The sequence below is a fragment of the Melospiza melodia genome, chromosome 5 (assembly GCF_035770615.1).
Source record: "Melospiza melodia melodia isolate bMelMel2 chromosome 5, bMelMel2.pri, whole genome shotgun sequence".
Lineage (NCBI taxonomy): Eukaryota > Metazoa > Chordata > Aves > Passeriformes > Passerellidae > Melospiza > Melospiza melodia.
In genome coordinates, this window is record NC_086198.1 from 95,201,988 (window position 1) to 95,309,334 (window position 107,347).

The 107,347-nt window shown below is 44.3% G+C and overlaps 4 protein-coding genes across 5 annotated transcripts; 2 read left to right on the top strand and 2 right to left on the bottom strand.

The window, feature by feature from the left end:
- Nucleotides 1-3,758: 3,758 nt before the first annotated feature.
- On the bottom strand, nt 3,759-30,966 carry RMND5A (required for meiotic nuclear division 5 homolog A). The gene is made up of 9 exons (XM_063157900.1): nt 30,760-30,966; nt 25,327-25,469; nt 18,348-18,482; nt 18,090-18,190; nt 12,791-12,957; nt 11,805-11,970; nt 9,080-9,182; nt 6,952-7,106; nt 3,759-5,496 (listed from the first exon to the last, which is right to left on the bottom strand). The coding sequence occupies exons 1-9, from the start codon at nt 30,899-30,901 to the stop codon at nt 5,433-5,435; spliced, it is 1,176 nt and encodes a 391-aa protein (XP_063013970.1). The 5' UTR covers nt 30,902-30,966; the 3' UTR covers nt 3,759-5,432.
- Nucleotides 30,967-36,563: 5,597 nt separating this feature from the next.
- Nucleotides 36,564-53,278, top strand: RNF103 (ring finger protein 103). The gene is made up of 5 exons (XM_063157905.1): nt 36,564-37,007; nt 37,337-37,592; nt 39,701-39,840; nt 49,127-49,242; nt 51,260-53,278. Exons 2-5 carry the CDS (start codon nt 37,367-37,369, stop codon nt 52,824-52,826), a joined length of 2,049 nt encoding a protein of 682 aa, XP_063013975.1. The 5' UTR covers nt 36,564-37,007; nt 37,337-37,366; the 3' UTR covers nt 52,827-53,278.
- A 4,496-nt stretch (nt 53,279-57,774) lies between these two features.
- Nucleotides 57,775-72,009, top strand: CHMP3 (charged multivesicular body protein 3). The gene is made up of 6 exons (XM_063157906.1): nt 57,775-57,863; nt 62,675-62,735; nt 66,124-66,303; nt 68,712-68,833; nt 70,443-70,557; nt 71,497-72,009. The coding sequence occupies exons 1-6, from the start codon at nt 57,819-57,821 to the stop codon at nt 71,631-71,633; spliced, it is 660 nt and encodes a 219-aa protein (XP_063013976.1). The 5' UTR covers nt 57,775-57,818; the 3' UTR covers nt 71,634-72,009.
- Nucleotides 72,010-73,779: 1,770 nt separating this feature from the next.
- On the bottom strand, nt 73,780-103,213 carry KDM3A (lysine demethylase 3A). 2 transcript variants are annotated; one of them, XM_063157903.1, is made up of 26 exons: nt 103,151-103,213; nt 102,567-102,755; nt 100,001-100,150; nt 97,732-97,842; nt 96,103-96,205; nt 95,359-95,483; nt 94,800-94,872; nt 94,631-94,719; nt 92,398-92,549; nt 90,831-91,402; nt 89,448-89,649; nt 87,267-87,481; nt 84,514-84,666; nt 84,146-84,241; nt 83,687-83,814; nt 81,876-82,062; nt 81,249-81,418; nt 80,275-80,511; nt 79,686-79,857; nt 78,659-78,749; nt 77,977-78,107; nt 77,092-77,211; nt 76,868-77,007; nt 74,952-75,128; nt 74,736-74,870; nt 73,780-74,522 (listed from the first exon to the last, which is right to left on the bottom strand). In XM_063157903.1, the coding sequence occupies exons 2-26, from the start codon at nt 102,735-102,737 to the stop codon at nt 74,442-74,444; spliced, it is 3,981 nt and encodes a 1,326-aa protein (XP_063013973.1). In that variant the 5' UTR covers nt 102,738-102,755; nt 103,151-103,213; the 3' UTR covers nt 73,780-74,441. The 2 variants fall into 2 exon arrangements, with proteins under 2 accessions (XP_063013973.1, XP_063013974.1); XM_063157904.1 differs by lacking the exon at nt 103,151-103,213 and having other exon boundaries at nt 76,868-77,004; nt 102,567-102,864.
- Between the last annotated feature and the right edge of the window lie 4,134 nt (nt 103,214-107,347).

The following is a 107,347-nucleotide window of genomic DNA, read 5'->3' on the forward strand; positions in this document are numbered from 1 at the left end:
TCTAGCAAATCAGCAAGTTCAGGGCAAACTGGCTGGGTTTGTGCTTGGGTGGCAATGTCTGGGCAAGGAGCCTGGACTGCTGCTTGCACTAATAAAAAGAGGAGAAGTGGCTGAGCTGGAGTGCAGAGAAGCAGCTCAAGGGTGCTTGTTAGTGCATGCAGGACAGGCCCTACACATCTGACAGCTTTTGGTCACAGCACATGGGAGAGGCTCCAGCTCCAGCGAGCTGACAGAGCAGGGTGCAGGCTGGAAGCTGTCACAGGGCAAGCTGGAGTCTGGCATGGAGAGTGACATTCAAACAGGAGAAGGAATGCATTTGTTCAGAGGTCAAGGTTACCCAGCTGCACACTTGCTCCAAAGTAACAATGGAGTAGCTCATAACTCAGGATCTGAGGGGCTAAAGACAAGCCAGGAGTTAACACTTCATGGTGGGGAGAGCTGGTGCACAATTTAAGCATAACCTCAACTAATAAAGAAAAAAAAAAAGAGTACAAAATGATTGCTGAAAAAGCCTATGAACGTGAGAAAGGCATCAGATGCTCCCAAAACACAGAGTATCCAGAATTTGTTGACAGACCCCTGCTTTTAGACCAGAGCTTTAATTATTCAGTGAACTTTTCTGAGTGAGAAATGATTTTGATAAATAAACTCCAGATATATAATACAGGCAAGATTACCCCACCAGAACCAGTAACTGGACTGGTCAGTTAAAGTAAAAAAGCTTTGTCTGTCCAAGTATTTGACAGATGACATGTCACAGGAAAGTAACCTAAGCTCCTCCCAGACTGCTCAGACTAATTCTGTGGTGCATTTTGTGCAAGTGCTTGGAATCCACCCCCAAAACCATGCCCTTGCTGCTGCTTCTGCAGCATTCAACACGGAAAAGCAAAATAAGGCAGGGAAAAAAAGTACAGAAACCTCTGGAAGAGCAGTAAATAGGCAGTGAAACAACCTCCCTGTAAGTAGGTTTCTTCCTTCATCAGAACATGCAGGGTCAGCACTACCTATCCATCACCACATTCCCATCCTGAGCTGTGCTGAATAAATTGAATGCCTGTAAATTTTTGTCATGGGAGATTGACCACATCTGTTTGTGTTCCACATTCCTGGAAACCTCCCACATAACTTAGAAAGCTTGGAAAATAGTGGATTTGCTCTCAGTTCTGAGGGGAAAGAATTGTCAGCAAAAATAGCTACATTCATGTATGTATTTCCTCTCCCCACAGGCAAAGGTCCCATGGATGATGCTCAAGAACTGAACTGAAACATTATTTACACCTTCCCCATCCCCTTTTTCTCCAGCCAAAGAAAAAGTCCTAGCCATAACCTGACACTTAGTAAGAAGAAAGAAACCAACAGCAGTGTCACCAGGTCTGAAAATAAACACCAGGCAGAGGAAATGCAGGAGCAAAGGGCATCTCCTGTTAAAAGCCAAACTCAGGGAAGGTTTGCTCACTGCAGCCCAGGTCACAGCACCCAGCAGTCCTTGTTCCAGTCTGCACTGCTCTTTTAAAACACCCTCTAGAAAGTGAAAAGTTCTGAGGTGGAATAGGAACTGGACAATACTTCAGGGCTTTTGCATTTGAAAATACAGATACAACTGTCCTGTAAAAATTAGCATAAATCAGTGTGATCTGAAATGCCAGTTCCTACAAACAGACCCAGCAGGACTCAGTAAGAGCTCACAGGAGGCTGTGAACAGCTCCAGTTCCTGTATTTCTCTACAGACTGCTAACTTAATGCAAACTTGGAGTCATGGAGAAAGATTAGGTCACTCTCATCTCACATAGGTACATTTTTGTAAAGCACTTATCCTTTTTACATATTAAGGCTTGAATTAAATTCAGAGTAGTGATGTAACACCACATTGCAGCTTTACTCACTACAAATCATTGCTGCCAGACTTTTTTTTAAAATTTCATTTCAAAAGCCTCTTTCCCTACACTTCAGTCTCCTACTCACAAAAGGAAAGGAGCAAGGGTTGGGATGGATTAAGGACCAGGTTATCCCTCCCTGCCCAAGAGACACATCAACCTCTGAAGTGATAAGCACAGAAAGAAAAACTGTACCTTGCAGTGGGCAAACAAACCTTGCAAGCAAAATCTAACCCAAACTTACTGCCTTTACCTTGGCAAGCTGGCTCTGAGTGATAAGCAACTTCAACCTTGAATTTTAGCAGCAGCCATCCTGTAAAGCAACAAGAAAGATTCAAAGCAACAGGATGGAGACAGGTCTGAGCTAACAGAGATCAGAGGCTCTGACTCATTACTGGGAACACACAGCATCCACTTCAGCTTCCCCACAGCAGGAGACTGAAATCAATGCTTCCACAGAGGAGGAAGATTGTTAGTTCATCCATGCCTAGCTGCAATGTGCAGTGCTGAGGTCACAGCAGGAAAGGACTTAATTAAAAAATACTTCAGAGAGCAGATGAACATCCAGAGTACTAACAGGAGGTGAGGACATGAACTTTGTGTAAATGACAACCAAAAATGAACAATACCTGTGAAGTTTAAAAGGTGCTACTTTCCTTTCCTACTCTTTTGAAGATTTGATAATGCTTTATAACACAAGTTAGACCTGAAACACCACAAGAACACCTCACAATACATTTCCTATTTAAGGCATTTGCCAAAATTCAAATCCAAGTCTATTAATAGACATTGAACTGACACTACAAACAAGCTGCTGGTATGAAAATCAAGTTATAAACATCCATTACTTTCAAAGCACCCATAAGTTAAACTTTATATAAGCATGGTCAAAAAATTCTTGACTGGCTGCCCACCCACACCACTAAGTTGGGTGCATTTGCTCAGGGCTGCTGTTGTGACAAGCCTGCACAGGGAGGAGCAGCAGTGGCAGCCCAGCACAGCCCCAGGAGGACAGGCTGATCTGGACACAGATACAAACACACTGAGTGTCCTTACTCCCACCCTGCAGCACCAAAAGGCACCTGGGACACACAGGGCTACTTCAGGGACCACTCCAAGGCTTCACAATCTGCTCCAAAAGTGAAATGGAGACGCATCACAGGTCCCACTGCAGCTTCAAAATAAAATACATTTCTACTGTGGATATTCCCACCCCACTAGGGACACTGCACACATACCAGATGCCTACTATACTTTAGGTATGGAAACCACAGAGTTTTATTCACTCTTCCCCTGCAAGCCTGCTCTCCAGTTACCAGGAGCACAGCAGGCAGCAGCAGGAGAGAACCCACATCACTTCACAGGGCAAACCAGATTATTTGTGCCAACCAAAGTGCAGAACTGCTTCCCAAATGCCCAGCACAGCCTCCTGTTAGGGTGAGCACACACACTCTCAGTACTGAACCGTGAGCAGCATCTGTTGGTGGAGCTGCACAACTGCAGGCAAAGATTTTTAAGTCAGACAGGGAAAGAATGGCAATGATCTGGTGAGAATAGAGTTTCTGAGTAAGCTATGGATCCATAACATGATATTTAATAACCAAGGTGAATCTGTGTAGCCTATTTCCATTTAATAGCGGTTCCATCCTTGGGCTCTAAGCTACCAACATTTACTGGTGTTCACACCAGTGCTAAAATACCATCAGTGTAACACAGAAAGATGCAGCACTCATACTTCAGGCTGGCTGTGTGGGGTTTTGTTATTGTTGGGATTGTTGGGTTTTTAATTACTTCATGTGCCATTTCATAGAGATCCAAAGCATTAAGCAATTCCAGTCAAAAGCAAATATTAACAGCAATTTCAGCAAGACTAGGAAGCCTACATGGAAAATAATATCCTCACCCGTTTATTGTTGATTTCACCACTTGGTAACGCGGCTGTTTGGAACTCAGTGTGAATACAATGGAAGTTTTGCAGAAAATCACACACCTGCATTTTTTCACATGTATCAAACACATCTGAAGTTTAAAATTTGTGTGCCTTGACTCGCTCCTCACTTTATAATGTCTCTGTAGGTTTGTCCATTGTCACTGATCCCACAAGAGTCCGACTCAGTCTCTCCAGTCAGGTGCCAGACAAATTCAAAAGGTGTAGATTTCCCAAAGACGGTCTTCAGTCTGTAGTGCATTGTGCTAGTGCATTCAACCAGTGTGTCAGTGTTCAACCACACAAGCGTGGGGTTGGTTGGTTGCTGTTTGTTTAACTACACAATACAGAAATATCATTTTACATGTAGCTTTGCATGCCTTATGGCTGCTTGCCCTACTATAGGACAGTGCAATAAATACAAATATATGCACACTAAAAAAGATTTAACTGCCATGATCTACGTCTCCTTTATGAGTACAAATTTACCTAGTCAACAATATGACAAATTTAGCAGAGAAAGTGGCAATGGCAGTAATATTCTACTACAAAAACAAGGCTAGAAGCAAAGTGTTCTCAAGCTACAGAAAACTTGCTACCTCCTAATATATGACGTAGGGCCCAGTTCTGCCAAGTGCAGAGTTGTGATCAGTAGACTGCATCAGAACATGCTTTTCCCCCCATTTAACAATGAATACTTCTACAATTTATTTGGTTTTGATAACTGTTTATAAATAGCACACTATAATGACTATTAAACTATACAGCAACATGACATTTATAGCCTAATCCTGAATACAAAGTTCAAAGAACATGACTACAAAGGCCAGAGAGCAAATGTCATCAACTAAAAGCATTTCCACTTCAGAATTTATTGAATGTTCTCTTACACAAACGCTTTTCAATCGTGAAACCAGAGGAACAGGATTTCCTATTCCCTCTCTGCCCCAGTAGCAGTTTAGCCATACATCACCCTTATAAATTAGTGATGGATTTCAACAGGTAGCCCCTTGGGGCTATATATTTTATATACTTTATATATATGCACATTTACTTTGAATTCTATGTAAAAGTTGAAAAAATGTTTGAAAGAAAAACTCAGAATATATCACAGCATTTTCAGCGAAAAAAATACAAATTAGTTTTATAACGACTATTCAATTTATCAAACTTTTTTTTTTTCTGAAGTATTTACCTTTAATTATGTACACATTACAGGAAATAAAACTTTGTCCACAAACGTTCTCTAAGATGACAGTTATCAATAAAATGATAGAATAATAGCAGGAAGAATATTAAACAAATGGGGGTGATCAATTTCTGCTTTTAAAAAGTAAAAAGTCACCATATAATTAAGTACAAAAACCTGCATTGAATGACAACTGCTGGTGTAGTAACTTGATCAGGTATGGAGACCAAGAGTATAGTAGAGCCCTATGGTAATAATATTTCTGTAGCATTTCCACTTGGTATGTATATACTAAATGTTGGCAAAGTTTCTGTAGCATTAGCTTATACAAACATAGGAGTCCTCAGTCTGCTGCATAAAAGGGAACAAGAGTGTTTTACTTCTCCTGAAATGCACCTGAAATCCAGAGTGTCACTTACAAACTGCATAATGTAACTTTTCTTCAGAAAAATATCTGTTTGGCATCTCCAGGGCTCTGTTCCATTGGACAATAGGGGCATTTTAACCTGGGGACAAAGACAATGTGTTAGAACTGGGGCAATGCGTGACAACAGAGCATTGAAGGCACTGAGCTGTCCCCCTGCAGCAGGAAACAATTGCACTCTTAAACCACAACACTTTACCTGGCTCCATGAAAAGTCACCTTTAGCTGAGAGAGAACTTACCATGCTTCTCCTTCTAGTTATAGTCTCTCACCTTTCACCCACAAGCCCCTGAATTATTAGATTATCATAAAGAGCAATTTCTCTGTAGTTATTATTCCTACTTGTGGATTTGCTTGTTGCATTGTAGAATCACAGAATGGTTTGTGCTGGAAGGGACCTTAAGGACCATTCCAACCCTGCTGCCAAGGGCAGGGACACACTCCACTAGACCCATCCAGCCTGGCCTTGCAGAAATTTTAAATCAGCTGGTAGCTCTCACTGTGGCTTCCTCAATATCCAGTTCATTTTAGTGTCTGGTTCCCAAGATGCTGTGATTTTCCAACCCACTTAGATCACCTCCTGCAGGCTCTGACTGAAGGGTCAGCCTGGTCTCCCTGCTGAGGTCTCTCAGACAATCCCACCTACTTACAGTATTTCTTCTTTTTGAAGAAATTGATCCTGTTTTGAAGCATTGATCCATTTTGCCCCCCATCTCCTACATTTGGGCATTTTACCTTCTCCCCCCACCCACCCCTCCAGAGTTAATCTGTCAGAGCTGTGCTGTCAGTAAAACTGATCAATGAAAGCACCAGGAATGAGTGATCAAGGACAGGAGTGATGCAGCAGCAAGTTTACAGTTTCAAATGGCTAAAGTCACCCAAAGTCACCCACAAAGGCATCCCTTAAGGCACAGAATGCAAACATCACTTGACATTTTCATTCATAGCCTCACTTATTTTCACACTGGATTTCCCAGAATGACTTAGAGCTCTAAATTAAGCTGACAGCCTCCACAGAAGCTGTATATTTAATCCAAACAACCACTGTTCTTCCTCAAGAAAATCTGTAGAGATTTGTCTCTCCCATTTCCTTCTCTCCAGAAGCCTGAAGGATCCCATGGATATCTAAGGAGGAGTATTTCCAGTTATAATTCCTCTCCCTGCTCAATTATTAAGCCATATTTCCCCTAGAGGTTTAATTTTAGTTTTCAACAGATTTTTCATGCATTACTAACCTTGCTCCCAAGGAAAAACTGTGTGTGTAAAGCCTTCCAGTTTGAATTTAAGACAACACAATGGTGGCAACAAAGTGAAAAATGACTCTGCTTGCTGCATTCCTTCATGCAAGCTCACTTTCAACAACATCAGAGGGTTTATTATGCTCTTCTCCAGTGCACCAACCCAGTTTATGCAGCTGTCAAGCCATTCTCCAAGATTAACAAGCTTCCACCAATCACTTAATTAAGAACTCAGTTTTCCCAAAACACATTATTCTAGTCTTAAGATGTGCTCTTATCTGTATGTTGTTTGTACTTACTTGCTGCCATTAAACATTTTATTCAAAGCATCTCTGGATATAATATGACCACAGACTAATTTCATAGGTGGATTATTATCTGTTGTTTGCTGACGAAGAATGGGACAGGCAAATATTGAATGATACCAGCACTTTTTACCAAGGTCCACTTCAATCTGTGAAAGAAATGAACATAATTTATCTCAGGAAATTACATTTCTAGATAAAACCCCTTTAGGTCATGGCAGTTACTTAACAGATTTCACAATTCAACTGTGAAAGCAACAAAATCCATTGTGTGGATGCCTGACAATTTCCCAGACAAAAATACTTGACTGTGATCTTAAAATGGTGATTTATGTTTGGGATGGGGAGTAACAACAAAACAGCATATTCTGCCAAGGGACAAGTGCAAATTTTGTTGTAAATCTATGCTCTGGCAGGAAAACTGAGCTGGTGAACCATCAAGACTTTCTGGAACTCACGGGCTAGAAAATAAAAAGTAATTTATAGATTTCATTTTAGGGGGAAATTAAAAAAGAGAAAAACCCTTGGATTTACTATATTCATGTTCTACAGCTTCTTGAAAGGCTCTGCCAACACCTTGCTGTCATGTGAATAATGAAGCATATCACAATCACTAATTTTCAGTACCAACACAGAAGATACTTGTGCAGCACAACTCTTGCCATCAGTACAAAATTATTTCCAAAAGGGACATATAACAGAGAAGAACAGGTCTGTGACTTCAGTAATTACTGAGAACTGCAAAAATCACACCAGAGCTCACCTGGCTCTGAGCAGTCCTCTGTTCAAAGGTTTAACGTTCAACAAAACCTGACAATGTGACCTTTTCATGCTACCTAATCTGTCTCTGCACAAGGAAAATAAGGTTTCCCACCCCCACACTGCATTAGCAGAGGACACTAGAGAGCCTTCAGTTTAAAATGCAAGGAGACACACGTGTATTATTAACTGATTTGCATCAGACAGGAATCTTTTTCCAAATGCTCCCTGGCTGGACAGCAAGGCAGGAATCTGTCACACTCAGAGGTTACACTCCCAGCATTACAGAAAACACAGCAGGGAGAAAACTCAGCACTCCTTACTCTATAAATGAATCTCTTCCAGCTGCAGTGGAAGAGGCTAACTCAGTTCATGCCCAGTTTGCACTAAATAAGTTTCCTTTCCAAATCAGGAGCAGGTCACTGGAGAGCTGCACACGCTTGGCAAGAGCTATAAAGGGAAACTGGGGTTTCATAACAACTGAACTTCATTTCAACTGATCTAAATGAGATGTGCTGGAAGCATAATGCACTGGATCCCAGCTCCTGTGTCCCCAGATGCAGCAGTAATTCTTTCATCTCCTGTCTGCCTGATAAAGAGCCAGTGCAAAGCAAGCCCTGGACTGAGCTCAAGCCTAGCTAGGGGAAGTGAATGTGTCTCTGTGGGACCCATTTTCTTTCCAGTTATACAAAACATCTCTGGGAAAGTGGAAGGTGAGAGCATCAGTTTCTTTAAGGTCATTTGTCAAAGACCTTTCCAATCTGAAAGGGGATAACAAGTGAAAGGAGGGGCAACAAACAAAACAGAGGTACAAACCTGATGGACAAAAAATAATGGAGATAACAACAAGAAACAACCTTGACAGGTCATCAAGAAACTGCAACCAAACCTGGACTTTGCAACAGACACAAATCTAACCCTGAGGAGAGGGGATCAGTAGAACTATATGAACTGTAGGAGGAAAGTGCAGGGGAAGGAGACTGAGGAGGAAAAGCTGGAAAAGGGGGCTAGGGGGTCGTGCTGTAATTGAGGATCCATGAGCAGTGTCTGCCTGTGAATGTGGAGTTTGTGCTTTCACTGCTGAATGGCAATCATTTCCAGCCAGGGAGCAGGAGGAGATCTTGGCTGGCTGTACTTTTGTTTCAGGTGAGTCCTGTGTGGGAGCTGCTGAGGGAGTGCTGTGTCTGGGGCAGCCTGTGTGGCTGCCTGGCTCAGTGTCTGGGGGTGTCTGTGAGCCCCAAGCCCCAGAGCTGCTGGAGGTGGTGGCCATGTAAAACATCCTGTAACATGCAGCACAAAACAAACCTGAAAACAGCATTTGCTGTCAGAAATCTGCCCCAGGGGCAGCTCAGCCCCCACTCACCGGGAGTTCATCCTTCTGGTTCCACACCCCTGTGCACTGCCTTTGCTCAATTACTGCCTTGATGTTGATTAGAGCTGGTAATGCTACACAACCTGCTGAAAAACTGCAGAAAAAGGACATGTTAATATGAAGAGCATGTTAGGAAAGCAACACTTCTCACATTTCTATTTTAAAGGTTAACTGGGAGACAAGGCTGTTGTATTTTTTCATTTACATCTTGTTATACCTGAAGGGAGCTTGGAAGTACAGACAAGGCAGAGTTTGGGGCAGGTTATCAGTTATCCATGTGTTTTAGGTACTACATTGTGGACAGAAAACAACAGTTAATCCCTCCTCTGAGATTCATATGGAATTGATTTCTTCTACCACCCACTCTGATTTTGAGCTGTACAGGAGGAAGACATCACATTAATTTATACAGGAGGTTGCTCTCAGCTATGATGGAGTATGTGCAGCACAAGAGTTTCCATGTAACCCACACACAACCCATAATCCTTTAATTATATATAATTATCATGTAAAGAAACGTGTCTTTCCACCCTCACCTTAAACCAAGAAAAGAAATGTAGAAAAAGCAGGAAGGTAAGGAAAGGCAGGAAAGCAGGGCCTGTGACAAGAACAGCAGTATAAAACTGCCCAAAGTCTGTGTCCCAACAAACAGTTCAGCCTCCTCTGGGATTTACCCACTACCAGAACTTAGCATATTATTTGGAAATATTTCAGTATTTTACAAAAGAAAGTATGACAGAGTTTGCCATGAATTAACAGATGAGCTGATGGATTTAATTCAAATGACAGTACTGGAAACCACCAGCAACAGAAACAGGATTTGACCTTGCTATCAGCCTGCTCTGTTTGTTTGGCAGATTATTTTACTACTTGTGCAAGTTTTATTGTCTACATAAGTCATGCCTTTCCTCCATGTGAAACCTGTGGATCTCTTGCCTATGCTAAAATATATATATACACACACATATACATACATACATACATACACACACACACACAGATATATATATATATATAAATAAATTCTATCCCTCACCTCCTGGCTGTTTTAACCCTTACACTTTGCTTTTTTATTAATTCAGCCCAGAGTATAACTTGTGTTAAGCCTGTGAGAAGTCTAACAAACAGCATTTGTGTGAAAACATCTCTGAAGAGCTCTTTCAGAATATAAAAACTCAAGTCAATAGTAAATTCAAATTCCTGTAGTCCTTCAAGAGCCCAAACCACAACCTCCATAACACAGGAGTTTTTCTGCTGTCTCCACATAATAAGTTAGACCATGAGATCTGTACAGGGAGAAGCCAATCAGCATTAAGAAAGTGCCCTCTACTCATGTTCAATAAAGCAAAATATTTTACAGCAGGGATTTCACTTCAAGCTTGTTTAGTTCCTAAAGGATCTGCAGCACTCCAAGCTCACACCAGATGAGAACAGTCCTGTTTATGACAAGAGCATCAACAGCACCTGTACAGTAAATACATTTCAGCACAATCAATTCCACACCAGGAGCAGAGCAGATGTCCCACCACTCCAAACATCAGGAACAGGGATTTTCCACATCACCAAAAGTCTCTTGGCCATGTGCTGTGAAAACTGCATTGCAGCATCAGTGCATGAGCAATGAAATTCTAAGGGAGTGCTGGTTATTTGCATGAAACAAGAGGAAGATGAAAGAAAAACATTTAAGCTCTAAATACCTATAAAATACTCCAACTGAAACTTGAAAGATTATTGTAGAAAAATAATTAGTCTGAAGTGCTCCCTTTGTTGTTTCTGTTGTATTTTGTGACTGAGGTACAAACAGGAAAAGCAGAAGGCTTAAGAATGTGAGAGCTCTGAACCAAGCACAGAAATCTAACAATAGTGAATAGAAAGAGTAAAAAAAAATAAAGCCAAAACAAAACAAAACAAAAACAAAAACAAAAAAAAAAAAAAAAAACAAAACAAAAAAAAAAAAAAAAACTGAAGCAGTGAAGCTTCTGCTAAGTACCAAATCCAGCCTAGAAAGACACATATCATTTATTTTCTGTTTAACATTTTAAATGAAAATGAGAACATCAGGGGAGCGTACTGGGGGAACTGACATGCAAAGGCTGAACAGCAGCTAATCTGTTTTATCTTCAAAGAAGCTAGAAGGAGATTGGGTTGGGTTTTCTTCACATTTCCAACAGCCTCCTACAGATTTGCATTTTGTCAGATTAGCTACTGAGTTTAAAAGTGCCTCTTTCTTCTTTGCAAAAGAGGCCCAGCAGACAATTTGGAACTTTTAGCAGCTGAAACCACAACATAAATGTTAAGCATTCTTTTAAGAAGATGACTAGTAATGTGTGGAAAAAAACAAAAACCAAACAAAATTATCAAATGCTGATGGAATCATGGCCACATTTTCAGGGTTATTTTTCAGCTGAACAGCAGGGACAGCTGTCACACATTTGTTGTGGGAATAACTGGCTGATTGCCATCCCCATCTTTAGCAGTTATGTCTAAGCTATGGAAGATAAATTCCACCCAGGAATGCTTCCTCTTGAGCTGCAGTGGTGCAGGGTAAAGTCCAGCACACAGGAACCTCTGGTTTTTAATCTCTGCAGGCTTGTTAATTGTAACTATACCCTGTATTTAAAGCAAGCTAGTCAAAAGTCATTTCTTTTGTCCTTAACAAAAAGCAGGAACCAAACCATGAAGCACCTGTCTCAAAAGCAAGAGAAAAGCAGCATACCTAACACTGAGAGGGGATTCCACTGAGAGCCCCAGCAGAGCACAGGCATCCCTGGTGAAGATGTCACAGATGTCAGCCCACTGGTTGGCATCCAGGAGGTGAACGTAGGGCGAGTTCTCGATGCCCTGCCGCAGGTACACCAGGCTGCCCATCAGAACCTGGATATCTGTGAGGGAGCAGCAGCAGCAGAGTTTGGAAACAAACAAGAGATGGGGTCTCCAGCTGGAGCTTTCACATGGAAAACGGGCAGATACACACAAACAACGACAGCCATGACAGCCAGGAGAGCTCCACTCCTGCTACTTTTTGGCTGGGGAGTTGCCAGGGTGTGCTGCCTGGGAATTTGCTTCTAGCAGGTTTACTTTTTTTTGTAAGCTTTCTGACACACACAGCACCCTAAAAAAATAGGATTTGTTGGATTCAGCTTGAGATGGTTCATTTAACTCACATGATCTCCATTTTTCAAAAGTTTAATTTCTCTTTGTATTACCCCACGCAGCAGAAAATAGCAGATGACTATTCCAAGAACATTCCTCTGCATTTTTAGCACTTTACTCTGGCAGCAGGCCTATTCTAGATGTAATCTACATTTTATTTAAAGAGTCAAAACCCTTAAATTTCAGCAAATGTGCAATCATTCAGGTATTATTTCTGAGCCCTCTTAAAAAAAGAAGAAAGAAGATCATTCTAATTGAAAGGATTTGGGTTATACATGATAAATCCAAAAAGAAGAAGCCTTTAACAAACTTTAACAAAACAAAATTCTAATTGAAAGGATTTGGGTTATACATGATAAATCCAAAAAGAAGAAGCCTTTAACAAACTTTAACAAAACAAAATTCTAATTGAAAGGATTTGGGTTATACATGATAAATCCAAAAAGAAGAAGCCTTTAACAATCTGAGAATAATGGAGTAAAACATATTTGGATCATGTTTTACTCCAAGGTGCTATATCCCAATGCTTTAGTGTGACCAAAAATGTACCTTTCTGATGATTTAGGGCAAAGGGCTGGAAGTTTTTCGCATACTGCAGTGCTTCTCTTTGATTTGCAGTCCCACCCATCAATAAGCTGATGAAATACAATCTGTGCAGTTTGAATTCCAAGGAGCTGTTCTGTGCCATCAGCATCTCTCTGTTGGAGACCGCCCACCTGCAAGAACGAGGAGGCACAATGGGACGTGACACCAGAGCAATTCAATGTGAGCCCACAGCACATGAAATCACTGCAATTATCTATTATCCACATCTATTCCAAGGAAAGTGGGACTGTTCCCTGAACTTCTGAGAGCCTCCACAGAGCACAGAAAATGGCAAGGCCCTTTACAAGTGATGGAGCACAAAATGTGGACGATGTTAATTCTGGTGCTGCTGTAGAGGCTCAGCACTGCAAAATTCAACGTTCAGTGCTTGAAAGACAGGACTAAATTAGGCACAATATAAGGCAGAAATAGCTCCAGTCTATTGTATTTCAATTAATAGCACTCTAAATCTTAACAACTACTGACAGCTCTTCAGCTGCATGTCAAGAAGTTTGACCAAGAACATTTTCCAACGTCCTCATACACCAAACATGTCCAGGGCACTGTGTTTGTGTGTGTGCATCTGTTGCCCTGGAGAGGGAACTGCATCTATGGGGCCACATTATCAAGATCTCACACTGGGGAAGGAAATCAGTTTAAATATTACACTTTACCCTGCTTAAACTTTGCTTTCTGTGTTATTTTCAACTTGGATAATAAAAATATTTCTCATTTTCTGTGTCTCTTTCACCATGACAACATTAATGTTTGGCTCCTAAATAACATGAAAGAATTCTTAAACATACAGAGAGAGTAAAATGAACTGAAATTGTCAAAGCATTTTATTCAAGTTTTTCTTAATTATTTAGAATTTATCCATCCCTTTCTTGGGGTTTTTTTTTGGTGCTGTTTTTTTTCTTTTTCCCCTTGATTCCATTTAGTCAGGCCTAAATCAATCCAATCTTTCTCTTAAGAACCTCAAGTTTCAATGTCCTCCAGTACATCTGTTTCTCATTAGTGTTAATTAGTTCTACTATTTTCACTGTGGGGGCCCTATTAAGCAAAAAGCTTTTCACTTTTTAGCAAGGAAGTGAGGAAGTCTGTGTTCCTTAAAAAAAACAGGGTATGTGAGGCTTCTTTTCAATCAATACTAACATGAGAAAATTAAGCATTCTCACTGTATTGGGAAGGCTTTCAAAGCAAGTCAGCCTCCTGCACTAGGATGGAGCATTAATGAGCAAGTATCCACTTTCAATTTGTTGTGGTGGAAGTATCAGGAGCCTGACTTCACTGGCAAGGCTTTGTAAAGACACAGTAACCTTTCAGAAGGAAACAGTGGAAAATGGAGCCTTTGAACTACAAACAAGCCCTACTGTCCCCAGTTCCAGATTTTCCTGCATCTCCACCAGGAAGGAGTGAAGAGCACACTCACTACCCATGGGTGCTGAGTGGGTTTTGGGGTGGTTTCATAAGTTGGGGGGGTATAATTGCATTTTTATGATCAGTGTGCACAGTTTAAACAGGATATTATGGCAATAAAGTACAATGCCAGCTACAAAAACAAGCGCCTGAGGTTAACAACCACAGACTAATAAGCAGATGAAGGACAAAATCTATTATAAACAAACACTAAGACTAGTCCACAAAGAGATATTAATCTCTATTGCATCAAAAGAGCCTCCATCCTCTCCCTGCCAATATTTGCACCCACATGACAGAGTACTTCATCTTGCTGAGGTCGAGTCTATTTTTCCAAATTAGCTTTTAGGCAGGCTTTCCATTTTTAGGTCTTTGAGTGGCAGCACAAATTTGTATCAGAAGAAAGCAACCACAGAGGCAAGACCTGAGGTGCTCAGTCTGGGACATGCTGTTCCTATTTCCAACAGAAAAACAAAAAACCAGCAAGGGAGGTTTAAAACACTCAATCCACATATTCTCTACAACTGCCCAAAATTATTAGTAATCACATCACCTGTCTTCCTACCTCTTCTCAAAATGACACCCAGTCATTTTCACTTCTGAGACTCAAATCCATCTGAATTTTTTTAAAGTTTACACTGTGCTTTGCAAACCAGGGGTACACAGGATTTCCTTCAGCTCCCACGTGGGATTTAGATGTTAAAATGAATTTAACAAAGCCTAAAGATTGAATTAAGTTTAAATCATACCCCAAAGGACCCAGCAAATACCAGGACCTGTGCAACTTGCTGTTTCTAGGCAGAAGAGAAGAGAGCATCTCTTTTCCAAATTACAGCCAAATCTTTGAACCTCCAAGTCATTTCCACAGGAGGAAATCACACAGAGGCCCAACCTGGGCTCTGAAGGGCCAGAATACACCCTGAAAAATAACTGCATTTCTTTTCCCATCACCAAACCACAGTGAGAAATGTCACTGGAAGTTAATGGGATCTTGAGGCATACAGAGATTACACAGCTCAGAGGGCAAGGCCAGACTAGGCCTCTACAAAAGTCAGCTTCCACATCCCACAAGGGAAAACAAAAAAGTTATGGCCAGTCACATTCTATTTAAATCTGAAAGGTCCTATTTTTAAGTGTTGAAATTTGTATTAGAAAGAAAACCTGGATAACAAATACAGTTAGGGTCTTTTTTTTTTTTTTTTTGAGACACAAATACTAATTTCCATCACCTCAGCAGGGTTTTGAAGTCCTTTTGAAAAGTCATTAATTTGACAACTCCCTTCCCATGGCAGTGACCAGGAGCCACCTGTGTTTGTTTTGTTTCCAGCCCTGAGTGAAGCTGAGCACAGACAGAAAGTGCTGGCAGAGCCAGAGAAACTGGTTGGCTTTTAATCCCAGCTTTTCCCAGTTTTACAGAACTGCTGATGTTGTGAAGGTATTTCCCTTTCATTTCCTGGCAGACACAAGTGTCCAGGAGGAGGGATAGAAACCAGTGCTGTGTGAATGGCCTCCATGTGACAGAAAGTGGCACTGTGCTCCTTGGGCTACAATTGGCACCAGTGAATAAAAGTTCAGCCTGAAACAGCCCCAGACTGGCCCATTGCAGGGTCAGGCTGCTGACAGTGCTGTTGAGGCAAAGTGTCACACAAGGATGATTAATTTCAGTCTCCTGAAGCAGGACATGGAGTATAGCAGGTTTTATCCATGCAAAATTGGGAAAAGCTGGGATTAAAAGCCAACCAGTTTCTCTGGCTCTGCCAGCACTTTCTGTCTGTGCTCAGCTTCACTCAGGGCTGGAAACAAAACAAACACAGGTGGCTCCTGGTCACTGCCATGGGAAGGGAGTTGTCAAATTAATGACTTTTCAAAAGGACTTCAAAACCCTGCTGAGGTGATGGAAATTAGTATTTGTGTCTCAAAAAAAAAAAAGACCCTAACTGTATTTGTTATCCAGGTTTTCTTTCTAATACAAATTTCAACACTTAAAAATAGGACCTTTCAGATTTAAATAGAATGTGACTGGCCATAACTTTTTTGTTTTCCCTTGTGGGATGTGGAAGTTGACTTTTATAGAGGCCTAGTCTGGCCTTGCCCTCTGAGCTGTGTAATCTCTGTATGCCATTAACTTCCAATGACATTTCTCACTGTGGTTTGGTGATGGGAAAAGAAATGCAGTTATTTTTCAGGGTGTATTCTGGCCCTTCAGAGCCCAGGTTGGGCCTCTGTGTGATTTCCTCCTGTGGAAATGACTTGGAGGTTCCAAGATTTGGCTGTAATTTGGGAATCCCCTCAGCCAGAGAGCTCAAACCATGACATTCTGTCACATGCTGATCTCCTCCCCAGAGCCATGGTTTCTACATCAGCAGCACCACTGTAAATAAGGCCCCTCTGTGCCCAGCAGCAGCCAAGAGAGGCAGACAGCTTCTGCACTGTCCAGTTGAAACAGAATAAACATTATACACAGAAATAGGATGGGGAGGGGTAGGCCAACACGCAAACTGTGCTGACAATACACCCCATTGTCTGCCCATGCAGCTGGAAAATAAAAATTCCTTTGAGGGATGACCATGCCTTCTCCTTTGTTTGAAAAATATTTAACACATTGCAGAAACTACATGATACAACTCAGTAGCAATGAGTAAGGCCTAAAGCACTGCAAACTGGAGCTGAAATGAATTTAGAGATTTCAAGGGAACACTCATAACAGCAAGTTACTGTTCCTCAGGGATTACCCTTCACAGCTCTGCTATTATTTGAACTACAAGATATATGTGGTGTAGCTGACAGTAAATCTTGTTTCAGCTGTAATATCAGTGTTGCTTCCCTTCAATTAGCCAATTCAACAGCAATAAACCACCCCAGCTCTCTACCTGGGTAACTAGATTCAAAGCCCAACTATTTAGGTCAAACTTGCATGACCCAGAGGCATTACTCAGGATTTGGTCAATGAACACCAGGGTTTGAATATCAGAGTGTCCCTGCACTCAGTTTAGATGCCAGTAATGCTCAATTGACACACCTATGTTGGTTCGTGTAAAAGGCAACAGAAAATGTTGTTAATATGAAAATGTGCTTAACTGAATAATGCAAAAAATTCTATCTTAAGTATATGATCTGTGCTCTGGAATGAAAGACAAATTTTGAATTTGTTTCAGTTTCACTGTTTTTATTTTTAAAAGATCACTTTAAAGTTGGTTAGGTTGTTTTGTTTGGTTGGTTGTTTTCTATGTTTTGATTTTTCTTACTTTTGAGAGCAACCTAAGTTTAGAAAAGTTTAAAAAAAAACAGGATGAGGGGTTTCAGGGGGTTTCTTACTGTTTTTCAGGAGGAATCTCATTAACAACACTGCCACCCCAGGCTCTTCCCACCCTCTGGTCCCTTGTCTGGAGAGGGAGGGTGACTGAAGGACAAGAGAACTTTGATCCAAGTCAAGTTCTGCTCACCCCAAAGGCTTCATGGTACCCAAAACCTTTAATAAGTCCTGGTATCCTTCACAATGGGACCTCTTAAAATAAGGTTACTAATGATCCAACAGAAGGTCAAGCATCATCATTGGCCAACAACTTTTCCTCCAAGTGATGTTTCTTCCTTAAAGCAGCACCACAAGTGATTCAAGTGAACCCTTAATCTAAGCAAGAGACCCTCAGTTAATCACTTCCCATGGGGAGTGACACAGAGGGGATGGAAAAGGAAAGATCCACTCAGTAAATTCACTCACTACCCCTCTCAAAGGACAAGCAGGGCACATCAGAATACACTAAAGAGAGGACTGAAAGTGAAAAAACTAAAGAACTGTTAAGAGCATTCTTTAAAAAACATGGGGAAAATAAATGAGTGGACTCACTCCAGTGCAGGTCTCAAAACTCTAACTTTTAATGCTTCCAATATTCGATTTAACTCCACAAATGGCTCTTTTTGACTTTGATCTATTGACAGACCAGATTCCTGAAAAGACAAAAAAAAAGGGGGACTTTTTAGTTAAAGCATAAAAAACAACGGGTTGGCTGACAGTTTAAATATTCATCTGGAACATTCAAATGAGGAAGCCAAGACAAAGCTTCATTTTTCTCAGTGGACAACCTTCAACAGCCACACTTGTTACCTGACAGAGCTCCTCAGCTACATCCAGCATTCCCTGCCTGAAGAAGTGCTCCACCATCACCTCATTGAGGATCCTCTGGCTGTCAGCCTGCCAGCACCCATCTATCCCCACGCTGCTGATGTCCGAGTCAAAATTCTGAAAGACACAAATTACCAGTTAATAGGCTGCAACAAACCAGCCCACACCATTTCTCTTTCATCATGCAGGACACCTGTGGCTCCACCCTGATGCCTTCTGCCTATTACTCACTGGGCCCTCAATTATCTCCAAAGTGAAATAAATACATGGCAGCTTCCTTCATTACCTCCTGTGGAGGAAGAAAAAGAAATCTTTTAGGTTGCTCCTTTCAAGTCTGAGTATTATTCACTACAAGGAATTACAGCAACAAGTTTAACTAGAAAGTTAGAAATCTAGTTAGCTAATAAAGGGGTTTGAGTCCATGATGGATTTCTGAAGGAAGTACCTGCAGAAATGGCTCTTTCCATATATGAAACCTGAAAATGTTTAGAGAACAGAACACAAAATCACCTACATTAGAATCAAGACAGAGTCATCAGCACACCAAATTGCAAGTAATGCTTTAACTTCAGGATTTTTACATATCTGGGGGCTAAGCAATGCTGAAAGAGCAAGAAGTCACTTCTCCCCACATCCAAACAACAAAACCCAAATCTCTGATGACCCCAACATCCCAACAACAGGCTGAGCTTTGAAGATCCAAGAGATATTTTTTAGAACTAACCCAGCTGATCCCAGTGCCATGTATTTTTAGGCCAGTGGCCTAGGGACATATTCCAGGAATAACTGAAGACATTGTCACGCTGGCTCCTTGGTAACACTTGGCACTGCTTGGCACTTTGCCTCTTGGCAGCAGGAGAGCAACATTTATTCTAATCCAAGATATAAACCAGGATTTTTAACTGCTAACATGTTTTATGGTCAGGGCAAGCAGGTTAATTTTAATAAAAATCCTCACCCACTGCTTAAAAGAAGCCTCTTGCAAAATAAAGAGTCTAGCAGCCAGTGCATTGCTTGCTGCCTGCTCTGGTGACCACAGCCCTCTCCCAAGAAGGAACTTCAGAGGAGCTGTGAGGATCCACAGCCCTGCACAACATGGGAACAGCAGCCTCTCACAAACACAGCTTTCTGTCACAGCAGGCAGGGCAGATAACACCCAGCTGGTACCAGCTATTGTCCCATGCACAGCTCAACTTCACACTGCACCTTCCTGTTACTCACCACTTACTAATTTCCTTCATCAGCACGTCTACGTGCCCTTTGGTGCTGCTCTGTGTCACCATGAAAAAGGGACAGCCTCTTCATCCCTGCCCACACAGCTCCAGAGCCACTGCTTCCTTCAGGGCTCTCAGCAAACTCTCAGTGAAACATTAACCTCAGCCTGGCAAACTGACTTTTCCACCTTTCTGAGGTGGTGGAGTGAGGTGAGCATTTAAATTATTGCCACTGATTCATGTCACACATTTAATAACATTCTCACTTGAGTGTCTTAACCTGTAACTCCTTGTCATGCTGTTCACCTCTAAGCTGTATCTTGAAAAACTTAACATCTTGATAATACTGTTCTTATTTGTGCTGATCAGTCAAATCCTGAAAGGTTCATCAGCTCTGCTGACTCTGCTCTGTGTCCAACCACCACCAGTAGGTAACACAAACAAATCCACTAACAAAGCACTAAGGATATAAAACAGGGTTCAGAATGCACAACCTCACATTTGTTACCTCATTTCCAGGGTGGAGATCATCTTTAATCTAAAAATAATTGACTAGAAGTTATTCTTCATGCAATTCCAAGTCCTAGCAATGACACAATCCCCTAAGCAGAAACTGGACAGTTCTGGGCAGTTTCCACCCAGTGAAGCTGCACCTATGCCTCAAACATGATCACATCATTCTCACTGCTCAGGGGCAGAGATGCTGAAACTAATTACCTCAAAATGCTCATTTTCTTTTGAAACAGCAAACCCACAAGCCCTTACAAACACCACCATTAGATCTTTCCAAGTCACATAACAAAGTTATCAAGTCCCATCATTCAACCTGAGGACCTCAGTCATTCTCTGACCAACTCAGTCTTGGTCAGGTTCTCGTTCCAATAATCTTTTTTTAGTTAGTTTTAAACGATTCTGAGGTATTAAATGTGGGATTCTACAGCTCTGCCTCCTCTGGGTCCCGAGGAGCTTTAGGAACTGATTGCACAGATTCCAGTGAGTGACTGCCACATGTCAGAAAAAATTATCACTTGCCTTTGGCTTATATATTTCACAACTGTCAGGCATGAAGGATCTGCTGGTGACTACAACCCTCGGTTTTGTTTTGTAAATGCTAACAGTATGCTAACTGACAGCACGTGGGGTGTAATAAGATTTCAACAGTTCAAAGCATTTCTGCAAGTTAAAAACTCCAGAAAGCTTAAAACCCAAAAAACACAAAGTAACCCATGTGTCAGTTAGTACTCCTGAGGAACACATCTTTTTTAAAAGCTTAATTTGCAAGTCTGGGGCCAAACTGTACAGAATTATGTGCTAAATACACTAATGATCCAATGTACAGCACATTACCAATAAGTGCTAGAATGTGATGACTTCAAGATGCTCACAAACACAAGCTGGACCTTTTCAACCAACATACAACCCTCCATGTTACTCACAACAACGGGATATGGAGAAGGATGATGATTAAGGACAGTTTTATTCCTCAGTTATTTAGTTTAGATGACTTTGTGCATTCCTCCTTTCTGAATTCTTACCCAAAATACAAATAAAACATTTGTTTATCTTCTCTGTTCAATCTGTTTACACATAATAGAGAGCTCAACTTGCAGAGACTCTGTATTTATGTAGCCCCATTTTTCATAGCACCACAATTAAATGATGTTCAGTAAAGGTTTTTAGTGTGTTCCTACACAAGTTTTTACATGAAATGAACACTAACTTAGGCAAAAAGCTGCTGTCCCAAAACAAAGACTGGAATAAAATATTTGCCTTATTACAGATATAAAATTCAGGGGGTAAATGGAAGGAATTACCCTTTACGCCACCTACTTTCCTAAATGAAGGCATTTAACCACTACTCAGAGTGCTCCTAGAGGGGAAACATTTACCAGCCCATCAAACATGCTTGGAGATGAATTCAAACCGTTCCAAAGAGTGACTGATTTACAGGGACACTGATGAATGAGCTACCTGATAACAACGTGCTGAACAACAGTGGAGTTTTGGAAGCAGAGCAATTGCCAGTACAATACAGAAAAAAATGGATGCAAACATTTCCTTTCAAAGGAGAAAATGCTCTTTGGAAGACAGGGTAACCTTTCATGGATCAGAAGCATGCAATCCACACAGGACTGCCCTGAAAAGAGGTTCAGCTTATTAGATAAACTTTCCAAACAACACACAAAGCTCTGGCATCTCAGAATTTAATGTATTTGACGACAAATTTGAACTTCATTTTGCTCTAAGAGTTTCTGTTCTCAGAGGGAACTCTGCAGGCAGACAAGTCTAGGGCCCAGCCAAGTTCACAAACCACAACTACAATAACTTAAAAACTGACCAGACTAAACTTTTTATGTATAACCCAGTCCCATATGGGAAAAAAGAAATTTAACCTGAAATTGCCAATGGCAGATAATAGTGCCAATGGCAGCAAGTTCAAAGAATCACAGAAATTCTAGGTTGGAAGGGACCTTTAAGATCATCGAGTCCAACCCATGTTCTAACACCTCAACTAGATCATGGCACCAAGTGCCACATCCAGTCTTTTTTTAAACACATCAAGGGATGGTGACTCCACCACCTCCCTGGGTAGATGATTCCAGTATTTGACCACTCTTCCTGTGAAAAACTTCCTCCTTAATTCTAGCCTGCATCTCCCTTGGCACAGCTTGAGACTGTGTCCTCTTGTTCTGTCTGCTGCTCTTTCCCAATCCCAGCTTGCTAAATAGGAAGTCTATTGATTCTACATGCAACAGCAGCTGCCACGTGGCTGTGTCACACGGAATGAGCAGCAGCATTAGCACATTTCCCAACCTCAAACCAGGCCATGCATCTGGGCCTGAGCATGCAGGCTTAGTAACACCATGAGCAGTGGTTTGGAGATGTCAATCTGCCTGTAAAGTAAGTGAGGACTTACATGTGACACAAACAGAACTCCAGTCTCATGAATCAAGGCAAGGGCTGTGCTTCCTGAAACTCTAATGAGTGTTTTATTTTGGAAGCAGCAGGGTTTTGACCAGAATGTGTTGAGAATCAATTCACTACATCAATTACACAATTACTTCTACTGCTTTAAGCTTAAGGACATTATAGTGAAGGGATGGGGGAGGGCAATTCCAGTTTGGGACTCTGGTGCCAACCAGGACTTTGCTGGCACGTTCCAAGTGTGGCTTCCAGCAGCTCAGGGAAATTGCACTGGGTACATATGGAAGATTTGCTTCAAATGTCACAGTTCAGGGAAATGCTGAATTTCACCTGGATTTAAACATGACACACATTCATCTGACAAAAAGGCCCAGACCTTGGGGTATATTTTAAAGTAGGCCCTTTAAGATACTACCATATTTGGGAAAATTAAAAAAAATCTTTTATATTTATATTGATATTTATATTTTATATATAATCTATATTTTTATATCTTTATATGGTTATGTTTATATTTATTCCCAGCAGCACAGGGAAATTGCATTAGGTACATATGGTAGATTTGCTCCAAATGTTACAGTTCAGGGAAATGTTGAATTTCACCTGGATTTAAACATTACACATAGCCATCTGACTAAAATGCCCAGACTTTAAGGTATATTTTAAAGTAGGCCCTTTAAGATACTACAGCTGGAGAAAATCAAAAAAATTCCAACAAGGTCATATTTAAGGAGGCAATCCTAACTTGTGCTCTGAACTTCCCAGAACAACATCCTTTGTTACAAGCAGAACTGGGGACTGGTGCAGCTCCCACTGCTTTTAATATTTTAATGGAAACACCACAGACAAAAAGTGAGATTGAATATCCAGAGGAACAAGCACACTGCACACAGCCAGCTGAGCTCATCTTTGGAGACCTCACTGAAAAAGCCCTTCTGACACTCAACAGGAACAGAGCAGATTAATGAGATCCTTTCTACTATTTTACCAAGCAACATATCTGAAATTTTACAAAATGCTTTTATTTACATCTCTTATTTTTCAAATAAAAACACTACATAAACTTAAAACATCAGAACAGAACACTGGAAAAACCATTCCCATGACAACTGAAGCAGTAATTTGGAGATTAGACTCAAGCCTAAACTTCATTATGCTTGTAAGCATTTTCTTTGGCTTCTAAGAAATACCATCACAATTTCCACTGAACACTGACACCCTCTCCATACAACCTGGGGCTGTTCTACCTCAGAGGATTCAAATGAAGAAAGTATGGCTAAACCTGGGGGTGTATTTGTACACAGTCCACCTGCTAAGGCTGAATTGGAAAGTTTAAAAACTTAGGACAAGATTACATAGATTTATTTCAGGCTTCAAGCTGGTAATAAGGATGGAATTTTACTCTAGTTAATTGGTTTAGATACTGCAGCAAGGATTTGAGACAGATGAATCCTTAAGCTTTGGATAACAGTGTGGATTAAAGCTTTTAGTACAAAGTTTGAGCTCTCCACGATGGTCAGTCAGTAAACAAAAAACACAAGTTTCATGGACATTCTGCCTCATAATGCAGCATTGTGTACTTTGTTTCTTCATCTCATTATTGTTACATTGTGCTTTAGCAGATTATCATCACTACCAAAGTTGAAATGAGATTCCCAAAGGATAAATCAGGGCTGTGTACTGAACAAATGTTTAGATCCTGTCAGAGACACAATCTGATGTGAAGCTACCACAAAATGTGCATGATAGCAAGTAGCAGACTCCCTGCACACAGAACTAATAATTTATATATTATATATAATATATAGCATATATAATATATAGCATATATAATATATAATATATAATATATAATATAATATTTATAATATTATATATAATATTGTATATAATGTATATTATATATAGTATATAATATAATATATAATATGCAATCTATAATATGCAATATACAATATATAATATATAATACATATAATAGAAGTAATTTATATATTACTTTTATATAAAAGAAGAGAGAGAAAAAAGCATGGCCTGAAAGTATACATGTAGCACCATTTCAGTACAATTTCAAAGAATTGTTAATATTTACCTACAAAACCAGGTACAATAATATTCACATCCCAGTTATTGCTGAACCTGGAATTCAGATGTCTCACATGTAAAGCACCAAAGATAAGCTGCCCTATCTCATTTAGACACAGAGACTGTGAGATGCTGAATCTCCTCTATTGCACATTAAGAGCACTGCTGTAAAATTAAGCTCCCAAAACCAGTAACACCCCTGAAAGAGGTACAAAATGCCTTTCTTAAAAAATTCTCTGGTCTTACAGGATCACAGAAGGTTTTAGGTTGAACCTTAAAGATATCTTGTTCAAACCCCTGCCATGGCAGGGTCTTCCCATTGGACCAGACTGCTCAAAGTTGCTTTGAACACTTCAGGGATGGGGCAGCCACAGCAAAATGGCACTTCAGAGTTACCTGCTGCTGACAATCAGCTAGAAATACATATATACACATTTATAAAAACTAACAGTATTTCTTACTGAGACACACATTGAAGAAAACATTTTGCTAAACTGATAAAACACAGAATATTTCTACATGCTGTAGGATCTATAGGGTCTGTTCTGTAAGAAATCAGATTTGAGCTGTCCCAGAGGGAACAGGCTGGCTGCAGAGTTCTCAAAGCAAGTACTGTGCTGCCCACTGGCTTGCCTTTGCTTCTGCAGCTGACAGAATACTTAGTTCAGATTAACTGTAGGAAAAATCTCAATTTTGTGTTATATTGTGATAATGCAGTCAAAGCAGAAAACAAATACCTTATCAATGGCTTTTCCAACCCTGGATACACTGCTGTGGATGTCCTTGTGGTCTGAGGCCAGCTTCTGGACTGTGTCCTTTATTCTCTTACAACACTGGGTCATAACAAGTGAAATCGTCCCCGACAAGTCCCCATCTTGATCTGGGCAAAAGAGAGGAAAATCACCAACTTTGCTACAGAAAAACTGGAATATCAAATCTCTCAATATGCAACAACATCAACAGACAAAAAGCGGCATTAAAGAAATGCAATCTAGAGAGTATTTGCAAAGCAAGATCAGCTTAACTGCAGGCAGATGTACAGCAATTCACCTGTATGAAAACTCTCCTGTGGAATTAGGAATCCAGCTGGGTGCACAGTAACACTGAACAAGCACAACAGTTTAAAAATTTAATGTAAAGGTCTCCTGTGTCCCAGTCACAGCAGATGAATAAACATCTCAAAGTAACACTCAGTTCCCAAATCTCTAAGCACAGAACAGAAGGACACTGAAGCTACTGCAGGATCATTTTCTTTAGACAGCCCCTAAAGGTACATGAGGACACCAGGTTTAACTTCAGGGTGCAGCAAATGTGGATTTATGATGGCCCAATGAACTCCTGCCCCACAAGCACCCACTGCCCCTGGCCTGTGTGTTTGAGCTGTGGGAAACTTCTGCTCCTGACTTGTGGCAGAAGCTCTGAACAGTTCCCAGTTCCCCTCAGTGGATGAGAAGCTGTCCTTGGAGGACCTGTGCACCTTGTTATGAGATTTATTCTCTAGAAATATTCTCTGTGACATTTCTTAGCTGATGTCCAACAAGTTCACTGCTGTATGACCCACTCTGTGAAGAAAATAACAAACAGGACAGGCTTACAGGCCCTGACCACATCACAGCTTCCACCCTTTGTGCCTTGATTCCAACATCACTCAGAAGCTTGAGTCAGAAAAAAAAAATACTTTTTTTTGGTGCTTTACTTCAGTTCTTTCTTCCTGCTTTTGATTTAAAAATACAAGAAAAAATTTCCCTTCCAGTCTTACCTCTGAAGGTCTCTCCTTTCTCAAAGTTGAAGAATTTTTCCTTTAGGGACACAGACTTAGCAGCCTTCCTGCATGGGAAGGTTAATTTAAGTGGGAGAGGAGCTCAGAAATGTCTCCCTAATATTCCAGACCCAGAGCCTTCATGTGAAAAAACAAAATCACCAAAATATCTCTTCAGAAGAAGGATTTTATGGAAAACGTGTTCACTTTTTAAGTTTGTTCCTTTTTGATTTCATGTTTTAACACATCTTTGCTTTCAGCAGCATGTTAAGAGCCCAGTTTCTGCAGAGAGCAAAGAAACCCAGAAAAACCTGCAATCATAGGGAGCAGATAATAATTTCACAGCCATTTTTCTAGGCCTTCCTTCTTGCACCCTCTGAAAGCTGCTCTGGCACTGTCACACACTGAGCCACCCCTGTGAGCAGCAACAGCTCCTGCCCAGCCCCACCAGGGCAGATTTAACAGCATTTCTGCACTAGCCATGGCTTCTAAGAACAAAAATAACCTTTACCATGCCTTTTCCTCCCTGCAGCCCCATGCAGCCAAGGATCATCTCCTGGGCAAAAGGCTAATGGGGTTCTGTGGCTTTTTTTCTAGGGGATGAGTGAGGAGAAATAAGATTGAAATAGTCACTTCAGTGATTCTGTGCATCCCAAATTAAAACTGAAAATTCCACTCAACTATTCCAAAAAGTTCATCTCCCAAAATTACTTCAAGAATAATCATAATTTCTTAGTTGCTATTTAAATTTTATTACAAACACTTGAAATAACATGAAGGATCTGTAACTGTCTCATGAATTTTGCCATGGCCAAATGACCAGCCAGAGATTATGCACCAAGCAAAATGGAAATACTCATTCCCCAGGAAACAGAGAGGCTGAAATGCACTTTCTGAAAGCCATGAAGCTAAAACCCAACCAACTCACATGGGTGCCTGCTCTCACCACAAGCAAAGAAGTGAATTATTGCTCCCTGACAGTGTAGCACAAAGCCAACTGCAGCAAAGCAATGAAAATGTCTGCAGAGGAAAAGCCATCAGAGCTGCAGAAGGTTTTCTCTCTGCTCCAACCAAACTCTGAGCTACTTGCACTGAATCAGGAGAAAATCTGCAGCCATCCCATCCCATCCCTGCTGCTAATTCAGGGGTCACAGCACTGAGAGCTCCTCTCTGTGACGTGTGTGCACAGCCACAATTTACAAAATTCAATGGACTGGCCCACAAGCAGCAAGCACAGAGCAGAGGGCAGTGCCAAGTTTACTCAGGCACACACACACACCACCCAAGAACATGCAACCCTTGGCCACTCCAGAAGACAGATTTATTAAGAGAACAGAGAAGGAAAACAAATTTGTCTTCCCATTCACAGGCCTGGTCTGCCCTTAGGCTGCAACATGAAATCAGCCCAAGACATTTTAATACACTTGTGGTGGGGGAGAAGGAAACCAGTTTAGAGGTTTAGGCAGTTTCTAATAGTTTCTTCTTCTCCACCCACTTCCTTTTTTATCCAGTGCCTATTTAAGGTCCTTTCATGCATCTCTGCTCTCAGATCTTGTCCTAACCTCTTCTTCAGCACTCAGGGCTTTCATTTCTCTTTCCTTTTTCCTTTGAAATAACATCCAGGAGCCTATTTCTGCAGTTCATAGCCCTGCAATAGACTTCCACGTTGAGGTGGCTGGCTGCTTTCAATTCCAGCCATTTTCAGAAATCCTCAAGATAGTGTGTAAAAGCTGAAAATACCTGTTCTTTTCAGAAAGTTACAAATAACATGTTAAAGAAAAGAGAAAATAGCAAGAATTTTGACCCCTATGAATCCAGCTCACCCTCAGATGCCAAAATTGGAGTCCCTAGATGTTTGAGGGTGCATTAGCAAAGTACTGGCTTCATTCTAGAGCACTCACTGAAAGAAAGCTCAATTTGGGATGTGCTCTCTGGGACAGCATCACTTGGTAAGTGCTGAAATTATTCACTGGACAGTGCCAAATCCAACTTGGATGGAAAACCCAGTGAGGATCCTGAAGGAATCACACACTGGAACCTTCTAAATTCATTACAAAGGGCCAAATCCAACTTGGATGGAAACCCAATGAGGATCCTGGAGGAATCACACACTGGAACCTTCTAAATTCATTACAAAGGGAGTATAAGCTCTGGGGCTGCCACAGGAATGTCACAGCCAAACATTTAGAGCCCAACAAAGACCAACACAAGCGTGAGGGTGACACACACAGCTCTCCAGCAAGGTCAGCACCTCACTTTGTGAACACATATATTTTAGTGACTGTCCTCAATGGCCGAGCCCAGGCTGCTCCAAACAGCACAAACAACAGTTACTGAAACACAGTTCAAAACAATGCCAAAAAAACCAAGCCTTATTTCATCCCAAATAAACCCCTCACAATGAGAATTCCATGTCTGCTCTCCACAGAAACTTCTGGGTACACACAGAGCGGCTCCAGCACACTGGTGCTTGTGCTCCTGGAATTATCCACACTCCCGAGAGAGCTCTGCACCTGTATTTGCACAGGCAAACAACGGCAACCACGATCTCCCCCATCCAAACAAAAACAAAAGCAGAGCAGCAGCACAGTTGGTCACAGTTTGCTCTCAGGAGCCTGCAAGTTCCTATTTTTAATCCCTGAGCCATCACCCGCTTCCTGCACGGCCTTGGGTAAATCACTTCAGCTGCCTCTCCACTCCCTCCCACTCCAGCAAACACGGCGCTACCTCCGTGCCCGGGGTTTCGCAAGCCTGAAACGCCCCGTGTTTACAGCTCTGCAAGCGCCCAGCATCGGCTGTGACACACACACAAGCCTTGTTTACCTCTGCTTCACCGCCAAAGCCGGCCCAGCAAAGGAACACAGCTCAGGGACACGGGAAAAGAGACAAAACCAGAAAAGAAACGGGGGCGGGGAGTGGAGGGGGGAAGCAAACAGGTCAGCTCTGCCCTATTTCCTCCGTATCCCCCCGGGATGACCAAGCCGCCTGTAACCCAACAGAGGCACGCCGGAGCTGCTGACCGGGAACAAACAAACCCCTCCGGGAGGCCCGAGGGTGAGACTGATCACAGAAATCCGGAATATGCTGAGCTGGAAGGGACCCACCAGAACCAGCGAGTGCGGCTGCTGGCCCTGCACAGGACAGCGCCAACAATGGCACCATGGGCTCAGAGCATTGTCCCAAAGCTCCCCAAACTCTGCTGTGCCCACTGCCCTGGGCAGCCCGCTCAGTGCCCAGCCACCATTGTCCCAAACCTCCCCAAACTCTGCTGTGCCCACTGCCCTGGGCAGCCCGCTCAGTGCCCAGCCACCATTGTCCCAAACCTCCCCAAACTCGGCTGTGCCCACTGCCCTGGGCAGCCCGCTCAGTGCCCAGCCACCCTCCGGGTGAAAAAGCTTTCTGTGATATCCAACATGAACCTGCCCTGCTCCCACCTTTTAAATGTTCCCTGTCAACAACGCCCCAAAGCTCCGGGGGCTGCGGGGGAAGAGCCCCGGTACAGAGCCCTCGGGATGGGGGTCCCCGGAGCCCGGGCTCCCCTCAGGATGGGGGTCCCCGGAGCACAGGCTCTCCTGAGGATGGGGGTCCCTGGAGCACAGACTCCCCTCAGGATGGGGGTCCCCGGAGCCCGGGCTCCCCTCAGGATGGGGGTCCCTAGAACACAGGCTCTCCCGAGGATGGGGGTCCCTGGAGCACAGGCTCCCCTCAGGATGGGGGTCCCTGGAGCAGGGGCTCCCCTCAGGATGGGGGTCCCTGGAGCAGGGGCTCCCCTCAGGATGGGGGTCCCTGGAGCAGGGGCTCTTCTGAGGATGAGGGACCCTAGAACACAGGCTCTTCTCAGGGTGGGGATCCCTGGAGCAGGGGCGCTCCTCAGGATGGGGGTCCCCGGAGCCCGGGTTCCCCTCAGGATGGGGGTCCCTGGAGCCCGGGTTCCCCTCAGGATGGGGGTCCCTGGAGCCCGGGTTCCCCTCAGGATGGGGGTCCCTGGAGCAGGGGCTCTCCTCCGGATGGGGGTCCCTGGAGCCCGGGTTCCCCTCAGGATAGGGGTCCCCGGAGCCCGGGCTCTCCTGAGGATGGGGATCCCTGGAGCAGGGGCTCTCCTGAGGATGGGGGTCCCTGGAGCACAGGCTCCCCTCAGGATGGGGGTCCCTGGAGCACAGGCTCTTCTCAGGATGGGGAACCCTAGAACACAGGCTCCCCTCAGGATGGGGGTCCCTGGAGCCCGGGCTCTCCTCAGGGTGGGGGTCCCTGAAGCCCGGGCTCTCCTCAGGGGGGCTCCCAACCCACAAAGCCCGAAGTTTTCAGGGGTGTCCAGCCCACAACGCCCCCAATCTCGGGCTTCCCCTCGCCGGAGGGAGGAGCGGGGCCGCGTCCCCTGGGCAGAGGGGGTTGCGGGGGGGTTCGCACGTACTCTCGGTCTGCAGGATCTCCCTGCGCAGCCCTCCCGCGTACTGGATCAGCTCCTCCAGGCTGCGCTCGCACAGCTGCCCGTATCCCGAGAACTTCTGCAGCACCTTCTCCAGCTCCCGCTCCACCGTCACGCACTGGTCCATCGCGCCCGGGCCGCGCTGCTCCTCCTCCTCGTCGTCCTGCTCCTCCTGCTGCCCCGCGGCCGGGCCCCCCGCGCCGCCCGGGCCCCCCGCCAGCCCCGGCCCCCGGCCGGCCCCGGCCCCGCTGCCCCGCGGCACCGTCACCCCGGGCCGCCGCACTTCCGCGCAGGCAGCGCCGCGGACACGCGGGGACCTCACGGCGCTGCGCGCAGGCAGCGCCGCGGACGCCTCAGCGAGGGGCCTTGGCGCAATGCAGGGCGGAGCGGGGATTTTCGGTCAGGCGGCGCGGCGGGCAGCTCGGGCGCGCCGCCGGCGAGGGGGGAAGGAGGGCGGGCGGGCGGTGTTTTCCGGTGTCCCGGGGGGAGCAGGAAGCGCTTCCCGGTCAGGTGGCGCGTAGGAGTCAGCCTGGGAAACGGGGATGCTGTTGCGGTCAGGCAGGGAGATGGGCAGCTCGGCGCGGGGGCCTGAGGGGCGCTGTTGCCATGGCGACGCCGAGGCCTGAGGGGCGCCGGGCCCCGGACGGTCCCCCCTGGATCTTGGGTGTGAAAAATGCGGATTTTATGATTGGCTTTTCACAAATATTAAAATGAATATGATATGTTTTATATTGGAAAGTTATGCTGTATTAATTTTTGAAGTAGTTTGTTAAGTATAGTTTTAGGTTATAACGTAATGTTAAAATAGAAAGTATGTATGTGGGATATTTTTTTAAAGAAAGGGATGAGGAACTCGCACCAGATAGCAGGCACAGGACACCTAAATCTTTCAGAGAAAAAGAATTTATTGCTCCATTATCAGAAGAAATGAACTTCGTCCCACCTTGCTCAGCCCTGAAGATGCTGTCAGGGTTCAGAGGAAGAAGCTGACACCAGACAGAATCCCGTGTTTGAATGGAATTTATGCATCATGTAAGAGGTGTATGAATATGCAACAGGCTGTGGCTTTTAAGGGTTAATCCTCTGTTAACGTGGGTCCTTTTTCAGGCTTATTTTGCCCAGAAAGAGGCACCTGGACTGTCCATAACTCTTTGTTTCTATTGTCTCATATTGTCCAAATTATTGTTACTCTAATTGTATTCCTATTTTTATAACCATTTTACTACTATTAAACTTTGAAAATTTTAAAAACAAGTGATTGGTGTTTTTCACAGGGCTGAAGTGCATTGGACTGGCAGCAGCTTTTAAAAATGTGCTCAAAGAGATGGCTCAGATGGAATTGCACTTGGTTAACACCAGCTCCAGGCAAATGCAGAGGAGATCACCACGATGAGAGGGATGAAGCACTTCTCCTGCGAAGGCTGAGAAAATGGGGATTGTTCAGCCTGGAAGAGAGAAGAAGGCATTGAGTGACCCAGCTGAGGCCCTCCTGGACCTGAAGGGAACTTACAGAAAAGATGGGGCAGGACTTGACAAGGGCAGGTAGTGACAGGACAAAGGGGAATGGCTACAAAGTGAAACAGAAAGGGTTTAGGTTGGATATTAGGAAAAAATTCTTTACTGTGGGGGTGGTGAGGCCCTGGCACAGGCTGCCCAGGGAAGCTGTGGGTGCCCCATCCCTGGAAGTGTTTGAGGATGAAGCTCTGAGTGACCTGGGCTAGTGGAAGGTGTCCCTGCCCATGGCAGGGGCTTGCAACTGAATGGTCTTCAAGGTTTCCTCCAAGCCAAACCATTCTGTGATTTTATGCTGATGGCTCTGTGAGCTTTGGGGTCTGCAGGCAGCAGCCCAGGACACACAGGACTCTGTGTTTTGTGCAGCACACTACAAACAAAGCTCCTGATAAATTTGGACAAGGTTAACTGGAAAACCAGCATTTGGTCTGAGCCTGGGGTAGTGTTGCTTCATCTGTGTCCACAGTGCTGGGCAGGACAGGAAAATCAGGAATTCAGTATTCTCACAAGCACAGAGGACTTGGGTGATATGCAGTGTCCGTAATTGGCCACATTTTGGCCCAAACTCCTGCTTTTCTATGTTTCTGCTCTTCATTTAATCACAAATCATGCTTAAACACAAGCACTGTCTTCTGGTTTTTTAGGTCATCAGCACAGGGGGTTTAATTTGTGAAGTTCTCCACTGCTGTGAAGAACGCAGCACACTCAAGCAAGGCCTCCTTACTTATTTATTTATTTATTTTGTATGTTAAACAGAGCTGGTCTTTTTCAAGGGGGCAACAAATAGCTTTTCACTGCTACAAAACCAGAAAATGCACACCGGCTAGGAAAAAAAGTGTCTTTATTTGTAGCTTTAATAATTTTATTCTGCTGCTGTAAGTTGGTTTGCCCTGACTGATGTTGATCACTGTGTGTTTACAGCAGGGGGTGACCATCACCTGCCCGGGTGTCCCTGCTGGCCCTGAGCAGGGGGCTGGGCTTGCTCCCAACCCGAATTGCTGTGTGAATCACCACCGGATCGCGGCACCGCCTCTCCCATGGCCGGGCGTGGAACTGGCCGCTCCCGGAGCTCCCTCCCTGCCCGAGCCACGCCAGGGATCCACGGGTTCCGAGCTCTCAGGGCGGCCACTGTGTTACACACTCACACCTCTGCTCAATCTGCTTCTCCTACAAAGCAGGGAACATCTGATTTAAAATTCCTCCGCCCACAACACAATAATAAATAAATAAACAGCCTTAAATAAACAGCCTCCCCAGACAATAATGTCTGGGCTGCTGCAATCTTGCTTTGAGATTCTCATAGAAGCTTCTGTTATTTCTTCAGTATCAATTACAAGGAGGCACGGTTTCCTATCACACTTAAAACATGTCAAGATGCACCCATGTTGATAAAGAAGCACATCAAGAATTTGTTCTTGATGTGCTCCTCAGAAATTCACAGAATTGTAGAATATCCTGAGTTGTAAGGAACCCACAAGGATCATCAAGGTCCAATTTCTGTCATCAAAATAAATTGTATTTGCAGAGTTGGCTCTTGGGAAAACTCTTTCAGGTTGTTTGAATATTAGTTTGCTAAACTGTTATCTTTATAAACTCATTAAAAAATTGTGTGATATTAACATGGTAAAGGATTGAATTAAGATGTTTAATCCCCTGTTTTATGGTCAATCCACTGTTTTACTGATTTCAAAATGACAATACTTTTCTTATGTTCCCCCCAGAAGTCTGGAAAGTGGATTATTGTGTGTATTCCCAGGCTGCACAGCCAGCAACTGCCCGTAGGAGAGGATGGGGGAGGAGAGGGAATCCTTGCCATTTACCAAGGGACAGCAGATAAAAGCACTGCAGATTTAGCTGTCTGACAAGGAAAGGTGGCTGTCCCAGTTCTCAGGATTTCAGCTCATTAGCTCCTAAATGATAGCAAAATTTTTGTGCTGCCAAAATTATTTAAAAGCAGATCCTTGCTTTAAGCTTTTGTTTAAAGGTGGAATTTATATTCTCCATTCTCTTCACATTTGTAATATTTGCTCTGTGAGCATAGGACTGACTGACTGATGACTGTTTAATGATGTTAATTAAGTAGTGTTAACCCCGGGGTCTTTAAAAATGCCAGCGTGTCTCATCCTTGTGTTCAGCCCCAATGAATTTCAATTCACTCTTAAGATATTTAGATTTTCCAGATAATTAAAACTCCCTGAAAGATTGTTTGCAGGTGACACGTCAAAGACATTCTGAGCTGGAACTGGAAACCAAATGACAGCTACATCTAGAAAATGGAACATTTTCTGGTAGGGTCAGCATCACCAGGGATGCAGAGGTGGGGAGGGAAGAGAGGAGCCTGGGGGAGGCACTGGATCCATTTAGGTTTGCCCTGCCAGACCTTTGGTTAACTCCTCACCTGCTGTTCTTGGTTGTATCCTCCCTCATCTGGGTGCTTCAGTGTTGGCAGCTGCTTTGTTTTGGGTTGTTTTGGGTACTGGCTTGAAATATCATTTGTACTTTTCTGAAATGACTCCAGGGCTTTGAGTTGTGGCAGATGATTGGCTTTGTCTCTGCAGGGGCCTCATCGAGCTCAGGCCATGAGCACTGGGAATGACACGCTGGTGACAGCCTCCCCAGCAGCTGGTGCTGCAAATAGTTCAGCTGTGAGCGTAGGGGAGTCATTGTTGTGAGGTGCCTTCCTGCCGGGGGGGCCAGGGCACCCCCAGGAAATTACAGGGGAGAATCAAAGGAAACTACTGGAGCAGGGTCTGAGGTGCTCATGGAAAACAAAGAAACAAACCAAACAAAAAAATCCCACCACAAACCCAACAATGTTTTCTAACTAAAGTTAAATATACAAAGTCCTTCTTCAAACTCCCACCTGTCACTTCACACGGGTGGGAGTTACTTCTCACTCACTTGAAACAAAAGGTAAAGAAATCAGGCAAAAGTGGCAAAAGAATCTGGCCTTCACAAAGCTTCTGGAAAAGAACCCTGTTCCTGGGGCACTCCAGGGCTCAGAGCCTGCCTGAGGCCCTCAGACAGGTGATGGGAAATGTTTTATTGACTGTCCTTGGCTCCAGCAGCTGCAGGGACAGAGCCACTCCCTTTGTTTTTGCCAAGGGCAAAGGATTCATCTTCCTGATGCTTTGCCACCTGCTCATTAGGGGACGGGCCCTGGCTGAGGCAGGGCAGGTTTCCCAGGCTGGAAAGGAGAGAGCAGCACTTGGCTCTGTGAGCCCCTCCACCAGGCTGTGTCTCTGGGACCTCCTGTCCCACCTGGGCTCTGTGAGCTGTGCCTCTGGGACCTCCTGTCCCACCTGGGCTCTGTGAGCTGTGCCTCTGGAACCTTCTGTCCCACCTGGCTCTGTGAGCCCCTCCACCAGGCTGTGCCTCTGGGACCTCCTGTCCCACCTGGGCCTGCCACCCGAGACTTGCTGCAAACCCAACAGAGCTGCTGAAATCCCTTTGTATTTAACACAGTGCTACCAGCACACACAAGGTTTGCACTCTACTTTTATCTTTTCCAGATAAAAATGTTGAAGAATGAAGTTGTATGTGACTCACAGTGGAAGGGCACAACATTTATCAGCTCGTAAGAGCTTTGTGAGTGGCTACTTCTGCAATCCCTCCACTCTTCCCCTTTCAAGAACCAAAAGGAGCACATTCCTGAAGAACACAGTGTCATGAATTTTTTTCTGGAAGAGGCTGTGTTGGCCATGTCACAGAATGAGCTGAATGTGGATTGTTGAGTTTTTTCCTTTAAAAATTATATCAACGCACTGAGAAACCTTTAAATGTGTTTTAAAGGCTCTGAGGAGGAAAGTGATTTAAATGCTATTTTCCAGATCAATATTAGTGTGCCTTTTTGGAAATGGATAGTACAGAATTACAGCATGTACACTCTGGGGGGTTCTCAGTGCTTTTAAATTTAAGCTGTGCTATTTTTGTGCTCATCTGTATGAGCTGCCAATTTTCATGCAAATTATGGATTCTTAAAATAACTGAATATACAGAAGCACTGTTGAGTTTCTTTCAGAGGAGAGCCTTCCTCTCAATGCAGTAACTCGATTTTAGTACATTTTTTGTAGCAGGCTAAATTGCATCTTTGCAGGCCAACACTTCTTGTAGAGCCTGCACGGTTCTTGGAAGATCACTTCAGCGGGGATCCACGCCGTGCCCCAAAATGCTTCCAGGGTGAGCACAGCCCCAACTTAAACCCCTGTCCGAGGTCGGGGTGCAGCTCACGCTTGTCTTTGGCTGTGGCTTTGGCACCAGCTCTCAGTGCCGAGGCCAAGCCGCGGAGTCCGAGCTCCGAGCGCGCAGATGAATCTCACTGTGGAATTTTGGAATTTGCCTTCAGAGCCGCGCAGATGAATCTCGCTGAGGAATTTTGGAATTTGCTTTCAGAGCCGCGCAGATGAAGCTCGCTGAGGAATTTTGGAATTTGCTTTCAGAGCCGCGCAGATGAATCTCGCTGAGGAATTTTGGAATTTGCTTTCGCGCCAGCCGAGGGCTGGGAGCGGGGCTGGCGTGCGGGAATGAGGAACGGAGGGATCATCCCCGCAGCCAGCAGCCCAAATCCAAATAAACTCTGTCCACCAAGCTGCCCCAAAACTGCCCGAACACATCGGCCCTGCAAATACCGACCCCCAGTTCTGCCTCTGCAAATATTTTTCTTTTCATGAAAAGCGTCGGCCGAGTCGGATCCTGCCCTCTCTCCCTCCCCGCTATCCGAGGTATTTATATAGATTATTTTTCTCGCAGCAAAGCGCAGCCGCAGGGTCCAAAGTTGCAGCCGGGGACAGGGACGCGACCGGCCCCCGAGCCCGGGCGTGCGGGGTCGGGCCGCAGTGCTGAATCACGGCGGGGGGAAGGAGAAGGGGAAGAGGGGGAAAAGGGGAAGGGGAAAAGGGGAAAAGGGGCAGGGGGCGGTGCCGGCTGCTCGCGTCACTGTTATGTCTCCGCGGCTCCGCCGGGGCGGGGACAGCGGCAGCGGCGGGCGGGAGGCGGGGGGGCCGCGGCCCCGCTCCCCTGACAGCCCCCGCTCCCCTCCCTCCCTCCCCAGCCCGGCCTCCGGCTCGGCGCTCCCGGGAAGATGTGGGTGAAGCTGTGCTGTTTGCTGCTCTACTTCCTGGCGCTCTTCGTGCTGGCCCGGGTGTTCGAGGCCGTGGCGTGGTACGAGAGCGGCTTCCTCGCCACGCAGCTGGTGGACCCGGTGGCGCTGAGCTTCAGGAAGCTGCGGACCATCCTGGAGTGCCGCGGGCTGGGGCACTCGGGGCTGCCCGAGAAGAAGGATGTGCGGGAGCTGGTGGAGAAGTCAGGTACGCGGAGCTGCCCCGTGACCCGGGGGGACGGACGGAGGTCGGCGCCCGGCCACCCCCGCCCGGGCTCCGGCCGCCCTTGGATGGAGGCGCGGGCGCTGCTTCCCTGGGCAGGGCGGGTTCGGGGAGCGAGCTGGCTGCCCCCGGCAGGGGAGTGCCATGCAGGGAGCCCGGGGATCTCGGGGGGTGACGGTCACAGCGTTGAGAGCCCGAGCGAGTGGAAGGCCTGCGCTGGACGGGGCACCGGCAGCGGCCCTTCCCTTCCCTTCCCGGCCCGGCCCGGGCCGGCCCTCCCCGGGAGTTCCGCTGCGGGCGCTCGGGTCAGTGCGGGTGGCACAGACACGACCCGATGTCGGCTGCCGTGAAAAACGAGGAGGAGAGACTCCGAATAGCTGCAGTAGGATAGTGTTTACAGCCGGGGCCGGCTTGTTCCCGTGTATGCCCAGCCGAATGCTGGGTTTGTTACAGGTGCGGTTATCAAGATGGGCCCCAAGGAAAGCGATGATTTCATGGCTGAGGAGAGCAAGGGATGGGTACCCAGGGTTGAGATGGTTTTATACAAGGGGAGCAGGACTAGTTCCTGCTTACAAAAATCAGCTCGGAAAAAGGCAGGGAGGCATTTCAGAAGTAAGGAGAACCAGGTGAAGGAGATGGACTTCTCGGGGCTGGTGAAGAGCAGGGGAGATGGAAGAATGGCAGGAGTGCCCTGAAAGTAAGGATGCTGCCTGGAGCAGCCGGAGGGAGCTGGCCCCAAGGACTGGGAAATGGGGCTGATGTAATAGCTGTAGTGCCAGCCAAGCAGCAAAATGTGAGTAGTGGCTTTTAAATCAGTGATGGAAGGGCTGGTGATCCAGGCGAGAGAGAAATCCCAGCAATCGGGATAGGCAGTGAGGGTCTCTAATGTCTGGACAGAGAAGGATGTAAGAAATCGTGAAGGATTTGAATGGATGTAGTGCCTGCCAAATAACCTTTAAAATGCTGGTTTAAATAATTGATATCAATCCTGGGCATTTAAATTTATTTTGCTTTTGCTGTTCATTGTTTATTTATGTTTTTATGTTGTTTATTTGCTTTGCTGCTCCAACAGCAAAAAGCATTAGGCACTTTCACTTTTGTTTCCAATCACTTTCACTCCTTGGCTGTCAGGTACTTTAATGATGTCATGATGTTTGGGTTGCATATGCTGCAGGGAAGTGTTTAACTCCAAACAAACTGTATTAACCAACTTCTTCAAATGTCATGGAAACACTTCTCATACCAACAGGCTTTGCAGCATTTTTCTGTGGTTGCGTTTTGTTGGGGTTTTTTCCCCTCTAAATATTATGAATATTTTTGCCAACCCCTAAAGGGTTTCAGCTGTTGGACTTATTTTCATATTTTTAAGGAAACTGGTTTTGGACAAGACTTCATTTCTTAAAGCTTAGTAGATTAGTTACTAGAATGCAGGTTGTCATTAACAGTGTTTGTAATGATTGTGAAACAGAACACGAGAAGGAAATGAGATTACGAAGGAAACATAATCAGATGATTTTACCGTGAGCTCTTTATGTCACTGCATTTGGAGTTCATGGGAACTTTTCCCAACTGTGCAAACAAAAGCCAACAGCTAAATTATTCTGCCTGAGATTTTTACTAGTAACAGGACCACAAACATTGGGTTTTGGTCCAGAATTAATGATTGAAATTCTGGAAGTATGTTTGAATTATCAGTGTTAAGAAATTGCTTGCTGCAAAATTGCAATCCTGTGAAACGAAAGCAAAGATGTACAGGCTAAAATTGCTCTCAGCCACTGAGTGTTGTTATTTGCAGAGAATGAGCCTTAGAAAATGTTCTTTTATTCCTTTGTGTGCTCGTGCATGTGTGGTGCATCTGTGTAATCAGAAACAGAGCATTCATGTCTTCTGTGGTCTGACCGAAGTCAAATTGTTCCCAGTCACGTCACCAGAGACAGAATTATAGTAACAACTTAAGCTTTAGCTACCTTTGTACTGAAAAGGTTCTCTGAGCAATCATGCAAATGTGGTTAGTTAAACTGTTACTAGAATTCATGAAGTCATCTTTCTCCAGTGCCATTTTAATTGAATTTCTCCAACTGTCTCTGTTTCAGGAGACCTCATGGAAGGAGAGCTTTATTCAGCTCTCAAGGAGGAAGAGGCCTCTGAATCGGTTTCCAGTACAAACTTCAGTGGTGAAATGCATTTCTATGAGCTTGTAGAAGACACAAAAGATGGGATCTGGCTGGTACAGGTATACAAATTTGACCTTTTGATTTAATATATATTGATCACACCCAAAATGTGTTCCAAAGGAGGAGTTTATGAGGGTAGTTAACTAGTTGTAAAAACGTGTAACAGGGAGATGGTGACAAAGATAAATTTCATCCAGGAGGTGAGGAATGGAGAAATAAAACAAGAAAGGCTGGAAGTGCCAGAGTTCCTATACAGACAGGAAGAAAAAAAGAGCTTGTTATTCTTTGGATTGCTTTTTGAAAAGCAGGTGTGTTAGAACCAGGGAACAAGCAGAGCAGCACACGCTGAAGTACACAGAGAATGCAAGTCCTTGGCCCTGGGTTTGTGAGAGCCTTGTGATGTGTGAAGGAGGTGCATTAGTACAGATGCTCCCAGCTGGCGCAGGCTCCTGCTGCTGCTCTTCCCGTTGGTTGCACTGCATGCTCAGACCCAGCCAGTTTAAGTTTCTGCTTGTCTGAGGGGCTTAGAGCCCTTGTAAAATCTCTGTGGGCTCTTCACAAAGGCAGGAAGGATCTCAGTCTGCCAGCTTCCCAGGCTAGCAGGCTGCTTCTGCAACATATTCCAGTGGCTGGAAGTTAACTTTCTCCCAAGCCTTTTGTGCCCAGCAGTTTTACAGTCTGTTTTCCAAGGGCTGCATGAAAACAAGAGATCATTTAGGAAAATAAAGACAGACTTTTTCCAATAGGATTCTGAAGCAATTAATCATCATTCCTGAGAACATAAGTAACCTAGACCAAAATGTAGAAGTTATTTTTCTGTGTCAACGTGTCTATTGACAAGAGGGTGTTTTTTAAGGCATAATTTTCTCCTAACACCCATATTAGGTGGAATTCACACAGGTGAATTCCCCACCAGGCAATTAATTAATTGTTCCATTGACAGCTCCTACCTGGTTTGTCTGGTCTCACTTCATGTTTTCTATTTAACAGGAAGTCATTAAATCTTGATAAGCTATTTATTACACCTGTACTGTCACCACATCAGATCTCATCCCAAAATAGACAAGAGGACAGATTCCCTTCAGACTCAGAATGGCATTTATGTTTTGGGAAAGATGCATTTGGAGTTCATTGAATCCAAGTTTGAGGTTTAAATCACACAGGAGGGTATTCTTCAAGCAGAGGGAGAGTGTTGAAAGGCAGTTTACATGTCCCCAAGCTAGCTGACAAATACAAGCATGAATATGCTGTGAAAAACCTTCCGTCCTCCCTGTGCAGCTCAGAAGGGTGAAATATGATAGTTCTCTGTTGTCTCTTGCTTGCAGAATTTTATTTGTAATGGATTTTCCACTAGCATCCCAACAGCAGGTCAGATAGGCTGTGTTTTGATATCTCCAGTGTGATGAATGTTGTCATCATTCTGGGAATATTTGCACAGCTATTCAGTTGGTCACAATAGCTGTGGAAAAAAAAAATTAGTGGAATTTACAGAATAATTTACTTGCTGAACACTATTTGTCTGTTTCTCTACAATAAAAACCACAAGAGATGTCGAATTTCTATTTTTCATTCTTGCTTTTGGAGTTTTCATCACTTGGAGTTTTCATTTGCTCCATTCCCCAGCACAGCTCCTGTCTGGGTAACTCCTGTGCTGGATTCTTCATGTCCTTTCCCAGGATTTCCCACTTTCCTCAGACCTCATCCCTGCAGAGCTGGTTTTTACCCTCCCTTCCCAGTTCCAGCTCTCGATTCCCTCCCTCGCCCATCCTCCTTCGCTGTTTGCAGTCCTGTGGGAAGTTTCCAGCTGATTAAGCAGCTCGATGCTCGTGCAGGGCAGCGAGGGTGGGTTTGGTGACCATGGGCAAGGTCAGAGATGCCCCTGCTCTGTTGCTGCTGCCTGGGAAGCAGAAGGGATCTCCAGATCCTTTTCTGTATGCTGAGCCCTGAATCCCTGTTCTCTGGGGCTGCTGGAGAGGAGCAGAGGGAGAGGAGCAGCTCTGCCTCAGCTGGCACGGTGGCTGCTGCCTGACTTGGTTTGACACTCTGTGATGGTCTGTGAGAGGACTTTGAGGATGATTTTTATTTTCCAGATGAAATTTCTGCTGTGGCACAGGCTGGTAGTGTGATAGCCATCACTGTCTGCAGAGAATCAAAGGAAAAAAATGGAAACAATTACTATGTCTTGATATGTTTGACAAAAATTGAGGTGCAAGTTTATGATTTAGAGTCAGCAAGATGAGTTCCTTGAAGAAAGTCAAAGTCAGTACACAGGGAATCAGTGTTTTGTGGCTTTGTTTCTTTATTTTCTGGAAATCCACATGCAAAACATCCTGGTCCAGTGGTAATTTGTTTACCAGTGTAGCTGTTCACAGCTCCTGTGTGGCACTTCCACAGAGCCACAGACAGCAGCATGTTCTTTCTCCTATTAGCTCATGATCTCATCACCTTTCCTTTTATGTTGTTCTTCTTGCTTGCCAGCTGCTGTTGTGCACTTCTTTGGCTGGCAAGGAGGGTGAATTTCAGTTTCTGGAGCTGCTTCTCCTGTTGGTTAGGGGAGTTATGTGTAATGTTCTTTCTTTTCCAGGCTCTGGTTAGTCTCTAGAAGCCTGTCACATCAGTATTGTGGTCATTATGGCTTTTGAAAATTATCTACAGAAAAAAATCCTCTCTGAATGAAGTTAAAATCCAAATGAATGTATATTTTTATTATTAAAGTCTCTACTATAACATAGTGGCAGAGAGAAGTAAAAGGAACGTTTTTCTTGGCACTGAAGTACGAGGACAGACATTTTGATTGTGTCTGGTAGAGCTGCAAAGGCCATTATTATGGATATAAAATTCTGCAGTCTGTTCTGCATCTCAGTTTCTAGTTCAAGTGGTGTAGTCACAGGGCAGGAGATGTGCCTATAGCATTTTGGTGGTGATGGTTTGTTTGTTCTTCCTTTTGCTTGCATGTAGGATGAGTGATTTTCATATTTATTTGCATTCTGAATTTTGCCAGGTGATCAGCTCATGTTGCTAAAAAGAAACAAAGCAGAAACTCTTTCAAAATACATAATTCAGTATTTGTGTCTTTCCCAATAGCCCTTCAGGATCATGTACCACAAGAATACCTGATTTTAAGTTTCAGTTTTCTTCTTGAGAGGCTTCATATCCAGTCAAGGGTGCAGAATAACATCAGCTGGAATGGAATAGTCCTTGTACTGCCTCTGTATCTGTGTTAAGTCATTGCAGAAGCTCATTTATTCTCAATCTCTGACTTAAGTGACAGCATAACTGACTGTCCAGATCAGTGCATAGGTCACCTCACCTCCCTGGAAAAACTGCTCATAACTTTGAGGTGGTTCATTTCTGTGTGCTGTGGTGGATGTAGTCCTTGCCTATTTGGACTTGATTTCTCACAATCTCTTTCTCAGAAAAGAAAGACAAAGTTTCCAGATATCTGCAGTCCATATGGGTGGATTCTGAATGAGTTGAGAATTCTTAGGAAAGAGAGTCTAAGTGGAAATTCAGTTCCATTAACACATTGTCAGATAATAAACAGAAAGTGAGATGTCTCAGAATTAATAGAAGTGCAGACATTCATGTAGAAACTTACTGACATTATCTGGAATAAGTGAGCTTTTTCCCAAGCTTTTAATAAGTAAATTACCAGCCCATTTATAATTAATTGTATTTTTACATCTGTTTTAAATATAGAAGTAGAGTTTGCAGCATAGCTGTTGATGAAAAAGGCTTCTATGAGTGGAGTTTTTGAACCTTTTTATCTTTGTGGAGCCCTAGAAATCTTGCAGGTCATGCATGGAATCCTTACAGTAATATTGAGTTTCCTCTGCTCATTTACTCTCTGCAGTCACTGTGCAGGAGTGCATGGGTGTCTCAAACTGGAAACCACTGAACCAGACAGACAATTCTCATGTTCATACAAGCTTACCAGCTCATTAAATGAGTTACAAATAAGTTTTGTCTTTGGCAAAACTACACAGGCTTTTTCCAACTGAAATGTCTGTGTTCCTTATGTGGAGAGTGCCTTTGTGAGGCTGGCTGAGACTGACTGCTCTGAGGGCAGCCCCTGGATGTGTGTGTGTGTGTGTGCAGCAGGGAATGATGTCTCTTACTGATGGCTTTTGTTCTTCCTGATGGTGTAGAGTCTGTCACAGTGCCCAGAGCTGAGGAGCACTTGGACTCGTGGTCTTTGTGGCTGGGCTGTAAAACCAGGGTGTCACTGTTACTGTGCATTTGAGATGGTGTGCTGTTGGTGTGAGCAGGTGTGCCCGACACTGTCCCAGCTAGAATTGGTTAAAATAAAGAGAGCTGGAGCACACGAGGTGTTTGTTCTGCTTTTGCCCCTCTCTGACTCACTGTCATGCCTTGTGATATTCGAACACTTTCGGTTGTGAGCGAGCTTCAAAACTTCCTGAGAACAAATCTTGTTCCTGTGACCTGCTTTGAGATCTCTGCGTACCTGTGTGAAAGAAACTGAACAAAATCTGATTTAAATGCACAGAAAACAGGGTAATGCCCAAGTGAGGTCGTTATCATGTCATGCTCAAGTTCTTCAGGGGTACCAGAAAAGGAGAAAAGGAGTCTGTCTTTGCATATTGCATTGCTGCAGCAAACTTTAACATCAGCTGAGCTTCCTTGAGCCTCTTCAATATCAGTTGTATTTTTACTTGTGTTTTAAGAATCTATGTTTCATAAAATAATCTTTAAAATGCTTAATGGTACTTGGAAATTAAGGAGCAGCTGGATCTGGGATGGTTATAAAGTAGCTACTGCAATATTAATGCACCTGCCCAATACACTTTGGGTTTGGATTAGGCAAGAGAGGCAAAGTGCCTTGCTTACTTAGTCCTCTTTTTCCAAGTGTTTGTGTCTTTCTGGCTCTGGGATATTTGCTCTTTAAGTCTGTTCTTTAATGTCATAACTATGACTACTTTAACATATAGCTAAAAATATTTCTATTTTTCTAATTTACTGATTTTTCTAATTACTTTCTTGATTGAACTCTTCTGTGTAATTCAGTGTCATGAGAACTCTTCCAATGCAAAAGCTCCCTGTTCCATTGTCTTCTGAAATCACCAGAATCTCAGCATTTACAGTGTTACAGAGATGGTAATTCAGACCTGCTGACCCTCTGGCCTGGGTTAGGTGTGGGTTAGGGAGCAGATCCATTCTGTGGTGTGAGCTTGTTAAATAACAGGGTTACTGTGATCCTATTGGGTTCCCTTAGCCCATTAAGATGATTAATGGATTAATTGAGTTCCCCTCATTGTCTTACTTGTCACTCTGACATGTGATATGCCACAGATTGTGAACACAGCTAATAATAAGCAAAGCTGAGAGGGTTTGTGCTTCTCCAGGCGTGGTGTTTGTTTCCCATCTGTGTTAGCTGATCTCCTAGAAGGTACCTTCTCCTAGGAGCTTGAGCTTTATTTCTGTAACATGAAATAGAGTGTGTGATTGAAAGGGACCTTTCTGATGAGCTAGTTCAGCTTTCTGCTAGACTGTAGAATGTGTTTAGAAAATATTTTGCTGTCTCTCTTACACTGTAAATTGTTCAAATACTCTTGTTGACTGTTTTCTTCTTGGAAATGTGTGTCTGACTTCTGGCTTGGGTGTATTCAGGGCTAATTTGTTCCTATTGGGCATAAACTGACATTGCCCTTTAGTTTCACAGTGTCCTGATGTCAACCACACTCTTCCCAGTAAGGGAGGTCAATCAACCAGTTTGTTTTGTCAGGTCTGATATTCGCTGGCTTTGCTTGTTTTGCTGTTGATGGCTGGTGTTGGTTTCCTTGTGGAGCAGCTGATAGCCCCGAGCATTTCCTCCCGCTGCTGTTTCTATCTGATGAACTCCCCAAGTGTCCTGTTCATTACTGAATTCAATTTCGTGTGTGACACTCTGCATTACAAGATTTGTGCAGCTCTTCCTGCATGCTGTTGTAATCCTCTTTCTCACATAGATGTGCTTCCCAGTTTTATGTCTTCTACAAATGGCTTTGGGAGACTTCAGGTTCCCACAGGAAGGGCATTAATGGGAATATATGCTGAGCTGAGCTCTAAGGTAAATCTATTAAGTCTGTTAGCACCTTTCTGGCATTTTGATGTCTTGCTGGAGCCACTTTCTTGCTCATTTTAAAACTTTCCTTTTTTTTTCCACTCACTATAAAAGCCTATCTGTAGCTCTCATGTAATTTTTCCACGTGACATAATACATGACACACTAGCAAACTACAAACAGGGTACTGCCTTCCCTTTTTCTCTTGAAACTCAGTTGTTTTCCTTCAGGGAAAGTTTCTGCCAATCAGGAATGATACATCTTTAGTAGTTGCATGCGGGAAAGAGGTGGAAAATGCAACTGTCTCTGCACCTCTAAAACTTCTACAGTTTTGCATCCTATTGAAATCAGTCTGGTGGGAATTTTTTTTTTTCATGTGCTCTTAAATATAGCTACAAACTTGTTACTGTCCTGTCAAAATGTGAATTGGTCTGACAGGGGTTTGCAAGAAATTTTCACAGGTTCACCTGTGATCCTGTGTGCTTGTGCTAGGATGGAGAGACCCTGCTGACTGATTTAAGTGCATGAAGTTACTTGAGTTCTGCTTTCACATTCAAGTGATGTAGTTTCTTCCCATAAACTTGCTTAACTGGTCCATGGCCAGCCACCTCTCCCCTCCACTGAAAACTGAGTCATGGTATTAATTTAACTATAAAAAGAAAATTATCTTACATTTCTGTCCTATCTTCATTGTTTGGTGATCCTGCTGCATCTCCCCCTCTTCTATTCTTATTCATATGACTGAAAAACCTTTTGGTACAACTTGTAATAGTCTTTGTGTGACCTAACTTGAATAGCTCATTTTTCATTACTTTTTTTTTCCCTTGCATATCTTTCTTTGATAGCTCTTCTTTTTGACCTTTATTTCAATCCTTGTGGATTGTCAAACTATTTCTAACCTCTCTTTGGAAGTGATTGGTAAGAAGGAGTGCAGAACTTGGCAACCTTTTTTTTTTTTCTTACTTGAAATATAAAATCCTGATAGCTTTAACACCATGGGCTTGAAGAACTTCCAGGCCTCTTCCACATTCAAATTCCCAGTCTCCTCAGTCACAGGTTTTTAAGCTAAATTTCTTAACTTCTCAAAATTCACACTTTTAAAATAAAATCTGTTACAAGTGTTTGCAGGTTATTTTTAATTTAAACTGAAGTACATTTTGATTGCTTAACCTGCAGTGTTTTCTTGGACTCCTCATGCACAGAGGTGGTGACTGCTTTCCAAAATACAAACCCTTGCCTTGGCATTGCGAACTCCCAGTGCTGTAAGTGGGTGTTGTCTGCAAGGAGCAGCGGCAATGGACATGTTTATTTGGGTTTTTTTTTCCATAATGACATAAAAAAGCACAAGCCCAAAATATTTTATGAAGCTTCAGTATGCAAAACCATAGCAGAGTTCCTCTATGTAGTCACAAAATACTGACTGCTACTTAGGTCATTGTTTTTCAGTATAAATAACTTTCTCCAGGAGAAAAGATTTTTCATAAGAAATTAATATATAATGGTGATTGTATTTGCAACAAATTTTTGTCTTGACACTTAAAGTGAATGTTGTGGTGCCAGGCAGAAGGAACAGTGAGCAGGGTTTGTCCTCCTGCACACATTAACATTCTCTCCTCACTGTTTCACAGCATGCACACAGAGTTTTAGGAGAGGCCAATCTCTGAGTAGTTGTATCAATCCAGTCACCAGAGTTTTACTTCTGTGTTTACTAATAAAACAGTGGTTGCTTGCCACGTTGGATGCATTTATCGAGCCATAGTAGCTCTGAGGATATTTTAAGGATATTTTATGGTTTTATGGTGCCTTTAGGAATTTGGTCTCCCTTGACTGAAGTGCATGAAAGGAAGGAATTTAAAATACCCAAAGCTTCAGTCACATTGGGTGATGTAATACAGTAATACAGTAGATTTCCCAGCTGGTTGTCTCAGTGTGTGATGGTTTCATTTATCTAATCAAAAAGGCTTTTCTATATGATGTGTGTGTTTTAAGAATAACTTGAAGGATTCTTACCTAGATTTTCACCTCCAGTGTTATTTAAACATTTTGGGCTTAGTGGAATAGGAGTGTAATCTATGATTTCAGTTTGTTTCCCTATGTAGAGCATTCTGCTTGGTGAATTCTTCTATTTTAAGATTCTGTGAGGCTGCTGCTTACCACAAAGCAGATAATATTTATGAGTCTCAAAGGCTGGACACGCTTTCTAGGCTGAATCTCAGCATGTCCACAGAGAACTGTTAATCATGGTGACAGGCCAACTTCCAGGGGCAAGCTGACATTTGAGGTTATTAAGTCAGAAAACGATTGGGATGAGTTTAATGGCGGGTAAACAAATATCTAACAAATGGAAGTTTCAATATTTAATTTAAAAATATATTTCAAGTGGCTGCCAGTAAGCCTGCAGAAGCATGTGAGTTGTTTCTAAAATAGAAAATGTGATGGCTTGTGGAATAGTGCATGATCAGTCATGTCATTCAAAATTACCTGTCAGCTGGCAGCAGGCAGAGTTTTCTTCTCCTTGTGGGTTTTTCCCCCTCCCTGTACAGATAAAAGTCAGAGGATGAATGCTGCTTCTTTGTCATCTGTGTCAGTAGAAGCTTACAGTGAGGTAACCTGAAGTACAGCTTTAATGTACTGGGTTAGAGCAAATTAAACTTGGGATATATCACAGCAAGTGATCGTCCTGAAATGGCAGATGGGACACTGGGCTTGGTGGAACAGTCACATCAGGTTGCAGAGTGAGTCACAGGCAAAGCTGGAAGGAGTCAGGATCCTTAGGCATTATCTGGGGGTTTAATCAGCAGTTTCCACTGCTCAGGAATGGCTGTTGGCAGTTTAATCTGGTACCAGGTACATGCATTCCCACTCCTGCTTGCTCTGAGACAAGGTTTCTTTGGTATGTTCTAAGTTCTGAGGCAGAATTGTAATAAAATGATGGTCCTTTTTTATTGCAAAGAAGAGGAACCTGCTGCACCCCTCTCCTTTCTCCCCCACTATGAACTGGTTAATGATAGTTTTGTTATTTTACCGAAGTTTTTGTTAACTACCGCTGATTTTGGTGTCTTAACATGATGATGCACTTCTTTCTCTCTGCAGAACCACATTTCTATCTTAGTGCTTCACTCTCCAAAGACATTTACCATGACTCTCAGTTGTACATTCATACTCTGTGCCCTAAAAGAAGGGGAAGGACTATCAAGCATGACCAGCACTCTGTTTTCTTGAAACTTGCTGTTTATTTCAGGAACCAAGCTGACTGTGATACTGGTTTTTCCTTTTGGTCCTAGGTCATAGCAAACGACAGAAGCCCACTGGTGGGTAAAGTCCACTGGGAGAAAATGGTGAAGAAAGTCTCGAGATTCGGCATCCGTACTGGCACTTTTAACTGCTCCAGTGACCCCAGGTATATCCTTCAAGGATTATCTCAATCCCAAGAGTATCTTAAGGCTCAGCTGTGTTCTAGCAGCAGGGCTTGCTGTGTTGTAAAAGTAGCTGTGACAGAAGGTGGCTTTATTCGTGTTTTTATCTCTGCTAAAGTCTGCTCAGAATGCTCCATTACATTATTTATCAGCTCTGCAGCTTCCTAAAGCATCGTGTGGGTAATGCATGATTAGGCTGTGGAGAGCATAATACAGCAGTGGAGAGGAATGAGCAGAAGAGTTTGGCCTTCCAGTTTGGGCATTCAGGGAAAGGAACTGTGCTTGCTTAGGACAAAGCTGAATAGATCAGTTTTAGAGTTGTTATGTCACCATCTGGAAGGGGAAAGCACAGGTTAGCATGAACCTTGCATACAGTGCCTGCCTCCCAGAATTACTGACAAATCCTGTTCCCTGACAAATGTGTGTTTATATATAAACTGGCACACACCCTTGGACAACACACAGTGTGCTGTGCAAGAGTCACTGTGTTTGCATATGATTTCTAACCAGGAAGAAGAGCAGAGCCAAAGAAGCTATTAATAATTCTCTGCTGCTGTAAAAAGAGGCTTTTTTTAAACATTTTGTTGGAGGCGTTTGCTTTACATGACAGGAGACTTTGTCTAGAATTCCAGTGGCATGTATGGATACACACATCTTATGCAGCTTAAGTCCTAAATGTTTACAGAAATCTCAGTGTTAATCATAAGAGGAAATTCTTAGGCTTTGTAGTGCTTATGCAAAAGAATCTTGTATTTGAACATCTTAAAAATTTGGCAGTGTTTCTCTTTGCATATCTCCTAAGTACCCTTAATGTTCTGATCAAATACCATGTTTTAAATTAATTCATTTTTTTAATACAAGAAATGTTTTATCGAGTAAACCCTTGTGAATAGTTTTCATCAGGTTGCAGCTGAAATTCAGAAGAATACTACATGCTGTAGTAATCAGCATACCTTTATTAGTAGGGAGGTATTTTATGGCTCGTTCCAAAAATGCTGCATTCAGATTCCTGGCAAGGGGAGTTTGTCTAAATCCATGTTAACAGACCAAAGCCACAGAGGAGCTAGGTGAGATGGCTGGTGGATGAAGCTGGTGGTCCCAGTGTGCAGGGTTCTCAGACAGTGCATACCTGTTGACTCTGTCATAGTTTGATTGTTGAAGCTTGCCAGATACTTCCTTAAAGGAGGACTAGATAATTGAGTGTAGTGATATTGGTAGGAAAAATGCATGAGAGAAGGGATCTTGTGAGAGTTACTGTGCTCTGGACAGTTCAGCCATGAAGAGTCTTTTCTTTTAGTTTTGGATTTGGGGTTCATCCCATCTACCTGTCAGACAGTGTGGGTATTTTTTTAGCCCAAATAATCCAGCACCATGTGTGTGCTTCCTGCTCTGCTGGTTTTGTGGCCAGCTCTCTCACCTCACCCCTTAGCCTGTCAGCATCTTGACAGAATGGTCCCAGCAGGAAGTAGACACTTGTCAGCTTCATTAAAGCAACAGTGTCTGCTCAACTTCACCCCATGGCTGTTTGGCAAAGCCAGGATGGAAGGAAGCACTGGGAAAGCTGTGGGATATTGAGTTACAAGACAGATATTGAGTTACAATGGGATATGGAGTGGTTTTATTCTTGCCTGAAAGGCCAAGGAAAAGCAGCTTTTAATTCTAAAGCTTTAAAGCAAAGAGTTAGCTTGTGTATTATTCAAATCCAGTTTACAAAGCATCAATGGCTGCATGGCTTTGTTTACTTTAATGACCTGTGAAAATTAACACTATTACTCTGCCTGTTTTATGAATGCATATCTCTTTACAATATTCCTGTAAGATATAAAAGTATTGTAAGAATAAATATGCTTTGGCAGAGAATATTGGGTACCTTTATTTCCTGCTATTATATTATAAAGGTTCCCAGGTGCTCAGCATGTCTCATTTTTGGGCTTAGAATAGAAATGTAAGGACAGTTCTGGGGTTATGAAAGTGGAATCTAACCTGCCATTTTCTTTGTAGATACTGCAAGAGGAGGGGTTGGCTGAAATCCACCCTCATTATGTCGGTTCCACAAACCAGCACCTCCAAGGGCAAAGTGATGCTGAAGGAATACAACGGGCGCAGGATTGAAGTGGAGCACATCTTCAAATGGATCACAGCCCACGCTGCCTCTCGCATCAAAACCATCTACAACTCTGAGCATTTGAAAGAAGAGTGGAACAAAAGTGACCAGTACAGGGTGAAAATTTATCTGTTTGCCAACCTCGACCAGCCTCCGGCCTTCTTCTCTGCACTGAGTGTAAAGTTTACTGGAAGAGTAGAGTTTATTTTTGTCAACGTGGAAAACTGGGACAATAAAAGTTACATGGCAGAAATTGGTATCTACAAGACACCATCATACATACTGAGGACTCCTGAGGGGATTTACAGGTATGGAAATAACACTGGTGAATTTATATCACTGCGTGCCATGGATTCCTTTTTGCGCTCGTTGCAGCCAGAAGTTAACGATTTATTTGTTTTAAGTTTAGTTTTGGTTAATCTGATGGCTTGGATGGACCTGTTCATTACACAAGGCGCCACTATAAAGCGTTTTGTGGTTCTTATAAGCACTTTAGGGACGTATAATTCACTATTAATTATTTCCTGGCTACCAGTGTTAGGTTTTTTGCAACTACCCTACTTAGACAGCTTTTATGAGTACAGTTTAAAACTCTTCAGGTACTCGAACACAACTACTTTGGCTTCTTGGGTGAGGGCAGATTGGATGTTCTACTCCTCTCATCCAGCCCTCTTCCTCAGCACATACCTTGGCCATGGTTTACTAATTGATTACTTTGAGAAGAAGCGAAGGCGCAATAACAACACGGATGAAGTGAATGCCAACAATCTGGAGTGGCTGTCGAGCCTGTGGGACTGGTACACCAGCTACCTGTTTCATCCCATTGCTTCTTTTCAACACTTCCCTTTTGACTCAGACTGGGATGAAGACCCGGATTTGTTCTTGGAGCGGTTGGCCTTCCCTGATCTCTGGCTTCACCCTCTGATACCAACTGATTATATAAAACACTTGCCCATGTGGAGGTTTCAATGCCTCAGCGCCCATTCTGACGAGGAAACGCTGGAAACCTTTCCAGACAGCGAAAGTGACTCTGACAGTGAGAACAAAGAGGTCTTCAGCAGCGACAGAGAGCTCTCGGAGGACGATGAGCTGAGCACGTGTCACGGGTGCAGTGAAGGAGGTGTGGATGCCTGTTCCTGTGCCAGCCGCTCTTGTCACCACGAGCCATGGGAGCGCAGAGCCAGGTCCTACAGCTCGTACGGCTCCGCGGGCGACCTGGAGCCAGACTGGTCGGCCTGGCCCTCCGACATGTTGCACTGTACGGAATGTGTGGTGTGTCTAGAAAATTTTGCAAAGGGCTGCCTGCTGATGGGCCTGCCCTGCGGCCACGTGTTCCACCAGAATTGCATCATGAAGTGGCTGGCGGGTGGGCGGCACTGCTGCCCCGTCTGCAGGTGGGCGTCCTACAAGAAAAAGCAGCCATACACACACCCGCAGCCTTTGTCGAGCGAGCCCCCGTCTTAGCTGTGTGCCCCTGTCTTTTGTAAGCTTCAGGATATTACTGCTTGCCTTTTCAATGTTAGTCACTTAAAAGATTACGTGGTTTGAAGTTTTAGTTTAAATGTTAGTGCAGTGAACTAAAATATACATGATGCTAACGTTAATGACAGAATCATTTGGTTGCCTTGTATGTTGAACTGAATGCAAACTTACCTTACAAATAATTTGTTCTCTTCAACATCTGAAAACTTGATGCTGTTTTTGTAAGCACAAAAATCAAGCCTACAAGAGAAGCGTATTCCAGCAAACATTTACGAGTTGGGATGTGGGTGAAATTGAAATTCTAATCGGAGACAATTGCTTAATTTAAGTGTTTCTTATTTTAGAGTCTGTTCTGCACATCTTTGTTGAATAATGTATGTTGTAAGACAGTACCATTTAAAAAGAAATCGGTGAAATAAATTATTTTAAAAGGAGATTTGTAATGTTAATTGTTTTGATAAATATTTTGTGTGTATGGTTACGGATGTCTTGCTGGCCTGATTTATCTGTGAAGACAATAAAAATATAACACAACTCTTGTGACTAATAAATCATCTCCTAGGGATGCAGGAATTCAGTGCTCTGAGCCACTGGCCAAGGAGAAGGCAGTGGTGTTTCACTGGCAGCTGTTTCCTTCCTAAGTTTGCTGTGTTGAGGTGCTTCTCTGCTGGATGTGGTTTTGCAGTTGATTACAAGCTGCTTTTCCAGATGGAGACCCTCTCCTAGCAGCTGTCTCTGCAGTACCCTCATCTGCAGACATCTAGGAAGACTTTAGGGCAGCTCCCTCTACAGCCTCAAAGTAAACTATTGAGAAGGAGCAGAATGTTGTCATGCAGTGACAAAAGTGGCTTGTAAAGGTACAGATTGCCAGCTTCCAACTGTGCTGGTATTCTGGAGTGATTTCTGGTTCCTTTGATAGTTCTTTGGAGCCATAAAAAAAAAAATGAGTCTTGTTTTCTTGATATTTCCATATGAAACCCTGATTTTGGTTGTGCCTTTCAGAAATCATTTGTCTGAAAGTAGAGAGGAATTGTTGGTTGGAAAGAAAAAAGGGGTGGGGGGAAGAGCAGGAGATTTATATAAGTAGAGGAAAAGGCTAAACTAGAAAGATATTTTCAATTGTCTTATTTCTTTCCTGAATCTTGCCTTTGTGATAGGAAAGGAGGATAATGACATAAAGATGATGATAATAGGAAATTCAAACACAGCTCCCCATTGCAGTTACAATCCATCTCCCAGTGTCTTTATAGAGTTGGGAGGATGATGCTCACAGAGCTGCTGGCATTGTTTCATCTGTCCAGGGTACCTGGCCATGCTGTTTTTTATTAATAAATTCTGTCACCAGGTGTGTTCCCAAGAGGATATTCATGTAATTAGCAGAAGAGCTGTTTTTAATTTACTGAGTCCTTTTTTCTCTCTCATTTCCTTTTCCCCAGGGCAGTACTGAAGCAGAGAGGTACAAGGGGCGCAATATCAGCAACTCTCCTGTGGTCCAGAAAGTCATTTTTATTCCAGTTGAGACCTGCCAGTACATGTCCTGTCTGTGTCATTACAGCCTCAGCAGAGCAGCAGAGAGGCATAATGAGGGCAAAGATCATTTCTGCTTCCAATTTGTGCAGCAGCACGGCGTATGTGCTTGTCATGAGTAGCTGAAATCCACATTGTTTCAGGACTGTTTTGAAATCTGCACTGAACTGAGGCCTTGCCAAGGGAAAGGAGAAGTTTTGTGAGTATAAATGAGGCTGCAGCTGAGGTGCTGACACACACAAGTGAGGTGCTGTATCACAGCCCACTGCAGCCTTTCTCTGGCACCTCGGCACTTTGCCAAGAGCTGTGAGTGCTGAGCTGGAGCAATGCTGTGTCCTTGGAGCACTGAGTGCTCGTGGAGTGCACTCTGCTGATGAAGGCTGACCTCCTCACCCTCACACACAGCCCCAGCAGCTCTGCTCCTGTGCACTGGCTCAGCCTTGTTTGCAAAGCTTTGTGCACACCTGTTGCGGCTGAAGACTCGTTCTAATGGCCTCAGCTGCTCTACTCATCCTGTTCTTTTGATGGATGACCCAAACTGCTGGTTAATTAGCAGGAGAGCCGCTGAGGGCACATCCACAGGAGCAGGTAATTATGACCAGCAGGTAGCTGTGGAGGGAGGTTGAGTCCCCTCGTGTCTGGGTTATATAAATTGTTGTGATGCAGTTCCTGGCAACGCATCTGTTACAGAATCTTGAGCAGCTGGTGTAGTGTATGGAGAGTCCCAGCAGGACAGCAGAAGCAGTTGGATGTGTTTATTTTATGAAATGCTCGTGTCAGTAGCAGCAGAAGCATCCAAGGAACATTGTTTTCTACAGTGCAGGATCTCAGACAGCCCTTCCCTGACGTGTTGACAGTTGAACATCCGGAGCAGGGAGCGAAGGAGCAAAGACTGTGCCTGTAACAAGGTCAGCGGTTTCGCTGCTCGCATGTTTTGCCTCGCAGGGCTGGGTTGTGCTGGTGCTTGTGAAGTGTCTTAACTGAGACGCTAAACATTCCTAAAGCATTGTTTTATTCTCTGATGTCTCGTGCCTGGGAGCTGGAGACCAGTTGTAAACAGAAAATGTCAAAGCGCTGAGGTGAGGGTATTCACTTGTTTGTTAGGTTTAATAAAGGCAATGGATGTTTGGTGCTGCTGTTACAAAGGATGGATTTAAATAATCTCTAAAGCTCTTTGTCACTCTGGATTTCATCAATTACTGTTTTATTAGCACTGGCTTTCCCACTGCTGGTGCTCAGTCCAAAATGAGAGCTCTCTTTTCCAAAGCTTGTTTAGGTATTTTTTCTGCATTAGATTCTGGAGGGAAAGATGACCAAGGTGAAACTGTACATTTTTGTAACTCATTAAAAAGTCTGTCTCCAGTAATTAAATAATGAGGGTAAGTATAATCCTAAGGTATTAAAGAGTTAGGTTAAGTTAATAACACCTTTTTCTTTCTAAGCTTTTGCACTCAGTGCATCACTGATTTATTTCTAATGCTCTCAGTCTCAGATTGTGCACTGGGCTGTGAAGAGATGGACTGACTCTCTGGAGCTCCAGCAGAGCGGCTCCAAGCTGTCCCTTCATTTCGGCCAGGTGACCCTGCGGAGAGGAGGGTGAGGATGAGCCAGCCTGGCCTCCGGCATTTCTCCCAAAGAGCCCCAGGGCAGGGTGGCCGTGGGCCGGAATGAGCCCTGCCCTGGCGTGTCCTGGGAAGAGGCCGGAGCGGGAGTCAGCCCTTGCACCGAGGAGTTACGGAGATGGCGGAGTTCCAGAGAAGGGAGCGGAGCTGGGGAAGGCTCTGCAGCACGGGGGTGATGAGCACTGAGGGCGCTCGGCCTGGGGAGGCTCAGGGGCACCTTATTGCTGTGTACGGCTCCTGACAGGAGGGGCAGCCTGATCCCCACCATTATTGCTCTCTACAGCTCCCTCACAGGAGGGGCAGGGTGATTCCCACCCTTATTGCTCTGTACGGCTCCTGACAGGAGGGACAGGGTAATCCCCACCCTTATTGCTCTCTACAGCTCCTGACAGGAGGGGCAGGGTGATCCCCACCATTATTGCTCTGTAGGGCTCCTGACAGGAGGGGCAGGGTGATCCCCACCCTTATTGCTCTGTACAGCTCCTGACAGGAGGGGCACGGTGATCCCCACCATTATTGCTCTCTAGAGCTCCCTGACAGGAGGGACAGGGTGATCCCCACCATTATTGCTCTCTAGAGCTCCCTGACAGGAGGGGCAGGGTGATCCCCACCATTATTGCTCTGTAGGGCTCCTGACAGGAGGGGCAGGGTGATCCCCACCATTATTGCTCTCCAGAGTTCCCTGACAGGAGGGGCAGGGTGATCCCCACCACTATTGCTCTGTACAGCTCCTGACAGGAGGGGCACGGTGATCCCCACCCTTATTGCTCTCCAGAGTTCCCTGACAGGAGGGGCAGGGTGATCCCCACCACTATTGCTCTGTAGGGCTCCTGACAGGAGGGGCAGGGTGATCCCCACCATTATTGCTCTGTACAGCTCCCTGACAGGAGGGGCAGGGTGATCCCCACCATTATTGCTCTGTACAGCTCCCTGACAGGAGGGGCAGGGTGATCCCCACCATTATTGCTCTGTACGGCTCCTGACAGGAGGGGCAGGGTGATCCCCACCATTATTGCTCTCCAGAGTTCCCTGACAGGAGGGGCAGGGTGATCCCCACCATTATTGCTCTGTAGGGCTCCTGACAGGAGGGGCAGGGTGATCCCCACCATTATTGCTCTGTACGGCTCCTGACGGAAGGGACAGGGTGATCCCCACCCTTATTGCACTCCAGAGTTCCCTGACAGGAGGGGCAGCCTGATCCTTACCATTTTTGCTCTCTACAGCTCCCTCACAGGAGGGGCAGCCGGGTGGGGATCAGGTTCTTGTCCCAGGAAACCACCGACAGGACGAGAGGGCGCAGCCTTAAGCTGGGCCAGTAGAGTTCAGGTTGCGCATTAGGAGGAATTTCTTCACATTGGAATGGGCTGCCCAAGGCGGTGGTGGAGTCACTGTCTCTGGAGGTGTTTAAAGGAAGACCGGACGTGGCACCCAGTGCCACAGCGGTGTTCGGCCGTGGTTGGAATCGATAATCTCAGAAATCTTTCCCAACCCGACAGACCCTTGAATGAGTCACAAACACGCTCAGGGTGAGGGCCCGGCGCTCCCTCAGTGCCCGGCGCTCCCTCAGTGCCCGCCCCTCCCTCAGTGCCCGGCGCTCCCTCAGTGCCCGGCGCTCCCTCAGTGCCCGCCCCTCCGCGGGGGCGGGGCCGTGCGCAGCGCCGTGCGCAGCCCCACGTGACTGGCGGGAAGCCGCGAGGGGCGGGGCGAGGCCGTTCAGGCCCGGCCCCCCGCACGGAGTGGGCGGGGCGTGCGTTGGCGCAGGCGCAGTGCGCGCGCCGGCCGGCCCGGCTGCGGGGAGCCGGAAGCGGCGGGCGGGGCGGCCGCCATGGGGCTCTTCGGGAAGACCCCCGAGAAGCCGCCCAAGGAGCTGGTGAGGGGCCGGAGCCGCCGCGGGGCCGGGGGCCGCTGAGGGGCCGGGAGCTGGAGGGGGAGTGGCGGCAGGGCCGGGTGGCGTTGCTGTGATGTCGGACTCGGCCTGGCCCTGGCGGAGGCTGCACCCGGGCCGGGACCGGGCCCTGAGACCTCCGAGAACCCCCCGGTGTCTGGAGGGGCCTGCAGGGAACCGGAGAGGGGCTCTTTGTGAGGAAGTGGAGTGGCGGGGCAAGGGGGAAGGGGTACCGGTTGATAGAGGGGAAGTTCAGGTTAGATCCTGAGAAGGAATTGCTCCCTGCGAGCGTGGTGAGACACTGGAACGGGTTCCCCATGGAAGCTGTGGGTGCCCCATCCCTGGAAATGTTCAAAGCCAAGCTGGATAAGGCCTGGAGCAAGCTGGGATAGTGGAAGGTGTCCCTGCCATAGCAGGGGTGGTTGGAGCTACATGGTCTGTAAGGCTCCTTCCAACTCCCTGATATTCTGTGACTCTATGATTCTAGCTCCTCTTGCAGACACAGCTTTAAAATTTGGAAACAGTAGCTGAGATGTTGGGACTTGTGGGGGGAAGATGAGCCTGTAGACAAACCGTGTGTCCAGGAACAGTTTTCTGCTGTCACAGTGGAATGAAATAATCAAGTCACTGGTGGATTTCACTGTTGCCTTTCCTAAGTAGCTATGAATGTGTTAGAAAACCTGCTGTTTGCTGAGAGGCAGATCATACATTAGAAGAGCAGCAGGGAGAAGAATGACAGGCACACAGGCTGAAGGTCTGGACAAGCTGCAGTGTCACAGATGTTCCCTGGTGCTCTGTAGCAGCTGAGTCCAGGGGAGCCGGCTATGGCTGTTGCTCTCTCTCTAATATCTGGAGAGAACCTGGTGAGAGAATCTGGTGAGGAATGTGCCTTTGGGAGTGTCCTGTGGCAGAGCTCTGTGTGGGCTGGCTCAGTGTGCTGGGCTCCTGAGGGGGTACAGGGGGAGCTGGGGCTGGGGGTGAGCTGTGGAACCCCCACGTGTGTTCCTGCTGCACTCAGGAGTTCTCACCTCCTGCCTGAGGGCTGCTCTTGCTCTTTTGCCTTCTCTAACTGGTGAGCTTGCCATGCTCTCCAGTAGCACAGAGCCTGTGGGCATCTTGGAGCTCTTGGAGGATGGTGCCAGCCACCTTGAACCTTCTTTTGGTGCACAGCAACAGCACAAGGAGCACTGGCCATAAAATAAACCACAATAACTTCCACCTTTACATGAGGAAAAGCTTCCTTCTGCTGACGGTGGAACAGCTGTGGGGTCTCCCTCTCTGGAGCCATTCCAAACCCACCTGGACACTTTGCTGTGTCACCTGCTCTGGGTGACCCTGCCTTGGCAGGAGGTCTGATCTCCAGAGATCCCTTCCCAAGCCAGTGATTCTGTGATTCTCTGCAGAAAACCCTGCAAAGGCAGCATGGGACAGGTGGAGGGAAGGGTGACAAGAGTCCTCTTGCTGTCATGAGCCCTCCCTGGGGGTGCAGGCTGGCATGGTGACTTCACAGGCCTAACACTGATACTGAGGCACCCATTATTAGTTAAAAATTCCTTTCCTCCTGTACCTAACTGCAGCTGATTTTCCTAACTGCTTTTTCTTTCCTTTTAGAAGGAATGAGCAGTAGCTGTGTGTGCATCCTGCTGGAGCCTGCCAGCAGCTGTGCTCAGATGCAGTCCCTGAGCAGGGCTGGGGGAGCCATCCAAGCACTGCAGGAGGATGGGGAGGGGTTGAGATTTTGGTGATGGCAATGATTTGCCCTCAGTTCCTTTGTCTGCCCACTCTGGGTGTGAGATAATTTATTTATGATCAATACAAGGCAAATATCTTCAGCCCTTGTGAAGAGCTGGTGATGCATTCCAGCCTGTCTAAAGCTGGGGATTTGTTGTACTTTTAATGCCATGTCTGGATTGTTTGAAGTTAAAAAGTGGATTTTCCTCCAGTGTGGTGTGAGTTGGCTCTTTTGCTGGCTGATTGTGGAATGGTGCAGTGCTGTGAGGGTGATGTTTTTGTTTAGATCAGGAGTGAAGCAGAATTGTTTCATCAGCCTGAAGCTGTGCTCAGGGTGGTTATCTCTGCTCAGCTGGACCTCATACTCCTGTTCCAGCATTGCTGCCTGTGCCATGGTCTGTGCATGGCCCTGTGTGGGATGGGCACTGTGGGTTCCTCACAGCTCAACACATTGCTGGCTCGTGTAGCTGGGAGCATGGAGCAGAGTCAGTGGGGTTTCCTCCTCCTCTCACACAGAGCAGGAGAAGGGAAGGCACAAACACCCAGCTGTGCCTTTGGGGCACTCAGGTCAGACCCTGGCAGTGCTGGGAAAGAGTTTCTGCTGTCAGAGTGAGCAGGCTGTGATGACAGCACACAGCCAGTCTGATTTCATGGTGTGTTTGTGCTGGGCTGGGCACCCCAGAGGCAGAAGCTGCAAATCCTGCTGTGGCTCACTTGGCAGTTGCTGATTGTGCTGCTGCATGGAGGTTTGTTGTGTGTTGGTTTGTTGTAGAATACAAGTTGTGGAGCAGGTATGACATTTGAGGCAGGACAGAGCTCTGTCATGTTTCTCTCAGTCTCTCCCCCCTGCTTTTTCCCTCTCACGTTAAAAGGGACCTTTTTGGCTTTCTGTCAGGGTGAGGAGTGACTCTCCTCTGTTACCTCCCCTGCTCTGAAGAACAACAGGGGAGGCTGCACTCAGTTCTGGGTTTGGGTTTTTTTTTTACCTGTAACTCAGGGTTTAATTAAAAGTACAGGAGCTTTGTGAAACCTGTTAGAAACTTCTGCACCTCTGCAGGGCTTTGGGTTGTATGTGGGGGTTTTTAAGCTGATTTTGTACTTGGGCACCTCAAATGATGGCTTTTGTCTGCAGTCAAACCATGACCAAGAGAAAGTCTTCTGAGACTGGTGAAAGTCTGATAAATCTGTTGCTCTGCTGGGTTTGTGCACCAAAGAGAACTTGCTTTACAAGTTTTCATTGCACAAGTTCTCCTCACTCTGCTCCCCTGGATGGTCAGGGCAAGTGGAGCTCCCTGGGTGAGCCACAGGATCTGGAACAGAGAGATCTTGGCAGGTGCCAGGAGGGAGCTGCCAAAGGAGTGGCTGTGTTTGAACAGCACCAACGGCAGGGGAAGGGAAGCTGGAGGGCAGAGAGACCTCAGCAAGGGGGAGGAACCAGCAGGAACCTCAAAATGTTGAGCAATGCAAGACTGGGAGGGATGTGCAGCCTGGGGCTGGCTGGGCACCAGCTCTGCAGGAAGGGATCTGCTTTCCCATGGATAATAAATGAGTTCTGAGCTCCCAGTGCACCTCTGCAGCAGTGAGGGCAAACAGGGTGTGTTGGGAGGCTGTGCTCACAGTGCTGGGTGCTCTGTCACTGTGCTGCTCAGCAAAGGGGCCACACCTGCACAAGTGTCCCAGTGTGGGCACCCAGCTCAGGAGGGATCTCTGCAGGCTAAGGAAGGGTGGCAGAGGCTGCACAAGTGTCCCAGTGTGGGCACCCAGCTCAGGGGGGATCTCTGCAAGCTGGGGAAGGGTGGCACAGGCTGCACAAGTGTCCCAGTGTGGGCACCCAGCTCAGGAGGATCTCTGCAGGCTGGGGAAGGGTGGCACAGGCTGCACAAGTGTCCCAGTGTGGGCACCCAGCTCAGGAGGATCTCTGCAGGCTGGGGAAGGGTGGCAGAGGCTGCACAAGTGTCCCAGTGTGGGCACCCAGCTCAGGAGGATCTCTGCAGGCTGGGGAAGGGTGGCAGAGGCTGCACGAGTGTCCCAGTGTGGGCACCCAGCTCAGGGAGGATCTCTGCAGGCTAAGGAAGGGTGGCACAGGCTGCACGAGTGTCCCAGTGTGGGCACCCAGCTCAGGAGGGATCTCTGCAGGCTGGGGAAGGGTGGCAGAGGCAATCAGGATGGAGGAGGGCTGGAGCCTGTGGTGCAGGAGGAGTGGGAACTGTGCTAGTTTTGGCTTGGAGAAGGTGAAGGAGGAAAGATTTAAAGCCTCTCCCTGCCTCTGCTGGGGTTGTGGTCAAGGCACAGACAGGTTCCTCTGGGGTGGGGGGCTACAGCCACAGCTGGCCAGAGGAGAGTTTTGAGTTGAACATGAAAGGCCAGCTTGGATGGAGCTCTAAGCAGTCTGGTTCAGTGGAAGGTGGCCCTGCCAACAGCAGGGCACTGGAAATATTTGGTCTTTAAGGTCCCTTCCAACCCAAATCATTCCAGGATTCTCAGAGGAAAAGTCTTCACCACCCAGGAGTAATTTCAGTGCATCTGCTCAGAGTGGCTGTGAAGTCTCTGCCCTCAGACTGTGTCAAAACTCCATGGATGAGACCTGGACAACCTGTCTGAGCTCTGAACTTGATCCTGCTTTGGGCTGGGGCTGGCTTGGAGACCTGCTGGAGATCTGACTGCAATGGGCAGTGGCACTCTTGGGGCTGTCATGTGTGCCAAATCTGTCCCTTGTGCTGAACCCCCCTGGGGCAATTCCCTGTGTGGGCAGTGAGCCAGGCTGTGAGCAGCTGACTCCCAAACCACATCCTGCACTCCTTGAAGAGTTTTGGTTGGAAGGGATCCATAAAGGTCCTCCTTAACAAATTGTCTGAACATGAAGAGCAGTGCAGTAATTGATGGTATCTCTGCAATGTTTGGGGGTTTTATCATTTGAATAATGAAATATTTGAACATCACTCACGACTTGCAGCTCATGCATTTTGAAGTGCTGCTTTTGATACTGAATGTTTAAGTTACATGAAAGTATAAAAGCATAGTTTTGAAGTTGGAATTTCAAGTAACTCTCACTTTCTCTTTTTCAGGTCAATGAGTGGTCCTTGAAGATAAGGAAAGAAATGAGAGTGATTGATAGACAGATCAGAGGTTTGTACTTGTGTCTCATGTTTTGTTTTTACTCTCCTTGTGTGTCTTCAAGGTTTTTTTTTTACTTTAATTGAGGCAGGCTGTGAAATTTAATAACTTGGGGTAGTCTGTCACATCTGGAGTAAAGGAAGATAAATGTGATCCTGGGCCAGACTCAGTCTGTGTTACAAAATGATGCTGCTGTGAAGTTATCCTAGGAACATTTTCAAAAGAACATGAACATTTCATGCTCCCAGTAAGACATAATGCTCTTAAATCCCTTTGGATAACATGTATTAGACTTATTATCCAGAATTTCACCAACACTGATTTAATGAGCAGTATCAGCATGGTAAATAATTCCACATATGGACAGTTCAACTGGCATGTTCTGGTGTGAAAGTGCACATGCCAAGCAAAAGTAGCTTGCTGTCAGCTTGGAAAAATTACAAACAGAAGAGAGGAAGGAAAAAAAAAAGTATTTTCTGTGTGTGGGTGCTTTGGTATTAAATAATGAGCATTGCACTGCTGAATGTGTCTTGAAAAGCAGAGGAGTTGCTTAATATTGCACTGCTGTTAGTTCAGAATTTGTTCTACCTGCCTTCCCTGAGCCTGAAAATAGGTTTGGGCCTAGGTTTTGTTTTCCCCTTATTTCTTATTTCAAGTCCCTGCCCTGTCCCTGGCATTTGTCCGTGGGAGGTGCTGGTGAAGGATATTTTGTGTCAGCATCTGGTTCCTGTTTGCAGTGGCACCCTGAGGAGCACATCCTGCATTCCCCATCCCTGCCCAGCCCTGTGCCTCTGCAGTGGCCTGGCAGGGTTTGTGTCTTGCAGACTTGCAGGAGCTGGTTGGAGAAGGTTGCTTGTGCAGTACAAAGTCTGTCCTTGGCTCCAGCATGAGGAGCAGAGTTTGTGTCTTTCCCAGGAAAATTGATCTACAGGGATGTGAATTCTTTTACTTTCCCCAGGGCACTTTGTGTGGCTGTATCAGGCACAGAGGAGCTGCTACTCTGATCTTACTAGCAAAATGTGTTTTAGAGGTGCATCTTCCACAGAAGCAAAATACCCACATATTCACTACTGATGTTTCTGGAAATTTTGGGTTTCTCTTAACTTTTTACATGCCATAATGCTTTTAATGGCCTGCACAGATACTAGGTTACATGGTTGTGTGATAGTTTGATGTAGATTAATCTAATTATTTTAGCAGCTCTAAACCTGTGTGTGTTTCAGAGTCCTACATTCACAGAAATACAGTTCAGCACTAGCCACCAACCATCTGCTGCACTGATAATTGCCTTTAAAATAAGGTACAGAATATCTTGGTGCCAGGATTTCACATTTTACCCAAGGTCACCTATGGATTGGTTGTGCTGGACACTTCCCAGGCTAGCAGGCTGCTCCTGAAGGATGGCAGCCAAGTGCCACCAAAAGCTTCCTCAGAAGTTACCCACTGCAGCTGGATTCTGCCATGCTCTCCTGTTCCACCTGAGCCTGACACAGGAAATCCCTGCAATCTTTAAGGAAGGATGCTAAGCTGGAACCTGTCTTAGTTTCCTTGGGGAAGGCTGTGCTGGATGTGTTTGAACAAGGCAGCACTGGATCCACCTGGGATGAACTGAGTGGGCTTGGATCACTTGGGCACTTGGCTTGAGAGTCAGCAGAGTTACTGAAATAGCAACACGCTCTTTGAAACCATCTGTTGTTGGACTCTGGCTGCTGGAGTGATTTCTCTTTGGGGTAGGCTGTCTTTCAGAGCTTGGAAGGTTTGGAGAGATGAAAGGTATCCTTGTTCCTTCAGAATTGAAATTTTTGAGTAGATAGAGTTGGAGTAACACAGTAACTTTGTGTTTTGCTGAGCTGTGAGTCCCTCTCACAGGTGCTTGGGCTGCTTTGTGCCTCTTGTGCTTGAATGTGCTGCAGAGGCACTGGGGAGGTGGCTTTGGCTCCCTTGAGGAGTGTGGCTGGCACTGCCCTTCCGAGATGGGGTTGGCAGTTCCTGCATCCTTGTGCCACTGATCTCATACCCAGCACTTGCTGCCAGTGAGAGCATTCCCCTGGGGCAGGCTGCCCTGCACAACCCTTGGGGTTGTTTTCAGCCTGCCAGAGTGAGTGTTGTAATTCCTCAGTGCTGCTGGGTTCTTCTGGTGCTTTCTGTTTCCTGCTGGATCACTTCAGCTCTTTCTTACCTGGGACTCAGCTCAGTCCCATGTCTGACACACAAATGTCTTCAGGTTTGTGGTGTTTCTGAAAATAATAGTGGGAAAGCAGCAAAGGTTTGTTTTTCTGATTTGAATCCTACAGCTTTCTGCCAGTCCTTTAAGGTAAACACCTCAGTGAATGACACTGAGAGAGTTACTGCTCTTGAGTACAGGGTGCACTAGCTCCCACCTGAGAAGCTGTGGTGAGGTCTCTAGGTGCCAGAAGGAGTGTGTTGATGCCTTTGTTTTTATAAAAGGGCAGCTTCTGATTCTTCCAATGTGTAACTTTGTCTGGCATAAATCAAGAAGACTCAAAGCTAAATCTGAGCAGAGGCTTTCTTTGAAAAAATTGTTCTTGTGGTCATTTCAATCAACTCTTTGCAGGAAGGTGAGGAACCCTTACTATCTGAAGTCTTTATTTAGTTTAGGATAATTTTTCTTATGGACTCTGAGATCCACATTTCATCAGTGACTAATTTATTGCTGAGTCTGGAAAAGAAAGGAGATTGATATTGTCCTGCTTACTCTTGCACTTTTTACTCTGGGCTTTTTGGAGTACCTGGCTCCTCCTGTTCACAGCCAGTGTTACCTGGCAGGGCAGAACTGTCAGCAGTCACATCAGATTTGCTGGAGAAACCACTGGTATTTAAGAATTTTAATAGTTCAAATCCAGCCATGCTGGATTTGCTCTTTGCTCATGCTTAGTTCAGTATTCCCACTTAAACACACTCTTAAAAAAGCTGTGGAACAAAGCTGGATGCCAGGAGAGTTTGTACAGGATGTTTCAAGTTGGATGTATATTTTGTGTATATTTATTTGCATCAGGCCAGTTTAATAGTCAGGAAGTTACTCTGAAGTTGTGAGTCAAGTCTTCCTCTCAGAGTGCTGTGTTCTTAGAGGACCTTTTTTGCTTTGTAAGCTCTTAGTCAGCTCAGCATCATGGACTGATATTCTCAGGCAGTCCTTTAGAGCTCTCTTGACTGCAAAGGAAATTACAGAGCTGGGTGTTCAGTAATGAGAATTTTCCTATTAAGATTTAGCTGAATTAATCAGTTGACATGTAAATCAGCCCAGAACAAGGTAACAGAGGGAATGTGAAATCAAGCAGAAACAATTCTTTCCATTGGAAACACACCTCAACAAATGGCTGATTTCTCTTCTATATCCTTAGGAGTTGGTCACTGTTTGCTGTGTTTCTCTGTGCTCCAGATATCCAGAGGGAAGAGGAGAAGGTGAAGAGGTCAATAAAGGATGCTGCCAAGAAGAACCAGAGAGATGTGTGTGTGATCCTGGCCAAGGAGCTGGTCCGCTCTCGGAGGGCCGTCAGCAAACTCTATGCATCCAAAGCTCACATGAACTCAGTTCTCATGGGCATGAAGAACCAGCTTGGTAAGAGCAATTCTGGGCCCAGGCACTGCTCTGGCAGTAGAAGTGAGGTCTGAGGTTTCCTTGTCCAGAACCAAAGTTAAATGCAGGCAGAGCTTGAATGTGGGAGCAGCTGTGCTCCTGTGGAGAGCAGCTGATTCCTGTGGGCTTCAGGAACCTGGGAAGATCATCCCAGAGCTGTGAGGCTGCTGGAGTTCTGCCCCCTGACCCCAGCAGGCACATGCAGCCACACTGTCAGAGCAGAGCCTTTGCCACCACCCCATAAACACACACAGCTTTCACTCACTGTCAGCAGCTCCACCTGCTCTTCCTCTTCAGGTCCACTTGTAGAACACACACACAGCACACACAACAGAGCAGTTGTTCCAGGAGCTGCTCTCAGATGCTCTGTCCAAGCTGGCCAGACACCTGCTACCTGCCCCAGATTTCCTTCTCTGCCTGAACTGCTGGTGCCTGGCCCTGCAGGCCCCTGAGGTTTCTGTGTTCCCTGCTCCACTTCAGTCCTTCCCCAATCTACCTTTGGTCATTCCCCTAAGATGCAGATATGTTCCTGTAATCCCATTAAAAGATCCATTGCAAGTTTTCCCCATGTCCAGACATGCTCTTTTCCCCTACATCCCTGTAAGGAGTCCTGCACCCCTGCAGGCAGGATTGAGCCTGCAGGATTCTCTGAGGCTGTTTCTCCAGTGCCCTGCCTGGATGGGTGTCCCACCCTGGGCTCTGAAGAAGTCAGGGAGCTCCCAGTTTTGGTTTCCTGGGGTTCCTGCCCTCATTGTCCCCTGCATCCTTGCTGGTTCCCTGTTTGCTGGGATGAGCTGCTCAGCAGATGATGTGACAGCTCTCCTCAGAGCCTGAGGGTTCCAGTGGTGTGGGAATCCCATGCTCTGGAACTGAGCTCACAGCAGCTGGGAGCACATTCTCAGTGTGCATTTCCAAAGAGTTGGAATGCCTTCCTGATACCCCTGTGTCCTGGTGGAGCCTGTGTCCCTGATTTTGACAGGATCTGTCACAGGAGTAGAATTCTCTTCATTGTGTAGATGTTGCTTCCCTAGCAAGAGTCTGGGGGCATTTACCACCAGCTGCATGGGCATGGGGCAGCCGTGCTTGATTTCTTAGTGTGGATGAACCCTTTTGCCCCTTGACTTAACACCCATGTTCTGTAAACCCTCCCTGGTCCTTTGTGTTCTCCAGAACCAGCAGATTTTCCCTGTTCCTTATCCACATCAGAAATCTGTTAAAATATACTTCCTGCAGAGTTTTCCAGAGCTGGAAGCAGTCCAGCCTGTAACAAGCAGAGCAGGAAGCTGTAAAGACAGGAGAAGACTTGGTGGAGATGAACAAGCTGCTGAAATGTCAAAGCATTTCCTCCACCCCAGCATCATCCAAGTAGATTTTAATGTTGGATGAGTGATAAAACATAAAACATGTAAGGGTGATTTTATGATTGTTCAAATGTGGCTCCCCATGCACCTCACTCAGGAAAGGAAGGTTGGTCCATCCTTGCACCTTAAGGTGTCTCTTAAAAGGAAAAACTCAAAACTGCCTCCTCCTTATTACCAGTGCCAACATCTTCATCTTCCTGGGAACGTTCTGATACATTTAGATAGGAAATGTGGAGGAATCTAGAATTCAGTCTGGGGTTTGTTTGAGAAATGACCACTCAAGGCAAGGTGTCTGTTAGTTTGTTACAAGTGTAGCGCTCTTAAATTACTAAAATGAAAAATAATATGTGCTGTGCCTTTATTTTGCTTCATGAAGGAGTGACCATTTTATATCCAAACAGGTAAGTTCTCCATGTCCAGGAAACTGCAAAGATAGATGGCAGAATTCAAAAAACTTCCAAGTACCCTTAATTACTGCTTTTTGATCTTGGTATATCAATACATGTGAGGAGAGCTTATAAGTTAGAATAGCCTTTGGAAAGAGTTTTGTTAAATTTAAACAAGCTTATTTGTGGCTTGTCTGCTTCAGCATTAATGTTGTAGCTTACTCTTTGCTGTGGAACTTTGCAGCAGAACTTGTGCCAGGGCTGGTGTCAGTGGCTGGTGTCAGGCAGGAGATCCTGGTTCAGCAGTCACTGCAGCTCTGCTGCTGAGGGGCTGGGCAGGAGCAGCTTTTTCCTCTCTTTGCTGACCTGGGTGCAGCTGGGGTGAAATCTCTCTGCAGCCCACCTGGGCTCCTCATTGCACAGTGCATTTATAGCTTTGCTATAAATGTCACTTCTCCAATGTGGGTATAAGTTGGGCTTTTCCAGGAATTTAGTCAAGAGTGAAGAAGTGCAATGCCTGTTTATTTTTTAAATTGCATTGCCTAAATGTAAACAAATTTCCATGTAGAGATGATATCATTTCTCTGCTTTCAGCAGTGCATGAATTGTTCTTCAAACTGTTCTGTGCCTCTCTCCTTCACAGCTGTCCTCAGAGTAGCAGGTTCACTGCAGAAGAGCACAGAAGTCATGAAAGCTATGCAAAATCTAGTAAAAATCCCAGAAATCCAAGCAACAATGAGGGACTTGTCCAAAGAGATGATGAAGGTAAGGTCTGGCACATAAATGAGACTTGGGTGAGCTCAATGTGGCTGTCTCTGAGCTGTGCAGTCACTTGGGTGTCCCCTTTGTCACAGGGAGCTCAGGACACACTGACTCCGTGGCCAGTCTGGTACTGGAGACACAAAGAGTTTAAAATCTAACAGCAAAAAGCTGCTAGACCAACATTCCTAATAATAATTTTGAGTCAAAATTGGCAACATATGGGGAATTTATTTGCCATGGACATGTTCAAAGAATGAACAATTTTCAGGCATTTATATACACTATAACAGCCAAGATCTTTTTAATACACACACCTAAAAATCTGCCCAATTTATTGCATCATGGTAGAGATGTTTTGTTTCTTTTAATTACCAGCAGAACATCTCATCTGTCTTTGTTTAATGGATAACCTGAGTTTCGTCCAGCTAACAGTGCTTCATTAAATTTGCTGTCCTGCTTAGACAATTACTATTGATTAAGTTTTCTGGGGAGTACAAGCCTTAACTTTCTCAAGAACATTCTTGATTCCTTAACTTTCTCAAGAACATTCTTGTTCTATGACACCTAAATGATCTCTAGTTATATGATAACCATTAAACAATTCTTTATTGAATTTTGTTCTTCAGCTGTAGATTCTCTAAGGGCTCTGGGTCCATAGAGTTCCTTTCTGCAGGTGCAGTGAGGTAATTTCTCAGGGTTTCCTACTGACACTTAGCCAATACAGATCTAAACCAATACCAGCCAAAATAACACAATCAAACATACCTTAACAAATTAAGTTTATTACAAAATTTTTAAAGAATCACAAAACTCCTGGCTAATTCAGATATAACTCACTGTCACTGGTTTAAAGCATCCAGCTCAGTAAAGTGTCTCCATGTGATGGGAGTGCTCTGATTTGAAAGCATACATAATTCTCTGTTATGACTCTTACATTTTCAACTGCCAAAGTTGTTTTGCTTTTTCCCTTCTTACCACTCTAGACTGTTTAGTTCAAATAAGTTTATTTCTAAATAATTTTATCTTTGTGTACCAGCATGGTTTGGCCATATCTGGGTTGCAGGGCCTGCAAAGGAATCATTTCAAATGCAGATCCAAAAACCAAGCTGTGTCAAAGAGCAGTTTTACAGTGTGCTGCAGAGTTCATGCTGCATGACTGAAACTTACACTTGTATTTCACATGTTTGGAGCAGGCTGGGCTCTTGGTTTAGATGTGCAACAGCAGTAAATAACCATGGAATCATGGAATGGCTTGGGTTGGAAAGGATCTTAGAGGTCATGTAATTCCAGCCCCATCTAACCTGGCTGGGAGCACTCCCAGGGACTGGGCATCCACAGCTTCTCTGGGGAGCCTGTTCCAGCTCACAGGGAAGAATTTCTTCCTAATACCTAATTTAAATCTCTCCTCTTTTGGTTTAAATAACTTGATGTTTTCCAAGTGAGAACAGGTGCCTTTAATCCTCAGTTTTCTTCCTGCTTTTCCTCTGCAGGAGAGATGTGTGCTCATGTTACATGCCTGGATAGGCAGAACCCCATCTCCCAAGGAGAAATGAGTTTTCTTACTCTGCTGTTTCCAAGGGCATCACAGGCTGCCTTGTTCTTTTCCTGCTAGGCTGGGATTATAGAGGAAATGCTGGAGGACACCTTTGAAGGCCTGGAGGATCAGGAGGAGATGGAGGAGGAAGCTGAGGCAGAAATTGACAAAATCCTTTTTGAAATTACAGCTGGTGAGTTTGTGGGTGCTGAGAGCCAGGTCCCTGCTCTGTTCAATAAGCTGCAACAGTGAAATCTTCACCTACTCTGTGCTCTCCCAGTGGCATCTCTTCCCTTGGTGATGGGCAGAGAGCTCTGACAAGCTGATTTCTCAGGGAACACTGCCTGAGAAGGCCAGTGGGGCTCAGCAGGGCAGAACTAATATCCATCAGCTGCTCTCTGTGCAGTTATGTAATTGAGGCTCTCACAGATCTGTGTGTGGCTGTGCACTGAATCCTCTTCACAAGGTGAGACTGACATGATTGGCTGGGTATTGTTATTAATGAAACCAAGAAATGATTGTTATTAATGAAACCAGAAACTCTGCTGCACTGCCTTGAGTCACAGGCTGTGTTGTGAGTCCTGGCAGTAACATGCTGTGTCTTGTTTGGGGGAAAAAACCCAAAACAAACACAAAATCCCTCTTAAAGCCAAAACCACAACTTCTGCCTTGCAGCTCATGAAGTAATAATGATTTACTGGTTCAGTTATTTGACTTGGAGTATGCTTAGAATGCTCCTTTCACCTGGATTGCTTGTGATGTGGTGTGACAGAAACAAGCACGGGGCTGCACTCAGCTGCACCACCCTGCTGGCACCTTGTGCTCAGTGCCTGGCACCTTGCCCTGTTCTTTCTCATCCTCATTTGCCTTCTCCATCCTGTTCCCTGCTCCCGGGCGAGCAGCAGGGCCTGGGGGGAGCTGGGAGCCTCCTGCAGAGGGGAAGGAGCACAGGGGCTCAGAGCAGGCAGGGCAGTGCTGCAGGACAGCCATCACCCCGGGGCTGGCCCTGCCTCTGCTCAGGGCTGTGACCTCCGTGGGAAATGACTGCTTGGGTTGTGTTAGGTGTCCCCAAAAGGCACTAATTATGAAATGAAGACCTGGCACTCACTAATGAGCCTGTTTGCTGTTGCAGGGGCCTTGGGGAAAGCTCCCAGTAAAGTGACAGATGCTCTGCCAGAGCCTGAGCCCATGGGGGCAGCAGCTGCTGCCGTGGATGAGGAGGAGGACATCGAGGCCATGCAGTCCCGGCTGGCCACCCTCAGGAGCTAGGCCCAGCATGGATGGGTACAGTTGGCTTGGTTTTATTCTGTCCTACCTTCAAAATGCAAAACTTTATGTATTCTCACTTATGTAATATATATATTTTTTTTTTGTTTCTTCCTGAGGATTTTTTCCTCCAAGACACTACTGTAATATACTTCTTGCAGTTTTCTGTTCAGCCCATGTTTCCTGTGGTGACATGGCAAGGGTGGTGTAATGTTATGTATTTTTAGACATAAAGTCCTGAAATATATTCTCATCTTCAAGCAGCATTTCTCTCTAACAGGCACTTTGGTTTAATCTGCTACCAAAAACCTCCAGCACTGTCAAGATCTGTGTTTTCCTGAATCAATACAAATTTTATTAAAGCTGCTTCTAACAGTCACTGCCATGGCAGCAGTTTAGTTTGCATCACTTTGGCCTTTCACAAACAATACCCCCATCTTAACACCTCCCTTTTAGTTTTATTACACTTTTCTTTAGCACATTTAGGGCCTTCACTGCATGGTTAGAGAGAAGTTTTCAGTCTGTTCCAGCTCTGTATGGTCCCAGGGGAGCCTGGCTTTGCCAAGGCCTGGCACAGTGAGGGCAGGGCAGGTGGCAGCAGTGGGAGGGGGCCCTGCCTCACCAGGCTGCTGGCAAAGCTTCCCTTGGCAGTGCCAAGGCCTCTCTGCTGCTCCAAGAGCACATTCCAGGGCCACAGGAGAGCTGTGTCTCCTCCCATGGATGTCGTGGCTCACAAAAGGCTGTTTGGAAACCAAAAATCTCTGACCCAAACCTGTCACTGCCACAGCACCTCCCCAGCAAAGGCCAGAGCTCTTCATTGAAGGAAGCCAAGTCTCCAAATAATTGTACCCTGACAGCAAGGGTAGAAAAACACACAAGGCACACAGAGAGCTGGATGGAGCCCAACACCTCCCAGTTTCAGCCATAAAAGCATGGGAAGGGCCAAGCACTGCTCACCTTTGTGCTGGGGGAGGCAGAGTACCCCCAGTGCTTCAGGGCTCTGCAATTCAAGTGCTCATCTCCACCCCAAATGCAACAAAAACCGGCAGGAGGGACAGCTTGTTTCTTGTGGTCTTAAAAAACCCAGAAAGGACACATCAGAAACAAAGTGGGTGAGAGCTGCAATAAAACAAGACTGAACAGCAGCACAGTGGTAAGAGCTCAAAATGCAGCTTCAACAATGAGTCTTTTCAGATCTATGAGCACACACAGGGTGTGTGAGGCCAGTGTGACTCAGCTCCCTGGGAGGGATCTGCATTCCAGCTGGTGCCAAGGGAAGCAATGAACCTGCTCACTGTCATCTCCTTCAATGTGACAGTCCAAGGGAGAACCTTCAGGTAAGTGTTGTGTTTAAGCACACTTGACAAATTCAAGCACAAATGCCAATTCAAGGCACCTGAGGTGACTAGAACAAGTTATTTACTGTCAAGAGGTGGCAGCAAGTGAAGGTGGAGGAAAGCTCTCACTGCATACAGTGAAGGGCTGGTGTGTGGGCAAACCTTCTGTAAATCAACTCTTTACAACAGGCTCCTGCTCCCTGCACATCACTGCAGCCTCTGTCCCCTCTCCTGAGGGAGCAAGCAGGAAATTCCTCTGCAGAAGAGAAGGACCCTGCCACCCAAGCCAGGCCCAACAGTTGCTGCTGATCACAAGCAGCAGGTCAAGTACTTCAAAGAGCATTTGCAGAGTTCAATTTGTTGCATAAGCTCAGAAAAGTGAACTTGGAGGCCACCCTGCAACTTTTAGTGCTGGGAAGGAACTGAAAGGTTAATTCTGTCTCAGGGTATCTCATCAAATGAGAGATTCACTTTCCTATTCATAACCTCTCTTCCTCTTTGAAGTTTTATGATGTTTTCAGTGTTTCTCCAAACAGCCCTGAATTCTGTGTGTACCATTTCAGACTGAAGCTGCAAAGCTCCTGTGACACCACAGCACTGGCAGCAGTAGTGTCAGCTAAGCCTTCCTTGGGTTAATAAAAAATAACTATAAACAGGTCTGCTGCTAAATTCCATAACCTAAGCCTTCACATACTTCAATAAACAGCATGAACCATTTATGATACACAGTTTTCCTCTGCATTTCAAAGTACTGCATCAAATTAATTACATTTTAAACAGTCAACTGAAAAAAACAGGCAAGGAACAGTACCTGAAATAGAAGAATTTTTATGTAACCATTCAGTGTTAAAAACAAGAGAATCAAACATCAGTTCAAATTAAAGAGCAGTTTCGAACAGAAGACATTTGATTAAAAGTTTCTTTTAACATTTAGAAATTTAAATACATTTACCTAAAGATGGTTAACTCCCATCTCTATGTTACTATACAATAGCTTAAAGCTAATTTAAATGCTAGTTCTATGTTAATGTGAAATTCCAGAACTGCATTCTTAACTTTTTATGTAAATTGGTTATTAAAGTGAGTGATTCCATACTTCCTCCCACCCCAAAATAAATTTTAAAAATTGAAGCTTTACAATGCCTTGAATAATATTTTTTCAAAGGAGTAATTTGGAATAGTTCCCAACAGTTCTATAGGAGGTATTTTGTACAGTTTGGAGAGCAACTCCGTATAAAGTTCTATTGCAACTGAGCATTCACAGTATGCCACAGTCCATACATATTACTACATATACATATCAGGTTTGTAAACATTGGAAGAATACACAGAACATAGTACCACGACCCTCTGGTACTGCTGAAAGGAAGATGAGGTAACATTCATATAATCTCAAAGTCCACAGAGGTCCTGACTGAGTAGGTAAAACAGCTGCCAACGCTTCTGTTTCATAGTGTGTGGTTAAGGCTCTACGTCACGGTCTGCTAAGGCTGGATTCATTAGCTCTCAGTATCCCAACTGCATCTTTAACAGCGTGGTAAATGACATTCTTCACCTGCAGGAGCAAAGCAAAACGTGCTTGGTTTTACAAGCAAACAGCACAGAGAGTTTTCCAACTTTCCCACTTACTTCCCCTCACCCTGTGCAGGTTACTTCAGACACACTCATCTGCCCGACCTTCATGCAAATCACCAAATTGGGAAAACATTTGTTGTATTTTAGGGGTTTTTTGTTTAAAGTTCAAGAGCACTGAGCATTGGGAATTTACCTGCAATTTATCTTCATGGTTCGTATGCGTATGTGACAGATACCTAAATTCCTGAGTGAGCCAGAAGCAGTGCTTGACATGCTCTGGGGATACAAAGTCTTCTGCAACTTTAATACAACTGTACAAATTGTGAACCTAGAGAGAACAAACAAGCATTAGGCACGTGCTCAAAGGGCTGCCCAAGCAGCAAAGCCATTCCATGTCCCTGGTGCTTGCCTGGTGTGGAGCTCCTGCTGGGATGAAAACTACATCTCCTAGAAACTGTACAATGGCCCAGCCTTGAACTCCGTACTCCTGGTGAAGGCGCTTCCTCAGCGATCGGTCCAGGTACCAGCTCTGATCGTGAATGGGATCATGATCCACAGGGTTTTCTTGGCCCTGCTCTTCTGCAACCTGGCAAAGTGACAACACAACAGCATTTTAACACACCAGTCTGACTGGGCAGTCGAGTTGTACCTGTGGCATTCCACAAAAGGTGTGCCAGAGGGACTTGCACCACGTGTTCGGGTAGGAGAGTTACACAATACAAGTTTGGATCTTCACTCAGACCTTTGTCAAGGTTTCAGCATTGCTCAGGTCCCACTGGCTTCAAAGACACATTGCAAATGTGGATGTGGAAAATGTAAGTAATCCCAAGTGCCAGTGGCAAGTGAAGCTGCCTGTGTTCACACTGGGAAGCACTGTCACACATGGAACCAGTGTTGTGACACTACTAATGCTGGAGAGGGGCTGTGGAGAAGGGTGTGAAGTGACAGGACAGGGCAATGGCTTTAAACTGAAGGACAGCAGGTTTGGATTAGAAGAAAAAATTAGGAAGAAATTAATTGCTGTGAGGGCAGTGCAGCACTGGCACAGGTTGCCCAGAGAAGCTGTGGCTGCCCCATCCTTGGAAGTGTTCCAGGCCAGGTTGGACAGGGCTGTCAGCAAGTGTCCCTGCCCACTGCAGGGGGTTGGATTGAGATGTTCTTAAAGCTCCCCTCCAACCCCAGCCATTCTGAGATTCTGAGACTCCACAGCCTGTGACTGGAGGACACTGCCAAGTGTGGAACTCAGCAGGTGCCTGCCTTGAGGCCACCATCAGGCAGTGTGTGCTCACTGACCCAGAGCATGCAAACCAGATTTTCAGGAGAAACGAGACTGGGAGGCACAACAAGCACTTCAGGACAGAAATTTGAGGGTTGTGGAGAGAGAATTTCTGTAAGAAGTTGCTGTATAAATCCAACTTGCTGCAGCAGCCATTTACACCCAGGACTGTAGCCCAAAAACTCATCTGGGAGGAGATAAACAGCTTGATTCTACTCCACTAAAAGCTGCTGAAAGCCCCACACCTGCCAGCAAGTGTGATACAAGGACTGAGGTGTGAGACACAGATGTCAGGACTCCAAGTGCTAATGCTTATCAAACCCAGTATCATATTTGATCAACCATAAGATTTGTTCTTTGTTAATATTAAATAAGTCTCTTGTAGCCTCTCCCAGCTTCCAGCAAGAAAGCCATAAGCCTGACCAAGCCAACAGCTGTTTAGATAATCCAATTTATCTTTTTAAATATCAGCATATTGGCTCTTTCCACTTTTAGAGCACCAAAGAAGTCTCACCATTAAGACCACAAAGAACTCTGGGCTATCTGAAGTAAATCTGAACACTGAAACAAAGTCCATCTCTACTAAACCCTTAACTCCCATGAAAACATGACACAAAACACCACCCTTAATTCAGACCTCATGAAGGTAGGGAGAAAAAAATGTAGTAAGAGAGAACAAGGAAAGAGGAAGAGTGTTATGTACCATGTACTGCTCTGACATTTCTCAAAAACGTCTTATATTCTTTGAAAAAGGATCAAATTAAACTGCTTTGCCTTAAATCTAAACCAGCAATTTTCTTGTTCACTATGTAACATTACTCATCCATGAGCAGAGTGGGCAGAAGGAATATCTGCACACAAGGTAACTGCAAGCTTCAGCTCTCCACCCTTTTCAGGTCCTACAAGACTCAAGGCATAGAAGTTTTGTCTTGGTACAACTCCAGTTTTTTGTTTCCACACTAACTGGGACATGAAGGAGGAGAAATCCCCAAAGATAGACTTGCAAGCCTCCACAGGCAGCAGATGAGTTTCTGAGATGAGCAGCTCACCTTCTTCAGGAACTCCCGGATCTTCTCCGTGTCCTTGGCGGCGTAAATGTGCCACAGAGCCCCGGGCTTCTCTCGGCTTTCCGTGAAACGCTTGATGGTCAGCTCATCAGAGTCCCCATCCTGGATGGTCTTCAGCACTTCTGAGGAAGGCAACACCAGCACTTACACCACAGGATCTTCCCTCTGGCCACAGAATTATCCCCCAGCCACCACTGAAATTTTACCTTCTTCCTGATCAGCCTGGCCTTTGGGGATCCCCACGTAAACCATGACGTTGGCCGCGTCAGACACATCCAAGTGCAGGTTGGTTGTGCCATATTTTCTGTCCTCTGGTGTTATTAAGCCTGGGGGAGGAATCAAAGGGGGAAAAAAAGGAGTAGCAGATCCATTAGTAAGACAAAGAAATGGTACACCACTGTCAGAAGCACTTTCTGAGAGGATTAGAGTGCTTGTACTTCTACCAACAGATGCTTCCAGAACAGCAATTTGCTTTCTATGCAGGACCTTGCTCCATCTTGTGGCTTCCCAAGTGATCTGCTGACACAGACCAATGTATTTCTGTCTAGCCTGTATGATATATAAGAGTCATGTTTAAGTCCTGCTAGGACAAAGCACTTGGAGAAATAGTCTCTTTTTCACTCTAACCAGCAGCTGATACAGGATTTACTATCCACCATCTCTCTACTGGCCATGATGCTGCTGCTCCATTTTAAATGTCTTTTGAGTGACAGCAAATAAACCAGACATGGAAAAAAACTGCTCAAGAAGAGATTAAAAGCTAAATGATACAGTTCAAAAAGGAGAACAACAGAAGTAATACAGCCAGAAGCAGCAAAACAACAAATACATGTTGCCAGCCTGTGGAGCAAGTTGATTGCAAGTCTGGGAATAACTACTATTGGCTTGAAACCACCTGGACAAAAACATGTTTAATAAAATAAATCACATCATGCTCTGGACATCACTGATACCTATATATGAGCCAAACTCATCTTTCTGATCCATGGGATTAATAAAATTGTCCACAACAGCAAGGATTCACATAATCTACAATAAATTTCAATAGGAATATGTGGTAAATGTGACCTTTAAAGTTAAAAATTCCTTACCATAGGCATTGTACATCTTGGGGCCCAAATCTGGTCGCACAAAATAGTTGGGAAGTCGAGAGGCAAGGTTGAGCTTGCCACCTCTCCTGGTATATTCTGGCAATGGGATATTTTTCATCAAATCATCAAACCTAAGATAATGCAGCAAAATTTAACATTAGGTGCTGATAAAACCAAAACCAGATGAAACAAACTGCAACAAAAGCTCTCTTCAGTTGAAGAAGTGTACTCTTTCCCTCAGGGGGTTTTTGCTGGACACCATGAAAAGGAGCCAAACAAACAGGGCACAGAAACACAGCAAATAAATTTAACTGCTTGGAGTAATAGTATTTCATTGTGTAATCATCTCAAGAAATCTCAAATAGCTTAAATCCAAATATTTAAAAATGTTTGGCCAAAAACTAAGCTTCAACTGAACTTCAGACTTCAAAGTGATCCAGGCTTTTAGGAGCAGTTTTAGGTGCTCACTTCACTTAGCAACAAACACAATGAACTACATAATTTACCATGAAACTTGTGCAGGATTTCCATTTATGTCAGGCACTCTGAGAAACAGAACTGTTCACATGGCATCAACTGCTGCCCAAAGCTGAGGCAGGTATGAAAACAGCAATATTCCTAGAGTCCATTATTTTGGGGGTGTGCCACAGAAACAATGAACATTTCCTCTGGGAATTCATACCTAGAGGGCATCATATCTCTGAAGTCTTCTCCTGGAGGCCAGTCCTTAAGCTTCAGTACCATTGGCTCTCCCTCCTCTGTTCTCAGGCGACCTAATTTGAAATATTAACAAGTCTTAGTTTTTAACAGCTGTACAACTCAGAATCTGAAGAATTAAGATAAATAAATCTTTATCTCAGTCTAAAACCATGTTCATTCCACAACTTTCCATGTAGAACTGAAGACATACCCTACTCTGGTGTCAGAGGAACTCGTATCACTCTCATGACAAACGTGTTACAACAGGAGATGTCAGACAGACAGACAAGCAGCCCTTACTGCTTCCCTGCCCAGGCACTTCCTACAATTTAACTCAGAAACTGGTTGGAGGCCAAAAGCAGCTGATGAAGCCAAATCTCTTCAAAGATAATTAACAGAAAAGAAAGGTGTGAGTCTTCCACCTCCCACTCTTTGTGCCCTAAGTATGAAACTCCCTAAGCTTACAACTGATTTACACTGTAAGGCAGATCCTTAGATAAGGATGTGTAACAGACACACAAAGGAGAGCCCCAGAAGAAATAGCAACTGTTAATTCTCCTGGAAAACCTCAAGTTCACTTCCCCAAAATATATTTTTATACAAAGTAACTTCAGTTCCTCAGTACAAAGCAGTACCTTCAAGTTAAAACAGCAGCACCCATTTAACCTGTGAGCACCACCCCGACCTGTGCTCTTCTGCTTCACTCAACTGAAATAAAAGAAAAACTGGCAGATACTGACTTGCTAGGAAGATCCTAAATTTCCCTAGAATGTTTCCCCAAACGCCTAAAGGCAGCCAAACATACCCCTGAAGGACAGTATTTCATGGGAATGAGTTTTTATCCACAATCCTATGAGCATAAATGTGTGCAATGCATCCCCAACAAACTGTCCAAGGTGAGGAGAAACCCTTGAACATCTTGTACACTGCTTATGGATCACAAATCTGTGCCAGGACAGAATTATTGCTGCTGAGTGTTCTACCCACTGGAACAAAGTCACAGTACTTACTGGAAATATCTTCAAAACCATCCCAGAAATCCCCTACAGTAGCTCCAGTGATGATTTCATTGGTCCTGCAGTTCACCAGATCTACCTCCTGTTGGCCAAACTCCTTCCTAAAGGACTCTGGTCTCCAGAGGTCTGCATTTAACTTGTGATGCACTCCTGACACCATCACAGGCTAGAAAGCAAAAGAACACCATTTTGAAGAATTATTAAACACCAAAAATTCTACCTACAACAGGGTAATACAAAAAATACATGGAGCATTTGAATGCAGGCATTTTGCAAACTAAATGCTCAGTATGTTTTAACAGAATTCTGCCTTACCATGCATCTGAGCATTCTCTTTCAAACTGAGGCAGCTTTTTATACCTAGAGCCACAGCTTTTTATACATAGAGCCATAATTGCAGCTGTGTGCTTAGAAACAGATTTGAACAGCAAAACAGATCCTTAGATAAGGAAGCCTAACAGTGCTCACGGCACACATTTGATAAGGTTTAATGTTCCTTATCACTGCAGTGGTGGTAGCTGTGCTTCAACTGAAGGACAAAGCAGATGAATTGCAAATGGAAAAAGCAGGGAGCTGGGGATACCTGTCCCTGCTTCCAGCACTCCCTGAAGACGTTCCAGTTGCTCTCATTGTTGGGGTCCTGCAGGCACAGCAGGCGGTTGTCACACAGCCAGTAGTGGGGGGTGTCAAAGCCCATGATGGTGGGCTTGATGGTCAGCCCCTGGGGCTTCTTGGGCAGCTCTGTGATGGCTCTGTTCTGCACCAGGGAGGCAAAAATGTCATCAAGGATTTTGGGTGTACTCTTCAGTCCATTGTCTGTCTGATAAAACACATGAAAGAACAACAATAAAAAGTTAGTGCTCGTTTCTATTTCTATTGCCTTATCCTGCAGGTTTTGAAGAAAGTATTTGCTACTCCTAAAATTTTTCACTTGAGATCCAATTGTGCAGAGAAACCAACAACTGCAGAATTCTGCTGTCCAGAAATGCACCACGATTAAATGCCAGTGCCATTTCTTACACTTTATCTACAGAATTCTGGCACAACAATTTCTGCTGATTTGCATCTCAGCAACACTGCAGAAACCCAGAACAGGACTTGCTTTATATTAAAGAGCAGAAATTCAGTTTTAGCAAAGGACTCTCAAGGCCAGTATTTTTCCCCACCACTCTAAGATCAGACAAAGCCCAGAAGCATCTGAAGTGAACCAGGCTGCAAATGAGGTATGGTGGAGACACCACAGAAGGTTCTTCCCTCCACCTGCCAGTTCATTGGTGCTTCTTTTTCATTCTAAAGGACATCCCAACCAAGGCAGCTGCCAGGCTCTACCCTGAGGAGGTTAATCTGCTTTATCCCTTAGTTCCCAGTTCCTTACCAAGACCTAGCCCCACTAAGCTCCTCCTAACTGAGCACTGAAACTGAATTATCCCTTTTCCCAAATGAAGACAATTTTACTGTGACAAGAAAGCAAACTGCCTGTGGCAGCTGTTCACAGGTTTAGAACAGAATCTAAGCCTGGGATCAACTCAAACTTGTAGGACAGAGTTTCTCCTGTACCTTTCCTGCAGAAGAGTTCAACAGGTTCCTCAAGAAGCCTGTGTTGTTGTTGCTCACAGGAGTTAATATTGCACTGTTGAATGTCTGCAGGGCTGCAGCTGGCTTGGCTAAGCTAGGGAGTGTCTGAAGAGGTTTATTTTCATTCTTGGAAATTGGTATGAGAAGTTTCTCTGAAATGAAGAAAGGAACACCATGAGAATACTTCAAAACTGTGAAAATACTTTGTATTTTTTTAAGACAATATCCTCCTACATGCATACATGTACATATGTATATGTATACACAGACATATAAATCTCCTCCCAATGTATGCAGATAAAATATTTCTGTCACTTAACTTTCTTCAATAAACCAACATTTTTTAAATCCCCCATTCTAAATAAAATCCAAAACCCCCAAACAACAAAAATTCTCAAATTGGATTTTCAAGAATACCTGCATTAATGGGATTTTAATCCAGTTTTTGACACAGAATATGCTAACTCTGCCAGGCTTTACTCCAAGCCATGAGCCCTCATGCCAGCAGGCCAATGACATCACTCTCAGCACAAGATTCTGCTGGGTCTGACCTATATTCTTCTAACAAACAGCCACAGAGGGGTTACTCTTCACTGGTTCTGCACATACCTTTGTTTTCTTTATTCACATTTCCACTGGTTAGGTTTGAAAACCAATTTAGTGAAGGAGAAGTATTTACAGAAGCAGTTTGTTTGCTTCCAAGTGCTGACTTTAGAGGAGGATCATGTGTAGTGACTTGTGGGCTCAGGACAAAGCTGCTGTGTTGAAGGCCAGGCCTGTCCCCTGATGCCAAGTGCTGAAAAAGCAAAGCAATAACTTGTTTAGACACAGACACACTCCACACAAAGGGAATACAAACAACAGCACGTCCAAACTCATCCTTTGAACATTAAAATGGTTTGGCCCTCAAAACGTGTGATGCCCACCAGAGGTCAGCATTGCAGCTCTGCAGGGTTTGGGAGCTCCTGAACCAGGAGCAGCCAGATCCATCACCCCTCAGACCAACAGAGAGCCAACTTTCCCAGGAGCATTTTCTGGGATTGCTTTGGGAACCAAGGGCAGGTTTAACAGAGTTCTCACATTTCCAGTCACAGCTGATGCTCAGGCCAGGGCTGAGCTGCAGCTCCAGCTCAGAGGACTAGAACAGACATGGAGCATTCCTAAACTTGCTCTTAAGCTGGCAGCAAAGGTGCACTCACCTGCCAGGTGTGAGCTACACCTGCACAATGCAAGCACAGGATTGTCCATCTCCTGTGCAGCTGATTTATCTGGGCTTTTGGAGGTTCTAGAACAGAATAACCAAACCACAGCTTTGGGATTCCTGCATGACTGGTGACATCTCTCTCTGCTCAAACAATAATCACCTCAGAAATTATTCTGCTTTTTTGTCTACCTATTATTACATTCTCTATTTCATCTCTGACTGCTGATGCTTGGCAAGCACTCTAAACATGACGTAATACAAAATGCTTCAACCTTTAAAGAGCTTATCCTCACACAACCAGTGCAGTAACTAATTCTATAAAGATGTGTAGATAAATTTAATGCAGCTCTTTGTCCAGAATCACAGGAAATCTGGATTCAGAAGACTGAAGCCAAGTCAGTTGAATGCTAACTTTTGATTCACATAACTATCTTCCACACTTGTAACAACTGAAATTTTTTTTGTCTCTTCTGTTCATTGCTTATACTGAAATCAAGTCCAACCTGCTTCTTACACTTAAGGTAACATTTATTTCCAAAATAAGGCTATGAGTAAGCATCTAATAAAATTAAAATCACTCAATTCACCCCATTTCTTGTGAGATACTTCCAAACTATGCTATTAATTTGTGCTGTTTTTAACAGCAAAAATGTACTACATCCATTATAAATATGTGTATCTTGTGAGGTTTCCTTTGTTTTAGATTTTTCTGCAGTACAGAGAAGCAAACCTACCAGACTGCCAGAGAAATCAGTCAATCTCCACACTCCTCTAAATCTCACTACTTTTTAAAATGTTCTTCTATGAATCCCAGTGCTCTCCCACCTTACTCAGTCCTTTAGATGCTGAATGTATTATATCTCAGGACCCAAGGAATAGCCTACACTTCACAACCACTCCCACTCATCTGTTCTTCACATTCTTCTCTTAAGGCATCTCTCCATCTAATCCCATTTTTGCTCTAAAATCCTCACTGAGCCTTTTTAAAGGATAGGTCAACCAGTGAGGGCTCAGTGCCAAAGGGTCACAAATGAGATTTCCCCAAAAACTGAGAGCTGGATCAGAAAGATGAACAGTGAACACAAATTGTCCCTGTGTGTGGGGTGATCACAGAGGTCAGGGCTGGCACCCACAAAGCCAAATTAGCAGTGGCTTCAGGAACATGCAACAGACTGACACAAACTTCACTGCACAGACCCAGAGGCAGTAACAATACCTGTTTGGAATCCTCCTTTAGAGCTGGCTTGGATAGTGCTTTGAACTGCTTATTTGCACAAGGACAATTTGCCTTTATTCCCCATTTTGTTCTCACAGAGTGAACAATGTCACCAACATCATAGAGAGCTGAAGGGAGAGAAGCACAAATGAGCTCACACACAATCACAACATCCAGCAGTCACCAAGGCTTTTTAAGAAATTGTGTGTGTTGTGCAGCTAAACTCTAATATGTGACTACTTTCATCATTAAACAAGAAGTTCTGCTACTTCTTTGTAAAGGTCAAAGATAATAAAATAGTATTAAACACACATGCTACTTCTGTCTTTGGATAATAAATGCTAAGCTTTTGCCAACTTTACCATTAAAATCAAACCTCACTCAGTACAATATCAACAACACACAAAAGACAGCAAAATCCTACAGCACATTTTGATGTAAATCAAATATTTCCAATACCTTTTCCAGGAATTATTTGTGTAGGCATTAGATTCTCTGGTTCGTGTGCCTGTCCCTTCACACATTTAAACCAGGAGAAAGTATCAGAGTCATCATCTGTAAAACAAAACCGTAACAGCTTTTTGTTACTGATTTGACTATTACTGATACATCCAACCAGGCCTACAACACATCCTTTTGGTTGGGAAGGCTTTTTTTGGGGTAATTTTTTTGGCTCATTTCTTCCATGCAACCACAGGCCTACAACACATCCTTTTGTTCAGGAAGGTTTTTTCACCTCCTTTAAGGTTACCATTGACTTCCAAGTCCACCACCGATTTTATTTCCCCTCTTCCCCCTTTGTTTCAGGTAGCAATAAGCACTCCCACCTTCATGTGAGCTTTTTTTCCTCATCCTGTAGCAATCCACACACACCCCAAAGCCACACTTGGAGCAGACCCAGTGCAGGTTGAAGATGGTGGTGTCGCACACGTCGCACATCTCGCGCACGCCGCGCACCGCGCGCTTCCAGGCCACCTGTCCTGCGGGCAAGGAGGGGACAGGCACAGTGTCAGTGCCAGCAAATTCAGTGTTTGCACGGTAAATACAGCCACTTCAGCACAGGGATGTGACTCACACTTGTCCTTGTATTGGGACACCAAAAAATGCTTTTGTTGTTACACAACAGCCCAAGCAATTGGGACCAGTTTGCTTCCTCCTGTGCAGCACCAACCACAGCTTTTACTCCTGACACGTGTCTGTCCAAGTTAACAAGCACTTTCCTGATGTTCTCCTAAGTGGAAATCCCACAGCTACTCCAGGAAATAAATTCAGGTACTGCTGGCAAGCTGAACTTAATGTGTAGCTTGCCACAGCTAGCTTATCCTTGCTCGCTATTCAGCAGCATGGTGGGCAAGTAGCTGTCAGCCTTTGGGGAGGGTTTATGTGTTTGTTTGTCTGACCTTCTCAGAATGGTGAATTTTCTTTGAAGCACCTTCCTTATCCCAAGCCACTTCTGTCCACCTAAAACATCCCAAACATTGACAGTATCTTGCAAAAAATTACAAGCCCTTCCAGAGCTGTATGATTTTTCAGTGAATCTGTGATTATGCAAGAATTATTTTAGTCTGATCTCCACCTCCTTATGTTGCCAGCTAGAAAACGAGACAAGACAAAAAGCACACACCTGCCTCCTCCTACCACCTTCCACACTTGTAACTTCTCTGAAACTTCCCTGCCCACAATGTTTCTTAATTTTAAAAGCAAGTTATGAGAGACCATGTCCTGATGCATGCTAAGAAAACCATACCAGCATCCAAGACATCTGCTGCTCTTGTTCTGAATAATGCCCATTGACTATGTATGGAACAACACTGGAATAGCTTAGCACAATTTGTTCTTAAGTAGGAGGTAAAAATTGTTTGACTGCTTGCTTCAGAATTCTTCCAAGAGACACAGGTCTAAATATCACCAGCTCCATTCTCCTCTGCCTTTAAAAAACATGCACTATATTTATCATTTTCTAGGTCAACTCTCCAATTTCCCCCAAACAGGATGAAGGTTTTTTTCTTATCTTTTGAATGCAATTTCCTATCTTTTCTGAGTCTTCTCTCTTTGTACTTCTCCTATTTTTTGGTTCCTTTCTGCAGTTTGATCCTGTTTCCTTTGGGCATTTGGTAGCCAAGGAACAACGTGACCAAACAAGGTGTTCTTTCTACACTAGTCAATCTTTTACTTCACAGGGAAAACACATTTAAATTTACCAGAACTTCAAGCCACGGTGACAGAAGAATCCCCCTTTTTCCTGTGCTGACTGAGCACACTCCCACTGTATTATTGTTCAAAGAACACCACATATTCAGACTGTAAATTACTTCTTTCCTGCCCAGGGTATTCAAAATAACCTCCATATTAATGAAAGTGTGTTCCCTTCCTCTCACTGGTCAGGGCAATAAAATCAAAGATGAATTAATGAGACACTGCTCCTTTCAAGCCAATTCCAGAACTCACACATGTCTGTGTTTTTTAAGCAGAGGATGTTTCTGGTAGCTATGCCAACAGATGCATCCTCTGCTATAAGGAACACCACACCTTCCCTTTGTTTCATGAATTCACCCAAAGCTTCACTCTCCCAAAAGTGTTTCTGCATTTCAGTCTACACATCTCACTCTGGCTATAGATAATTTGGTTCCACAGACCTGAACATGTTGCAGGTCAAGAGAAGAGCAAAGCTTGCAGATTCCAAGCAGCCCAAGGTAAAGACCCCACAGTGAGAATTTCTGGAATAACTCAAATCTTCCCCCTGCTTTTGAAGGGCATTCAAGCTTGTTCAGCTTTTTTTCTTCTCTCAGAACAGTGGAATGACTGCCAAACTGAGGATCTTTATCTAATGTCAACACTCCACAAGCACAGGAGACAGTGACAGTCTCCTAAACTGTGCTGTACCCTGATCATGCACTGAAAATCCAGAAAACAAACAGAGTTTTGGGAGTCATTCTGCTCTGAGAAGTGATGATGCAAGGCTGTAACTTCCCCATCTGTCTGCTCACATTTGCTACAGAAATATTTTGATGTGGCCAAACCCCTGTGGTTTTGGGGTGCTAAGTTTGCACCCTGTCTACACTAATTACCCTCTCCAATCAGTTATCCCAGCACTCCTCTGGTCTATGCCCAGTAGGGCTGCACAGAATCACTTCTAAAAGTGCTACTGGAAACTTGCAGGGGGAGGAAAATAAAAATCTCTTTTCCTGACAGACAGCATTAGGTCCATGATGCAGTTATAATAAAACAGAACCTGTGCAAAGTAAAATCTTAATTTCATTTTCACACCAGGAACAGATTTTGTTGTCAGCTACCTGGTAGTTTGATTTTTTTTCCCTTTGTAACAGGAAAAGTAATTTGATAAATTGAGAAACAACTTCTGACAAAGAAGGGTGGAACTGCCCTTCCCTTTTGCCTCCCTGTGAGGAGCAGAGAGTTGTTGACACCAGTTCACAGTGGCTTTTAACCATTCCCTCTCTGAAAAGAGAGGCACTCAAGTCCTATATATTTCCAAATGTACATAATAAATTTTCCCACAGAAGCTCAAAGCTTCACATAAAGCTGTGAAAACATAAATGATTTCAATAAAAGTTGCTCTTACTGTGTGGTTCAATCGTTGACATGACTTCCTTTTCAGATATCACCAGCTGGCAGAAGTGGTCTCCAATGTTGGCCAGGATGTATTTTGCTGTGTCCAGATCTAGACCCACAACATTTTTGGATAAAGGCAGCCACAGGCTAATGGCCTCAGGGTCGTACTTATTTGGAGTTAAGAAACCTTCCTCACGCAGTATTCCATGCTTATTAAACTGCAGCCTGATGAAAAAGGGGGAAAAGGAGAAAAAGCCTCATCACCTTCAATGCTGCACTGGTTTAAATTCATCCCAATCAGTCCATGCTTGAGTTGCAAGTGTGTGTACTGTATGCCAATGAATTTACTCAAAGGTTACAACAGACATGGGTAAACACACACTAGCATTAAGCACGTTCAATGCACTGCTTGTTTTAAAGAAAAAAGACTGAAAACATTCAGATTTTTAGTTAGGAAATCTGCCTTACAACAAGCGGCTCTTTATTCACACAAAACCAAATCAGACTTACAATTTTTAAAATGCACTGGCATTAAGGCCACATCTAGAGATGGCAACAGCAGTAATTTTATCTAGGACTACATACAATTCTCAAGAGAAGTTAGAATGCCTTAAATATAGAATATATTTCAAGTAACAATTCACTTGGAAGCAGCTGTCAAAAGGCATCAAGCGAAATTTGAGTAAGATATATTCTTGAGTGATTCTGAGTAGGTGGAAAGAATGAGATCTATATTGTTAGTAAGGTCTTAAATGGAAAACATGAAGAGCTCTGTTCAGGAACCTTTTTACTAAATGCTGAAGAAGGAAGGTGACTGCTGATGAGAGTGTGTGCTCACTGTAGTGTTAGGTGTGCCATGAGAACACATGCTGGCAGCTGCTGTCCTCAGACAAATGCCATCTCCAGATTTGGCAGATTGCAATTCAATAAAAAGGGATAATTCCATCAGTTTCAAGTTCTAAACCAAAGGATTCATGTGATTTGAACTGCACGGCAAATCTGGATTGTTACCCTGAGAGGATGAATGAGCATACTCTGCTGTTACTTCGGTCTCACACATCAGATTATACAAAGATTTACTACAGTAAAATCTCTAATCTGAGGATAAATAACAGATTAGTAACACATTTGTATTTTTTAAGATGTTTAGCAAAAAAGTGAATTCCAGTGGGTGCAGAGATTAAACACTTCCATGAGAAGCTCAAATGTCCCCAGCTGAAAGCCCACAGCCACTTACTGCAACCCTTCCATGGCTGTGGGCTCATGGCTAACATTCCAGGTGTCCAACCACTAAACTCTGGGAAACCTGCATGGAATCTACCCTCTCATTAGTATCTCAATTTTACTGAGCTGTAGCACTCAAACTAAACTCACGTTATCCTACTGGCACTCAGCCCAGAACAGCAAAATAAAGAGCTCCAAGTCCTGCCAAAATATTTTCTGCTCAAATGAAGCACTTGTACAATTTCTAAGGGCTAAAAAACCCTTGGCAGCCGCTCATCAGTTGGGTACATCGGTCTTACAGCCACACACCAGCATTGAACAGCTCAGAAACAGAGACCTCCACGAGCTCATTCTGGGGATTTCTTGTCGGTTTCCCGGCTGTTTAGGTGGCCTGGAAAGGCCCGGGGTGGCCTTGGACAGCCTGGCGCTTCAAAGGACGAGAAGAGACTTTTCTTTTGGCCCAACAGAGGTCTGCTCAGCAGCCAGCCATGAGCACACTGAGAGCCCCCGGGGCGGTCACCTATCTTTATACTCGAAGTTATGTATACAATATTTATCATTTTTCCCCAATACCTTTCACCCTTATTAACCAGTGCACTTCTAGTAATGACCAATCCCAAAGTGCCACCATCACCACAGAAGATGGAGGCCAAGAAGAAGAAGGACAGGACACACCCCAATTCCTCCATCTTACTTCTTTAGACCCCCCTGTACAGAAATCCTAAACCCTGTGTCTCACACTCTAATTAACTTATCCCTTCACCATTTACCCCAGTGAAATCCCCCCATCCTCATACAGGTGTCGTCTCCCGTGCAGGATCAAAGTCCAGCCACCAGACACTTCTGGCAACATCCCAGGACTCCCGAGCCCCCCAAGGGTGGTCTCGGCCACTCTGCACATCAGTCCTGAGGTGCTGAGATCCCACAATTTCTGACTTTGCACAGGGCGCAACCGGACGGTGCTCACCTCCTGAAGTGGAAGAAGCGGCAGAAGACGGTGGAGTCCCGCTGCTCCTTGTTCTTGCGGTAGCTGTCCAGGCGGCACTCGCGGCACTTGTGCAGGTGTGGGGCGATGTTGTTGCAGGAGCCGTCCTGCACGAAGGGCTCCCCGCTCTGCTGCAGCCTCCTCACCCTGGCAGCGTCCGCCAGCACGGACTTGCGCACAGCGACTGCGGGGAGAGCAGCCAGGGTCAGCACACCTCGGCCTTGCTCACAGAACATTTCAGTGTTTTAGTGCAAGAGTCACATCGACTTCTCCTGGGAGTGTCACGCTACGCTGAAACCGAGCTATGCTAAAAATATTTGCAGTTGGCAGAAACCTCTCCTCCAGTCAGCATCTCAAGCTGCAGTCCCAGTGAAGCCACACAGACTCTGTGGAACCGAGAGCTCCTCTCACTTTTTCACAGAGGAGCATTTTGAAACAACATCTGTTTTTAAAGTGAGTTCTTCAGCCAGAGCTGGAGCCCTGAGCGACCATATTTCACAATAAACTGGGACAGAGTACAACCTGGCCATTTCTCAGTCCTGTTTTCCCCCTTCATGATGCAACAGCTTTCAGCATCTTACAGTAACAGATGCCAAACGTTTCCCTTCCTCCTACACTGCCAGTGAGGCCTTGCAGGGGACACAACAGTGACTGCTTGGCTGGCTGTGTATCCATGCTAATTATGGAACAGCACACGGCAATCCAAGACCAAGCAACAAGAGATTGAAAAAAAAAGGAGGTGGGTATGTAGGGGATTCCCAGGATCCTGAACAATCAGCAGGACACATGACACCAGGAGTCCAGCTCCTTAAACAAGCACAGCCCATTCCCCTCCTGTCCCATGTGCAAACCACCAAATGGAAAAGAGGAACAAGGTGGGTGTTTTTGGGGTTAAGTGGGTTTTAATTTTTGGTGGTGGTGGGTGCGTTTGTGTTTGTTTTGCTCTCATGACAGTTTTTAAATCAAAGCCCCTCTTGAACAGAGCTTTGTTAAGGACAACTTCCATCCCTAACCATGTCTGTAAAATTCAGGACCATGGCTAAAAGGTAATCTCATTGTGCCATCAGCATCTGTATTCCAAAAGAACCTTGATTTTGTAACCTCTTTTGCCATTCTGTTCTTGCATCTATTTTGTAACAACTTATTTCTAAAAACTAAAGATTGGTCCTTTTCCTTTATCAGGAAAAGGTGTTTCTCCAGTTTGTTGCATTCCTATCTTAAGTGAACACACAAATGACTCAAATTCCTGATTTACTCACACAATTTAAATTACTAATTTTGCACATGTAACAAATTACCTACTTTAAGTAGTTAGACAGAAATTACAAGGATTTTGAAGTGACAGGAAATTTTAGGAACACTTACTATTATCCTGGACCTTGGCACTTCCAGTCCAAAAGCTTTCACTTTCACTTCTGTCACAAAGAATCTCATTTGAATTTCTTCTGATGAAAAACTCCATGTCTGCAAGTTCATCAATCTTGTTTCCTTTGTGGCTGCTGTGGCTGTTGCAGCTGCTTTGTGATTTAAGCCCACACTCACTGAAGGACAGAAGATGAGCATCTGAGGTTGAGGGTCTGCAATCCAAAGTTCTCTGCAGTTCAACAGTGCCACTGCCCCTGGGTATTGCTATGGAAGGGCTGGGATGCTGCAATTGTTTTATGGAAATGCATTCCTTGGGAAAGTTTGTGGTGGCCTTCATGAAGGGTTCATTAGTATTCTTCAGGTTGGTTCCCTTTTCATTAGCTGAATCAGTTAAAGATGAAGGTCTTGAGGTTTTCAAAGAGGTATATTTACCATTTTGCTCACTGGGGTTTTGTGTTTGTTCTTTAGACATAAAGCTCACTTTAGGAAAGGCTGTCAGCTCTTCTGTCAATGGTTTCACTCCAGTACTGAGACAGGAAGGATGAGTTTCTGGTAGGCTTCGTCTACATGTGCTGAAACACAACATGCAATCATTAGGAAAAAACCCACAAATGTGTCAAATAAATCAAAGCATCAGCTGCTCAATCTAGCCACACTTAAAGCTTGAAAGAAGAAATTGAGTTATTTAATTATGTGCTTTGAGTTCTGATGGGTGAGTATTTTAAATTTTGTGTGAGGCTAAATGGGTCTGTGTTTTTCAGGTGTTTTATCTGGGTTTGATTTTTTTTGTTAAGTTAGAACAATAAAACTCTACACCCATGTAGGCACACACAAATTTAGGTACTTGCTGCTACTCCGCTTCCTTCTCTCACAAATAAATAGTTGCTTTCTCATTTCCTCCAGGCAACTGCTGAATAACCAAATGCATTTCATTTGCATGTCTGTGGCAAGATTCTCAAGGATCTTCAGACTGACACCACAAGTCACTATGCTGGAGACTGTAAACCCTCTCTCACAAAAAACCTTTTAAAAGTCATATTTTCCACATTCAGCAAGTGAGACAAAACTAGCAGAAAAACCCCTATTAGCACTTCAAATTTGGGTTCTCCTGTCACACTATTTCTACCATCACATCCATTTTGTGACAGAACTGGGGGTAACAGAAGTCCAAAGGCACTGGCATCCAACAGAACTGTAACTGGGGACCTGGAGCTGATCTGCAAGGAAGCAGACACCTGCCTGAACAGGTTTGGTTTTCTTGGGGGCAGGGAGGGAGTGCATTTGACAAAGCAGGCACCACACCTGGGTATCCTTTTACACATGGGGACAATGAAACAGTCACAATAGCCTGGGACACTGAAGGGCCACTTCCTTAAAGTTAAGTAAGCACATGGCATTAGGAAGTAAATTACATATCCAGGCAGGCAAATCTAACACTCTCCCATGCTGGTTTTACAGAAGAGTAGTTCCTACAGCTCTGGAAAATGACCTCAGAGTTTGTTGTGCTAAGAATCAGAATTCTTTTTGGAGGTAAAATGTCTGTATGAGCATAAACCTGCTTCCTTACCCCTGAGGAGTCTCTGCACCAAGGTTGGGTGGTGAGTTGGCTGCCAGGGGCAGGCCTGGGTGCCTTTGGTCTTTATTTGCAGGAGTACATCCCAGCAGGGCTTCACCCAGCACAGTTGGTACTGACTGCACGTGGCCCTGACTGGGAGAAACCTGCAAGGGAGATTTTAACAGTTAGGAAAAGTCAGGACAAATTATGGCTTTGCAGGGTTCAGCCTGAAAGGAAAAAGAGAATAATACTCTTCTTACCATGTTTAATAAAGTCAATTAAAGAGTCACTCAGTTCATGAAGTGGAAAGACTTTAAAGTGTCCTTTTAAAGTTCATAGGTTCCATGAAAGACTGTTCATGTTAATTCATTTCCCCCAATTAACAACTAACTTATTTGGGGAAGTCTATTAAAAAGTGGAAAAAAAGACAGAAAGCTCTGCTCTTTGTAACTGCCAGTGCAGCAATGTTTCTAAAGTAACTGCAGTAATTGGCAGTCAGAAATAGATTTCTAATCTCAGCTGAAAATCCCAGTGAAAATCAGAACTGTGAAGACTGACAGCATTACCAAAGATCTAGATGGGAACTTTCTTGTAGCAAGAAAATCTTTACAGCAGAATTTTAGGGAGTGTTAAGTACAGAAATCCTACATTGATTAAATCACCATCCTAAGAAATCTATAATTAATTTAGAAATACAACAGGCCTACCACATTACCAGGGGTGTTTAGAACAGTGGCTTTTCTGTGGGGGTCCTTCCCCAGCTGGGAAGTTACACTACAGCTCCTTAGCATCAGCTCCAAAATATTTCCTTTTGGCTTTGGAATTACACAGCTGTCAGGCACCAAGTCAAGCTCTCAGAAAAAGGCTGCAGATAATTAACTCCACACAAGAAATCAGTACTATCATACATTTATTAACAAAAAATATGGCTTCAGCTAATCAGTCCTACACAGTGACATCCACCAAAATCAGAGCAACAAATAGCTCCTGGTTTCCTCACTAGAAGCACACTCACTGGAACCACTCTGAAAAAATGGTTGCAAGGCATTTCCCAAAGAGTGCAAAAGTGAAAAATGATCCAGTCCTCTGAAGGAAGGTAGACTGGAAAATGAGAAGTAAATAACTTCACTATTTTAAGGAAAGACTATGGTAAAACAAGATATGAATTCAGATCATAGTAATTCTTCAGCAGGGCACCTGGAATGTAAAACACAGCCCAGCTTTGTGTGTGTCAAGCAGAAATCATGCAGGAAACTGAAGAAAGGCAAACTGAGCACCAAAAGCTGCTCAAGGTACCCAAGCACAAGCTGTGGAAACCCAGGACCGCAATCCCTGGCTACTCCATGGTGCCCTGCTGCACACTCCTCCTCAGCAGTGAACACAGGACAGGGCACTCTCCTCACTGAGGCACCTTCCCCTGTGCCTGGGACCTCAGGCTGCCTCTTTGTGAGGCTGTCCAAGCCCTGCACAGCTCACTCTACACAGGACTGACTGCACAGCAGCAACACAACCCTCTCCCTCCCAGTCCAGAGCTTCCCAAAGACTGGCTACTCCTGCCTAAAATGCAGGTTTTGATCCCAAACACTGGGGTAAAATTACAGGGCAAGTTTTCTACAGCCAAGCCATGATTTTTCATTTTTGCATTTCTACACTGAAGCTACCAGTTTGTCTTTTGACCTTTGAGAGTTTATTCATCTCTCAGTGATACCTAGCAGGTCACTCACAAAAGAAGTAAAAGTAGACATGAGAGTATCAGAAAAGTCACATCTCCTTTCTGTACTGGAACAACCTTCAACTGCTGCTGGTGCAGCTGGAATCCTCAAAGCACCCAAGTGCAGCTGAAAGTTTTGGGTTCAAGTACAAAATAGTTGAAGAACATGAAAACCAAAGGTTATAAACCTCAGAACTCCTTTGTGCTTTCTCCTACTGCAAGGATACAGGACCAGGCAACCAACTCTAAAGCAAAAGGAGCGGGGCAAAAAGTACAGATAAAACCCCAAACAAACAAAAACTGAACAAACAAAAACCCCAACAAACCACCAACATTCAAGGCTTAGTAGCTTTTGCTCCAATTATCACAAGGCAAGATGTTCAATTCATGCCCAGACAAGTTTGAAAGAACTCAACACACCCTCCAAGGGATTATATTCATCATTCTACTTTCCAATCTAATCCTTATTTAAGATGTTTTGAGAAGTGACATAATGATTATGTAACAGCCATATATAACAGAGCAAGACATTACCTCAGGAGAAGATTTTGTGTGTTTAGCATCAACACTTCCACTGCTGTCAGATGACTTCCTTTTCACACCCCCAAAGCTTTTTGATTTATCTGGAAGAGAAGGTGATCAAGATTAGTCAATCACAAATAACCTACTTAGTGCTTGAAGGACAAAAAGCAATAGGTCTTACCACATGTTCCATTGTTGTCATATATGATTTCAACATGAATTAATTCTGGATCAAGAGTTTTTAAAGCTGGAATCTTGAGAAAGACAGGAAACACAAAAGCAGCCATTTACAGAGGTGAAACTATTTTAAATATATTTATCTTATATATGGTGGTATGGACTAAGCTTAGACACTTAACTTCTAGGTTCTTTGAATAGCAAGCTGAATTTAACAACACACCATGTGACACTATCTCTGCATAAACACACAAACTGATGCTTGAGAACACAAACTTGTGCTGTCTGCACAGCACAGAGAGCAAAGAAACCAAGATCATGTTTGTTTCACTCTTACAACAAAAATTCCAGGTCTCCCTTATTTTTCATAGAAGGATATTTGTTATTTAATAATCTAACTGCAGCATAAAGAAACACTTTGGGTTATATTATTCTGCCCAACACTGATATTCATGTTTAAAGATTACAGTAAAGACAGAAATAAAAATTATTCTGGTGGAGACATAAATAAAATTTGTACTTATTCCCCATATCATTTGTAAACCACTGCAGCTGGTTCCTACCTCCTGACAGTTGACTTCCAGAGTTCTTGTAGCTGGATTTCCATTGACAACAACTGCTGTGAACCACTGAGTAGAAGGGTCCAGGCTATAAATCCTAATTTTTGAACCAATGATATTTTTTCCACCTACAAAATTGGAGAAAAAAGGAAAAGCTAAGAGACAAAGGAGGTATGAAGATGACCACAGCTATCAAAATTAATTCTTCCTGTTCTTACAGTATGGGAAATGAAAACTCTAAGATGCAATATCTACCTTTTCAAAAAGGTCACTCCCTGCATGTGCAAGCACATAAGTACAAATATGCTGGTGTGAACCCAGTAATTAAGAATTTAAAGCTGGCAAACAAAAGGAACAATTTTAAATTTAGCTAAAAAAGGAGGCCTCTATACAACACCCTGGAAGATTTCATAAGCAAGCAACAAATTGGAAAAAAACATATCAAATTACTTGAAACAATACACAATTCAAAATTTTTGAGAATTGCTACAAGTTTAATCTATTTCACAAGTAGGAAGGCCATCTATATGTGCCTAAATTACATCTTCACTCTTTGAAAAGAACTACTTGAAATGAACATCAACAATCCTTCACATTTTGCATTCACTGCTGTGAGAGTAAAATCAGTGTTTTTAAAAAGCTTTTATCCCCTAGAACAGATTACCAATTAATTACACCAACACTGCAAGGATTTCCCTTTGGACTTGGGCATTTATTGCCATTTTCTGCTCCACAGGATGCTTGTACCTTGGACCAAGCGTGTCTCATCAAGGTGCTTCTTAACCAGAGCCTGAATTTCTTCATTTACATTTTGATCATCTTTAAGAGAAAGCCTGGAACCATCCACATCCTATTTCAGGAAAAAAAGAACAGACGTTTGCATTCAGGATAATGCTTTTAACAAAATCCCACAATATTTAAAAAACAGATGGCAGAAATCCACACAAATCCAATTCTCATTAATCTGTTCCCCAGCAGTTCTAGGATGCTGGACTGGAAGCAGGTAATTTTTTATCACTAATTCAACACAAGAATCTGCAACAGAGTCTGAAATGAGCTCTCCAGGTTTACTTCAATATTGTTCTGAAAATAACCCAGCTTTGTAGTACTACATTGCTAATGAGCAGTAAGTTTAATTGAATTGTCCATTCTTAACTTTGGATTTTAAGTTCCCAGAAGCAGCAGCATATTTGTCCTCAGCAGATGCAAATGAAAATATTTTATGTTTCTATTTATGATAATGCCAGGATCAGTCAGTGTCAAGACAGCATTATAAAATGTTTATGTGAATGAAAACAGTCAGCTACATCTAAATTATTCATCAGTCTTCAGCAAAATGTATGTGTATTATTTTTTCCTCTCAAATTCTTGAATGAGAATTGATTCTGAAATGGAAAGGTCACAGCAAGTTTCCACCCAAGGCTCAAAGAGTGCAAATAAGAAAAGGGTTTGGGGTTGGGTTTTATCTTTTTATCCCAAGCACTGCTCTGATACTTGTAAGAGGCAGGAGACTGAACAACTAGAAGCCAATAAACTGTTATTCAAGATGCCAGTAAAGCAATCTTTTCCACTGCAGTGCTGAGATAAGCCTTCTGCACAAAGAGATCTCAACCCTGCTGCTGAGCCAACACAAGCAAGACAACTATCTACAACTCAAATTTGGCTTTTAGTGACTCTCCTGTCATCTTCTCTAAAGGATTGTATATTTGCTGACTGTTAACAGGTCTAAGTAGAACACTAATGATGGCACTACCTGCAGTCTCAATACAGGACAACCATTGCTACTTTTATTTCAGATTGTTTACAGGTTCCAGAGACTAACTTCCTAAAAAGGCTAAATTTTTATCTTTAGCAGATACTATTCTTCCAAACACCTGCCCAGGGACAATAGTTTCAACCCACCTGTACCTAATTTTCACTAACAAACCTTCCTCTGGTGCTCAGTAATTCAATCATCTCATTTCCATTCTGCCCAATTCCTCATTTGTTTAGGATTAGCAGTGATGTGCTTCTGTTAAATAGCAAGATTTATGCCAGACATTCCTGAAAATCCTTGCACAAAGTTCATGTGTAAAAGAAGAAAGGGAAACCATTCCAGGTTTTCCCCAAAAACAATACAAAACTGCTGTCACATGAATAACTGTCCCAGCACAGTCCCTCATCCAGCTCTCCTCAGTGACCCTGCCCTGAATTATCTCCAGAAGGTTTTTAACCAGACATGTTTCATTCAGAATAGAGATTTGTGAGTTACAGAAATAAACACCTGCTGCAAGTTTTTACCCATCTGAAGTTTGCATTGATTACATTACCCTGATGCATCCTAAATATCAAGATAAGAGATTCATCTTTCATCTTTACAAAGCCAGTTAAGGTTACCTGGATGGGTGTCAAGAGGTCTTTAGAGAGGAAAATACATTTCTCTTCACCCAGGTAGCGCACTGAAACCAGTGATCCCATTCCAGCTTTGTCCACTAAGGACTTGTAGGTCTAAAAAAAATGATAAACATGTTCTCAGAAAAAGAGCAAGGAGATCTCATAATTCATCATTTGCATTTAAAATTAATTTAAATTTTTTAAATTTTAATTTTGCTTCTATTTCTCTGTTACATTACCACATCTACATGCAACTCTTGAAAACAAAGATAGTTTCCAATAAAACTTCTAATACACATCTAATGAAAGTTATGGACTCCATTTGAAATTAATTTTATAAATCAGCATCAATTAGGAATTCAGTGCAAGTGGCTATCATTAGTAATTAATCATTCATGTCCACATGAAAAATTTATTAATGTAATAATTCTAATTGCACATATATTACTAATAAACCTCTTTATGGCAGACTGGGGAAATAGCTAGCAAATCAATCAATGTCTGCAGCATAGTTTACATTGAAGTTCTCAAAACTTGTGCAACCCTGATAACATAGTGAAACCTTTATTTAGACACACATGATGATTTGGACAGCCTCACAGATGTTGTAACACTGCAGTGCAATGATGAAGTTGTGTTCAGATATACCAAAAGCCTTAAGAACAGACAAGAAATAAATTTCCTTTAAAAGCTTCTGAACAGTTCCTAATGTGCTCAAAATTAAATTTAGTCTAGTGGCAGTACCAGATCTGAGAGGACAGGCACCAGGAGCCTGGAACAAGACAAGTGGCAAGAGTAACTCCCCCCTACCTGAAAGGTGTAACTGTGCCTCATTTAAAAAAGGAAATCATTCTGACAGGAGAAGGACTTTTTTTGATCAGTCCTCCAAAAACCCAACCAGATATTCCCTGTCTTCACCTCAGTTAGGACAGCACTGGCAGAGGGACAAAAGCCCCACAGGAGGGACAAGAGTCTCTACAGGAGTGAGTGGGCATCACCAGAGCTCTACAGAGCTGCTCCATTGGTCACAAACACACCCTCCCATATACTTGAAACAGTAAGTTGTGATCAAGTTTCAAATAAATTAATCCACACACTTCTTTTGTGACCTCTGCTTTCCTGCCCTGTGTGGTGATAAAGGGAGAAAAAGTCTTTTTTTGCCAAGGCAAGATCCAGGACTGGCCTACATTTGATCCTTTGCTAAATGAGCTTTGGAACATGCACCCTGCATGAACTGACACATCAAAGACTTAAGGAGGAAAACCTTATCCCAAAACTGAAGTACCCAGGAAGAACTATTCAGATACTTGGAAATGGACAACAGCTAAGTTTAAATATGAAGGTTTTCAGAACAAGCTGTCAGCAAAATCTACCAGAGGAACTGCTGATATTAATGCACAGCCCAGGAAATAAAACTAAGGATTTATATCTCCATTTCCTCTCCCATTCTATTGGGTCCTACTTGTATTGCTTAGATTGGCTTTGTTTAAGAAAGAAAAACCAGCTAAAATGCAGCAATATCAATTACAATGCACACTTCATACCTAGCAAAGTTAATAGTATTAAAACACAGACTACAGATTCAGCATAATTTGTGTTCAGCAAGTTTACATGTTTGCATTTTCACTTATCTCACTACTTTCTTGAGCAGCAATACCCAAAGTAGTCAAGCACAACTACCCTGGCTGAATACATTGGGAAATGTTCCCTGTTCACCTCCCCTGGCTAATTTGCCTACTCAGCCATGCATGGCAGGTACAGAAAGCTCAGTTCCCTCCTTGTACAGTGTACACAGCTTTTTGTATGCAGAAAATCTAAATCTCACAAATCACTTGTACCAGGCAGGCATCACATTAAAAAAATCTGAATTATTTTTGTCTCAGGAACAAGAATCACCATAGCATTAGCTTAAGGCAGAGTCATAAACTTAAAGTAAAAACACAGGCTATCCTTAGAAACCTATAATTTACATTTTTCTCTCTATTTTTAAGAGGAATTTTGTGGAAGATGAAACAAAACACAAGACTAGAGGAAGAATTAATTAACAATGTACAGAACAGGGTTTTGAGAGAGAAGCAGTCACAAAAACACATCCTTGTATCCACCAACTTCGAATTCTGCTGAGCTCTGTCAGTTTGAGCTGCACAAAGAGATTTTCTCCCTTCCCAGGACACCCAGGAGTGAGGCTGCACAGAGGAATTCTCACTGGTGACAGAACTGTCCCACAGGTGGAACTGCAGAGCCCAAGGGACTCGAGCCAAGGTGTACTTGCCATTGCAGGCCACTGCACAGGAGGCATGGACTGGGTTTTCCTTTCAGCCAGCACCAGCTTTTGCTCCACCAGGAATGCTATCATCATCCTGCTGTAGACTTCTATCCATCTTCGCTTCTCCCACGACTCATCATCAAATTCCACACAAATCTACAGAAAGGAAGCAAAGGGAGTGAGTGACTACCTATAAAGTTCAGACACATCCAACATGGAAAAGATAAACCCATCAATTTACTCAAAAATAAAAACATTAAATGTGCTTTAATTCCAGCATGATTATTGCCTGTCACATATTCAAGCCATCACTAAAGCATCCAAGGTTGACCCAATATTTTATAAGTGACAGTCAATGTTAATTGGTTTATCATCATTACTGTCATATAAAATAATAATATTTACATTTAACTTTACAACTTCCTATCTCAAAAAAGTTTAATGCTGCTTAAAGATAATTAATTATGTTAACGCTGTCACTGGTGTTTACAAGCAGGGAAAAATACACATTTCCCCCCAGAAAAATCCAGGAAAGCTAAAGGACTGCCTACAGTAGTGGCACATGGATATTCCACAAACTCTACAGCACTGGAACAAGCAAGTTGGGTTTTCTTCAGAATTATTTTAAAAATACTAATTCCAAAGAAAAACTTCAGCCAATTTATTGAAAGCACAAATGACAGGAGGGCAGTAAAGGTGATCAAATTATGTAATGTGAAGGTCACTTCTTGACTGCTATTTATCCTTGTGAATTTCAGAAAAAATGCACATTTTTCAAGAAGAAAGCAGTTTCATGGCAAAAATATGATAGTTTGACCAATGTGTTTGGGATAGCATTACCCTAATTTCAAAGGCAACATGGGAGCTCAGCAAGTTATTGGGAAAGACCACAAATACAACTTGGCCTGAATACAGGAATTGGAACGTCCTGGTAAAGGACTCTACTCTTGGAAAAAAACATTTTCTCTTCCCAAAGAACACAGCAATCCAGCTTAACTGCATTTAGCAAACAGCACGAAAAACTCAATTGAGTGAACCTGAGGAACATTTCCTGGAGTTTTATCATCCCTCTCATGGGAAAGGCAAGTGAAAACATGCACACAAACATCATTACCACAGCCAGGAGTCATCGAACTAATGGGTGCAGAAATGAACTTGGTAATTTTGAGGTGCACAGAAACTATGAAAGAGATAAGCAAATAACAACCAGAACCAGAATGGCTTGTTCAGGCTACTGCATCACTGCACACACAATAAACACAGTTGAGAAAAGCGTTTTAACAGTTCTGAGATTCCTTCTATACAAAATAAAAATTGAAATAAATAATTCTACTCTTTTACAGGAGAAATACTTAATCCACCCTCTCAGCCCTTTATTTTTTCGGGTTTATGATGCTTGTACAGAACTAAGAGGGGAAAGGAGATGCGATGTGCTTTGGTACAAAGCTCTCCACACCTCCATTGCCCATTCTGCAACTTCTTTACATTTCAGCTGGAGAGCACATCAAGTCAATCGCTTCTGGCAGAACCGCAACCAGCTCCAAAGCCCACAACAGAGACCCCAGTAGCACCTGCTGCTTCTCCTTGGCGGCCAAAGTCCCCGAGAGCTCTCTGCGCCTCCTCACTCCAGCACGGCACAGGCACAGCCCCGCGCCCAAAAATGGACAAAGCTCCACCCCTGCCGCACAGCCACAACAACAAACTGATAACAAAGTTTACGCTCTCAAGAAAGAGTTGGAAACATCCGAAGCTTCGTTTTGGTTTGACAAGTAAGTCAGTTAATCAGAGTTCTCATCGCCAAAAAAGAGGAAAGGAGACGGCTGAAATTGGAAGATGGTGCTGTTCTAGTCACGGGAGCCTTCTGCAGGAGCAAGCACAAGATGCCGCCGCTACAATGGAGTTCTGTCCTTGGGGAGCAGCGCTCAGTTCATACTCCAGTAAGTGTCCAGACATGGCTGAATACTTCCAATGTCTACAGCTGCCAAATAAAGCCCCTTCATAACTTCACAGCCAACCCGTAAACTGAGCTTGACTCCCACACAGAATGCACAGCTAACCCATTACACCACGCTTGCAGGAACCATGCTACAAAAACCATGCTCGGTAATCATTAATAAGAGGCCACCATGCAAGAAAAGTCCGAGAGACCTCCAGCACCCGGCGTGAGTTTGGTGTGACTTTAAAAGCCAAGCAGTCGCTCCAAAGAGCAGGAAAGGAAAAGTCACCAATCCCAACAGCATTGGAGGGTTTCGGTTTCAACTCTGGAGGCAAAAACCTGTTCACAGCTGGCAAAACCTTAATTTACCTTTAGGAAATAAACCATATGCACAGAGGCTGCGGTAAAAACCGGCTTTTCGAAATGCCGGTGGAAGAAAGCACATTTATAATTAGTTAGAGATAATTTGCGGCATTAGTACAAGCACATCGGGGACTTGGGCAGGGGTGCACGTTCCCAAACGTGTCGGCCAAGTCTCCGGGAGCAGCATGTGCACACACGTGTGTACACACAGCCACACCAACTTCCCCGGCGACGCTCCGCATTCAGCGGGTCTCTCGCGAAGTTCCCGGTTACCTTCAGGTCCTGTTTGGATATGTCCGTGTGTGACACGGCCCGGATCCTGCCCGCCTTCCAGGGCCATTCCGAGATGAGGCTGGCGTCCCACGTCCTGTCCTCCTCTTCCGACAGGCAGAGGAACCTCTTCCCTACGAGCAGCGACCAGCTCCCCTCGAGCCTCAGCACCATTTTAACTCATCGGGAGGCCTTCAGCGAGGAAAGAGACGGAAGGAGGAGAGGAACACACAGGGCAGGGCGGTGAGCGCTTCCTCCTTCCTCTCCCTGCCGCCCCCCCGCTTCTCCAAGCGACTCCAGCCGGACCCTCGGACACCCACAGGTCGCCCCCCGCCTCCCACGGTCCTGTTAATCACTGCTCGGCGGGGGTGGGGGGAAGGAAACACCAGAAGGTCTTTCCAGAATGGCTGCAGCGCAGCTCCCGGCCATTCCCACCCCCGCCGCCTCTTTGTTTCCTCCTCCGAGGAGTCAGAGCGCCGGGCGGCAGCCGAAGGGAGGGAGCAAGCGACCAGGCCAAGCTCCTTCCGCCTCACCAACACCCCGGCCTGCCCACCCGGGCAGACCTCCAGCCCTGCCCCTGCCCTCACCTGCTCCCCCCCGGCCCCGCTGCCGGCGCACCCCGCAGTCACACCGGGCACGGGTCCCGCTCCCCTCCACCCCCCCGCGCCGACCGCCGCGGCCAAGCGACACTGTCGGAGCCGCGCCGCGCACACGCCCCCTCACCCGTGCGCGCGCCCCCGTCCCGCGCCCCTATTGGCTGCACTTCCTCAGCGGGGCGGGGCCGGCAGCGAGCCTCCCGTCGCGATTGGCCTGGAGGGGCGGGGCCCGCGCGCCTGGCCGCACCCCCGAAACCGTTGCTCAGCAGATGGCGGATAAAAAAATAAAAACGATATATCCTTCCGCTTGAGCTTGGAGGGAAGGAGTCCCTCGGGGCCAGCCCGCGGAGCGCCCGCAGCCGAGCCCCAGGGGAGGCACGAACGCGCTCGGGAGGGGCGGGGCGCCTCTCTAGGGCCGTGTTCCCACCTCGGGAGCGCCGAGCCTCCAGCTACTGCAGCTGCCTTTAGAGACGGCGGAGGGATCGAAGGGAGGCCAGAGGGCGTGATAGGGCCCCTTATACGTGCGGCTCGCGGCGTACTCAGATATAGCACAGGGGGCGGTGGCACCTGTGGGGCGTCTCTGCGCATGCGCGCGGGGCGGGACCAGCACCTGCGGGTGCTCCAAGGGCCGCCATCTTGTCATGCTGAGGGAAATGGGGGCAGGCGGGCCCTGTGGGCCAGGAGATGGGGAACAAAGTGAAAAATCACAAAATAACAACGTGCCCGAGGTTCCTGGGGCGGACAGGAGGCTGTGGAGGCACTCCAGTTGTGGCTGATGGAGGTTGTGTAGTTGCATCTAAAAGCAAATGGCTTCCACCAGCTCATGCTTTAACATGGCACCTCTGTGTTCTTACAAATAGCAAGGCAAGGTTACAGAATCTGCCTCACTGCCCTCACAGGGAAGAATTTAATCCTTCTATCCAATCTAAACCTACTGCCTTTAAATTTAAAGCCATTCTCAATAAGAACCAAGGAGTTAAACAGAGAATATGACACAATCTGGGTGGTGGTGTTCAGCAGTGACCCAAAAAGACACACGTATACTCCTCTACTGTAAGACTTTCCCACCAGAGCACGTAGGAGGAAAAGACCAAAAGTGCAGAAAGTACCCAAGGCAAAGAAGCTGTTGAGTCATCCAGTTTACTGAAATCTCACAGTGCTCAGCTTGTGCTTTCTCCAGGGTTCTTTCTATCACCAGAGATGTGTTCGCTTCAAAAACCCCCATCAGAGAACGCTGCGATATTCCTGCCATGTTGTGGTCTCATCCTCCATTTTCTCCAAGAATCCATTTCCACACTTAGGTTAAATGTATTTTTAAAGTCTTTCCCACTAATTTGCTTTCACTTATCATTTGCTTACTACATTTAAACAAACACATTCATGTATGAAATCAAAAGGCTCAAAAAATTCCTCTTGTGCCATGATGAGGAAATTGCTGTCTACTCCATGGAAATCAGACATTACAATTTCTTTTACAACTGTAAGGAATCTCCAAAGATTTCTGTCAATGAGATGAACTTAGTAATTGCTACAATTTTCAGCAGGGAGACACAAAATAAAAAGTGAATAATAAAAAAATGATAGATCAGCAACTGTGTGCAGTCTGAAGAGCCACTCATTAGCTGGCAATGAAAGAAAAAACAGGTGTGTTTGCTTCTCAGATTTAAATGTTTACTATATAAACCAGACCTGCAAGGTGGAATTTATGATATCATACAAAGCAAGCTAGATGTGAAACTACCAAATGATTTGTTTCATTGTAGACTTTAGGCTGGTGTAGCAGTGGCTGTACAATTGATACATCACACCATGGAGGTGTTGCATAACCTCATTATTTAAAGCCCTTGGATTTTCTGCAGAGAGAACACTTTGCCTCAAAGAGTGGATGATTAATACATGCAGGAAGAGGGATGTCAGGCTATAATGAAGCAATATTAGTCAATGTAATAGATCAAGCTGTTGGTAGCACTCCAGTTGCCTAATAGTATTTTTTTTTTCCATTAGCATCAGAATGAAGGAAGGCTTTAAGGAGAGATTTGAATGACAACAATGCGAGTTTATTAAATGAGCGGCTCCCACATGCAAAGAGTAGCATGGAGGTTGGTCAAAGATGTTTTAAATTTAATGTTTTGGGTAGGTCCTGGCCTGGAAGGCTGAGAGTACAGGGTGACATAGTCCATTAATGCCCTTGAAAATGAACTTATATAGGAGAGGATGCTAAAGGATGATGTGATCAAAAAGCAGCATTCTGAATGTGTAAAACAAAATAGAATGAATTGGCAGAGACCAGAAGAGAAGATGGGGAAGCAAACAGAGCACAAGTTGACAGAAGCCTGGACAAAACTCAATCATGCATGGTACAAACAACCTTTCAAAGTCCTGAAAAAATAGAGGTATTCAAACCTTAATGGCTAAGTAGAAGCCACACAACTGAAGAGTTTTTGCTTTTGAAACAGAGAAAGTAATTAGCTACTTCCTTCCATTCCCTAGGATTCTTCATTTCTTGAAATTAAATAAGGACCAAATCTCTTTCTTAAATTATCTTGCTTCTTTAAAAGTTATAAGTTAAAGGTAACCAGTAAAGTCTTGGACCAAAAAGTGAAACACATAAAATTTAAAATTATTACTCTAAACATCTTTGAATTTGCTGCATCATTTAGGAACTTGTTTCTCAGTATGACCACCACACAATACAGGAAAAAAGTGGTGTAATTGTAATTGTAATGTTTGTAATTGTTTTTCTTAACTGGTTATTTTATCACCACTTGCAATAATCTCCACAAAAACTAGTGTCTGTTAGAAATATTATGTGTATATTTGCCCACCTTCAGTGTGTCAAGAGAAACATCAAAATGTTCATGAATAAGTTTCAGGCTAACCCTATGATAATGGCACAGGTGCAGTTGTCCCACTCTGCATTATTTACCTCTGGAATGCTCAATGTCTGCGGAAGTACCTGCAAAACAAAGCACTGTAGTAAATAAGCAGAACTGATTGAACCTCAAAAGAACACATTTCAGCCTGTTCTTCTGCCTGCATGAAGTCTTGAGAATAATTTTTTCCAGCTGGCCCTACCTACTGGGTTGAACTGGTAATAGGTAAGCCTTTAGCTCCTATGTGAGAAAGAAATAATCTCTGCAAACAGGAGCTCTTTAAACAGTAACTTCAGAACACACTTCAATAAATTCTTCCTTTCAACCACCATTAAGTAACAGAAAATTTCTCATGTGTGGGGTATCACTAGGAAAAAAAGCAGAAGAAGCTTTGAGGTTTGAATTTCATTATTTGAATTTAACAGTTCAGTTTAAATTGGAATTTGGCAATAAAGCTCAATAGCCAATTTTATGCCTAAACAATTGCACATTCAGGCATTTACGCCTACCTCTCTGCATATAAAATCTGGATGTGCTATTCAAATATTTGTGCTTGAAAATTGGCCTCCCACTACCTACAAGTATTTGATGTCACAGACACTTTATAAGAAAGGGACATTTCAGTCAGAGAAGGGGCTGTAGATAACTGTCTAGATAACTCTCCTGGCACTATGTTCTCCAGATGTTTTCCATACAAGGGAGCAGATTGTTTTTCAGGGCTCTCCTGCATTTCCAGGTTAAACCTACCAGTGTGTGTGCAGCTACAGCAAGCAATGATCAGCGCAGGACACTATTAAAATCTGGTTTTTAAAATCTTTACTGTGGTGGCATTTGAGGGTCTCCATTCTCAATCAAAGGCCCTCTGAGTAGAGGCACAGAAGAGGAACATGGAGTCCTTTATATTCCAGTGATTAATGATGGATGTGTAGGGGTGTGTAATTAAAGTTGGTGAGGCTGTGAAACCACCAGCTGTGCTGACAGCGTGGTGCCAACAGCACCAGGGCTGGGGGTTTGGTCCCTGTATGGGACATTCACTTAAGAGCTGCACTTGGTGGTCCTTGTGGGTCCCTTCCAGCCCAGAGTATTCTGTGGAGTACAACTGGAAGCAGAGCTTTGGGAGATAACCCATGAGCTCATTTCTCCAGTATGTCTTGAGACGTGGTGCTAAAGAATGAGCAAAAACTACCAGAAACTTTCTTATTCAGTAACACCAAACCGATGCAGTTCAATAACTCCTTATGCAGCTGATGTGGATCAGTCACTGCCCAGATCCAACCTGGCTCTATCTCTAGTTAGAGCAGGAAAAGATAAAAGC

Coding starts and splice junctions, on each gene's coding strand:
- CHMP3 (XM_063157906.1), top strand. CDS start 57,819: ATGGGGCTCTTCGGGAAGACCCCCGAGAAGCCGCCCAAGGAGCTG. Junction 57,864..62,674: donor AGAAGCCGCCCAAGGAGCTG/GTGAGGGGCCGG, acceptor TCTCTTTTTCAG/GTCAATGAGTGGTCCTTGAA. Junction 66,304..68,711: donor GGGCATGAAGAACCAGCTTG/GTAAGAGCAATT, acceptor TCTCCTTCACAG/CTGTCCTCAGAGTAGCAGGT.
- KDM3A (XM_063157903.1), bottom strand. CDS start 102,737: ATGGTGCTGAGGCTCGAGGGGAGCTGGTCGCTGCTCGTAGGGAAGAGG. Junction 83,815..84,145: donor ACAAATAATTCCTGGAAAAG/GTATTGGAAATA, acceptor CTCTCCCTTCAG/CTCTCTATGATGTTGGTGAC. Junction 82,063..83,686: donor TAAAGGAGGATTCCAAACAG/GTATTGTTACTG, acceptor TTGCTTTTTCAG/CACTTGGCATCAGGGGACAG.
- RMND5A (XM_063157900.1), bottom strand. CDS start 30,901: ATGGACCAGTGCGTGACGGTGGAGCGGGAGCTGGAGAAGGTGCTGCAG. Junction 11,971..12,790: donor TGCCCTAAATCATCAGAAAG/GTACATTTTTGG, acceptor GCTCCCTCACAG/ATATCCAGGTTCTGATGGGC. Junction 7,107..9,079: donor ACCAGAAGGATGAACTCCCG/GTGAGTGGGGGC, acceptor TTTCTTTCACAG/ATTGAAGTGGACCTTGGTAA.
- RNF103 (XM_063157905.1), top strand. CDS start 37,367: ATGTGGGTGAAGCTGTGCTGTTTGCTGCTCTACTTCCTGGCGCTCTTC. Junction 37,593..39,700: donor GGAGCTGGTGGAGAAGTCAG/GTACGCGGAGCT, acceptor TCTCTGTTTCAG/GAGACCTCATGGAAGGAGAG. Junction 49,243..51,259: donor AACTGCTCCAGTGACCCCAG/GTATATCCTTCA, acceptor TTTTCTTTGTAG/ATACTGCAAGAGGAGGGGTT.